General features: G+C 38.3%; 2 protein-coding genes across 2 annotated transcripts in view; both read left to right on the forward strand.

Annotated features, from left to right (window-relative positions):
- The window catches only part of KCNQ3 (potassium voltage-gated channel subfamily Q member 3), a 489,931-nt gene extending 454,293 nt beyond the window's left edge, over positions 1–35,638 (forward strand). The window contains exons 11-16 of the mRNA XM_043975612.1: positions 11,424–11,626; positions 13,599–13,701; positions 18,493–18,624; positions 23,406–23,504; positions 24,878–24,962; positions 26,139–35,638. Coding sequence (XP_043831547.1) covers positions 11,424–11,626; positions 13,599–13,701; positions 18,493–18,624; positions 23,406–23,504; positions 24,878–24,962; positions 26,139–26,888 — 1,372 coding nt within the window. The 3' untranslated portion in view covers positions 26,889–35,638. The remainder of the gene's footprint in view (positions 1–11,423; positions 11,627–13,598; positions 13,702–18,492; positions 18,625–23,405; positions 23,505–24,877; positions 24,963–26,138) is intronic.
- An 18,402-nt stretch (positions 35,639–54,040) lies between these two features.
- HHLA1 (HERV-H LTR-associating 1) lies at positions 54,041–116,863 on the forward strand. The gene is made up of 15 exons (XM_043980736.1): positions 54,041–54,119; positions 55,289–55,348; positions 57,444–57,524; positions 59,414–59,500; positions 59,616–59,699; positions 66,604–66,687; positions 68,867–68,935; positions 69,089–69,175; positions 74,929–75,183; positions 78,802–78,882; positions 86,598–86,666; positions 89,764–89,838; positions 103,848–104,004; positions 108,223–108,305; positions 116,820–116,863. The coding sequence occupies exons 1-15, from the start codon at positions 54,041–54,043 to the stop codon at positions 116,861–116,863; spliced, it is 1,395 nt and encodes a 464-aa protein (XP_043836671.1).
- Positions 116,864–124,767: the final 7,904 nt, after the last annotated feature.

Here is a 124,767-nt window from a genome sequence, read left to right on the forward strand (position 1 = left end):
ATAAGTATGATACAAGGTATAATGGGACAGCTAGGTGGGACAGCAGTGGATAGAGAGAGGGGCTTGGAAACAGGAAGACATCTTCTGAGTTGGAACTGGTCTCAAACACTCACTAACTGTGTAACTCTAGGCAAGTCGCTCAACCCTCTTTGTTTCAGTACCTCATCTGTAAAATCAGCTGGAGAAAGAAATGGAAAACCATTCCAGTATTTCTGCCAAGAAAACTCCAAAGGGGGTCATGAAGAGTAGGGCATGCATGACTGAAAAACAACTGAATAACAAAAATAATGCAGTGGGGCAAAGAAGAGTCAATTCAAGTACTATGAGAAATCTGAGGTGGGATTAACCTGGACTGGAGGCAGGGAATGGATTTTACATGAGATTCACTTAGAATTTAAGATTTTTAAGGGCATATGCTGTTTCCTTATTTCCTTTTTGTCCTGGAATCTAGAACAATACCTGACACAGTACTCAATTCATGTTCCTTAAATTTAAGTAGTATTAAGAGTTTTTAATAGCTAAGGAAGGAAACATTGGATACATTCAGGTGTGTACCATGGACATTTAAAGAAAGGATTTCAAAATGCTTAGAAGAATGTGAATTTGAAACCTCATTCCAAGCCACTAAAGGGGATATTGACTCAATAGGCATGAAAGTCCTTCAAATGCAAAATTCAGGCAACACAATCAAAAGTAATCCTTATGAAGAGAAAAGTGCATGACAGTTAAAGAAACCAATGCAAGTATTGTCACTCTCTGGATGATGTCAAGAAGTCTGAAACCCCAGATGACCTGAAGCTTGTAGAAAATGCTAAGGATAGTCCAAAGGAATATGTGTTCACAAAGTAGCCTGGGAGCATGGAGCCCATTCTAGGAAGAGATACCCATGTGATGTGATGTCACAAAACCAACTCCATTTTAGCAAAGCTTCCCAATACTTCCTATTCCCTGAAAAAATGTGAAGTTTATCTTGTTTCCTCTATCACTGTCATGTCCACATAGAGATTAGAATGAGAAGCTTACATATTGCTTCTGGCAACCTGCCCAATTAAATTATGCCTACTGAAATAATTTCCAATGACCCTAGTAACAAAAACTCCACATGGAATTGTGGGATTGTACAGAATAGCATGACTAGGGTGCTGGACTCCAAGTTAGAAAATTGTTTATTGTTGTTGCTGTCCAGTCATGTCTTCTATCCTCCAATAAATTTCTTTTTTTTAATTTTTTTTAGTTTATTTGTGATATATAATTATATTTTATACATATATCAAACAGATATAATATATACAAAGACATATTTATGACATTATAATGGAGATTTTCTACACTGCTACATTTAGATATACCTAGACATATTCTAAATACATATAACTTAGTAGTTTAATTCCTTAAATAACTGTTTTATAAATAAGAAATACATATCAATTTTTATAAATAATTTATATGACAAAGTTGTTTAAATATAATTCCCACAATATTGCCCCCTTCCAAAATCTTCACTCTATAATTGCTACCCCTGCTTTCCTTGCTCCAGCTGAAGCATAATAGATCCCTCTCCAACTCTTTACATTCACCCCACGTGTATCACTCTGCCTCAAAAGTGTTCACATTTATAATAATGATGACTGTCTATATCTCTCCATGCTATTTTTCATCTACTCATCCTTCCTGTTCTGACCCCCCATCCTCTCCTTTCCCACAACTGCCTTCACCAATATACCTCCCCCATATCAGTCCCTCCTCCCCCCTCCATTATTACTGTCCCTACCAGAACTTCCCTATAGGGTAAGATAGATTTCTACATCAAAATGATGATGTAGAAAATGATCAACATCAAAATGATGTTGTTCCCTCTATGTGCCAACTTTGATGAGAGCAAGGTTTAATCTTTGCCCATGCCCCCTATCTTCCCCTCCATTGCAATAATTTATTTATTTGTTTGTTTGTTTATTTATTTACTTGGGTTTTTTTGGTGCCTCTTTGTGTATGTGTGTGTGTTCACCCCATTCAGTTTCTCCCTTCCTACTTTTTCCATGAAATTTCTTTTTAGCCCTTTATTTTATTTTCTATGGTGTTATATCATCAATTTCAACTTATGATCACACCCTCTGTCTAAATATACTCTTTCTAATCATTTTTATATTGCAATTTTATACTTACAAATATTATCATAACTTAAATATTACCTTATGACCACAAGCTCTTTAGATATATTCCTAATTGCATTAAAATTACTTTTACAATAAAGTTATTGAGAATTACAAATATTATTTTATCATACAGACATAGAAATACTATAATCTTATTAAATTTCTTACAGTTTTTCTTTCTTGTTTCTTTTTTACCTTTTTCATTTCACTTGAACCTTGAACTTATGTTTCACTTGAACCTTGTATTTGGACGTCAAATTTCCCATTCAACTCTGACCTTTTAATCAAAAAATGCTTTAAATTCCTCTATTTTTGTTAAAGGTCCATTTTTCCCCTGAAAAATTATATTCGGTTTTTCTGGGTATGTAATTCTTGGTTGTAAACCTAACTCCTTTAACTTTCAAAATCTTTCCAAGTTAATGTCCATTGTTTCCATGACACTACCTAGCCAACTCATCCTCTGCCATCCTCTTTTCTTTTTGCCTTCAATCTTTCCCAACATCAGGGTCTTTTCTTATGAGTCCTTTCGCATCATATGGCTAAAGTACAGGGTGGGTCAAAAGTCATGAAGGGGTTTCAATATTTAATAACTTCTTTATTTTTGTTTTTAATTTGCAATACCATAGCAATACTATCATATACAGTATATATGAGAAATGAATTTACATTATATGAAAAATTAAATCTTATAAATGGTAAAAAATAAAGAAAAAATAATTTCCCCAAAGTTATTAAAACATTGTGACTTTTGGCCCACCATGTATTTAAGCTTCAGCTTCAGTATTTGACCTCTAGTGAACAGTCTGGATTAATTTCTTTAAGTATTTACTGATTTGATCTCCTTGCGGTCCAAGGGACTCTCAAAAAACTTCTTCAGCAGCACAGTTTGAAAGACCTGGGTTCAAATCCTGCTTCAGACACTTATATGTGATCCGGGGCAAGAAAAGAAAATGCTTAACCTCCGTTAGCCTCGGTTTCCTCCTCTTTAAGATAGCATTAAAAGTATCTTCCTTGTTGGGTTTTGGTAAGGCTCATATGGGATACATGCATGTAAATCACTTTACAGATTTTAGAGAATTATCTAAATATGAGCTGTTATATTTACAAAGAGGACACTGGAGAATGGAGAATGAAGTGGGAGTCACAAAATCAAATATAAAAGGAATTTTCATTGTATTTGAAAGATTACAAAGCATTTGTACTGAATTATGAGATCAGGTTGAATCATTCAATTTAGTTCAATTCAACAAAGCACCTACTGTACGCAGACAGCTGTGCTAAGCTCTGAGAGACATGTAAAAGACATAGTCCCTGCCCTTATGGAGTTTTCAGTTACCTTTGTGACTGTTCAGCAGGTGGTACTATTCCTCTAACTATGTGAGGTTTTTTATATTTCCTTCCACTGATTGGCATCCAACCACAGCACTACCAGGGGAAAGAACTGTCTCATTCCTCTTTGTATGTTTGAGCAAACTCAGACACCACCCTTCCTTCACTTGGACCTCAGGTTGTGTGCTCTCTCCCAGTCCTGGTAACTGTCTTTCCCTTTGGCCTTGGAACTCCAAAGTGCATGAAATGCTAACAAACTCCCTATTCCCCTTGCCTATACCTTTAAGGAAAGAGTAAGAAAGCAAAGTCCGAATCTTCAATCTACAAATAGAAGAAAGTAGGAAAGGGAGGAATACTGGGAGGTCTTCAGTTTAACAGAAGATGTTTGAGAAGAAAGACTAACTAGAAAGGCCAGGATATAGAAAACACCGCACTAGCAGAGTCAGGAAGAGGATCTTTACTGTGGCATCCCAGCAGGGGCAGGAGATTGGGGCACCCTAGGCAAGTTGGATGTTGGTTATATTCTTCTGCAGGCATTTAGACTTGGCTATAACACAAGAGACTTAATTTACCACCAAATAAATCACGGTGTGCTGTGGAGAACAGAGTGATCTGGCCTTAAAATTGGATGTTTATAAAAATTGGTATTCAAAAAATGTTCCACATTCTAGAGAACAACTCCCCCTAATCCCCAATCCGAATAGTGCACTATAGGTGGCTGCCTACTTCCTTCACCCCTAGGTCTAGTTCTCTGTAGTTGGTTGATACTGAGCTATTTATAACATGTACATATATAAAAGAGGTCCATAGAAAAGACTGAATGAGCAGATAGTACTGAATCTTTTGTCTCTTTGTGTCTCTCAGTCTGTATCTCTGTGTCTCTCAGTTTCTCTCTCTCAGTCTCTCTCTCTCTCTCTCTCTCTCTCTCTCAAGAGAAAATGCAATGTCTTCAGTTTAGAATGAGGAAGGCCTGCTTGCTGACCAGTAGCCTTTAGTTAATAATATACCTGGGGCAAAAGTCTAGTTATCTTATCCAAGTTAAACTCTTCCCATGACAGTGGTAGTAGTAAAAATAATAATAATGATTAGCATTTAAATAGCACTTTAAGGTTGGCAAAATATTTTATGGATATCATCTCATGTGATCCTCATAACAACCCTGAGAGCTAGGTGCTATTACTATCCCCATTTCATAGAAGAGAAAATGGAGGCCGAGGTTAAATGACTTGCCCAGGATCAAAGTGCTTAGAAAGTGTACGAGTTAGAACTTGCAATCAGAGCTCCCTGACCTCAGTCCCAAAATTCTATCTACTGCACCCCCTACAGGAGCCTCTCCATCTTGATATATAATCATATTGTAACATCATATATAACCATTACCCTTCATATTTATAGAGCACTTGATACTCTTTTGGAACATCTCCTATGCATTTTCTCATTTTATGTGCACACTAAACCTATAGTTTTTTATAAAATGATATCCATTTTACAGAGGAGGAAACTCCAAACCCGATGAACTTTGGCAAATCCATTTGCCTTTCTGAAATTTAATTTCCTTATTTGTATGATATAATTCTCTACTTCCAAGACTCTTACTTTCATTGGGAGCAATAAAAATGCTGGTATTCCCTGCCTCCCACAGTTGTGAGTATCAAATGAGAACATGCATATTGAGTGATTTCTTTACATGCCCATTAGAATACTCTGCAAAGTGCTTTCTTTACAATAGCCTTATAAGGTAGGTAGGGAAGTAATGCTATACCTATTTTAGATGTGAGGAAATAGATTCAGAAAAGTTAATTGGCCTTCCCAAATAAAGCCATAACTAGCATATGAACATCTTACATTTATCAATGCTATCCTTAAGAAAATAAAAGACCTGGAGGAAATCATCCTTCCATACCTTGGGTAGCTTTTCTATAAAGGACTTATGGAAGGACACAGAATAAAAATCTCATAGGATCATAGGATCATAGAATCACAGATCTGATGTTGGAATGGTTATGAAAGAGCAATAGAAGTATCGAGGTGGTTCAGTGGATAGAACACTAAACCTGGAATCTGGGAGACCCGTGTTTAAAACCAGGCTCAGCTTCTTACAAGCAGTATAATCCTAGATAAGTCACTTAACCTGTCTGCCTCAGTTCTCTCATCTATAAAATGGGAATGATAATTATTTGTGAAATGGCGATAATAATAGCAGAGATAAATATGACATAAGGATACATGAGATAAGTAAGGATAAAATGTAAATAGGATAAAATAAGTAAGGATAAAAAGAAAGTACTGTAATAAGGATAAATGAGACAAGGAAGGATAAAATAAGATAATATTTTAAAAGTAATTTGCAAAACAAAGTATTATACAAGTACTATACAGAATGTCCCAAAAGTCTTAGTGCGCTTTTAAACTATTAGAGTTTGAAGACTTTTGAGACACTGTATAACTGCTAAGTATTGTTGTTGTTACTGTTACTGATATTAATATTATTATTTCACTCCAGAGAAAAATTTAAAATAATACAAAGAACTTACAGGAGCCCTTAATAATCAAGACACCCTCAATTGTGGTGACTCTCACAGCAACATTGATATAGGGCATAATGGGACCTTCCGGTCTAACCCCCTCATTTTGCAAATGGGGAAATTTAGGTCCATAAAAGTCAAGTGACTTTCCCAAGGCCACACAACTATTGAGCAGCAGAACTAAGATTAGAACTCAAGTCTTTTGGCTCTGATTTCAACAGTCTTTCAATTAATTACACCTGTAATTATGCATATCTCTTGTCTCTCTGTAATTCATCACTCTCACTGCATAACTAACCAATACCCTTTTCTGGTCATATATATCTTTAATGGCATATTTAACATCATTTTTTCACATTCAAATACTCATGGATAATACATCTAGGTACACCCACCATGAGTCTTTTCATTATCCTTTGGATCACTTGAAAAGAATATTGTCCTAAGACCATAGTCCTCAATGATGTTTCCTCCACCCCAGACCATATTCCTGTTTAGGTTTTTAAAGTACAGATAGGTACTATTCTGGTGATGGCATTGATGCAGGGAATTCCTAAGTTAAGAAAGCCTTCCATCAATGAAGGCTGGCCCCTTTTCAGAACCTCATAATCATAGAGTAGTACAGTAAAGACATACATTAATAAAACCCAGAGGCAGCTGGGTGGCGCAGTGGATAAAGCACCAGCTCTGGATTCAGGAGGACCTGAGTTCAAATTTGACCTCAGACACTTTACACTTACTAGCTGTGTGACCCTGGGCAAGTCACTTAACCCTCATTGCCCCCACACAAACAAACAAAAACACACACACACACACAAACCACAGAGGATAAAGATAGCACCTTTTGTTCACATTCTCTTTTCCTTAGAGACGAAAAGTAAACTAAAATCTAGGGTGTTTTTTTTTTAATTTGACTTCTTTTTCTTATGCTTTCTTAGGTGCATTTATTAAAACAGTCTTTCTTTACCCATTTCTCAGAGACAATCATGACCATCTAAGACCTAGAGGTTAAGATTCACTGTGTTATATTAGCCCCTGGACCGTTCAGAATGAAAGAGCTTTCATTCTCTCTTCTCCAGCTCCAGTTCCCTTTTCAACTGGACCCAATTAGCCTTTGGTTCCTCTGTGTTTAAATGCCTTCCAAGGCAGGTTCCTAGAAATCAGGTGCCATTTCTGAGATGTACTTGTCATGCTAGACCCTGCTATGCCCACAGGTAACAAGGATGGAATTATTCACTTGAAAGCCATGCTGAAAAAAAAAGACATAGCTATTGTGGCTCTGGGATGAACTCTTTCCACCATCTGATCATCCATCCCTTTAGGGATTCATTTTCCAGTGACACAATTAGAAAGCAAAAAAAGATCTCTCCCCCTACTACAGAAAGAATTTAAACCACTTAAGCTATAATAATCAGGAGTAATTCACAGCAGATATTGCATATTTTGTACTTGAGTGCTTTCTATTTCTGACATGTTCACCCCACACTCATAAATCATCTAGGACCCATATGGTATGAAGTAAATAGAGGTGAACCCAATAGTACAGGTAATAATATTTGTATGACCTGCACCCAATGGGTTTTTCAATCCTAAAGCACTCCAGCACCCACTTCCAGAGATTCCTAACCCTGGCTCATCTATTTCAAAATCACACATAAGGGTTTAGAATAAGGAACAAGTATATGCAATGAATCTTGCTTTAAGCATCCTATCATGATCTGTGTATACACTTATCTCCTGACAGGCTATAGTGAAGTCAGCCTTCCTGTATTCTATAGCTGGCTTAAGTGAATCTATAAAGTACTAAATTCATATCAAGAGCCTACTGAAATTCATAACCCAATGCTTTCCATGCTCTAGAAAAATATCCCTCTTCATTTTGTTTCCTCCATTTCATAGGCTTTTTTCTAAGGAATCCATTTTTTTAAAAAAAGAATTGTCAAGTGACTACTATTGTGCCAGATGCTAAAGGTTGATATAAAGATGAATAAGAAAGGATTCTTGCCCTCCTGGAAGTTGCAGTTGATTAGAGAAGATGAGGCAATTGCAGAAATATCATAATCTAAAATAGAGTATGATAATTGCATAGAAGACGTATAAATCTCAATAACTTTCTGTTTAGCACTTGGAACCTGGCATATGAAAAGATAAGAGACGTTTCATTAATTTATAAAACATTCATCAAGGTAGAAAACACTATAAAATAGTAAGAAAACCAAATATGAATTTGATACCATTCTTACCTTCAAGAAATTTAGTCTAGAAAGCAATTAAATTTCAATGTCTATCTCCAATACTCCCCATGCAACCCAGTCCTGGCTGTATCTTTAATTCTAGTGGAAAAAAATTCTAAAATGATTCCAACTTTAATGTTCATCAGTTGGATCACCAAAGGTTAGATACGGAAGATAATTTAGAGATAATCTATAGATAGGACCATAGGATAGAAAACAAATAGGGGCATCAAAAATCACAGGATTAAATCCATTCCTGTCATTTTATGGATGAAGGGGCTAAGGGGCCAGAGAAATTAAGTGACCTCCCCAAGGTTAAATGGGCAGTACAAGTATCAGAGCCTGGATTGGAAAAGAGATCATTTGACTCCCAATTCAATACTTTCTCCATTATATATAATGGGATTCACTGCAGATGCCATCCTTGGGTGGCCACTCCCTTTTTTTAAAGATGAACAGCCCCGGGCTCAGAAAGGGATAACAACCTTTCCAAACTCACACACCTGTTTTGTGGCAGTGCCTGCACTCAAACTCAGGTCTCCTGACTCCAAGCCCAGTGCTTTGCACACTGTATCTCACAGACTACTCTAACCTTCCTGTCTGAAGCAATTAGGTTGCTCAGTGGATATGGAATCAGAAAGATCCAAGTTCAAATTCTGCCTTACACACTTAATAGCTGTGTGACTCTAGACAAGTCACTTAACCTCATCTGTCTCAGTTTTCCCATCTGTAAAACAGGGATGATAATATCACCTACCTCCCAGGATTGTTGTGAGGATCAAATGATAAAATATTTTATAAAGTGCTTTACAGGTCACAAAGTGTTTTATAAATATTAGCTATAAGGAAGTACAAAGCAACTGAAGACTGCAGGATTTCTGACAGTAATTGGCCATGTAGAACAATCCTTCCATCCAAAACTTGTCATGAGGTGCATTTCAGGAAAACCCTGCTGCCAGTCATACTGGAAATCACTAAGGGTCTTATTTCCAACTGGCCACAGCCTTAATCTAGAATGCTTCTTCCATCTATAAAGATAGAGGAAATGTTGGTCCTTGGGATTTTTATTGACTTGGAAATACCTACTTTATGTTCATAACCCTCCCCTACTGTGTAATCAGTCTCACTCTTCAGAAATCCAGATTGGATGTGCCTTTCAGAAGGAGAGATTGGAAACTGTGGGTTGCATCAAAGGTGTGCACTTATATTTCAGAACCAAAGCAATCCAAAGGTTCATTAAAAAGAAAAAAAAACAAGAACTAACAATTATAATAAGCATTTGGTTATCAGTCTAAGGTTTATAGAACACTTTATGTTATCTCAGCTGATCCTCATAGCAACCCTGTGAGTTGGGTGCTATTACCATCCCCATTTTTCAGATGAAGAAATTGAGGATGAGAGAGGTTCAGTGACTTGCTCAGTCACAGAGCTAATATATGAAGCAGGATTTGAACTGAAATCTTTCCAATTCAGGTACTCCATCCATTAGACCACTTAGATGCCTCAGCAGCTAAAATTTCATGTGGTGTTCACTAAGTCCTTGACAACTACCATCTTTTCTAGTTTTTACAATCCAATAAGGTGGGTAGCTCAGGAATTATTATGCCCATTTTAAAGCTAAAGAAACTGAGACCCATAACTAGGTTAAGTGACTTGCCCAAAGTCACTTAACTGGTAAGGAGATGACTTTTAATAGGACTTCAGCTTAGCATGATACCATGATTGTTTGCAAAGGTAATGTGCTAAGGTGTGATAATACAAAGATGGGAAACGGTAAAGAATGAGCATTTATATAGTGCCTACTATGAACCATGTACTGTCCTATGTGCTTCACAAATATGATTTCATTTTATTCTCACAGCACCCCTATGGTTTCTGCTGTTATCCTGATTTTACAGTTGAGGAAACTGAGACAAACAGGGGTTAAGTGACTTGGTGAAAATAACACAGAACACAGCCAGTAAGTGTCTGAGGTCAGATTTGAACTCAGGGCTCCTTGAGCAGGGACATCTAGTCGCAGTTCTCTATCCACTGTACCACTAGCTGCCTCTAAGAGATGTACATAGACAAATACAACCCAAGTCCTTGCCCTCAGGGAAATGATGTAGATTCTAATAAGTAAAATACAGAGCAGTGTGTGAGTTCCTGGGAGAAATAAAAAGTACTGTCCCATGAGCTTTCATCCCCAGTGAAGCAGAATATTGTAAAGATGCTGGATGCTGGACGTAGAGTCAGGAGATCTGGGTCCAAATCTAAAATCTTACATTTAATAGCCATTTGATCATGAATAAATCCTCTTTTACCTCTCAAAGCCTCAGTTTCCACTTCAGTATAATAGAGATAACAATACTTTCCTATCTATATTGCAGGGTTATTTTGAGAAAGGTATATATATATGTATATATATATGTATATATGTGTATATATATACTCACATACACACACATATATACATATGCGTATACACACATATACATATAGAGAGACACATATGTATATGTGTATAAACATATACTATATATTATATACACACATATACATAGATTATGTGTATTTGTATTTACTTATCTATATACATGTTGTTTCCTCCTAACTCCCCTCCACTATTAAGCTCCCTGAGGGCAAGGACTGTTTCATTTTTAACTTTGTATCTCTAGTATCTACCAGCCTCCCTATCACTGTGCCTGGAATATAGTAGGTGCTTAATAAATCCTTGTTAAATTGAATACCATCTAGTTACAGGAAAAAAAAAATGATAAGGTGGGAGAATAGTTCCAATGGCAGTCATTTGTATTTTCTGTGAGGAAGAAGTCCATGGTGTTTACAGAGGAAAATGCCTTTTGAAAGGTGCAAAAAATGCCCCTGAAACAAAAACAGAGAGAGAATTTTGGGGGCCCTGACTTCAAAAGCAAATGTCTCTCACTTTACATATCTTTGTATAATAATGCCAGGCAATATGATCATCTGTGTTAAATCCCAACGGATTTAGCATATTCTATCTCCTAATGCCCAGTCAAGGGCGCCCCTCTCTAGCTTCAACATTCTTCACAAAGCACATTTTTCTCTCCTCCTGGGGATATGTGAGGGGATCTTAGAATATAAGGTGCATAACAGGGATGGACGTGAAATGTTAAGAGCCTTCACTGAATCAGGAAAACTGTTCACTTTTGCTTATTTTGTAGCCAAAAGCTGGGTCTCTTGGATCGGGTTCGACTTTCTAATCCTCGTGGTACCAATACTAAAGGAAAGCTATTTACCCCTCTGAATGTAGATGCCATAGAAGAAAGCCCTTCTAAAGAGCCAAAAAATGTTGGCTTGAACAATAAGGAACGTTTTCGCACTGCATTCCGAATGAAAGCGTACGCCTTTTGGCAGAGTTCTGAAGGTAACCCAGCTTCCCTTCCTTCCTCCACCTTCCTCTCACGTTTCCTCCCCTCCTTCCAAGCTCATTTCTTTTTCCAGCTCCATTGATGTATCTTTGAAGTTGGTCAGGATCTTCAAAATAGCCCATTCCCTCCAATCCTGACTAACTACCACTCCACCCCATCTTTTGCATTCTTACTAAACATTTGGGGGTAGGAGAAATCCCTCCCCTTAAAAATATTAAGAGGGAAGTTTTCAGCAAATATACAGCCCAGCCAAGCAGATGCATTCAATAATAATAATAATAATAATAATAATAAACATTTGTCACATGCTATAAAATTTTCAACAGGCTTTCTCTATATTATCTTATTTGAGACTCTTCTTCAGTATGAAACCTTTAGACCCCTTTTACTGAAGAAGAAAATGAGGCTCAAAGACATCCAGTGATTTGTTCAAGGTCACATAGTAATTAAATGGCATAGGCAGGATTTGAACCTAAGTCTTCCTGAGTCTAAGACCAATACTTTATACCCTAAGTGGACTACAGCATCTCCATTTTTCAGGAGCCTCTACTATCAGGGTACAGTGAATAAAGAAAGACAACATGGCGTCATGCATACAGGGTCGAATTGAAGTCAAGAAAAACTGCTCGTGAAATCCTGACTCTGACACTTCTTTTCTCTGTGACCCTGGGCAAGTGACTAACCTTTCAGAGCCTCAGAGTAGTTATTATGTGATAGGTTTATGAAGCACTTTGTGATTATTTGTAGATAATAGTAATGAGAACAATCACTGACGGTAAGTCCCCCAGGAAGAGTCTGTCCAAACTGAGCTGACCTGGTCCTTGGATGGCAAACACGTAGAACACAAATCATTTTCAACTTGACTCAACCTGAACTTGAGCTTCATTGGCATAACCTTAAATGAGTGGCTAACCTCCATGTCATGCCAAGGAATTAAAACAGAATGTTAGCCACCATAAACATGCATTAAACACCTTTTGTGTACATAGCACTGTCCTAGGCACTGGGGGAGAAAGGAGATATATAGAGCTTGAGGCAGTATATGGTAGTGAGCTAGGTTTGAAGTCAGAGGACCCAGGTTTGAAACCTAGCTCTGCTACTTACTTCCTATGTAATCTTGGGTAATTAATTCTCTTAACCTCTCTTGACATCCATTTCCTTGTCTGCAAAGTGAGGGGACTTGCAATAGGCAGTCATTAATGTATTTTCTAATTCCAAATCTATGATCCTCTAAGCCATAGTTCTGAACTTTTGGAGTATTGCAGGACATACAAGTGCAACAAATAAGTTCTATTTCTATAAATTCAAAGTGCTTCTTAAACCTAACTCACTTGAGCCTTGCAACAACCCCATATGGTAAGTACTTCAAGTATACTTAATCCCCATTTTACAGATGAAGAAGCTGAGACCCGGATACGTTAAATTAGATGTCTAGAGTCTTATAGTTAGTAAATGCTAAAGGCAATACCCAAGCCCAAATCTTCCAACTAGAAATCCCATATGCCACACAATTCTGAACTCTACAGCTAAAAATGTCAAGTTTTAATTAATTGAAATTCTTTTTAAAAATAATCATAAAAGTGGGCAGCTAGGTGGTGCAGTGGATAAAGAAGCAGCCCTGGATTCAGGAGGACCTGAGTTCAAATCCAGCCTCAGACACTTGACATTAGCTGTGTGACCCTGGGCAAGTCACTTAACCCTCATTGCCCTGCAAAAAAAAAATCATAAAACTGAAAAATCATAGAGGCCAAACTCCTCACTTTTCTAATAAGGAAACTGAGTCACAAAAATGTTAAATAATTTCTCCAGGGTCTCACACTCAGTATTTGAGGCAGGATTTGAACTCAGGTTTTTCTGACTCAAAGTCTAATATGCCATACTGCCTCTTCAGGCTGCTAATTAAATGATAATCTAAGATCCCCAGGGTTCTATGACCTGGTTTTTAGGTTTTTGTATCCTATTTCCTAGATGCTGGGACAGGAGAACCCATGACTGAAGAACGGGGCTACAGTAATGAATTCCTCATAGAAGACATGATCCCCACACTCAAGTCAGCCATCAGAGCAGTCAGGTATCGCTTTCATTGTGTGTCTTTTTTTGCTTCTCTGGAACCAAATTGAAACAACCAGAAATTACTTCTAATCCAAAGTGAATTCTCCCTTGAGTGACCAGATAGGCTGGCTTTGGTAGACTTTGAAGGCCAGGTAAGAATCACCCTTGGTTTTTGGTGCTATTGTTCAGTGGTTTCAGCCATGTCTGACTCTGTATGACCCCACTTGGGGTTTTCTTGGCAAAGACACTGAAGTGGTTTGCCATTTCCTTCTCCAGCCCACTTTACAGATGAATAAACCAAGACAAACAGGATTAAATGACTTGCCCAGGGTCACACTGCTAGTAAGTATTTGAAGCTGGATTTAAACTCGGGTCTTCCTGACTCCACACCTGATGCTCTATTCACCTGGTTGCCCCACCCTTAATTAATATGAGTAAAATTTAAACGACTCACTCATGTAGAATGTTAACACTAGAAGGGAAATAAAAAAAAAATCATCTTGTCCAACTCCTATCTGATAAATGAACCCTTTTTAGAATATGCCCATGGGGATGTTCACCCTCTGTAAGAAAGTACTTCAGCTTCAAGTTGGCTTATCTCATTATGGGATAGCTCTAATTATTGAGTTATTTTTTATACTAAACTGACATCTAGCTCCCTGCAATTTCTAGCCCCTGGTCACATAATAGTCCTTCCCCTAAAAATCACACTGAACATGAGTAACTTCTCTTCCACATCCCAGTCTTTCAAATGTTTACACACAGCAATCATGTCCCCTTAATTAAATCTTCCCCCAGCTCCCCAGCTGCTTCACCAAATCCTCTTATGATACTTTCCAGTGCTCTTGATATCTTCATCTCACTCATCTGGACATGGTCAATTCTGTCAAAACCATACTCCGGATAACAACAAAAAAAAATAATTAGCATTTATATAGAACTTTACAGTTTGCAAAGTGCTTTATATATTTTATTTCAAATGAGAACTTGCATCAGTATTATGTGAGAAAGTGATTTATACAGTAATAAGTAATTCCCAATGGTTCTTTTTTCTTCTAAAAGTTGCAGAATAGCTTCCGTGTACCTTCTTGCAGTGTCCTTCAAGTATAATAAGTATTCTGATTAAAAAAGCAGGCAAGAATTGACTTTGCACTGACCTTAACAAGTCAGTCTGAAGGTCCTTTCTCTCCTCCGCTATTCTAGTGCCTCTTTTTTTTTTCTCTCTCTCTCCTTTTTTTTAACAAGACAATCAAGCACAGGATTTTGTCTAGACTAGAACATACAAGAGTCTAATCTTTCTATTTATATTTACTTAATAATTCAGAAGAAGAATGAAAGCATGCCTGAATTTATAAAAAGCCACCCAGCTCTCAAACTCTCTGAAATTTTTAAGACTGATCAATTAGGATATGATTATTTTCATCACCAAGGGATTCCTTTGAAAAGGATTCCATGAAATAATGGTATTACTTATTGCATGGAAACTCTAACATATGTATTGGTAAAGAACTTTATGAAAATAAATAAGGGCAGAGAAACAATATTAAAGCATTAGGACTCTATCAGGTACAAAGGTACAAGAAATAAAGATTAAAATTTCTCTGAAATTAGGACTTGCTTTACAAAAATTCTCTTTACTAAAATTTATTTTCCACATCATGATAGCATAAAGGCTGGTATATCTGCAGTGATGCATTAAGAATGGATCCATTATCATTTTTATTTTTCAAAACAGCCCCCGAGGTATAGATTGAAAAGGCATTGTCACTCCCATTTTACAGATGAAGAAAGTGGTGCCCAGGACCTTTCTCAGTCACTCAGCTAGTAAAGGACAGATCTAAGATCTCAGGCTCAATGTCCAAGGCTCATTTCACCATTCCCCAGTGGGCTCAGGAATGAGGCTGATTTTGCTGGGGCTTTGTGGAATCAGGCTCATTATTTCAGAGCCACAATCTATAAACCCTTCTCTCTCCACACCCTCTTGCCTTGGGTCCTAGTAGTGTTGATCTTGAGGTATCTTCTGACCCATTTCTAGGCATGGTGAAAAGGAAAATGAGAGGAACATTTTGTTTGATGCCCCCAGACCTAGAACTGGAAGAGACTTAAGAGATCATTTGTTGGGGGCAGCTAGGTGGTGCAGTGGATGGAGCACCGGCCCTGGATTCAGGAGGACCTGAGTTCAAATCCGGCCTTAGACACTTGACACTTACTAGCTGTGTGACCCTGGCCAAGTCACTTAACCCTCACTGCCCCACAAAAAAAAAAAAAAGAGAGAGAGATCATTTGTTCAAATCTCCCCCCCACCACCACCATTTGATAAATAAGACAACTGAAGCCTAGAGAGATGATGTTATTAGTGCAAGGTCACAAGCAATAAACATCAAGAACTGGGAAATGGGTGGGCCTGAGGAAGGTACACAGAACACACATTTCCATTTAATCTGCATCATTCACATTTTCTCTATTGCTTTCTTAAGTCTAGGTAATCAGCAAAACAAATAGATTCCTGATTTGTGCATGTGCTGAAATTTAGCAATCCACTCTCTCAAGCTGGTTTGAGTTGACTTCCATGAAATACCCCCCCCAGAGATACACGCACACTTTAGGCTTTCTCCCTTGAGAGGAGGCTTTTGGTACTACCCTATACACTATGGTCCTGGAGCTTACTTCTCTTTCTTGAGTTTCTGTGTCTCTGTCTCTCTCCTCCCTCTTCTACTCCCCACCTTCCATCTCTTTCCCCTCAATGCCCCTCTTCTCTCCCTCTGATTGCTTGCTCTCTCTCTTTCTTCTCTCCTTTCTCCTCCCTTTCCCTTTCTCTTTTCCATTTTTTCCTCTAACTCCTTTAGCCTCTCCTCCTCCTCCTCCTCCTCTTCTTCTTCTTCTTCTTCATCTTCTGTGTCTTCTCCTCCTTTCTGTCTCTCTGTCTCTGTCTCTCTTTTTCTCTCTCTCCCCCTCTCTCCCTCTCTCCCCTCCTCTCTTTATTATGCCACAATCTCATAGTCACTCATACCTTTTTCAAAAACAGACATTTACAAAGTAGGTACCTTGTGGAGAGAAAGAAGCAAACTTTAGATGACACACCACAGCCCCTGTCCATAAGATACAAACAGAAAATTATGATACGTAATGACTGCTAAGTCCATTAGAGAGATATAAAGTACAATATGAGATCTGAGTGGGGAATCAACAAAGACTTGGCATCATAGATTTAAAGCTGGAAGGCATGTTAGAAGCCAAGGAGTGTGCACTTCCCTCATATTGCAGATGCCTAAATTTTAAGTGACTTGCCCAGGGTCACACAACTAGTAAGTATCTGAGGTGTGATTTGAACTCAGGTCTTCTTGACTAAATGTCCAATGCTTCTCACAGCATTGCTACTTCATGGAGGAAGTAACCTTTGGGTGGGCTTTATAGTAGGAATTGACTGGGAAGATGATAAGTGAAGACATTCCAGGCACAGAGAACAGAAGCAGGGGAACATGGGGCACTTTTAGTAACTGAAAATGGTTCGACTGTAAATGAGTGCACAGAGATCAGCACTAGAAGGATATGGAGAGGAAGTGGACCTGTGGTTTCACTGACATAGAGAGTTCACAGGTGAGAAAGACTCCCTCTATCAATGTGCATTGGCCCCTTCTCCTTAAATGCCATCTTAAAGAGTTGCTGAAAGCACTGAGAGGTTTGGTAACTTGCTCAAGATCATAACCAGTGTGTGTCAGAGGCAGAATTTGAACTCAGGTTTGCTAGCCTCAAGGGCAGCTAACTATACTGCTGTGCTGTGAGAGAAGAGTGGAAAACAAGAGTGGTAACATCATGGAGGGCTGAAAAAGCCAAGCAGAGAGATTTGGATTTCATTCACTTGGAAAGAATACAGTCACTGAAGATTTTTTTAAGTGACTGCATTTATACAAAAGGGAAATAATTCTGGCAATAGTATGAAAGATGGATTGAAAAGAGAGAAGGAGAGGAAGTAGGAAGCACTGTTTGGAGGCTATTGAAATAATCTACGTGGGAGAAACTAAGTTCCTGTACTATAGTGGTGGCAGGGGAAATAGAAAGGATGCCTCAAGTGGGAGGGAGATCATAGATATGTAATCAACAAAATTTGGTAACTGATTGTATGCAGAAGATGAGTGAGTTACTTATCAATTCTCCTTGCCTTTCTCTTCCTTCCTTCCTTTCTCTTTCTTCCTTCCTCATGTCTTCTTTCTTTCTTTCTTCCTTTCTTTCTTTCTTTCCTTCTTTCTTTCTTTCTTTCTTTCTTTCTTTCTTTCTTTCTTTCTTTCTTTCTTTCTTTCTTTCTTTCTTTCTTTCTTTCCTTCCTTCCTTCCTTCCTTCCTTCCTTCCTTCCTTCCCTCCTTCCTTCCTCCTTTCTTTCTTCCTTTCTTTCTCTCTTTCTTTCTTTCTTTCTTTCTTTCTTTCTTTCTTTCTTTCTTTCTTTCTTTCTCCTTCCTTTCTTCCTTTCTTCTTTCCTGGGTCTCTTCATCTCACTAATGTTGAAAGTGCAATAGCCATTTATGGGCAAAAACCCACTTCTCATTAGCATGAAAACTTTGATGCGCTCTGTTTCCAATTTGTACTGGCTCACCCGTCTTTAGGCAGCCTGGTGGGCCTCCATTCCCCAGGGATCAACACATTGGTGATGGACTTAAGATGGACACTAAATTGGTTTTCACCTTTTTGCAGATCAGAACTACTGAGCTCAAGTAATCTACCAGCCTTAGCCTCTCTAGCTGCAGGAACTATAGGTGCATTCAACCACTACTGGGCTGCACTGACTCTAATGCATCTCTCTCTTGTTCACATATAGAATACTACAATTCCGTCTCTACAAAAAAAAATTCAAGGAGACTTTGAGGCCTTATGACGTAAAGGATGTTATTGAACAGTATTCTGCAGGACATCTGGATATGCTTTCCAGAATAAAGTATCTTCAGACAAGGTAAGATAAGCATTTCAGAACAATAAGCATATAAATATTACCAAGGCTGTTATTTACAAGGATTTCAAAGGAACAGAAGGCCAGAAATTGTCATGGGACACAAGAAATGTAAGGAGTGAGGCCAAGAGAAAATTCCTCTTAATGTTTTATCATGGTTCTCTTTGCCTTTTTGCCTTCCTCCCTACATCCCTGCTTCCCATCCATTCCTCCTTCCTTGCCACACATAGTTGGACACCAAATTCTTATCCAAATTCTTATCCCTCCTGCATCTCAGAACTCCTGAGTTCAAGTGATCCACCAACCCCAGCACCAGTGGTAGCAGGAGCTAAAGGCATGATCCACCATCCCCGGTCATCATTGACTCCCCTCCTGGGAGGTCTTATATGCTAGTTATAGAATAGATGTTACATAGACCTTGGTGGCTGAAATAAAGGACAATGTGACTCTTGACTGAGGCTCAAGAGATACAGATTCCAGTCCAGGCTGGATTTCTGACTTGCTCTGTGAATTTAGGTACATAATTCAACCTTTCTGGATCTTCCTTTATTCATATGTAAAATTGGCATATGGTGGCCTTTTTTGTTGGCCTTTTAGAGTTGCTGTTGGGGCAGCTAGGTGGCGCAGTGGTAAAGCACCAGCCCTGGATTCAGGAGGACTTGAGTTCAAATCCGACCTCAGACACTTGACACTTACTAGCTGTGTGACCCTGGGCAAGTCATATAACCCTCATTGCCCTGCCAAAAAAAAAAAAAATAGAGTTGCTGTTAAAGATTGGTGAGATCATGTTTAAGTATGAAGTTAAATGAAAGTTTCTGGAGGTCAGAGACACCTGTGCAGATGTTCACAGCATAGGTACTTAATAAGTGCTTGTATTAGATTGCATTGGACTGGATTGAAAGGGCTCTGATTTTTCATATGAATTTGTTCTAAAAACAGACTTTAGCTTCTATTCTTACAGAGTCTCAAAATACTCTTTCTCTATGGATGGTGGTTGTCTGAGAGTCTGAAGAAAGGGAAGAGGGGACATATGGAATAAGAAGTTATCTTCTCTAATACTTGGTTGGCTCTGTACCCTACATATTGTAGGTATTCCCTCCAACAATGCAGATCACCGTCCATTCATGCCTGCCTGACCATGTAACTAATCTGTGTCCTCCCTTCACTTCACCACAGGGCTGTTCAAAGTCCTGAGGGCCTTCTTGATTTCTTTTGATATTAAGAAAACAGCAGTTGAAGTAGTACACTGATTAAACCATTCTATAGAGCAATTTGGAACTATGCCCAAAGGGCAATAAAACCATTCATACACTTTGACTAAGCAATACCTCTACTAGGTCTGTATTCAAAAAGAAATAAAAAATAAAAAAGGAAAAGGACCTATATGTACAACAATATTTATAGTAGCTCTTTTAGTGGTAGCAAGGAATTAGAAACTGAGGGGATATTCATCAATTGGGCAATGACCGAACAAGTTGTATATGATTGTGATGAATGCTTTCAGAAAAAACTTGGAAAGACTTACCTGAACTGATGTAAAGTTAAATGAGTAGGATGAGGAGAACACTGTTTATAGTAACAGCAATATTGTGTAATGATCAACTGTGAATAACTTAGCTATTCTCAGCAATATGATTCAAGACGATTCTGAAGGACTAAAGATGAAAAAGGCTACCCACCTCCAAAGAAAGAACTAATGGAATCTGAATGCAGATTGAAACATACTTTTGTTTACTTTATTTTTCTAGTTTTTTGTCTGTGTCTTCTTTCACAACATGACTAACATGGAAATGTTTTTCATGACTGCACATGTATGACCTATTTCAAATTGCGTGCATTCTCAATGAGGGGAGGAAGCAAAGGAGGGAAGGAGAGAATTTGGAACTCAAAAACTTTAGAAAATGAATATTTAAAATTGTTTTTATATTAAGTGGGGCAAAATAAAATACTAAATTGCCAGAGGGAGTGCTGGAAGAAGATAACAGTTAAGCAACTGGGCTTTCCAACATTGATCCTTTCCTCTTGCCATTGAGATAGCATATGAGATCACCAACATTTCTGAAGTGCTTTAAGGTTTGCAAAGAGGTTTACATAAGTTATCTCATTGGAGCCTCAACACAAACCAGGAAGATTTATGCTGTTATTATTCCCGCTTTACAGATGAGGAAACTGAGTCTAGGAGAGATTAAATGATTTATCTGAGGTCATACAAATAGTGTCTGAGAAAAGACCAGAGAACTTATATCTTCTTGACTCCATATCCAATGCCCCATGCATTAAGCCAGGCCGCATCTCAATATTGTTACTGTTTACAAATGGCAAGGCCTTATTTTTCTTCATACATTGTTTCAGTGATAGTCTGAAAAAAAACAAAAGTACCCAGAGAAGGCCCATGCTGGAGGCAGCACAATTTTGAAAGCACTGAGAGATCAATCAATCAGTCAATGAAAAAATGCTCTAGACACCGCACTAAATCCTGGGGATAGAAAAAAAAAATCAATCCTCCCAGGGGCAGCTAGTGAATAAAGCACCAGCCTTGGATTCTGGAGGACCTGAGTTCAAATTTGGCCTCAGACACTTGACATTTACTAGCTGTGTGACTCTGGGCAAGTCACTTAACCCTCATTGCCCTGTAAAAAAAAAAATCAATGCTCCCTCCAATAGCTTCTCTAATGGGATTCAATTCTCAATGTATATACAGGAGGGAAAGATAGCGAGGGTATAGAGAAAACCTTAGCCCTCATTATTATCCCCTTCCTCCCATGAAAGAGTTAAAGGATAAGAAATGGACCTGTCATTTCAATGGTATGGGGAATTTCTAGCAGAGGAAATTCCCTCTACCATTGGAAATCAGCAAATTTCTTTGTAATTTACACTCTAGAGTGCTGAGAGGTTAAATAATTTGCCTAGTGTCATGAAGTCAGTAAATGTTTGAGGCCAGACGTTAACCCAGATCTTCCTGGTTTCAAAATCTTTATCTACTGCACCCGAGGCATCAAACTCCAAAAGGAATGGGGCCCTTGATCCATAGGCAAGGCTCCCTGTGGGATGCATATTGACATAGAAAACTGCACGTGTTTATATATCTTCCTTTTTTTGTTGTTTTTTGTTTTGGTTTTTTTGCAGGCAATGGGGGTTGACTTGCCCAGGGTCACACAGCTAGTAAGTGTCAAGTGTCTGAGGCCGGATTTGAACTCAGGTACTCATGAATCCAGGGCTGGTGCTTTAACCACTGCGCCATCTAGCTGCCCCTCCTTTTTTTTTTCATAATACATAAATACATTAAAATCAGATAGGAACGACATTTTTATCTAGTTCAGTCACACTCAAGAATTATGTGAGCCTTGTGAAGCCCACTGATCAAGTATTTGACACCTCTACCTGAATCTCCTCCAAAAGGAGATCAAGAAATTATCAGTAATCTCAAATCTATGTGTGTACTTCCCCACCTATATAAAATTCCACTGTAATAATCTAGATATACTTGGAAGACAGCCACGTGTAAGGCTATTATAAGGAAGTAATTAGACTTTCTTTCGCAAAGGCATCCCACAGCAGAACACATCTTCACCCTCACAAAATTGACTAAAACATGTAGGGAATTTACCATCCCACTGTGTTTATTATTTGACTATTTTTTAAAAGGCATTTGATTCAATAAAGCAATATAGGCCCTTAAATTTTCTTTTAATACCCGTCAAATATAATGATTTTAGAGTCAAATGTTACATCTCTGCTGCCTTTAATATTAGTAGATGGAAGTGTTTCTATGTGAATGAGGTGTTAGGGAGGGATACAGAAGTGCTTGATTATCATTCTGTTGAATTATAAGGGTTTTCTTAGGCCAAACCCAAGTGAAGTTTTGAAAATGCATTATTTCAGTTGCACAAACATTTGCTAGTTGCCTACTACCCTGTGCAAAACATCACATTAAGAATCTGGGAGTTGGGGCAGCTAGGTGGTGCAGTGGATAGAGCACCAGCCCTGGAGTCAGGAGTACCTGAGTTCAAATCCGGCCTCAGACACTTAACACTTACTAGCTGTGTGACCCTGGGCAAGTCACTTAACCACAATTGCCTCACTAAAAAAAAAAAAAAAAGAATCTGGGAATACTAAGAAATTGTTTCCACCCTCAAGGATCTTATGTTTTCCTGGATTTGTTATATGGAAAATTTTTCTGGAAAAAGGACAAAAGGAGGCCATTGCACAATTACAAACTCAGAGACCATTTCCTTGTGCACCATCTTAATGAGGCTGGGGATAGCTGCCTACACAGGATTATGGAGAAGAGGCAGAAAAGGTTTCATTTCTGCTCCATTGAATGAGGATCAGGAAATGGTGCAGATTGCAGGAAATGAAAGCATTATGCCAGCAGAATATTGTCAGATCCATCATTCTAATGACCAGCAAAATCCTAGGGAACTAAAAAAGATTCATGCCGCTAAAAACAGGTCCTTTAGAGTTGGCAGTAAAAATCTCCCTAACTAGATGTCTTTGGGGGGAAGAAAAGCCAAGATGAGCTAGGCTTGGAGCTTAATATATTAGAGTTGCTAAGAGAAATAATAAGATGCATCTATCTCCTTGTCTCTGATTCTGCCCACAATGTTCTCCATAAGAAGCAGCAGCTATTTTTGCCTAACCTAAATGGATGATGTATTGGGGTTATAAATACTCGTGCATGTAGATCCATATTCCTTGCCTCATTTTGTATGGTGAGTGGTCCAGGGACTCAGCTAAGTTCTTTGGAATGGTATTTCTTAATTTTTTCTCTTTTTCTCTTTCAGAGTAGATATGATCTTCACCCCTGGACCTCCATCTACTCCAAAACACAAGAAATCCCAACGTGGGGGAGCCTTCACGTATCCTTCCCAACAGTCTCCAAGGTTTGCTTCTTGGAATGACCTGACCCAGAGTCATCAACCCCAAGTCTCACCTTCATTCACTTAGGGCGTGGAGATTCCCTGTTCCCCAGAAATGACAAGGAGAATGAATAGAAACAAGGAACTCATGACAACAATGTTATATAATACCTGGGTCCTTGTAAATGGAAATCCTTCCTTAAATGCACAAGGGGAGTTTGAATTCAAGCCCCTTTTGCAAAGTTATTTTGCATTTGGAATAAATGAATGCTTCCATCTAGCATATTTGCTTGAAGAACAATATGTGTTAGGCAGCATGGTCTAATGAGAAAAGCCATGCTCTTGGAGTCAGATAACCTAAGTTTCAATCCTGGCTCAGACACCTCCTGGATAGACAAGTCGCTTCACTCTTTCTTTCTTTCCTTTTTTTTTTTTTTTTTTGGTGAGGCAGTTGGGGTTAAGTGACTTGCCCAAGGTCACACAGCTAGTAAGTGTTAAGTGTCCGAGGCCGAATTTGAACTCATGTCCTCCTGAATCCAGAGCCGGTGCTTTATCCACTGCGTCACCTAGCTGCCCTCACTTCACTCTTTCTAACATTATTTTTCTCAATTTTGAAAATGAGCATCACATCCCATAGAGTATTTAGAGTAGTGAAGAAAAATTCAGCAAACCCTACAACACTATGGAAATGTAAGTTAGGTTTAGGACACTAAGTGCCAGGTGCTGAGTTAAGCACTTTGCAAATATTATCATACTATCACATTTGGTTCTTATAGCAATCCTATTGTATTATTATATCCATTTTACAATTGAAGAAACCGAGGAAGACAGAGATTGTGATTTGCTCAAGGTCACCCAGATAATAAGTATCCGAGATCCTATTCGAACTCAAGTCTTCTTGAATCAAGGCCAAGTACTCTAACAACTGCACCACCAATTGCCACCATATTTTTGAACAGCTAATGTTTTTGAATTGTCCTTAGGATATCTCTAGAATCAAAAGATTTGTAGTCAGAATTCAAAGTCAGGTCCTCAGACTCTAAATTATAAACTCTTTCCACTATATTACCTAATATGGTACCACACATTCACACACACATGCACACAAAGTAAAAACAAAGTTTATGTTAATAAATAACAGTTGTTATCATCTTTCAGCAGAGCATAGAATTTCTATCCACTAGTTTCAGTCAAATTGAAGATAGTAGAATGTAAATTTTCCCTAATTCAGGTTGAACTATTGAGTCTCATGAATATCTTAGGGAAATCATCTGTCCATATAATTTTGCAGGAGTGGGTAGGATAACATTAGGGGTCCAAAGCAGCCAAAGATATAAATAACATTGTGGAATGGAATGGGATGCAATGCTTTCATGGGATTCTTGCTTCTTTCCTAGAAATGATCCGTATGTAGCCAAAGCATCCTCATCAGAAATTGAAGACCAAAGCATGATGGGGAAATTCGTCAAAGTCGAAAGACAGGTGGGTCCTAAATGCAATTTAAGGCATTGAAGAAATGTTTCTGTCATCATTTCATACTATCTAATCTTCTGAACATAATGTTATTCCATTGGACATAGGAATCATTAGCCCATATATTTAGAGTTGAAAATAATCTTAGCAGTGATTTGAGTACAACTCCTTTATTTTATAGATCAGGTAACTAAGGCTGAAAAAGGTTAAGTGACTTGCTCACCGCCACAACGATATTAAAGGCAGCTAGGTGGTGCAGTAGATAAAGCACCAGGCATGGAGTAAGGAAGACCTGAGTTCAAATCTAGCCCGAAATACTTACTAGTTGTGTGACCCTGGGTGAGTCACTTAACCTTATTTGCTTCAGTTTCTTCATCTCTAAAATAAGCTGGAAAAGAAAACAACAAACTACTCCAGTATCTTCATCAAGAAAACCCCAAATGGAGTTGTAAAAAGTCAGACACGGGGCAGCTAGGTGGCGCAGTGGATAAAGCATTGGCCCTGGATTCAGGAGGACCTGAGTTGAAGTCCAGCCTCAGACACTTAACACTAGCTGTGTGACCCTGGGCAAGTCACTTAACCTCCATTGCCCCAGAAAAAAAAATACCACAAAAATAAAGTCAGACACGACCAAAATGACTCAGCAGCAACAACACAGATAATAAGTTTCTGAGGAAATATTTCAACTTTGATCTTCTGAAATTTGGGTCCAATGCTATATTGCCTACACTAGAATGTTTCTTATGTCTTCAATCAGGACCACAAAATCAGAAATAAATGACTTAGCCACATTAAAAAGTCAGGCTCCCTGTAGTGAGAGGATATTTGAATACAATAAGTCATCATTGATCGAGTCTGACCCTACTGCTTTAGAAATCGGGAGAATTTGGACAAGACTCATTGAGCTGAATTCCCTTTTTATCCTTTACTTGTGTAACCCAGGTATGCTTGAAAGGCCAGCTCAGGTTACCATTTTAAAAGGAGGGGGGAGGTGGAACTTGAAAGAAAATATAGAATAAATGTTTAACCTTAAAAGTTAAAATAATCTTAAAAATTCAACCGGTTTTCAAGGACTAAAAAATAGTTTAACACTACCCATTTTAGATTAAAATGCCTTAATTAAAAAACATGTTTATTAAGATAGGCACATGACCCAACACATTTCTTTCCATGCCCCCCCCCCAGGTTCATGACATGGGGAAGAAATTGGATTTTCTTGTTGATATGCACATGCAGCACATGGAACAGCTCCAAGTACAAGTTACAGAATACTACCCAACCAAAAAGGCCGCTGCTACCCCAGCAGAGGTCGAGAAGAAAGAGGAGAACAAGTATTCTGAATTGAAAACCATTATCTACAACTACTCTGAACCCTGCACCCACGAAACCCCCTATAGCTTCCACCAGGTCCCTGTCAACAAAGTCAGCCCCTATGCTTTCTTTGCACATGACCCAGTGAGCTTGCCTCGAGGTGGAGGAGGAGGACCACCATCGGAAAGGGAGAAGCTCCCGAGGACTCTCCCCTCTTCGGTCCCGTATGCAGAAAGACCGACCGTCTTGCCTATCCTCACTCTCCTAGACTCTCGGGTGAGTTACCACTCCCAAGCTGAGCTACACAGCCCCTACCAGGAACGAATCTCACCCAGGCAGAGACGGAGTTTCACCAGGGACAGCGATACACCATTATCCCTTCTCTCTGTCAATCACGAAGAACTAGAACGCTCACCCAGTGGCTTCAGCATCTCCCAGGACAGAGATGATTACCTTTTCGGCCCCAATGGGGGCTCGAGTTGGATGAGGGAGAAGCGCTACTTGGCCGAGGGAGAGACCGACACAGACACAGACCCCTTCACCCCAAGTGGCTCTATGCCTTTGTCTTCAACAGGGGATGGGATTTCGGACTCCATATGGACTCCTTCCAACAAGCCAGTTTAAAGGGGAAGGAGGGGTCACTGGATGGCCTCTCCTTGTAATGTAGACAAACTTTGTATAGCTCACTTACTCTTACACCCAAAGCTTACTAGTTGGAACACCAATGGCTGCATTCAATGCATGTGTTAGTAGTAGTCACTGCACCATTCCACGGGGATTTACAGCCGCATTTTTTTTTCCAAGACACCACAAGGAAGCCGCTTCATTTTGAGCATGCTTTGCATGACTTTACACTATATAAATGGTACCGCTACTTTCTTCTAGAATACATATCTATCTGCTATTCTTACTTAAAAACCACAATTGGGCCTGTGCAGGGAGGGACTATAGAAGATTCCATGCTCCTTTTCTTTTATAAACAGAGAATATAGTTCCAGTTAGTTCTAGAGTCACTGACCATTTGTGTTCTAGCACCTGCCCTGAAACCCGTACCCAGTTTTGAAGTGATGAATTTGTGTTCTTGATAACTTCACTAGCTCTTGAAAATTCCTAGAACAGAGAGGAAGCTCAGTGAGGTCTACCCCCCTGCATTAATATGACACAGGTAGTTAATATAATTACTTTTGGAAGAATTCTGATTTTACTGATGTATGGAACTGCCACGGCAGAAACTCATTCCATTGAGGCCAGTTAGCAACTTCTCTGTAACTAATCTTAGAAACTTGTGTTGGGAGCCTGAGAAGTTTGGTGATGCCCCCTTTCACATAGCTAGTATGTATCAGAAACAGGACCTGAAAACAGGTGTTTACTGTCTCTAAAGCCAGCCCTCTGTTCTCTATATCATATTGTTTCTCCTTCAATATAATACAGAGGGAAAGGAAGGAATCCATCTCTTTTCCCATACTGTGGATACCCTAATTTAGAAAGAAACTAGGAAAAAAAAATTAAGGCTTCCAAATAGGATCTTAATAAAGAACACTTTGCTGCTAATTCCATTGTCCTCAAAAAAGGACCCAACTTCTGCTCCCTACAGGTAATCTTTTACAAAATATCCATTAGGAATAGAATCAACTTTAGAGCTCATATAGATAAATCCCCATAACTTTACATGTGAATGAAATAAAGGCCTAGAGAAGTTATATAACTTTCCCAAAGTCAGAGTGGCATAACAGACTTGACCACAGGACTCAGGACTCCTAAGCCATTTACATGTTCTGTGTAGAAAATAGGAATAAGAAATCATACTGAAATTTAGACTAGAATCACAGAGATCCAAGAGACCTTAAAAATCATGTAAGCCAACCCTCCTCAATGTACAGAGGAGAAAATTGAGGCCCAGACGTGTTATTCAAGATCACACAAGTAGTAAGTATGTCTTGGTGTTTTCTCTATGGCTGACTTAGCTCTGGTACTTTGAACACAGAATGTCAGTTACTTTGTACCCCAATTAACTGGTAAAATCCATAAAATTTGTTTTTTTAATGTAAAGCAATATACTTATTTTTATCCTGTCTATTTTGCTTCAAGAAAAATGGCTTATTGTAGCTTCATTGATGTGTGAATTGGCCAAGATTATAACCATCACATTTTCTTCCTCATTAGTTCAAATGAGATCATGTATGTAAACTACTCTGAGAACTTTAGAGAGCTGTATAAATGTCATTTATTATTATTTTACTTCAGTGGATGAATAATTATATCACTATGGGGTACTTCTCCATTGTTACAAATTATAATGAATCTTGCCCATCTGCTACTTCGTTGGCTATTCTCTGAAGGTGTCATATTAAGGGTACTGGAAGCTAAATGAATATTTGTCGATGGGATGCTTTATCATAGTATGGAAGTGTGAAGATGACCCTGGCCTGTTGAAAGCTACCAAGCTGGAATGGATTCAAACATGGCTTCAGCAGTTGGCTTTTGTCTGATGCTGGCCTGGCTTAATATAGACAGATTCATTACCAGAAAATTGGCCACCCAGTAAGGAATTTTTTAGTCATGTTCATCCATTCTTCTTCTCATGTTTTTATGAAAATATTTAAATCTTAAGTGACACTGGATCATCAAAAAGCCTTGTAGCAGTGTACCACACTAAGTACTAAGCACAATTTGCCTAAGGTTTCTCTTTACTACTTGTTAATGTACTCTGGTAGTAAAATTTCTCATGAAGATTGGGTCATACGGATGGATACCAGCTCAATGACTGCACAAGTGTGTATTAGTCCTGTTCCTCTTTAAACATTTGCTTATTGGTTCCTGAACAAGTAGCTCTTTCAAAATGACCCAATTAGTTAGGAATTAGGTACATTTTGGTGCCTATATGTCAGCAAGGCTGAAATCCTTCAATATCTTGCCTACAGAATAATAGTTCTGGCAGATGCCTCAGTAAATGAGTTTATACATTAACTAATGGAGGGATCTTCAGTCTTTTGGTGGGAAAGATAAACTTTTTATGCTCCAAAGTGTGAAGATAGACAGGAGGAGGGAAAATGGGAAAGGAGGACATTATCAGTGGTGTTCGTATTTGGAACATAGGAAGGGGCATTGACTGAGGAGTTTGAGAGTGGTTAAGAGGCAGAGCAAGGTTAAGCAGACTCTATCCTCTATTCTTTCTATGACTTGCAACCACAGAGAGGTGGTCATGGAAATAACTGCCACCTTTCAACCGGCCACATTAAGCTCCAAGATGGATTATTGGGAGCCTCTGACCCAAAGGAGCAAATGTACTTTTCTCAGAGATTTGATTTCTGACTAATCTAGGAGTCATCATTTACCAGGAATGACTTAAATGTCTCTAAGTTATCACTATATCATTATTTACTTAAAGTTTTTTAAAGGAATTTATGGAAAACTGACCAAACTTTCTACCTTTGCACTAATTAATTTTTCTAACAAATTAACACTCTCCCAGAATCTTGACCTTAATTAACAGATAACAAATGGTGTGAGGGGATACTTATATTCATGACTGCTGATCAAAAATGAGTGAACGTTTGCCTCCCTTCTAGAAACATCTTCTATGGACAAGGTTATGGGATGCCTGAGTAGGGAGTGAGTTCACTTTCACTGGAAGTCTTCATGAGGAAATTGAATGAGAGCCTACTCTTGTTGAGGTAGTTTTGTACAAAATTATTTCTGAAGTCTCTGAAGAACTTTAAGATTCTGTGGTATATCAAAAAGCTTCCATCCTTATAACAAGATACCACTGAGGTAATAAAGACTAAAAGAAGTGTCAGCTTTCAAAGCAATCCATATTTTTTGCCTTACTTTTTATCCCCAGCACTTAGCAGAGGGCTTGGCACATAACAAGTGCTTAATAAATGCTTGTTGACAGACTGACTCTTTGAATCATAGCCAACTCAGATTAGAACAGAGAATTTAGCTTATATCTGGCCAATCGATCAATCAACAAGCATTTGTAAAATGCCTTATATATGTGGCAGGCACTATGTTGGGCAGTGGGAATACAAAAAAAAAAAGAGAAAACTTCTTACCCTTAAGAAGCTTATATTTTTTTGGACATCCAGACTCATGAAAACAGGAGTTTCCACAAATATATTGATACTTTATCATCTCCATAAGTGAGTTGACATAGAAGACTGTGATTTGAGGGGGTTGTCAAAAGCTCCTGTCAGAGTACAGTGAGTCTTAAGGAGGTACCTAGAATACCGAGAAGTGAAGTACCATACCCAGGATCACAAAGCTAGTGCCCATGTCTTGTAGGTTCTAGATCTGGCTGCTCATTATGTCCCATTGGTTCTCCATTTGTTGGGCAGAAATCATTTGATCATGAGCATCCTCCGGAATTTATTTCTTGATCTTAGCTTTGAGTGACAAAGATATGTCAAAAGGATTCAATTGGCTTCACTTTCCAAATCAAGTCCCATAATCATTGTTAAGGATGGTTTATTTCTTTGAACAAACAAAAATGGAAGGAGCTGTAATTTATAACAGTCTGCTGTCACACCAAGTTTTCCAGGGTATAACATTATTAGGAACCAGGGAATTCACATATTAGTAAGCCAAAGGAAGTGATGGGAACAAGGATCTAAGTTTATTTTCGATATTCCGAGCTAAAGAATCCCTTTTATTTTCACAGTGCAGGGTCTGTACTGCATAATGCCTTAAATCAGACTTTCTAATGTTCCTATGAATACTTAATTAACTTTAGAAATTTTCACAGTTCAAAAAGAAAGAGGTGAGGCAGGTACCCTAAAATGTTTAGCATTAAGATATTGTAACCTTAAAGCACTTATTGATAATGATACTTCTGCATTTCAAATTATTTGCATTTAATTCTTGAAATGAAAAAGCTGTTACTACCATGGGACAAGAGTAAGACCCTATTACTTTGAATTTAGTACATGAATCCCTAGTGGGTATTAATTATATCTTAATGGCATGCTAAATTCACATTTTTCATGGGTGAACAATTGCGAAAACATACTACAGAATGACAGGGATTATTTAAAATGAAGGGCCTGGTAGGTACTACCAAAAACCCACATGGCTTTTTCCTATCTTTTTTCCCAATGACAAAAGTTATGTGAACAAGCCAAACTTATGCACTGGTTTTACTTGGCCCATGGAGCCTTTAATGAAATTGCATGGTTTGGTGGGAGTGATGTATTTCTGGTTATGATTTTCATTAAGTCTTATAACACTATCACAGTGCATAGGGTGTTCTGGGCTTGGAGTCAGTAAGACCTGAGTTCAAACTCTGTATATAATCATAGGCCAATGACTTAATTTCTTCATTTTTCTCATCTGTAATCGAGAGGGTTGGACTCAATGGCTTCTAAGGTCTCTTAAGCTCTAAATCTAAGATCCTATGATGGCTTCCTTTAAATTTTCTCAATTTCAGCACCATGGCTGGTAATTAGGGAACAATACTCCTGTTCCCTTTATTTCCTGTACAGAAGACCCAGAAATGTAAAAACAGATAGTACCTAGAGATTAGAAACATTGAATAAAAAGTTTTATCCACTTCAATGCAGTACAGTAGACAAGATAAACATTTGCCTGCCTTCTCATTCACCTAGTCATATCTAAACCTGAACAATGAACAAACGTCCTGAATCTTCAGGGGCTGTCTTTGCAGAGAGGATAATGTTCTCCTATCTTGGAAGAGATCATTTTACCTTTCCCCACTTCTGGCTTAGATCCTCCCAACAGAGTTTTCCAAAAGTCCTTAAGATTCAGTGCCATTAAGATGATGCCAACACACCCCTTTCTTTTTTTCCTTTCAATTTTTTCCTATTGCTTCCCTCTTCCACCCCACCATCCCATCAAATCATCTGGTCTGCTACTTACACTCACCCTTCCCCTAGAGTCACTACCCAAGCAGCATCTAAACACAAGCCAGTTGATAAAATTCAAGTTAGATCTCATGAAATCTACATGACCCCAAATAACTGTTTTGGCTTAATAGACTTTACAATTGGAAATTTTGTTTCATGTAGCAAGCCGTCTCTGAGCCTCTAGTTTTTCCTCTTTATTAATCTTGCCATTTCATAGCTCATTACCAAATCCTGTCACCAAAGGGTCAGAAGGAAATAGAAACAGATGTTACTCAAGCTATTCCATGCTAGTGACTAAAAATGGTTGGGTAATTAAGAAAGTTGAAACTTTTAGCTAAAAGAAGATTTGGTACTTGGATCTGGATATCAGTAATTAATTTCTATTTATGATAAGGGTCTGGATACCCTTGCCAGAGGGTGCTTTTTAATTTCTTTTAAGAACATACAGTTCAAGCTGGAAAGCTTTCATTTTACAAATGAAAAAACTGGCACCCAGAGAGGTCTTTGTTGCTTTCCTTGGCATTGACATTTCTTTTTGTTTCTTATTTGGCTTTCAGGCAGTCATTGTCATGTTTTATTAATATAGAGGAAGACTCTCTCAAAAGAGAACATAATAAAAAGTTATCAAATGCTTTAGGTCTCAAGAGGTTGGCCAAGTAATTGAAGAATCCTCACCAAATCTTATGCACCTTGTTCCCCAAACATCTCCAAACAAACAACATCAGCCTGATATTAGGCAAGAATTGGGGGAATGGGGGAGATGAAACTAGTATTAAGGGGAAGGGATCATTTTAAATGTCCATCTGAAAGTCTGCGAGGTGAATACGCAGTAGTCAATATTTGCCTCAATCTTAGAAATACAGTTGTTCACTCTAGACTTGTCCAAGGATCCTCCACTTAATATCATAAACTGGGGAGACAAAAATGCATGAGCTGATATTTATTTCAATAATCCAAAGAAATGTAAGCTCCCTGAGGGCAGGGATTATTTCATTATTGTTTTTTCATTGTATCCCCAGCACCTAGCACAATGCTTTGCACATAGTAGGCACGTGAAGAAATGTTTGTCAAAATGAATGAAACTGAATTGAATTGGATCAAACAGAATTGAATTGAACCTGTTTGCTGACCTTCATGATCACAGTTGAGAGTAAGCCTTATTTCCTGTAATTTGGGGGAGTTGCTGAATTATTTTGTTCCTGAGGCTGTATGCAGGTATTTTATGGTAAAGGGTTAGTGGAAATATAAAAATGTTTGCTGTGACAGAGAACACACCTTCCTTTCACTGCCTGGCTGAGCCAATTTCAACTAATTGCTATATGGTTGCTGTCAGACCTGACATAAATTGATATACCAACCAATTAGTGAGAATGGCACAGAAAAGCACTCTCCCATCCAGTGATTTAAAACAAGAAGGTACTAGACATCATTTCTGGGATACAGTGTCCACAGTTGCTAGGGAACAAAGCAACCACAGATTCTCTGCTTTGCATCTCTCTCAACACCTTCAACTTCAGCAAATATAGCTACTCTATGTAAGGTACTATGCTTGGTACTTGACCTACAAAGAGAACCACCACTCCCTCCCTCCCACCCATCCCCCTGCCAAAAAAATAATCCCTGCCTTCAAGAAGGTTACATTCTACTGAGGAGGGGAAAAGTTCCCACTGGCAGCCTCAAGGAGCAACTACCCTACATGCCTCAATATATATACAGTACTGTTTCACCACCAGAGGGGTAAATACCACAGAGCCAAATCTGCTCTCCAAAATCAAACTTTCCGGTTTCCTACTGGAAACTAATTTTGTATTAGTAAATTTTTTAAAAAATATTTTCTATTACCTGGTCATCTTCTACTTTATAAACATGGAAGTCTCAAGATAGATTTGCTAGGATAGAGAAATATTTCCTGTGATATACTTAGGAATCTCCCACTGGGGCAAAAGGATAGAGCTCCATTTTTGTTGAACTGATTCAATGGCTACTTTCTTTGAAGTCTCAAGGCTGGGAGGATGTCAAGTGATACTGAATGACTCACTTTGTACTGGTTTCTACTAACATTGGTTTTTTTGGAACATGGTTTTTCAGAACTCCATGAGAATTATTCCTTTTCCAAACTGTTTATGCTAACCTGTCAGTAACTATTTTTTTTTTAATTTTCACTGAATTCAATTAAGTAGGTTCAAATGTCCCAATTGACTCAACACCTATTCTGACTTGTTATTTACTATTAGGATTTGAAACCAGCTTTTCCTTCAGAGGTAGCATATTTATTTCAAATGCTTTCTCTTCTGGGTCTCTGGTGGGCAAATCATAGAATGGGTACTTCTCTTTGTATTTAGAAATTTCTCTATCCCAAGATCAGAAGGCAAGGCTTTTCTTCTGATGTCAGCACCTTTTTACTGGAGAGAGATAACCTCTCCCTTCACCCACCAGCATATTTCTTTCAGGCACAGGCACGGAGCTCTCAAGGGAAGAATGAATTGGGAGGGTTTGGTTTTGTTTATTTTGCTTTCATAAAGGCTTTATCTTTTTGCCATGTGGAAGGTATTGCTTTCAGAGTTCCTATACTAAAAATCCAATATGCCCCTACCCAAAAAAAGTAAATAAATAAAATCTGTGTTTTTATTCTTGAGAAACACACTAGCATCAAGGAGTAAGGAAAAGAAAAGAAAATCTGATTTTATAAAATAGTGACCCTTCAGTCTCTATGCCCCTTCTCAAATTTATATTCAGCTCTAGTTTTAATTCATTCCAACTCAACTCAAAAAGCATTTATTCAATGCCCATATGTCCAAAAGGCAAGAAAAAGAAAGAATCCTTAGCCTCAAGGAGTTTATGTTCCCATGAAGGGATATGACTTGTATAGAGAACACATGCAAAGTAAATGCAGAAAATAAATGGTTTATCTTATTAGTTGAATCATTTAAAGGGCCTGAGTGAGGAAAATACGTGCATTGTTAGGACCGGACCGGGCAGACCATCCATGGTAGCTAGGGAATGGGTTGGAATGGGACTGGGTATTTCCATTTCATTTTTTCTTCTTTCTGATGTAGCAAACTGACTTCAAATAGCAAGAGAATGAACCATTTTGAATCTCTGAAGGACAAGATGAAGTTAAAAAATGACAAACCTGCTGTTTTTTCCTTTGGGGGGGGAGTTACTTTATTTTTTTTTCCTTTTATGGCATAGAATTCTGGTGCCTTGCTCCCTGAAGTTGTCTCCGAGCTACAAAGGATACGCTTTTTTCACATTCTGGCTTACAAGGGAACACAACTTTTCTACAAGTGGCCTTTAGTGCTCTTTCTAATATGATTTCCTGTAATTTTTAAACTGTATGTCTAATTTATATTCTGGCACTGTCCGATATTTGAACAACTTTAATATGTTGATTTCCATCTATATTATGCAAACAATACTTCTTACCTGATTTTTTATGTTCTGTCTTAAAATGAACAATCAAATGAATAAAGAAATGCCGCACCACTTATTAATAAATGGAAATTTCAATGATGGAGTGAAAGAATGTCATTTGTTTTGAAGGCTCTTTTAAACTGCAAGGCAGGGGTGCATTGTCCCAAGACATTGGAAGCAAAGGTTACGGGGTTATAGACTGAAAACTGGAAGGGACCTTAGAGATCATCTATTCTGTTTCCCTCTGTTTATATTTGAGGAAATTTGAGCTGAGAGGGATTCTAGGATTCATTCATTCAAGGTCATGCAGATAGTAAACAGCAGAGTCATGATTCAGAGTAGGTTCTTTCACTCCCACTGTACTTTCTTCCTTCTATAAGATGTCCCAAATATAAGTTTTAAAACTAAGACTTATATGTTCACTTCTTTTCCAGAGCTTGCTTTTTTGTCATTTTGGGGGGGTAGAGTTTTTTAGACTCTGTATGTCGCTTGAAACAACATTGCACTCATCCAGAGAAAGAAATCCCAATCAGGAAATCTAGACTTGATCCTAAAGCTGTCACAGTGGCCAAAAAATAACTAAAACAGTTAGTTATTTATTCATGATTATCCCCTGGCATCCAAATGATTGTACCTAATGATGCCAACCAAGTATATATCAATAGAAGGAACACATTTCAAACCTAACAAAAATGAGAACATCCTGAATGGTTTTCAGTTTTGAATTGGACCCAATGGGCTTCTTGTTCTAGATCAGTTGTCATCTGCCACTGTTTTGTTTTATTTTGGTTTTTATTTTTTGCCCCCTTTAATACATTATCTCTTGGCTTGGTCATTTCTCCCTTCAGATTCCGATTTTCTTATTTAAAGAGAAGAGGCTATTTTGCATGCTTCTTATTCCACAGCTATTCATTCTGCTGGGGGAAAGTCCATCTCAGCTCCCCTTACCAGACATTAACTTATGGGATCCTTTGTATCTGGACAATGGAAAATTGTGTTGTACTAAGTTTCACTTTCACACATAAACACACACACACAGAATTCCAGGAAAGATAGGAGTACATAATGAACAGAATTCCAGAAAAGAAGTATGTAATGAACAGAAAAGATAGGAGTGGGGCAGCTAGGTGGCGCAGTGGATAGAGCACCGGCCCTGGAGTCAGGAGTACCTGAGTTCAAATCCGGCCTCAGACACTTAACACTTACTAGCTGTGTGACCCTGGGCAAGTCACTTAACCCCAATTGCCTCATTAAAAAAAAAAAAAGAAAAGAAAAAAAAGAAAAGATAGGAGTATATAATGAACAACCCTATTAGCAAATACATGGACCTTGAGGAAGCTCAATATTAACATGTAACTCAAAAAATAACTTCTGAAAAAGTAGCAGTTTGGTATTTTGAATACAGACTCCCCAAATTGGAGTCAAGAAAATTTGAACTCAAGTCCCACCACTGATAAATAAAATCTTTGTGACCATGGATAGCATTTAATCTACCAATTCATTCTATGACAGCATAGTAGGACTTTCATGGAAGATTTAACTTTGTTATATGCTTATAGCAAAGAATTTTGAAAACTCTGAGATGGGGGGAGGAATGGGTGTAGATAGATTTTTCTGTTTAACTTCAGAAGACAGAACTAGGAGTAATGGGTAGAAGTTGCAGGGAGGCCAGTCAGTCCTCCTCTCCCTTTTCTCCCCCGCCACTTGCCACACCATTATATACCTTTAGGCAAAAGATAGGCAACCACTTGTTGAGTATATAATAATAGAATGAATTCTTATTCAGGCACACATTACACTAGATGAATTCTGAGGTCAATTACAACATGAAGCTCCTATGATTCTATTTTTGGGAGCCTGGAGTTATCATTAGCTAGCTATGTGACCTTAGACAAGTCACTCTCTGGACTTCGATTTCCTCATCTGTAAAATGAAGTGGTTAAGTTAGATAATGTAGAATGTACTGTCTACCTCTTAATTTTGTTATTATTATTTCTACAACTATTAATTATGGATAATCTATATATGGTGGTAGAAGTTTGTCCCCTATAATAATGACCTTCTGTGGGACCCATAGTTGTTGCCAAATTTACCTTCCTCCAAATAGCTCACAAGGACATAATTACAACTATGAAGGAATTTTAAAAAATATTAGTTGTCCTTGTTCTCTTTCTTAAATAATAGCACCATCTTATGCCATTGTCTATGATCAGCTCTATTCTGTGAATTAGGACTGAGTGCCTACTTTCTAATCACACATTCAGATCACAGGAGTCAGGCTTGACCATTAGTCATTCTACATCTCATACGGCTGATATTCAGCAACAAAGAAAAGCCAAAATAATATATCCCTGAGAAAATTCCTCACCGTCTACTTAAAAAGATCAGAAGCCCTTTCAGAAGTTGGCATCCTTGTTGTACTCAAAACCCAGCCACTGTTCCCAAACCCATCTCAGACATCAGGGAAGGCAAGAGAAAGATCAGCTTCCATGAGTTGTTTGGGCATCCCATCTGTCATGTGATTCAGGGAAAGTGGCTACTTCATCTTGTCCACAATGCTGAAATTCAAATTATCCTTCCTAACTCAATTTCAAACAGCCTGGAAACAATCCCAGCAGATATGTGTGTGTGTGTGTGTGTGTGTGTGTGTGTGTGTGTGTGAGAGAGAGAGAGAGAGAGAGAGAGAGAGAGAGAGAGAGAGAGAATTACAGACAAGGCAGTGTTTGGGAGCTCATAGTATTATAATTACTAATTAGGACTTCATCACTTCATACAGGTTTTGGAATAAGGGTATAATAGTACACCAAGATAACTCTGGCATTGTTCTCTAAAGGATCTCTACCCATAATTTTTTTAAAAAGGCTCCAAGTCGTCATCTATTGGGACCGTCCCAAAGGACAAATTTGAAGCAATAGGTGGTTGATGCAGAGTGATATATTTCAGCTCCATTTAAAGGAAAACTTCCTAACAATCAGCAGTTTCCCTGAGTGGAATAGTCAATTACCCATCACTGGAACTTTTCACTTATTTCTCTCTGTGTGAATAGATCCCCATCAAAGAATTGTCTAGACCAAAATTCCCATTATGTCCTTGAATATGTTAAGGGCTAAAATTCTAGCTAAACTGTCTAAAATATCTAATGAGTGGTCGCCAATAAATTATAAGCTTTAGCAAGAGTTAGACTTTTAGGCATTTATTAAGGAGAATAAGAATTTGGTAAAGAGAGAAGGAAAGGCCTAGATTCCTATCTATTAAAGGGAGAGCACATTTCTCCCTCTGCTCTCCACCAGAGTCCACAGGAGAGTCAGACCGAGCGCCAGTCTCTTCCTTCCTCCTCCCACTAGCCCGCGTCACTTCCTGACGCCAAAGAAAAGACTCCTGGTCTTGCCCTCAAAGACCTTCGTTTCATGGGCAGAACTCTTCTACAGTAAGTCTCCAGCAGGTGGCGTCATTCCAATCATTACAAATATCCAACCTTACCCTTCTCCACTGCAGTGGAGAATACCTTTGGAATGCAGTGGAACACCTAGGTTTGCCCTTCCTAAGGAGGACAATGGTCTAATCCCTGAACCTTTCTTTTCCATCCTAATAATTCATCTCCAAGCACTACTAATGCTTTGTTGATCTTTTCAAAAGCTGGCTTTCAACAGGGTACTCTTGAAAGCATATTTCAGAGTTCTCAGAGATAGAAAGAATCTGAGAGATGATATACTCCAACCTGTACCTGGCCCAAAAATGCCCTCTTCAATAATCTCAACAGGTAGCTAGCCATTTTCAACTGGAAGACCTTCAATGATGGTAAGCAAACTATTTCCTGAAGTACCACAAGCCACTTATGGAACAGCTACAATTGTTTGGAAGGTTTTCATTAGATTGAGTCTAAGTTTTCTTCTTGGCAATGTCTACTCACTCCTATTTCATAAGATTAAAGTTCTAGAGCTGGAAAGGACTTCAAAGGTCATCTAATCCAGTTCTCTCATTTTAAAAATGACTAAACTGAAGGATTTTAAGTGACTTGTTTGAAATTATTCAGGTAGTATATAGCAGAGTTGGGATTTGGATCTAGGTCCTCTAATTGTAGAGCCTTTGATTGCCTAGTTCTACACCTAGAAACAAGCAGAACAAATCCAATTCTTCTTTCGTATCACAGCCTTTCAAACTTGAGGACAATTCATCATGTCCCACTTAAGACTTCTTTCTCTAGGCTAAAAAAATTAAACTTATTTCAATGGATTCCTATATGGCGTAGTCCTTGTATTTTCACACCCACTTTTGTGTTCTCTAGTTTGTAAATTTCCTTTCCAAAATGTCTCTTTTTCTCTTTTGGATACCCCCTTGAAGTACTTCCTTCAATTCTTTCCATTGTGTGTGTTTTTAGTTGTTTCAGTCATGGCTGACTCTTCATGACTTACCCTATTTAGGGGTTTCTTAGCAAAGATACTGGAGTGGTTTGCCATTTACATCTTCAGCTCATTTTACAGATGAAGAAATTGAGGAAAACAAGGTTTATTTACTTGCCCAGGGTCAAACAGCTAGTAAGGGTCTGTGGCCAGATCTAAACTCAGGAAACTGAGTTTCTTGACTCCAAAGTAGGGTTATATCTACAGTATCTCCTAGCTTTGCATTATTCTGAACTAGAACCAAGAAAGTAATATTGCACTCCTCTAAGCCGCTTATCATTTTTTCCCCAAAAAGACCAATTTTCACTTTTTTGATTATATATATATGTATTACTATGAAGTGGTCACAATATAAATATCTCCAAATCACTGCAAAAGTCTTCTCATCTTGTCTAGTCATTCTTGTTGGTGTCTGTAATGGTTATGATAAATGTCCTTTCTGCCATATATATTTGCTGTGTTGGGCATGGTTTCAGTCCCTGTGAGCTTCGCAAGAAAGCTAAATTTATTTAAAATTACTTTCCCACCTTTTCTCAAGTCAAGTCTGATCAGCCACAACCTTGACCACAGTGATGTCATTTTGGTTCTCTTCCAGAATGAACAGAAAACTTTGTCAGATCTCTTTAGTCAATAATTAGCAGATTCTTGTCATGCTTTAAAAGCAACAGAATCTATTCTATAAGCAGAAATGCCAATATACACATATACATACATAAGTATTTGTGTCTATGTCTAATTGCCTACACTATTTCTCCTTGCCTAATGACCTCCAGATACCATCTTTTACTTACCTGACCACCCTCTGTCCCCCATATAATCCCTTAACTCTAAGTAATAAACCTCTTATAATAGAAAGTTCGGGACACTATTATCAGATTGTTGGTGGTGAGTCATTAAGCCATGTCAAACTTTTCATGGCCCCATGGACCAAGCCCTTCCAGCCTCTACTCTCTCTTGAATTCTGTCCAAGTTCATTTTCATTGTTTCTATGGTGCTATCTCTCTATCCCATACTCTTCCACCCCACTTTCCTTTTACCTTAAATCTTTTCCTACATCAGTGTCATTTTTAATGACTCCCATCTTCTCATAATATGGCCAAGTGTTTAAGCTTCAGCTTAAGTATTTGATCTTCCAATGAATAGCCTTAATTAATTGATTTGAGGTATCTGGAGGGAACAATAATAGAAGACAAGTCTCCTCAATTTAGTAGAAACCTGCTTTCTCTGTAAATAAGTAGGAAAAATCCTGTTCAGGGGTCATATTTTGTATATCACTATAGTATGAGAACAACATGGAAAATAAGAACCTAACATTGTAAGCCTTAATTAAACCTCCAGGGGTCAAAATTTGAGCTTGGGAGCATTATCCTTTCTAATCAAAAATAATTATTCTTTGGAGTCTGGCAGCGTTGGCAATCAAAAAAATGCTTGTTGATTGATGATATATTGGTTTTCCATGAGAACTTGAAGATCTCTAGTCAGTATATTCATCCTTAATCACAGGGATGCTATCCTGATTCAAAAATGGTATGATTGAAGAAATAGCATTGTTTTTCTGAAGACCGAAATATCTATTTAACATCATAAACATTCTAATTTATATTACAAATGTGTGCCTTTTGAATAAAAAAATATTATTAAAATTCTATAGTTCCAGAAATAGTAGAAACTACTTATTCATATTATCAGGATTATATTCTTATTATCCTGAATGTAAAAGATCCTTTATCATCAGAATTTTTAAAACATGATTGGGGGGCAGCTAGGTGGCGTAGTGGATAGAGCACTGGTCCTGGATTTAGGAGGACCTGAGTTTAAATCCTGCCTCAGACACTTAACACTTACTAACTGTGTGACCCTGGGCAAGTCACTTAACCCCAATTGCCTCACCAAAACAAAAAACAAAACAAAATGATTGATTTTATAACCAACATCTTAGCAGAATTGTCCTTGTGTCATCTGAGGAACACCTGGATAGTAACTTTCTTTGATGTTGTAATTTTACTGGCCTGACTACTACCTCCATTAGTTAAGATTGTAACTCCATCATGGTTTAACATCCTGGGAGATTCCTTCCCATACCTTTCAATTTGTAGCCTTACCCATATTTTGAATGCCTTTCTCTAGCTATATTGATTTTTTGTTGCTGCCAATGAAGTAGCTTTGTTTTCAGTCATTGTTCTGACTGCATGGTTAGTCTTCCTTTTCTGATTACATATTTCCCTGATGAAATCTTTTTTTAAGGGGTTCATTTCTTGCCTGTATAGTCTCATCAGAAAGGTAGTGTAAACTGCTTCCCTTCCCTTTGGATTAACTACAACTTTTGTTCTTTGCAGATGGTGCTGTTCTTTGATGAACATATATGACTATAACTATGTATGTGTATACAGTTATAGTTATATATATATAGTTATATACATATATATATATACACATATGCATGCATGTCTGTGTGTGTATATATATATATGTATATATATATATATATATGTGTGTATATATATATATATATATATATATATATATATATATACATACACACACATTCACACATACGCTGAAACTCTACTGCAGAGAGTACAACTCTGATGGGACATTGTTTGAATGCCAAACATACACTTATCTAAAAGGCTATTTTATGGAGAACTCACACAGAGCAAGAGCTCACATGGTGATCAGAAAAAGCAATATAAAGACCCTCTCAAGGTCTCTGTTAAGAACTTTGAAATTTATTGCATGACATGAGAGACACTGGCACTGGAGACCCAGCATGGCATGCCCTCATCAGAGAAGGTGCTGTGCTCTCTGAGAAAAGCAGAATTGAAGTAGATCAAAAGAAATGCAAGATGTACAAATTTAGAGAATCCAACCCAAATGTTCACATGAACTATTTCTACCTGACCTGTAGTAGAGCCTTCCAAGCTCATCTGATCAGCCACAGTCAGACACACTGTAACTTGACTCTAACATAATGATATCATTTTGACCCTCTTTGAGAATGAAGGACAACAACCACATATATGCATATATACTTACATATTATATTTATATAATATATACTTACATATTTAATATATATGTATATACATACACACACTTCTTTTTGTAAAGTCATTTTCAGTCATGTTCGATTTTTTGTGACCCCATTTGGGGTTTTCTTGGCAAAATACTGAAGTTGCTTGCCATTTTCTGAGAGAGAGTGAAAGAGAGAAAGAGAGAAAGGGAGAGGGAGAGAGGGAGAGAGGGAGAGAAGAGAGGGAGAGAGACAGAGAGAGAGACAGAGAGATGATAGAGATAGAGATGGAGATGGAGATGGAGATGGAGATGGAGATGGAGATGATATAGATAGAGATAAAATAGATATATGTGTGTGTTGTTATGGCATGAGGGTAGAAGTGATCATTGAAAATGTTGCACAGCTGGGGCAGCTAAGTGGCACAGCAGATAAAGGACTGGTCCTGGATTCAAGAGGACCTGAGTTCAAGTATGGCCTCAGACACTTGACACTTACTAGTTGTGTGACCCTGGGCAAGTCACCATTTATTTAAAAGCCTCAATTTCCTCATCGTGAAGTCAGGGGATTGTTTTGAACCTCTGCCCTTACCACAGGATCACTTCCACAGAAAAGTGTAAATAAATCGGTTTTTCAGAAAAGAGTTTCCCTGATCACTTATAATCACTGAATTACTAAGAGAGCAATAAAGGATGCATAAATGCATTGATGAATGAGACTCTGACAGGCTTTTCCATGATCACTTAGGCTATAAGTGTTCTAAGCACAATAAGGTCTTTAGCCGGCCCATTTATTAATTGGACGATGACAGAAAATGGTTCTCTGCTTTGACATTTTTTAGTGAACCAAATGATAATAAACCAAATGTAATATGCAAGAGAAGACCTGGATCAACAGTGTCATCCTCTATGAAATGGAGACAATAATACTGACATTACCCATTTTGTAAGGATATTGTCAGAAAAGTACTCTTAACTTTTAAGCATATAGGAAGCATTTGGTTCGTGATAGTCAAGAGAACTGGGCCAAGAATCAGGAAAACCAGTTCTTCTCTCCCCTGTATCACGATAGCTATGTGACCATAGAGGTAAGCCTCAACCTGCTGTTGTCCCAAGCAACTCTCTAACCCTATGTTTTACAAGACAGCTGATAAGTTGCATCTTTGAAGGAAGTTTTACAGGTCCAGACCAATGCACACAAGTGCTTTTTGGAGAGTAAGGGTAAGGTAGCTCTGGATGTTTGGCCTTATGAGTATAGAGAATTCATAAGGTGGAAACACACTCCATGAGTACAGATCAGCAACTCACACTTAGTCTTTATTTAAGGTTGATTCTCTTCACTAGAAGTATTCAACTGGAGTCTTCATCACCATATGTTGAGAAACATCTTCAGAAGATTCTTATTCTGGTTCAACTAGATAATCTCTGTAATCTCTTCTAATTCTCAGTTTGAACCCTTGTATCATTTAACCTTGATGATGCTCACTTTTCTCACCTGACATCATTTCAGAGAAGAAATTCGATTAAACACCATTCAGATAGTTCCAGTGAATATTGAGTGCCAGTCTAGTGAAAAGATTAATGGAGTAGAAATGAGAAGAACTGGGTTCTTGGCAGAATTGTAAAGATAATGCAGTTCTCATAGAATCATAAATTATTGCCAAATGTTATGGTAAGGACTCGCTATTTGACAACATTTTCTGGGAAAATTAGAAATTAGTCTAGTCAAAATTAGATTTAAACCAATATCTCATACTATATGCCATGATAAGTTCCAATTGGAAACATGACCTAGATAAAAAAGGTCATATAAACAACTTAGAGAATAAAGGAGATACATTTCACAACAATAGATAAGAAAAAAGTTCTCTAAACAATGAATAGAAATGATCACAAAAGATAAAGTGGGCATTTGTTATTGCATTAAAAAAGTTTTGTTCAAATAAAATAATGTAGTTACAAGTAAAAAGGAAACAGTGAACTGGGAAAAATATTTGGAGAAAATGTATTTGATAAAGGTAAATAAGAAATGGATACAGATATATAAAAATGAAAACCATTGTCAATAGATAAATGGACAAAAGTCGTGAACAAGACATTGTTAAAAGAAATTCATGCTATCTACTATCTCCAAAATGCCCCAAATCACTAATAATATGAGGAATGTAAATTAAAATAACTGAGTTTCTACTTAACAATATTATGATTATGAATGTAATAAAATATTATTTGTGCCATAAGAAGTGATTACACATAGGAAGACTTGTGCAAACTGGTAAAGAGTGAAATGAGCAGAACTAGAACAGTTTATATGATGGTTACAACATTATACAATAAAACACTTCCCACCTCTTGGCAGACAAGCAATGGACTATAGGTGAAAATGTGATATGTATTTTCAGACACGAAAAGAAGAATCAGAATATTTCAGCTGCAAGGTATCTAAGAGATAATGCAATCCAATACCTTTCCTTTACAAATAAGGAAACTGAGTCTCCGAGATTTTAAATAACTTGCCCAAGGTCATACAGAAAGCCAGTGTCAGACAGGAGTTCAAAAGTTTCCTGATTACCCAACACTATGTTGAGAGAGATTAAAGAGCTGAGGTACTCTTCATCTCTACCTTAATAGTTTCATCTGAACAAAAAAACAAATCCTTCAATCTTCTTTGAAGGGACCCAGAAAGTCAAGCATACTATTTGCTATTTGGCTCACTCACTATTGTGGAAGCTACCCCTTTAACAGGAAGAAAATGCCCCATCCACTACCCTCAATTCTATCCTTTCAATAAAAGTAATTATTGACAGAAGTGGTTTCCCATCCCAAGCTAGGTTGTTGCTAAATCATTTCATTTACAGATCCCATTCAAGAGGGAGGGCAGGCATTTGGCTCCAGAGGAGATCCTGTTTCGCCTCACCAGATTTTCTGGGGGATTAAAATACAATTTTCTGGGGATTTAAAGTTATAGGTATCAGGCTACCCTATACCCGTTTCTCTATCTTTCATTAAGAACTCATAGAAACACACTGTAGGGGTCTGTGGGGTCACCTTTTTAGTGTTTTGGGTGGTGTTGTTTTCTTTTTGTTGGGGGGGTTGCTTTTTGTTTTTTTTTTTAATCCCAGGAAGTTTCTCATTCGCATCAGAAAAAGGTAAGTCACTATTAACGGATTCATCCTACAGATACTAAAGAAACCACAGACTTCCTCCATCCTGGCTTCCTGATGGGAAGAAAGCTGGAAAAGGAAGCAACTCTAATTTCTGAAGCTGATGGAAAGGTGAGAGCATTCTACATGAGGCAAGACTGAAGTCAAAGCTATGTTTAGCTTCCTGCTTTAAAAGTAGTGAGCTCTCTTTGGGAGGAAAAAAAATAAACAAATAAGACCTATATTGAAACCTTACAGCTGTTGTGAGCCAAGAGGATGGCTCTGCTTTGCTTATGGAGCAGAAAATGTGAACTTTAATCGGAAGGACTGAAATTTGAGAGGAATATAGGAGATTGCCCTTTTAAAAAAAGCCTCATTTCCCCCTCTAACACCTCCCTGCCTTTCCTCTGTTAAGACTCCAGGGATTTGATGGAACATTTGGAGATGGCAAAATGAACTGAGGGCCAGTTTCCTTGACAGCTTAATCTATTCATAATCTATTGTGAGACAAATGTGAGGAAGACATTTGTGATCTTGACTGATTTACAGCCTTTCAATACTTGAAGACTGTGATTTCATTTTGTCAATGTGGGTGCTATTTCCATAGTCACAAAGCTCTGACTTTCTTTAAATTAATAGATGCCCCTTAAGATTTTTCTGTGGAGAGTCATCTCCTTGCATTCAATGCAGGGCTAGTCCCCAGAGAGTAGACACACAGTTCATTACCTACCTATATTCTGTAACTTTTTGACAGTAAAGTCTGCCTTGCCTCTGGCAGTATCTTAAAGAACCTGGGGACATTTCCATGTAAATATGAGACTTGATCTTTTATTGGGCCAAGAATCAGGAAAACCAGTTCTTCTCTCCCCTGTACCACTATAGCTATATGACCATAGAGGTAAGCCTCAACCTGCTGTTGTCCCAAGAAACTCTCTAACCCTATTTGTTACAAGCCTTTGAGGGTTATGAACCCCCTCAGCAGTCTGGAGAAACTGATGGCCCCTTCTCAGGAAAACGTTTTTAAATGTATAAAATAAAATACATGAAATTACAAAGGAAACAAAATATATTGAAAATACAAGTATCAAAAGTAAAAGAAAAAGGGGAAAGGGACCCACATGTACAAAAATATTTATAGCTGCTCTTTATGTGGTGGCAAGGAATTGGAAGTTGAGGGGATGCCCATCCATTGGGGAATGGCTGGACAAGTTGTGGTATATGAATACAATGGAATACTATTGTGCTGTAAGAAATGATGAGCAGGAGGAGTTCAGAGAAACCTGGAGGGTCTTGTGTGAGCTGATGATGAGTGAGATGAGCAGAACCAGAAGAACATTGTACACAGTATCATCAACATTGAGTGTTGATCTACTATGATGGACTATATTCTTCTCACCAATGCAATGGTACAGAAGAGTTCCAGGGAACTCATGATAGTAGAGGATCTCCAAATCCAGGAAAAAAAAGAACTGTGGAGTATAGATGCTGATTGAACCATACTATTTCTTTTGTTTTTGGTGCTCTTGTTTTTTCTATTTTGAGGTTTTTCATCATTGCTCTGATTTTTCTCTTATAACATGACTAATGCAGAAATATGATTAATGTTATTATGTGTATATACATATAACCTATATCAGATTACCTGCTATCTAGGGGAGGGGAGAGGGAAGGGAGGGAGGGAGGGAGAAAAATCTGATTGGAAAGCTTGTATAAACAAAAGTTGAGAACTATCTTTACATGTAACGGGAAAAAAATAAAATACTTTACTAATTTTTTAAAAAAGTAAAAGAAAAAATCATAGACCACTTTTTTTTGCGGGGCAATTGGGGTTAAGTGACTTGCCAAGGGTCACACAGCTAGTAAGTGTTAAGTGTCTCATGCCGGATTTGAACTCAGGTCCTCCAGGGCTGGTGCTCTATCCACTTCGCCACCTAGCTGCCCCCATAGATCACTTTTTAAGAAGCCCTGCATTGTGCTAAGACTTGAGTGGAGAAATTGAAAATAATGACCTAATTAATTAACACTCTATCTCCAGACCTCTTATTTATCATAGGAATTTCCACGCCCAGATCATTGAACAAATTATTTTCATTAAGAAGCACTGGAGGGGGGCCAGCTAGGTAGTGCAGTGGATAGAGTACTGGCCTTGGAGTCAGAAGTACCTGAGTTCAAATCCAGCTTCAGACACTTAACACTTACTAGCTGTGTGACTCTGGGCAAGTCACTTAACCCCAATTGCCTCACCAAAAAAAAAAAAAAAAAGCACTGGAGGCAAGGGACCTGAGTTCTCCTTCTGGCTCTACCACAAACTAGTTGCAAAACCTTGAGCAAGTCACTTAACTTGACTTCAAATCTCTCTGGGCTTTAGTTTCCTTATTTGTAAGATGAGGGGTCTGGACTAAATGACTTGTGGGAGCTCTCCCAGAAGCAGCATCCATATTCTAACATTTTGTGTTCCAATGTACAATCTGGTGCTATCATTCAATTTTCTAGGGTGCAAATTCTTTGTTCTAGGGTGTCTTCTAGTTCTAACATTCTATTGTTTTAATGACAGAATTAGAACGTGGCTATGTAAGGGTTATTTAGACAGATTTCATTTTTTAAAAAAGTCATTCCTAGCAACAATACAAGGTTTTGGCTGCAAATGCAATACTTTTAATATCATTGAAGTTGCTTTCCACATTCCACAGGGGAAAAAATGGGGATATTAATATGAAAACTAGATCAACTAAATTTTGAAAACATTTATCCCAAATGTAGACACACAGGCTGTTTTTCCAGGATGTCACCACAGTGGTCCAAAAAATGAATAACTTCTGTTAGTCAAGCAGTTATTTTGCCTACATGTGTTCCAATAACCTGATTTGATTGGCATTTTAACTAATGGGCACATGTTATCAATGGAATCAATTTAATTTACTAGCTTCTTTGGTACCTTATAAACATTGTCTAAACAACCTTTAATTTACCAGTTTTATACTCACTCTCCCAGGCTTTAAAACAATCAATGGTATTGTAGAGTGGAGTTTGTGACATTATTGAAAAATCTTCTTTTTCTCTATAGGGCATTTAACTTTTTACATAAACCAGTAGTTTCTTTGGATCTGTGAATACAGATTTCTGAGGCACATGTCACAACTCAACCAAGCCTTCTTATCTTGGGTGACTGTTATCCATATCCCTCCATGAATTTTCCATAAAGCATCCACTCAATGTACTAGGATTGAGCAGTTCTAAAATTTTCAATCTTCTTAAAAAGTTCTCTCTCTCTCTCTCTCTCTCTCTCTCTCTCTCTCTCTCTCTCTCTCTCTCTCTCTCTCTCTCTCTCTCTCCTCTCTCACCTTTCTTTCTATGCCTCAAACTTAGCACAGTATCTGCCACATACTAGGTTCTTATTAAATGTTTATTGACTGACCTTGTTATAGTGTACTATGACACAATGGTGTATTTGACCCAATCTACCTACTTTTTGATAAATCTTCAATTCAATAAATATTCCTTAAATTCCCAATATGAACAATGCACTTTTGTTGGAATTGGGTCTACTGAGATGAAAAATGAGAGACAGCTATAGAATAGTGGAGGGGAAAGAGCATTGGAATCAGGAAAACCTAATTTCAAATCCCACTTTAGATGCTTACTAGCTGTGTGATCCTGGCAGCCACTTAACTTCTATTTCAGTATCCTTATCTATAAAAATGAAAAATCTGGACTTAATGACTTCCAAGTTTTCTTCTACCTCTGAATCTATGAAACTGACATAGGTCTGGCCTTCAAGGAACTTTCTATCCAATAGGGTAGGATGGAGGGTGGGACTAAGTAATTACAAAGAAATACATTGAAAACTGATTGACTCTGAAAATTATCTGAGTCAGGTTTTGTACTCAGGTGTAATGGTTATAGTACTGGGCCTGGAGTTATGAAGACTACTCTTCCTGAGTTCAAATCTGGCCTCAGACACTTAATAGCTGTGTGACCCTGGGCAAGTCACTTTACCCTGTTTGTCTCAGTTTCTTCATCTGTAAAATGTGCTGAAGAAGGAAACGACAAACCACTCCAGTATCTTTCCCAAGAAAACCCCAAATGGGGTCATAAGGAGTCAGACACAACTAAAAACACCTGAACAACAACTTCCAGATTACAAGTCCAAGTACTCTATCCTCTGTACCACTAGCAAAAAGTGAGGCTAGTGATTTTGTACAGCCCTTCCTCACCTAAATCCAAATCATTGCAAGTCAGTATATCACCTCCCTGATGTCATGGTCCTCTTGGAGAACAAAGGACAACAACAAACAATAAACAACAAAAATAAAAACAACCACCTCGAGATAATATTTGTAAAAGTTCTTAGCACAGTACCCAGTACACATCAAGTGCTATATAAATGCTTATTCCCTTTGCTTCACATTTGCTCAAAGCACACTTTGAAGACACATACTTGTAGACAATTATCATATGCTCTCCTCAAGACTTCTCTTCTCCAAAGCTCAGTTCTTTTAACTGATCCTTATCTCACACAGTTGGGTTTCCAGTCCACTCCAATTTAGAATTTGAATAGCCACTACTTGGCTTTGGTTCCCATATCTGGACTATACTTTTTTTTTTTTTTTTTTTTACGGGGCAATGGGGTTAAGTGACTTGCCCAGGGTCACACAGCCAGTAAGTGTCAAGTGTCTGAAGCCGGATTTGAACTCAGGAACTCCTGAATCCAGGGCCGGTGCTTTATCCACTGTGCCACCTAGCCGCCCCTGGACTATACTTTTTTTACCATCAAGGAGGCTTGATGGCAATACCCCTTTTTTCATCTTTAAGGTGCTAGTGTGCGACATCCTTTGTTGTTAAAGTAGAGCCCTGGGGTAAGTGTGACAAGTGACTATATTGGAGGGCTTGTAGAAAGAATATAGAGTATGATCCATTTATGAGATCTGAGGCTTAGGCAACAAGTGAAGTTCCGGTCCCTCCCTCAAACCTAGGTGTGGTTTTTTTTTTGGGGGGGGGCGGGGGGGATTCTTGGTTGTTTTTTTTTGTTTGTTTGTTTTATCAAGGGATAGCAGAAATAATACTGGATTTGGAGTTTGGAGTCCTATTTCCATTACTCGTTAGCTGGGGGAACTTAGGAAAATCACTTATCTTCTCTAAACCTCCATTTCTTCATTTATTAAATGAAAATGAGAATATTTGGAGGTCTATCTCACAGGAAGCAAATGCACAAGTTAATAGCTAGCATTTCTACATTTAGGGTTCACAAAGCACTTTCCAAATATTATTTCATTTGAGATGATTTAAAACCCTCTGCATGCCATAAAGCATGGCATCACTATCAGTTTGATTGTTTATTAATATCAGCAACATGAGAATGTAAAGTGAAAAATAGATGTTTAAATGTAAAGTCTCTCCCTATTCTAATCCGTTCTGCACAGATGTCAAAGAAATTTTCTTTTAGCAAGGAGGCTCCCTCTTGGTTTTAGGATAAAATATGAACCTGGACCTTTCTTTCCAGCCTCGTTGGAAATTATTCTCCCTCCCACCTTCTGTGAAACTTGCCTTCTCCCCATTCTTCACATGCAGCTCTCCATATTTCATCTCCTTATCTTTGTACTGGCCATCTCCAATCCTTAGAATACATTCCCTCTTTACCTCTGTCCCCTGAACTCCCTCTCTTTCTTTAAAATGCAGCTCAAGATGTTGATTTTGAGCCTTTCACGATCCTCCTAAATGCTAGTGCCCTCCATCCCAACCTAGGTGGTTAAGTAGTAGTATGGTGAGTTAAGAGGGCTGAACTTGAAGTCCAGAAGACCTGGGTTTATAATCCTATATTAGAAACTTATTAGCTGTGTGACCCTGGGCAAGTCACTTTTTTCAGCTTCAGTTTCCTCATCTGTAAAATAGTTTTAAAAACAGGGATGTTATGAGGGTCAGATGCTTTGCAACCTTAATTTTCTTTTTCTGTCATGTCTGACTTTGTGACTCCATTTGGGGTTTTCTTGGCAAAGATATTGGACTGGTTTGACATTTCCTCTTCCAGCTCATTGTACAGATGAAGAAACTTGAGGCAAAGAGGGTGGAGTGACTTGCCCAGGGTCACACAGCTAGTAAGTGTTTGAGGAAGGATTTAACTAGGGAAGTGGCATTTTCCTGACTGCAGGCATAGAGTTCTATACACTATAATACCTAGTTGCAATCTTAAAGTGTTGCATAAATAATAGCTATCATGATTTGTAACTACTTTGTGTGTGTGTCTATATATATATATATATATATATGTTCACTCTTATTATATGTGTGCTATGTGTATTTTGACAAGCATGAATTGTCTCATTAGAATGTAAACCTTTTGTAGATGACATTGTGTCATTACTGGTTCTTCTATCTCCAGCACTTATCACATCTTCACCATAATAGGTACTTAATTAATACTTGTTGATTCAATTCAATTCCTCCAAACTTATGTTAGTCACTTATTGTGTACTTCAGACAAGCCTGGAATGCCTTCCCTCCTCGTGTCCACCCACAGCTTGTTTGAGTGAACAGAAGCAGGATATGGTATGTCAAATTTGGGGAACAACTAATTATCCATAATGAATGTAAAATGCAAGAAGCAACAAATAAGATTAGAAATGTAGGTAACAGGCAGATTAAAGAGGATCTTCAATGCCAGGATAAGTATTTTATTTTTTAAGCAGATGAAAATCATTGAAAAATTTTGAGGAGGAAGATGGTTGTCATATGTGATTATTTTAATAATATGTGGAAGGTATTCTGGAGAAGGGAGAAACTGGAAGCAAGGAGATCAGATGTTATAACATTCAATGTAGCTAGCCAAGTAGATGAATTTTTTTTGTTTGATATGTTCTTTATTGAGAGTTACTTAATACAAAAGTCACAACAGATAATGAACATAACTTTTCTCCCAGGAGTTGTGTTTCTGTGTAGAGATACTCTATACACACAATGCCAAAAAAAAAAAAAAGAAAGTGAATTGCCTCCGATTTTAACTAGGTGTAAAGCTTTCATTATAAATCCATTCCTTTCTCTTTATGCGGTTTTGCTTAATGGATGGTATCAGAACTTAATTTCCTATTCATGTTTGCATAATTTAGTGGAGTTTTTATATGTGTGAACAGGAAGAAGGCCAGTTTGGCTTATTCATGGAATGCAGGAAGGGGAGCAATGTATACAGAGTCTGGAAAGATCAGCCTGGAGTCAGGTGGTGAAGATTTAAATGTCAAGCTGGGGAATTAGTCTCTGATCCCAGAATAAGTAGGAAGCCCCTGGAGTTTATTGAGTAGGGGGTTGATGTGGTAGGACCTGCTCTTTAGGAAAACTTCTTTGGCAGGTGTGTGGGAAGGATTAAAATGTGGAGTGACCACAGATAAGGAGATGCACCTGAGTGACAGGGAGGATGGTAGTGCCCACAGACGCCTACTCATACTCCAAGACTCACTCTGTCCCATCCAAAATAAAAAAGGATATGGGGATGATTTTATTGTCAGCCACTACCTCAATGAGCATAGAGCCTGTGGGATGTGAGAATATGAGAATAATCTGCACTGGGGAAGAGGAAGGAAAAAGGGGATGGTTTTGGTAGAGGAATGAGGAATTTTTCCCAAAGGCACTTACACAGTTACTGCTGTGGGTGCCCAGTCAGTATTAGCTTAAAATGAGTTGGTAGTGGGGGTGGGGGGCAGTATTTGGTACAAAAAGAAGAAGCCTGGGTACTTACACAGCAGCTTTGATGGTGATTTTTGTTGTCATTATTATTGTTTGGAATGATGAGGTCCTCATAACCATGAGTGATTTCCCTATCTTTGCCTTCAGCATACCCACTGACCCACTCTCACAACTGAAAAGAAAGGGGTTGTTCCAGGTCTATATAATAAGAAGCACTTACTGGTTCACCAAAATTTCCATGTTCTTTCCTCCAGCTAAAGAAGTAAAACTTGACCATGCTGTTGCTCCAGATAACTTGGCATCCAGGGCAATTATGCATGGCCCTAGTATGTCTCCTTTGTCTCTGGGATGTAGGTGAGTATATTGCAAGTTTAACCTAAGTACCATAACTTGTTAACATTATTTGGGTTTTAGAGACAATTCTTGGGGATAATCATTCCCCACCCACCCAGGAACTGAAATTGAGTTTTTCAGGCAGAGATCTAGAGCTGGAAGAAGATCTTTGATTCTAGTCTCCTCATTTTATAGATGAGGAAATTATTTTAATTCAATTCAATTCAATAAATATTTAAGTGCCTACTAGGTAGTCCAGTGGATAGAGCACTGGGCTTGGAATCAGGAAGATTCATCTTCATGAATTCAAATGTGACTTCAGATACTAATACGTATGTGACCCTAGGTAAGTTACTTAACCCTGTTTGCCTCAATTTCTTCATCTGCAAAATGGGCTGGAGAAAGAAATGACAAACCACTCCAGTATCTCTGCCAAGAAAACCCCAATAGGGTCACTAAGAGTCAGACACTACTAAAATGACTGTGTGTTACTGTGCTAAATGCTGGGGATGTAAATAAGAAAAAAGAGAGAATCCTTGCCTTCAAGGAGCTTATAATCTAACTGGGGAAGACAACACACAAAAGGGAGGTAGGGAGGTACCAGGGCCATGTGGTTTCTTGGAGCTGAAACCAAGCAGAAGTGCTGAGACAAAATGGAGTTATTGAAAAAGTTGTAAGCCCTCTATAAAGGAAGGCTTTGGGAGGATTTTATTCCTCTGCCCTCCAGCCCTCCAATCAGAAGGGAGAGACAACTGAGGGTGAATAGAGAAGGTGTTAAGCATCAAAACCTGAGTCAATCTTCTTAATGAGAGATTTCAGGTGATTGGCTTATCCTTGGAAATGGAATGTGGACCATTAGAGTCCAACTAAACTTGAAGTCAATGTCAGTTCCTTATATTCTTTAAGGTAATAATTTTTACTTCCTATATATACCCAGCAAGATAGCATTCATGGTGAGTGAGGAATTCTGAGAGATAACAATGTGGAGTAGAAGGGAGGCACTACTAGATCTCAGGAAATCTGGGCCTTAAACCATCATCAACTAGTTCCTGAGCCAGACCATCCACCTCATTGAACTCATCTTCATTTCCCTCATCTGTAAAATTAATTGATAATTAGATCTTCTCTGAGGACTCATATTCTGGGGTTCTAGGATAACATTTCTTTAATGAATTGCCTTCACTTTTCAGGATCTACTATTAAGGGAGAGTCTAAGAAAGAAAAAGGAGTGGCTTTTCTAGCTACAACTGGTAAGTTTTGAGCACTCCACAACATCTCATGCTCTTGTGACCTTTGGAAATATATCAGTCTCTATACCTCAGTTGTTGGGTTTTTATATCTACAAAATGGGCATAATAATTATTTTACCATATACTGTTTGGGTATGGTATGAGTAATTATGAAAATATTTTGAATAAAAGTATTTTATACATTTCATCATAATCTTAATCATCATTGTCATTATACTTTCATCATCCTCTCTGCCCCTTCCCTTTTATAAAATATAATATACTGAGGGCCAGCTAGGTGGTGCAGTGGATAAAGCACCGGCCCTGAATTCAGGAGTACCTGAGTTCAAATCAGGCCTCAGACACTTGACACTTACTAGCTGTGTGACCCTGGGCAAGTCATTTAACCCCCACTGCCCCGCAAAAAAAAAAATATATATATATATATATATATATATATATATATATATATATACACACTGAAAAAAACATAGGACTGCCACCCCTACCACTAACCAGCTGTATGACCTTTACTCAGTCACTCACTGGCTCTGCTTTTCAGTTTCCTCCTCTGTATATGAGTTAAGTTGGGCTCCATAATTCCTTAAGGTCCCTTACCATATTGATCTCTTTTGGCACTATGTCACACATACTCAATTGTTGTCAATTAGACAACGAGAGACAAAGTTTTATCACTAATCTACATTCTCTAAAACTATTGATTATCCTGTCTCTCCACAATTCAGGCCTTAATGCATCATTTTTAGCCTATCTCTAATGTATCTCTTTACCCATTAACAGAATTAAAATTAATCCTCTGTAGGGTGGTGACTCCCAATTCAAATTCCTTTTACTTTTCTCCAACCATATTCTGCAACCCAATAACCATAGGAATAATCTGTGAAGTCAGAGCTTTAAAAAGGCTAATTTCACTTGGAACAAACTCGGTTGGGTTTGGGATCTCACTATTATTTCAGTTATTTTATGTTTTCTACATTTTTTTTGTATACATATTGTTCCCTGATATCTCACTGCAAAATTAGAACCTTCTTGAGGTCAGAGATTGCTTTGTTTTTTCCTTGTATCCCCGGTTTGTAGCACAGTATATAGTAGGTACTTAATAAGTGTGAATTGAAAGGAAAGAACATAAAATGAAGTGAAAAATCAAAGGAATGTCCCTCTTACTGAAGTTCTTCAAGCAGAGAGTGCATGAATACTTATACAATGTATTGTTTTGGGGTGGGAGGGGTTATTATTTAGATATAGATCAGATATCATAGCCTCTCATGTCCTTCCCAACCCTGACATTCTGTAATTCGATGAAGATTTCACACAGGCATGGATTGTGATCTGATGAGGGGTTTCATTTATCAAGTCAAGTATGCTAAGTGCTAGGGATAGAAAGAAAGGCAAAAGATAGTCTCCGCTTTAGAAGGCCTCCCAGTCTAATGTGGAGGCAATATGAAAACCACCATGGACAAGATGAAGTGGAGATAATCAACAGAGGAAAAGGATGAAGGGGGGTTTTTGTTTGTTTGTTTTTGTGAAGCAATTGGGGTTAAGTGACTTGCCCAGGGTCACACAACTAGTAAGTGTTAAGTGTCTGAGGCCGGATTTAAACTCAGGTCCTCCTGAATCCAGGGCCAGTGCTCTATCCACTGTGCCACCTAGCTGCCCTACTTTGTTTGTTTTTTGTGGGGCAATGAGGGTTAAGTGATTTGCCCAGGGTCACAGAGCTAGTAAGTACCAAGTGTCAGGTCCTCCAGAATCCAGGCTGGTGCTCTATACACTGCACCACCTACCTGATCTGGGAAAGAATGAAGATTAGGGAGAATTGGGAAGGACTTCTTGTAGAAGGTGGGATTTTAGTTGGACCTTGAAGGAAACCAGGGAAGCTAAGAGCCAGATGCAGAGGAAGAGATTTACAGAACTGGGAGGCAGCCAGTGCAAATGCCCTCAAAGGAGGAAAATGGCAGAGAATGTGGAGGGGATGGATGCGTAAGAAGACTGGGAAGGCAGGAAGTGACCAGGTTACAAAGGACTTAAAAAGCCAATAGAATACTTCGTTTTTGTTAATGAAAATACCCCATGTAACTATGCTTAATTCTTTTTTCAGAGCTGCCTGCAAAGACAGTTGATCTCTCTACAGTTAACCTTACAGAGCTAGTGAATGGGATGCTAACCAAAGCCTTGAAAGGTAACAAGGAAAGGGGAGTCTAGACCTAATTCTGCCTATTGAATGAACCCAGGAAAGACATCATACATTTCTTAACTTAGCTCCCTTATCTATAAAATGACAACTTTAAAATCCATCCCACCCCACAGAGCTACTGTCAGACTCAAAAGGAATAGTAGTTCTACCATAAATTCGAAAGTAATTTGGAATATTTTCCAAAAATGATATAAATGGCAGATTTTTATGACATTGCAGATTATTGTGATAATGAAGAGAAGGAAGGATGGACTAGTGGATAGAGGTAGAGCTTTGGAGTCAGGAAGACAAGGCTTCAAGTCCCATACTGACTCTGACCCTGAAAAAGTTACTTAACCTTTTGTTGGTCCAGGTACCTCTCTAATAAGCTATTCCCATTCCATCATTTAAGTAGTGTCTGGTTCTTCATGACCTCATTTGGGGTTTTCTTGGCAAAGATACTAGAGTGGTTTGTCATTTCCTTGTCCAGCTCATTTGACAGATGAGTAAACTGGGTGAAATGACTACAACAAGTAGGTGTTTGAGATTAGATTTGAACTCAGGTCCTCCTGAATCCAGGGCCAGTGCTTTATTCACTGCGCCACCTAGCTGCCCCCTGACTTTGCTGAGTTTTCTTTGCTCCTTCAATGAATCTCACCTAGTTTTGGACATCCCAATCATCTAAGTCCTTCATTTGACAAATGTTAACTGGACTTGTAATGAGCACTGATCAAGGCATAGCCAGGATAAAAAAAAAAAATTCAGTCTCTGACTTCATAAAGTTTATCCTCCAGGCTTCCCTTAATGTCCATTCATATATCTACTTTGGTATTTTTGTTATATGTTTATTTCATTCTTATTTGAATTCTTATGTTGGTGGATTTTATTTTGTCCTCCCATGAGGACAAAAGATATATTTGTAAAGTGCTTAGAACAGTGTACATGGTAGGCAGTTAATAAATTGTTGTTCCCTTACACCTCCCATGAGATTTTGTTCCTTTGATATTTCCTTTCCAGTACTCAGTGTTCACTCATTTCTATCACGTCTGATTCTTCATGAACCCATTTGTGGTTTTCTTGGCAAAAATGCTGGAATGGCTTGACATTTCCTTTTCCAGCTCATTTTACAGAAGAGGAAACTGAAGCAAATAGGGTGACTTCCCCAGGAGCCAGCTAGGTGGCATAGTAGATAAAGCACTGGCCCTGGATTCAGGAGGACCTGAGTTCAAATCCAATCTCAGATAGTTGATGCTTAATAGCTGTGTGACCCTGGGCAAGTCACTTAACCCTCATTGCCCCCCCCCAAAAGTGACTTGCCTAGGGTCACAGAGCTAAGAAGTATCTGAGGCCAGATTTGAATTCAGGCCTTCCTGACTCTATCCAGCACTGAATCCACTGTACCATCTAGATGCTCTTTAGTACTCAGTACAGTGCTCCAAATACTTAAGGTACTCAGGAAAAAAGTTTTGGTCAATTTTGCCCATATTGTTACTCAAAGATATTAAAGCAATTGGTTTCCTGAGTTCTCTTGTGAAAATCTTAGGAAGCATATGGTTGGTCCACTAGAACACTGAATAGCCCTAGATTTGGGCTTTGGAAATATGGAAGGAAGAAGTCCATGACAAAATTTCCAAAGAAGCCACATCCTATAGCATAATGGTGCCCAAACATGGGCTTTAATCCCAGCCCCACCTCTAATGAATGAGCCATTTGATTTCAGAGAAATTGCTTCAGTTCTCTGAGCTGAGACTTCCTCATCTCTTAAATGAAAGGGGGTTGTTAAGAGAATCTCTGAGTTCCCTAGCTTGAACATTCAATGTTCTAAGGCCTCAAGTATTAAAGGTTCTGTGATTCCAAATACCATTGAGTGACTTTTTATATTGTTTTTCTCACAGGAGACAGCAAAAAATTCTTCTCCTTGCTGAGCATAACTTCTCACAGTTCATTTGCCTTCCACAAATTCTCAGTGGTGATTTATAACAGTAGGTACCATCATAATGGGAAGTTTACTTTCTTTTCTGGGTGGCAAAGGCAAGCTTGTGGTAAGGGTAGGTGGCTCTTTCACATTTATAACATGTTAACATTCTCTCTTTGCAGTTTCTAACCTGAAAATCATGGATCCCACCAAGTTCCCTACGAGGTACTGCTACTGTTTAAATAATCGGACCAATGACCTCTCAGGTGGGTGTAGTTGAATCTTCAAGGATGCAAGCCACCTTAACTTTGAAATACTATGATTGGGGCAGCTAGATGGCACAGTGGAAAGAGCACCAGTCCTGGAGTCAGGAGGACCTGAGTTCAAATCCAGCCTCAGACACTTAACACTTACTAGCTTTGTGACCCTGGGCAAGTCACTTAACCCCAATTGCCTCACTAAAAAAAAAAAAATACTATGATTAATCAACCGGAGCTTGTTTGTTCCATCTACATTACCAAGCATAGAATCCTATTAATTTCTTTTCTTAATTAATAATTAATTAACATGTTTAAGGCTCCTTCTTTTGCCCTTATGACCTTTAGGGGTCTGTTGTGGAATCCTTCCTGCAAAGTCTCCATTAACTAGGCAAGCAGAAACTCTAATAAATTCCCTTGTAGCTTTGATCTACCACAGGTACTCGAAAATCCATTTCCCTAAAATGACTTCTCATCCAAGAATCTAAAATAAGTTAGAAAGCTTTTGTAGTCTTAAGGATTTGTAAGCCATCTCTCCAGTCCTGCTAAAGGCCCTTGACTATGGTAAATCAATAAAAAATTCAATTCAACAAATATTTGGGTAAGCCAAGAGATAGCATGAAATAGTAGAAAGAAGGATTTTATTGTAATCAAGAAGATATGGGTTCAAAGTCTACCTCTGCCTCTGAAGGATACCATATAACTGAATAACCACGGGCAAGTTGTGTGCCCTGGATAAGGTACAGACAAAAGTTGACGATCTGAGGGGCAGCTAGGTGGTACAGTAGATAAATCACTGGCCCTGAATTCAGGAGGACCTGAGTTCAAATCTGACCTCAGATACTTGACACTTACTGTGTGACCCTGAGCAAGTCACTTAGGCCTCATTGCCCTGCAACAAACAAACAAAAAAACAAAGTTGACAATCTGCATAAATGGAGAGTTTGTAAATCAGGACTTCTATAATTCACCACAACAACAGCAATAACAACAACAACAACAACAACAACAAAACAAAATCCAAGCCACTTATGCTAGGTGCTAGTGTTACACAAATCAAACACAATACATCCCTTGGCCACCAGGGGGCTTACAGAGTTCTGCTACAATAAGTACTAAGGTAAGTATTCTATAAAATATAATTAAAGGATCATAGATTTAAGACTGTTGTCATTTTTCAGTGTGTTCAACTCTCCATGACCCCGGTTTGGGTTTTCTTGGCAGAGATACTAGAGTGGTTTGCCATTTTTTTCTCCAGCTCATTTTACAGATGAAGAACTGAAGCAAACAGGGTTGTCACATCGCTACTAATTTTGGGGGGCTGATTTTGAACTCAAGAAGATGAATCTTTCTTGGTCCAAGCCCAATGCTCTATCTACTGCACCACCTAGCTGCAGAAACTGAGACCCAGAAAAGTAGAGCATGTTGCCCAAGATCGCAAAAATAATGAATAGCAGAAGTGGAATTGTAAAGCATACTGTGAGGTAAAGGCAATGGCAAGATCCACACAAAATCCCCTAGGGAAAATGTGGAGAGGGACAACATACTTTCACCTGGGGGACGTTAGAGAAGGTGGTACTTTACTGGGCTTAAAGGAAGGAAAAGATTTTAATAAGTGGGAATGTGGAGAGAATGGGTTCTAGGACTAGGGTGTATGTAGCCTGTGTGGATGCAAAGTTCTGGAGAGGATGAAACAGCCTTCCTACCCTGGAAGCTACCTTCACCACCATGTTCCTGCAGTCTTATCGCTTTGGAAGATCCTTCTACACCATTGATTGGCCATTTCCTCCTGGAACCCTTGCCACCACTCTCCAGCTGCCTTTTAATTCAGTACTTTCTTGCAGTATCTTCTTATTGATCATTTCTTCCTAGAACCTCATTTTAAAGAATGTACCACTGCCTCACCAAGCCATACATGTTCACTTTTTTTTCATTCTTCTCTGGGTTTTGCTCCTGAATCTCTGGACTTCTTTCTTCACCACATTCCCACCCAGGTAACTTCACCCTTCCCTGCCCCCTTGTTGTTCAGTCATTTCAGTTGTGTCCAGCTAACTCTTCATGACCCTGTTTGAGGTTTTCTTGGCGAAGATACTGGAGTGGTTTGCCATTTCCTTCTCCAGATCATTTTACAGATGAGACAACTTAGGCAAGCAGGGTTAAGTGACTTGTTCAGGATCACACAGCTAATAAGTGTCTGAGGCCAGATTTGAACTGAGATCTTCCTGACTCCAAGCTCAGTGCTGTATCTACTGTGACACATAGCTGCTCTCACCTCTAGCTTCTTTTTATTGTATTGTCAACCTATTAGAATGTAAGCTTCTAAAAGGCTAGTAATGTCTCTTCTTGCTTTTATTTGTATCATCAGTCCTGAGCACAAAGCATGGCTTATAGGAAGCAATTAATAAATACTTGATGTCATAAAAGATCCTGGTGAGTTTTCACAGGAGTAAGTCAAAGAAAGAGGAAATGATAGAGAATGTGGTCAGAAATTCAGGATGGTAGATCAAGTTGAACCATTATGGGTGATGGTCAGATGAAGGGTATAAGCTTTCCATGAGTGAATGAAATAATAATAGCCAGCATTTTTATAGCATTAAATAATTTACAAAATACTTTATATTCATTATCTCCATTGATCCTAACAACAATCCTATGAGGTAGATGGTATTATTATGCCCCCTTCTTTAGAGATGAGGAAACTAAAGCTGACAGAAATTCTTTGCCATTGATCACAAAGAAAATAAAAGTCTGAGGCATAATTCAAATTCAAACCTCTTTGGAGGACATGGGACTTTCAGAGATTAATGATCTAGGAAGACATAATGGTCAAGGAGACATTGACATGTATGAGGGCAAGAAGCTAGTCAACCAGGTGCTGAACCCCTTGAGAAAGGAGGAAGGATTGTGGCCAAGATGGATGCCTGAGCAAAAGCAAGCAACCCAGATCCCTCGTGTCCACTCCAGCAAAATACTAAAAATAGCACCAGAATGGAAAAAAGAAATCAATAAACCTAATGAGAAACTAAAGTAAATTACTTATTCTACTCCTAAAACACAAAGTCAATAAGTCCTTGGGCAAGAGGAAAAGAGGCTTGTCAGAAAATCCAGCACTAGAGCCATTGCCATTCCAACTCAATTCTAATGCCTTCCCTCTGTTGATTATCTCTAATTTATCTTGTATAAAGTTTGTTTATGCATATTCATTTGCATGTTGCCTCACACATTAGACTATGAACTCCTTGAGAACAGGGACTGTTTTTTAGCATCTCTAGCACTAGCACAATGCTTGGTCCATAGTAGTCACTTAATAAATATTGCTTGACTGATTAACTGACTAAAGATGATAGCTACCTAACCTGATAAGAGATAGAGCAGAAATATGTAGCTTCAAGACTCTATATTCAGAGGAAGCAGGAGCCAAGGCTCCAACAAGAAAACACCATGATCACAATTTGGCATTATAGAATGTGGACACCACTGAAATTGGTAGCAACCAGTCCTATCATAACAGCACTTAGATCCATATATCCCAAGTCCTGAAGCCTACAATTCTGGCCCCAAACAAGGTAGGCAGCTATGAAGATCTAGAATCCTGAACCTCAAAGATCCAAAAAGTCCTAAAACCTACCACTGCTCTTAGTGTGGACATACCTTGGAAGTAGAAATCAGTATCCCACATGTGCCAGGTCAAGTTCAAGCAGTATCAAGCAACCTACCCAAAAACATAGCAGGAAGCAGAACCTGGACCTAGCAAAAAGATCCCAGTTAGAGAATCAAGGTTGGAAAAAAGAATAAACAGAAAAGACACTGATGATTAGAACTTTAGTAGATCCAGAGATCCAAAAAAACAACCTAGTGAAAGTATTACCATAATAACTGCAAATAGAAATCAAACTGGAAAAAAAATCACTTTTCCACAAGACCTATTGAGTACCTAGAAGAAAAGAAAAAAGATATTTTAAAAATAAGATAAAAAATCTGAAGGAAAAAATTGAAATAAGAATAATCTGCTTAGAATGGAAAGTGATAAACCTGACCCAAATAACAGACTTTCTAAAAACTTGAGTAGACCAAATAGAAATCAATAATGAGACAGTAAGAAATATTAAAACAAAATCAAAATATTAAGGAAAATGTATACTATTAAAAAAACTGACATAGAAAATGAAACAAGAAGAGATAATTTAAGAATCATTGGAATATTTGAAAGCTATGATTTAAAAATGAACCTGTATACTAAATTTCAAGAAATCATAAATGAAAACTACTAAGATCTATTGAAATGAGTGGAGAATGAATGGCTCAGTGGCTCTGGAGTCAGGAAGACCTGAGCTCAAGTCTGGCCTCAGACACTTAATATCTGTGTGACCCTGGATAAGTCACTTAACCTCAATTGCCTCCAAAATAAAAACAAACAAAATAAATGAGAGGGAAAATAGAAAAAAAAATACATAATCATTTCCTGAAAGAAACACCAAAAGGAAAAATGCTGGGATTATTACAGAATCCAATGCAAAGAAAAAAAATTCTGCAAGTAGCCGGTAAGAAATTGTTCAAGTACCACAGAACCACAGTCATGGTTACATAGACCCAGCAGCTTCCACTGTAAAGACATGGAGAGAATGGGATACAATATTCCAAAAGGCATACAGGCTTACAACTAAGACTTACCCAGAAAAATGAATATAATCCTATTGGAGGGAAAATGGATCCTTAATGGAATAGAGGATTTTCAAACACTCCTTATGAAAAGAGCAGAGCTAAGTAAGGATTTTGTAATTCAAATATAAAAGACAGGAAAATTTAGAAAGTTAACATTTTTGAGCAATTGTAAAAGGCTGAATGATATGGCAGGGCTAACATTCTGATAGAGGGAGAAGAAACAAGTGACCCTTCACAACCCTAATATCTTCTAGGGGTATTGAGGTAAAAAGTCAAATAACAAAAACAGAGGACCTGGGAGGTGAGTAGGTTCTGTTTTATACTAAGAGTTTTAAGAAGGGAAAGAAAAGAGAGGAGGGAAAAAAGAATATGGAGGATAGGAAGGAGGAAGAAAGAGATGACATTTGCTATTTCTCATAATTGTTGTGACTGAAAAGTCCAGGTTTATAATTGAATAAAGCAATAGGGGGCAGGCATCAGATGAACTTCATTCTATCTGAAACAGACAATGGAGAATTGAGCACAAACCCACACTTACACACACACACACACACACACACACACACACACACAACCATGTGTGCACACACATACAGAGCTTGGTATAGAAACAGGCAGGAATTAGAAGAGGCAAATTAAGATAATACCAGGGAGAGAATAATCACAATCAAAATAAATTTCCTAATCCTGAAGAAGGAATTAAGAGGAAAAGATTAAAAAAGAACTGGAAACTGGGGGGAGTGGGGTTCCAACATTTGGAGAATGACTGAATGAATTGTGTTATATAAATGTAATGGAACATTATTGTGCCTAAAGAAATGATGAAAGATGATTTTAGAGAATCCTGGAAAATACGAACTGATAGAGAATGAAATGAGCAAAACCAGGGAGACAATTTATATAGTAACAAGATATAAAACAAAACAAAAAATCCAACTTTGACTTTAGAACTCTGATCAGAACAATGGTGATTCTTTTTATATGATTATGTAAAACATTACCATATTAGTCATTTTGTACAAGAAAACTTGAATAAAAGAAAAAATGAAAGAAAGTAAAAATAGCAGACTTTGGTCTTCATTCCATCAATATCAATTCTTTCTTTGGAGGTGGATAGTATGTTTCATTGATAGTCCTTTCAGATTGTCTTGGATCATTGTATTGTTGAGAATAGTCAAGTAATTCACAGTTCTTCACCAAACAATATTGCTGTCTCTGTGCATCTTGTTCTCTTGGTTCTGCTCTCTTTACTATATGTCAGTTCATACAAGTCTTTCCAGACCTTTCTGAAATCATCCTGCTTGTCATTTCTTATAGGACAATAATATTCCATCATCATCATATACCACAGATTATTTAGCCATTCCCCACCTGATGGGCATTCCTTTGAGTTCCAATTCCTAACCACCACAAAAGAGCAGCTATAAATATTTTTGTACAAATAGGTCTTTTTCTCTTTTGGGAGATGTCTTTGGGATATAAACCTAACAGTATTATTGCTGGATCAAAGGGTATGCACAAAGCAATGGTGTTTCCAAAGAAACTATGATGAGCTAATAAAAAGCTGATGATAAAAGGTGCAGAAAGCAGACCCATTTTTGGATATAGCCACTGTGTAGATTTGTTTTTCTTGATTATGCTTGTTACAAGGGGTTTTTCTCCTGTTTTTAATTGGGATAGTAGGTTGGGGGAAGAGAGGTAGTGATGATGATATGAAGAGGAAGAAGAAGAAGAAGAAGAAGAAGAAGAAGAAGAAGAAGAAGAGAAAGAGGAAGAAGAAAAAGAAAAAGAGAGGATCATTGTAATTATTTTTTAAATTCTCAGAAGGAAGCAGCAAATCTCCAATAAGAGAAGAACATTCTTCCAATATCAGCTCCGTAGGGGGAAAGCCCTGACTATCTTACCCTAATTAGAGTTCCAATAATACTTATACCATTCATCGCACAGAGTTGTTTTTAAGATGAAATGAACCCTTAAGTAAATCATAAGGCACTTAATAAATGTCAGCCATTACATACAAAATCATGCTAGAAGCTGTGACAGTATAAAGAGTATAAAACAAAGTACGCTCCTCAATGCCACTCATAGCCTAAGAGCATGGAAGGAGAAGGGAGAGTGATAAGGGAACCATTCAAACTATAACAAAGGAAAAAATCGGGGGAAGTGATAAAAGAGGCTGCTTGGAAATAATTTTTTTCTCATGTGCTTATTATGAATCAGGATTATAAACCTGCTCTATTCCATCTTCTAGATTTTACAGCTCTCCTGGTTGACATCATTGGGAACTCCACTAGCTACCTCACGGAGATTTTCAAATCAACCTCAATTCTCTCAGGTTGGTCAACCTTGAAAGTGCAGGGCATATTTGAGTGTTGGCATCCCTGTATATACAAGTGAGCCACCACTCCCCTCCTTCTCTTGTTGCTGTCTTTACATTCTACAAGGCAACGTTCCAAAGACAGCAAAGGTAACTGTTCTTGGTCCAGAAATTAAGTGTATCTTGGAGTATAGGACCATGGAATCATTATCTAGAGCTGGAATGGCCCTCACAGGCCCTTTTAGGCCAATCTGCTCGTTTTACAGATGAGGAAACTGAGGCCCAGAGATGTTAAGTGAGTTGCCCAGCATCACCGCGATGTCAGAGACAAGATTTGAATCCAAATGTTCCTGACTCTACCTCTGTCCATTTTATTATGCTGCCTCTTTTGTGTCCACATACAATCATCCAAAGATATCACCATTATCTATATTATGCTGTGCACATATAAGTATATAGTAGTATATGTATTTGTTGTTGTTACAGTTTAGTTATTTTAGTCATATCCAACTCTTCTTGATCCTATTTGGAATTTTCTTGGCAAAGATATTGAAATGGTTTATTATTTCCTTCTCCAGCTCATTTTACAGATGAGCAACTGAGGCAAAGAGGATTAAGTGACTTGCCCAGGATCACATAGTTACTCAGTGTCTGAGGTCAGATTTGAAGCCAAGAAGATGAGTATTTCTGACTCCAGGCCAGACACTGTATTCACTGTGCCATCCCGCTGCCGATATATATGTCCATATATGTATATCTGCTGTGTATGTGGATATAAGTACATATGTGTATATATATATATGTGTGTGTGTATTATGAATATACATAAACAGATATAAATAGAGATAGTAGGACTATCTTATGAGTGACCAGCCAGTTAAGTTCTAGTCCTAGGAACATGAAAATACCTGAAATCACTGATGCTTGGTGAGTCTGCTTCCTGGACCTTCATTCCTCTATCCCTGCTTACATAGACAACTTCTAAGTAATAATCCAGGGAGATAGGTAGCAAGAGAGAAAGAGATGATTCTGCAGGTTAAGTGCTAAAAGAGACTTAAGGATTATACCGCAGTGTAATTATAAAAATTCAGTAGATTCATTCTATGAGCTGCACAAGAAAATCAATCTTACAGCTGGTTTGGGAGTAAGAAAATGTGGACTCTGCATTATCTTTTGTCATTCTTATTATTTATTACACTTTTGTGTCCATGGGCAAATAATATAACCTCTATGAGCCTCAATTTCCTCATCTGTAAAGATAATACGACCTGCCCTATTTACCTCATAGAATTATTAGTAAAGAAATGTGATTGGGGGCAGCTAGGTGGTGCAGTGGATAAGGCACTGGCCCTGGATTCAGGACGACCTGAGTTCAAATCCAATTTCAGATATTTGACACTTACTAGCTGTGTCATCCTGGGCAAGTCACTTAACCCTCATTGCCCTGCAAAAAGAAAAAGAAAAAAGAAAAAAGAAATGTGATCAAGGGTCTGTACTGCATCAGTGATATGATGACATATTGTGAGTTGTACATTTGAAGGGGGTTTGGGGGGCTTCTAATTTTATATAGCATGTTATGTAGCTAACCATTAGGTTTGGAGATGTGAAGGGCTGCAAGGAGTACACTTATGATCCCCTCTTCTTTTGAATAACAAATCACCTAACAATTAATTGATTGTTAAAAAGAGTGACCTGATCAATTTCCAGGCAACTGGACTGTCAACCATTTGACAGAAAACAAATAGCCTAATATATGCATAATATCATAGATTTAGAGTGAGACAGGACCTTAAAGGTCATCCAGTCCAACTGCCTCATGTTACAGATAAATAAAGGCATGCAGAAGTAAAATGATTTGCCCAAGGTCACACAGCCAGTAGGCTTCAAAGTGAAAATTTGAACCCAAATACCTTGACTTAGAGAGCTAATTCTCTTTCCAATCTAAGATGATATATTCACTTACTACTATCTAGTCCTGTCTTGAGAGACTTGTCCCTCAGAATTCACATCAGGTTTCATTATGTCCAGTTGTCAATGTCACTTACCATGGTACAAGTTTCCTTCTGAAGCACTTTGGGACTATGTTGTTGAAGTACACATCCTTCAACATCTAGGTCTGGGAATTTTCATTTATATAGAGCAGTTGTGACATGGATATAATTACAAAGCTGTCAGTGTGTATTCATTTGTCTTTCAGTGAGTCAGAGCACTGAATTGGACTGCATCTACATCTGTGTGATGACAGGGAAAACAGGTGAGACAGTGGGTCTTTTCTTAGATGCCAGAACTCAAATGTAGCTCTCTGGTTAGAGAAATCTTAGGAGGCTGGGATTGTTTTCCAAATTCTGTTGCTCTAAATTGTCTCTTCTTCCTCCTTTTCCTCCTCCTTTTCCATTTCCTCCTCCTCCTTCTTTTACAGGAAGGAATCTTTCTGACTTCTGGGAAATGGTGGAGAAATCTCCTGTTATTAACTACACATTTACCAGTAATGTCTCTGGTGTTCTAGGTAAGTGGATTAAAACACAGGCAGACAGGCAGGCAGACAGGGTAGACAGATAGGGATGAAGGAAGGCAAGTAGACAGTCCTCAAAGATGGCCCCCTTTCTGGTAGTAGATGTCTGCTTATTCTGAGGGAGCCGGACTAGACCAGAGCATCTCCTGGATCCTTTATGTTTCGGAATTCCACGTTATTCTCCCTAGGAATTGGCTCATGTTCTTTCTGCAACTTAAAACGCCCTCCTCCTTCCTTTCTATGCAAATCTCATCCAACTTTCAAATCCAACTCGAATGTCAGTCTTTGGCGTAGGCCATAGTGGAAAGCCCCCTTGATTTAGAATAAGTAAGGGATCTTAAATTCCAATTGTGCTTCTGCTACTGAATACCTATGTGAGTTTCGTAAGGTCACCTAACCTTTCTGGGCCCCAATATCCTCAGTGAAAAATGAAGGGAATTGGGGCAGCTAGGTGGCACAGTGGATAGAGCACTGGCCCTGGATTCAGGAGTACCTGAGTTCAAATCCAGCTTCAGACACTTAACACTTACTAGCTGTGTGACCCTGGGCAAGTCACTTAACCCCAATTGCCTCACTAAAAAAAACCCAAAAACAAAAAACAGAAAAATGAAGGGGATAGGGTAAATGGCATCTAAAATCCCTCACAGCTATAAATAAATGATCCTCTGAGGTGCCTTCTAGCTCTTGATAACAATTGGCTTGTAGAAAGAATCACTTAAAGGTGAAGTGCTTTATTTAAAATTAGTCATCAGACCCCTTGTATAAGAAGAGTCATAGGTTAACTCCATCTCGTGGCATGTTCTGCTTCCTGAGGAATAACATTACATACAATCGATTAAACATTTCCTGTGAGCCAAGTAGAGGCAGGAGAATGTCACTGTGACACAGTATACTGGAAAGAGCACTGGTTAGGCTAGGGGAACCAAGGTTTGAAACTGGGCTCTCCTACTTACTAACCTTTGTGACCTTCCTTGGGAAGGTCACAAAGTCTATGAGGGGATTGGAAGAGATTACCTCTAAGGTCTCTTCCAGCTCTAAAGTTATCTAGCGATTTCTAACTACTCTTCCAGGTTTGAAAATTGCTGATGTATACAGGGTGTCCCAAAAGTCTTAGTGCAGTTTTACATTATTATAGCTTAAAACTGCCCTAAAATATTTGGGACAATCTATATAGAACAGATACACATGCATCCACATAAAATAATAATATAACAATCCAGGGAACCCAAGTTTAAAAAAACAAACCAAAAAAATCTCTTCATTTTACTTATGCCTTCCCCACTAACATATTCCTTTTTGAATTTCCAGCAAACACAAGGAACCAGTTAGGAGAGCTTCAGTGGTAGAGTAGGCAGAGGGGCCATCTAGTGGTGATATTAATAATTACAAGCTTTCCTTATCACAGGGAGAATTATAGACATACACAGTTAGGGCAACTGGCTTACTTTACAAATGAGGAAATTGATGCTGAAGAAGGGTAAGCATTGGACCAAAGGATCATAGAACTAGTAAATATCAGAGGTGGGATTTAAATCTTAGTAAGTTACTTGTTTAAGATCACACACCTCGTTTATGGCAAGTCTGGAACCCAGAACAGCTAAGTATGGATCCCTTTCTGGGATCCCAGTCTATGGGGAGATTTTTTTTAGTGAGGCAATTGGGGTTAAGTGACTTGCCCAGGGTCACACAGCTAGTAAGTGTTACGTGTCTGAGGGTGGATTTGAACTCAGGTGCTCCTGACTCCAGGGCCAGTGCTCTATCCACTGTGCCACCTAGCTGCCCCGAGATTTTTTTATAATGAGGAAGTAGGGGGAAATTCATTGAGCTTGGCTACATTCTAAGCATGCAACAGCATACATCTCTATAGAATGTTAAGATTTACATAGTATTTACTTTAAAACAGTCCTATGAGCCATTACAAATATCATAATCCTCATTCTCTCAGATGAGAGGCTCAGTGAAATTCAGTAATTTGCTCAGGGTCACACAGTCTCTAAGTTTCCATGGACCCAAGAGTTCTTACTCCAAGACTAATTCTATTTTCATCACCCCTGCAATGCTTGAATATGTCCCAACACTACAGTATTTACATGGTGCCTATGATGTGTTGTCAACATTAGCATATGTCTATTATGTGCCAGGAGCTTGCTTTTTAAATAAACATTATCGCATTTGAGGCTGACCACAACTCTAATATTATTATCCTCACTTTGCAATTGAGGAAACTGAGGCAAACAATGATCAAGTGACTTGCTCAGGATCACACAGCCAGTAAGCTCCTGAACTGGATTGAAAATCAGGTCTTTCTGACTTTAGGCTCAGCACAATATTTACTGTATTATCAGTTACTTTGAGACCTTAGACAGATTTATTGAATGATTTACCAGCCAAAATGAGAATAACATCCTGTAAACAGACCCCACATTCTCTTTAAGAGCCCCTAAGCTCTATCACCTTTGTAGGTGATACCGCATGGTTTCACAGGTTAGTTCTGAGGAAATGAAAGATTCAAAGGAGTCTACCTAAGGTCATTCAGAAAGTCAAAACTAAGACTAGACAGAGTCAGGTCTCCTGCATTAACCTTGGGCTTCATTAAGTACAGTTAGCCTTCCATATCTCAGGGGTTAAAGTCATGCACCCCCTCGATCTGGAAAATCTGCATAAAATTTTTGACCTTCCCTTTGTACCAGAGAAGAAGTCTGAATTATTATGGTATTAAAAGATAAAAATATGTTGATATTATGCAATATTATACATATATTTTATTCATTTCTGAGTTTCTAAACTTTTTCTGTTTTGTCTGCTGACTTTTATATGTCCCTCATTCCCATTTAATTTCTTATGCCTACCCGTGACATATTGAAACCTCAATGGGGGAAGTTGTGATGTGGAAAGGATAACTGCATATCACACAGCCCAGCTGGTCATGAGAAGCATCGTGGTGCTGTAGAATGGACATTGGATCTGGAGTCAGATGAGTGGGCCTAGAATGCTTACTCTGTTCCATACCAACTGCATGCATAAGTCACTACCACATTCTTTCTCATCTATAAAATGAAAGGTTGGACTTGGTGACTGCCAAGCTGCCTCCCAACTCTAAAAGCCTATTAAAAAGTCATGGTTTAGTGGTTGGAGGCTGTCTCAACATGCAGTAAGTCCTCAGGAGTACCTGTTCAGCTGGATTCTCTGATAGACAGTGAGCTCCTTGAGGGCAAGGACTGCCTTTGGCTTTTGTCTTTATCCCCAGAATTTAGCACAGTGTCTGGCATATGATCGGTACTTGAGAAATGCAAGCTGACTGACTGACAAAAGCTGGATGGTCTGTTTTCAATCCATGAAACAAGATTAGCTTGTTTTCCCTTTATGCTAATAATTAACAAAAACAACAACCGAGGGGTAGCTAGGTGGCACAGTGGATAAAGCACTGGCCCTGGATTCAGGAGGACCTGAGTTCAAATCAGGTCTCAGACACGTGACACTTACTAGCTGTGTGATCCTGGGAAAGTCACTTAACCCTCATTGTCCTACCAAAAAAAAAAAAAACAAACAAACAATAAAGCAAACAAACAAAAACTGAATTTGAAACAAAAAATTTGAATGAATGTTAAAAAAAAATAAGTAAATGAAACTAGCATCAATCTATGCTATTAGGCCCATAGAATTGAGAGCTAGAAGGGAATTTAGGGATCATGGGGTGCTCAGGGAGCACTACATCCCTGGTGTGAGGGTTTGTGAAGCACTTTTCAGGGATGTGCATCCACCTGAGGTGTCCACCTTCACCCAACTCTCACCTATGGTTCCAAGAAGGTGTAGCATACCTAGCAGCTACCCCCTGCTAAAACTGTCTCAGCAGGGGCAGCTAGGCGACGCAGTGGATAAAGCACCGGCCCTGGATTCAGGAGGACCTGAGTTCAAATCTGGCCTCAGACACTTGACACTTACTAGCTGTGTGACCCTGGGCAAGTCCACCAGCTGTCCTGACTTTTCTCTTGCCACTGGACTTCTATGATTCTGGAAGAGAGCGTAAAAGCTGACAAGTTTGTGCACTGCTGACTCGCTTACATCCAGTTCACAGTCAAGACATCGCCCTTTGATGACGTTGGTCCTCTGAAACAAACAATCAAAAAACAAATCCAATGATCTCATTTTGCATATGAGGAAACTGAGGCTTAGGAAAGGAAAAATGACTTGCCCAAAGTCATACAAAGAGTTAATGGCAGAACTTTGAATAAAACCAAGTTCTCTTCTCCATCCCCCCTGCCTGGGCAAGGTCTCTTTCCATTGCAGTGCTGCCTGTGTCGGCCTAAGCAATGGCAAGGAGGGTTTCTTTTTTAGTTAAAATGACCTGGGTATATGTTAAGGGCCTTTTAAAAACTGAAAACCATAGTGCTTTGCTCTTTTTACACCAGAGGGGGCAGAGTCTCCGAAGGGTGAATTCACTTAAGATCACAAAGAAAATAGCAAAGTCGAGTTTGAACCCAGATCCCTTATCTCTAGAATCAGCTCTCTTCCTAATATATCATTCAGATTTTGTCATCTACTTACTTATAGAACCCATATGGGACGTGCTGGAGCCAACTTGAATGAGCCAATTTTTACATTTTCAGCGTGAGCACTTATGCCATGGGGAATCAGCAAATACTGAAAATTAGGAATTGCATTGTTATTTTTTTAAATTGCCTGGACTTAAGAAAGTAATAGAGAAACCATGAATAATGCAGTTCAAAATTTGCCTTAATGCACCTTCAACCCATGCCTCAGGTAATGAACAACTTACTCACAAAACAGAGTTATCCAGAAGTGAAATGGGTGGTCCCAGAAGCTGATAGGTTCTTCTTCATTTGAGGTCTTCAAACAGAAATTATGACTACTTCCTGGGTTTGTGCTGTGTGGGACAAGGGGGTGAGTGAGAGACAGACACAGGAAGACAGAGTTAAAGAGACAGAGAGGAGAATAAGAGAGACAAAGAAAGAAGGAAAGAAAGAGAGGGAGGAAGGAGAGAGAGAGAGAGAGAGAGAGAGAGAGAGAGAGAGAGAGAGAGAGAGAGAGAGAGAGAGCTTCATTATACTATATGTAAAAGCAATCTCCCTTTGAAAAGTTGTTCTAACAGTTAGTGAGATAGGGCATTGGATTTGAAGTTTAGGAAGACCCAAGTTCAAATGCCATTTCAGGTTTTTACTAGCTAGGTAAGTTACTTAATGTCTCTTAGTCTCAATTTCCTCATCTGTAACATGAATGAATTTAGGTCAACAGCCACTAAGGTTCTTTCAAGCTCTAAGTCAATGATCTTATGAACTAACTCTTCCTACAATATTGTTTCTAAAATCCTTTCTTTAGATAGGATCCATAACTCTAAATATATCCACTTAAGCAAGGCCTTTCAGGTCTCTTCCATTGTATTATAGATTTAGAGCTGGTAGTTAAGCTAGTATCCGTATTGCTTTTTTACATGTAAGCAACTTGTGACTTTTCTAAGGTCTAGGATCCTATCTACTGCAAATTTAATTTTAAGATTCTGTAATTCTGGGAATACATTTACTCTGGTTTTTGGAAGACTGAGGTAAAGATAAGTGAATTTAACATATGTAAAGTACTTTAAAACCACAAAGTACTACATAAAAGTTGTCATTATTTCTCAACAAAAGCCACATTTGCTCTTCAATTAACTTTTAGACTCCTGGCAATACTGATCTCTAAATTAAAACTGTCATGCATTTCACTACAGACTTTTTTTGGTCTCTCTATAGCCACTAGAATGACTACCTGGGCTCAGAGTGAGTCTTTGAAAAGACCTGAAGTAACAGCTACAAAATTCCCATCATGGACACAGACCATGAAATGGGAAGGATCTGGAATTTCATCTACTAAAGTTTCTTCTCTAATACAAAATGGACTTTCAGATGAAGATGAGATCCCACATACAAGAACACCTCAAAGGCTTCCTTCCCTTACAAGGGTTATGATAACACAAGGAACTTCATCCCATGCCTACCTAACTTCAGGTAATAAGGAATTCTTTAAGGAAACAGAAAGAAGTTCACATACTACTCAGCCATGTGTGGCACTTTTACAAAAAATTGACCATGTATTAGGAAATAAAAACCTCACAAAAAATGCTTAAAGACAAAAACACTAAATACATCATTTATTGAGCATAATGTGATTAAGATTTTGCTAAAGAAGGGGTCTTTGGAGAAAGAATTAGAAATTAATTGCAGAATGAGTAGCTTAATGTGAAAGAAATTCTGAGTAAATAAATTCTAGAAAAAAAGGAAAAACATGATCAAAAATGATATTGAGACAATATATCAAAACTTATGGAACTCAATGAAAACAGTCCTTAGGAAAAATATTATGGCTATCATATTCTTTCATTAACAAAGAGAAAAAAGATCAACTCAATGAATGGGAAATGCAACTTTAAAAAAAAGAACAACAAATCGGACTTCTCTCACGATACATAAATGTTTAAGAGAGATGCCAAATTGTTCATATCGAAAATTTAAAAAGGAATTACAAAACAACCGAAATGAGATAAAAACCTATCAGAATTTTACCCAACTATATGCTTAAAAAAATTAATCTAACATTCAAAGACAAATTATCATTAGCATTACAAAAAACATTTTCCAAACTAATTTCTTTCTATGATATAAACATGATCTTGATACCTAAAACATGAAGAAACAAAGCAAAGAAAAAAGACTATAAATTATCTTTAACTAGTACAAAAAAGTAAATAAGATATTAGAAAATATATTTAAATGATTATGTACTTGGATCAGATTGTATTTATGCCAGGATTAGTTTATGCAGGGTTGGTTCAACATGAGAAATATCATAAACATAATAAATCAAATTGTAACATAAATAATAAAAACACCCAATATCAATAGATGCTGAAAATTCTTTTGATAAAATCCAATTCCATTTTCTATTAAAAACACTAGAAAGCATAGGAATGAATGTAGTAAATGGAAATTTCCCTAATATAATAAATAGTATTTATCTAAGACTCAGATTAAATAGTATATGGATAATGGAAAGATTAAAGGCTTTTCCATAAGACCAAGGGTAAAAGAAAGAATGTCCATTATCACCACTGCTACATAAGGTAATGCTAGAAACACTATAGCAACAAGACCAAAAAAAAAAAAAAGATACATTGAAGAGATAAACATAGACCTAGAAAACCCTAAAGAGTTAACTAAAAGAATTAAATCAGGGGCAGCTAGGTGGCACAGTGGATAGAGCACCAGCTCTGGAGTCAGGAGTACCTGAGTTCAAATTTGGCCTCAGATACTTAACACTTACTAGCTGTGTGACCCTGGGCAAGTCACTTAACCCCAATTGCCTCACTTAAAAAAAATTAATTAAATCAAACAATAAATTCAACAAAGTAACAGAATGTAAAATAAGTCCATGTAAGTCCTTGGCATTACTGTTTGTTACCAACAAAACCTATCAAAAAGAGATGGAAAAATTTCATTCAAAAAAATACTTGGGAGTCTATCTACCAAGACACAACTATGAACTATATGAAAGAAACTACAAAAAAGTATAAAATTATGGACTTAAATAATTATAGATATAATCATTGTTCATGGGTAGGTTTACCAATATGATTAAATATGACAATACTACCTAAATTAATTTCCTTATTTAGTCCCATAATAATCAAACTACCAAAGGATTATTTTATGATGCTAGAAATATAATAATAAAATTAATTTGCAGGAGGACCAAGGTCAAAAGTTTCACTTTATAAGGGAAATAAGGAAGAAAAAAGTGGGAAAGAAGATGGGCTAGAAGTATCAGTTCTCAAATTATACTAGAAAGTAGCAATCATCAAAATGATCTGATAATGGTTAAAAATAGAGAGGGAGATCAGTGGAATAGATCAGTTATACAATATAAAGAAGCAAACAAACATAAAACCACAGTGTTCAATAAACCCAAAGATCCCAGTTACTGGAAAAAGGATTCACCATTCTACCAAAAAAAAAAAAATTCCAGGACAATCAGAAATTAATCTGGCAGAAATTAATTATAGATCAACATCTCACATGTTATGCCAAGATAAATTTCAAATGAATACATGATTTAGACATAAAAAGTAACATTATAAGGAGATAAGAGGCACAAGGAAGAAATTACATTTCAAATCTGTGTTAAGAGGAAGCATTCATGGCCATAAAAGAGATAGTGGATTATAGAAGATAAAATTGACAGATTTTATTATAAAAAAAATTTCAAGGTTTTGTACAAACAAAACCAATGCCAGGTAATGAGGGGAAATCCTTGTAGCAAATTTTGCTGATAAAAGTCTCATATCCAATATATACAATTAAAAGACCATCAATGGGGAAATATTCTTCATTTGACTTACATATTTCTTTATGACTCTTTTTCCTTTTTTTCTTGTCTGGTTATTGGAGTAAGCGTGAGGGAGAAAAAATATTTTTTTAAAAGAAGGAATTCTTCTCCTTTTTTTTCCCATCCCTTCTATCACTCCAGTCTCCTTTTTCTTTCCCCCTGCCCCTCTCCTCCTCTTCTCCTCCCCATTTCATAATAGTTTACATATATATACAATGGTTTGAACTGTACTTTCCACACAGCAATCATAGTAAGTAGTACAGGTTTTATTATCCCCATTCTGCAGATAAAAAAAAACCCAAAAAACTAAGAATCAAAGAGGTTAAGTGACTTGCCTTTGGTCAATAAGCATTTATTTTTTTAATTTTTTTTTGTGTGTGTGTGTGTGAGGCAATTGGGGTTAAGTGACTTGCCCAGAGTCACACAGCTAGTAAGTGTTAAGTGTCTGAGGCTGGATTTGAACTCAGGTCCTCCTGAATCCAGGGCCAATGCTCTACCCACTGCGCCACCTAGCTGCCCCTCAATAAGCATTTATTAAGCACCTGCTGTGTATCAGGCATTGTGCCAAAAACTGGGAATACGAAGAAAGAGAAAAGAAAAAAAAAAGTCCCAGCCTCTAAGGAGCTCACAATATAATGGGGGAAGACAATATAAAAACACCATGTACCAGCAAGCTATGGACAGGATAAACAGGAAATATGCAAGAAAGGGGGAGCACTAAAATTAAGAGTGATGGGGAAAGGTTTCCTATAGGAGATGGGATTTTACCTGGGAAAACCATAAGTCAGAGATAAGAAGGAAGAGTATTCTCAGGCTAGGAGGCAGCAAATGAAAATGGAGTCAAGAGATGAAAGATCTTATTCCAGAAAAAAAAAAAAACAGAAGCCAGTGTCACTAGAATGAAGAATGTGTGAAGTGAGGGAGCTTTAAGAAGACTAGAAAAATGTGGGTGATGTTATGAATGACTTTGATTGACAAAGAGGAGAGTTTATATTTAATGCTAGAAGTGATAGGGACTCATTGGAGTTCATTAAGTCTCCAACTGTGCTGGTACTTGGGTAATCCCATAAAAGTGGGATCAAGACCCAGTCAGGTCTTCTGATTCCTAACCCACTGTTGTGGTCATATTACAAAAAACTCCTATTTGCCCATCCACCCTTTCCATGTCTCTGGATCTATTTGATTTTTCCTGTCAGGAAATTCATCTCCAATCTTAGTTGTGTTTTATTCTTCTTTCTTTTCAGTGTTGAGTTCTTCACCATCATCTATGACTCTCACCCCTTCTAAGAAAGGAGAAGACACAACCAATGAATTTTTTCTCTCAGGTAAAGATTACTAAGTTTTTCTCAGGAGGTAATCAGTCTATGAAACAAACAGGTATATTTTTGATCATCATAATAATACCTGGTGATTACTATATGTAGTACTTTATTAAGGTTTACGAAGAGCTTTAAATGTAATAGCTCATTTGATCTTCACAACCACCCTGGGAGGTAGATGCTATCATTAGTCTCATTTTACAGATGAGCAAACTGAGGTCTAGAAAATTTAAAGAACTTACAGTCACATATCTGAGAGAGGATTCAAATATAAATCTTCCTGACTTTAAGGTCAGTTGCCTCTCTTAACAGTTGGTAGTTTAATAATAGTTATTGTTATTATTAGCATTTACATAACATTTTAAGGTATACAAAGTTTATAAATATGGCTTCATTTTATACTCACAACAACCCTTTGAGACAGGTCCTATTATCATCCAAATTTTAGAGAAAAGGAAACTGCCACAGACAGAGGTTTAAGTGACTTTCCTAGAGTTACACAGCTAATAAGTTTCTATGGTTGGATTTGAACCCAAGTCTTCCTGACTATACCTACACTGTTTAAGCACTGTACCAATTGTGCCATGTTTGGTCTGCAAATATGGTCTCATTTTATCCTCACAGCAACCCTGTAAACATAAGTGTGCAAAGAGTGTACACCTGGCCTAAATGAGGGCAAACAGAAATGCTCTCCCAGGGTATGACTATATGTCTGGCCCAGAATTTATACACATCTATGTCTATGAGTTAATAAATGTTATTATCCCTATTTTCCAGATGAGGAAACTGAGGTTCAGAGAAATTAAATTACTTGACCAAGGTTATATAACTAGCATCTGAGGTAGGATTAAAACAGGTACTCCTGACTTCGTGTTCAATACCCTATCTATTCCATGTTGAAGATACAGAAGAAGTTTACAGTGTGATCCCTGAATGACCTCTTGATCTAATTGAGGACATAAGACTGGGTCAACAAAGAGTAGCATCCAATACCAGGTCAATTAAGTCTAGAATTGAGATGTATAATAAACTACAATTGCTTTAGAAATTCTAGAATTAGAGCTGGTAGGGAATTTGGAGACCATCTGGTCCCACCCCTTTCACCATTTTATGGCTAAGACCCAAAGAGAAAGTGGCTTTCTAAGTCACACAGTATTCTATAATGGAAATAGTGGGGCAGCTAGGTGGCTCAGTGGATAGAGCACCAGCCCTGGAGTCAGGAGTACCAGACCTCAGACACTTAACACTTACTAGCTGTGTGACCCTGGACAAGTCACTTAACTCCAATTGCCTCACTAAAAAGAAAAAAGAAAAAGAAAGAAAGAAAGAAAGAAAGAAAGAAAGAAAGAAAGAAAGAAAGAAAGAAAGAAAGAAAGAAGGAAGGAAGGAAGGAAGGAAGGAAGGAAGGAAGGAAGGAAGGAAGGAAGGAAGGAAGGAAGGAAGGAAGGAAGGAAGGAAGGAAGGAAGGAAGGAAGGAAGGAAGGAAGGAAGGAAGGAAGAAAAAAAATAGTATAAGGTTTGGAGTCAGAAGACTGTAAATCTGCTCTCTGATTACCTGTCTATGTGTCCTTGTATACACAATTTACCTAGGTCTCAGTTCCTTCATCTGTAACATTAGGCCATTGGACTAGATAATTTCAAGGCCTCTTTCACCTCTAAATTCTATGAACCAAGTTGTAGAGCCATCTTTCAAATCCCTGCACCCCAGAGAGTCCAAACCTCGTGTTCTCTCACTACCCTTGCTTTGGAGAATAGAAAGGTCAGTAAGGACTGACATGCTTAGGGAAGACTTCCTGGAGGGACTGGTATGAAATTTAGCCCTTGGAATGTGGGAAGATTTAAATAGTCAGAGGAGGAAAGAGTAGGACTGCATGAAGACAAAGTGGGTTTGTGAGAAAGTGTGAGGACCAACTTATCAAACACTGCACATTCTCCCTTTTCTTCTGGCCAAAAGAATCTAGAAGGGCTGAGAAAAAGCCATAGGTGAAATATCCATAAATCCTATTACTATTCATTGTCACCCTTAAGATAAAATAAAACACTTGAGCAAGACACAAGGTAGGTTAGTTCTAATGGGAGCAAAGTTAGATTCATCCATTCATGACCTTATTCTTTCAAAGAATATTCAGTGTAATTAATTCCATGTAATACTGATGGAAGCTTGGAAGATATGGAAAAAGTGATGCAATCCCTGCCACACTGGATGTATGGTCTAATAAAGAAGGACATGATGTGCGTACAAAGAAAAGAGCTGTTAAGGGCTAAAATTCTAGCTAGTCTGTCTAAAATATCCAATGAGTGGTCGCTAATAAATTATAAGCTTTAGCAAGAGTTAGACTTTTAAGCATTTATTAAGGAGAATAAGAATTTGGTAAAGAGAGAGAAAGGCCTAGATTTCTCTATCTATTAAAGGGAAAGATCATTCCTAGCTCTGCTCTCCACCAGAGTCCAAAGGAAAGAGCCCGAGACCAAGCGCCAGTCTCTTCCTTCCTCCTCCCACTAGCCCACGTCACTTCCTTTTCCAAAGAAAAGACTCCTGGTCTTGCCCTCAAAGACCTTCGCTTCATGGGTGGAACTCTTCTACAGTAAGTCTCCAGCAGGTGGCGTCATTCCAATCTTTACAGAGCCAAATTACATGCTCTATGTTTTGGGGTTCTTTTTTGTTTTAGTGAGGCAATTGTGGTTAAGTGACTTGCCCAGGGTCACACAGCTAGTAAGTGTTAAGTGTCTGAGGTCAGATTTGAACTCAGGTACTCCTGACTCCAGGGCCGGTGCTCTATCCACTGCGCCACCTTAGCTGCCCCACAAATTACATGCTCTATGAAAAGTTGGGGAGGGAGAAAACATGATCAGCCAGGGCACTCAGGTAAGGCTTCTCAGTCTTGAAAGAGAAGAATTTCAACAGAATAGAGAGCATACTCTAGGCATGAGACAAGACCTAGAAAAAATACACGGAGGCAGGAGAGAATAAGATGAGATTAAGGAACAATTAGAAGGCTTGTCTGGCTAGAGAATAGGAGCAGTGATGGGTAGTATTGTAAAATATGACTTTAAAAGTATGTTGAAGCTAAATTGACCAAAATATGTACATTGGAAAGAATACTAGAATTGGGTTCAAATTTTGACTCTGACTCTTACTACCTGTGTGAATTTAGGATGATAACCTCTGAGGGTCTCAATTTGCCCATCTGTAAGTAAAGGATGTTAAGCTACAATATCTCTAAGGTCTCTTTGAGCTCTAACTCTGTATAAATAATCTTAAATGTTGGGGCACCTAGGTGGCACAGTGGATAAAGCACCAGCCCTGGAGTCAAGAGGACCTGAGTTCAAATCTGGCCTCAGACATTTAACACTTACTAGCTGTGTGACCCTGGGCAAGTCACTTAACCCCAATTGCCTCACCAAAAAAAAATCTTAAATTTCATTATAGAGATACTGAGGAGGCATCAGTGGGTTTTGAGCAGGGATGAGCCATGGATCATCAGACTGAAAGCACTGGCCCCTCCTCTCCACAGTCTATGGAATACCCCTCTTGGGGATTTGGAGGAAGGAAAGAACACCTTGTCAACTTTGAGAATTTAAAGGAATGTGTAAAAGGGAAGATCTTTAGGAAGATTAGAGGAAAGGGAAAGGGAATATTTATTAACATCTGATATGTTCCAAGCACTTCACAAATATTATCTCATTTGACATCTCAAAATAATGCTGGGACATAGATTAATATTATTTCTATTTTACATATGTAGAAACTGAGGCTGAGAGAGGTTGAGTTACCCACCATAACTCAGATAATAATTATCTAAAGATCTGCTCAAAGAAGTTATCTTAGTTATCTCTTAAGTAAAAGGAAAAGGGTTAGACTTATTCTGCTTGACCCCAGAGGGTCAGAACAGTGAGTGAAAGCTATGCAGAGAAGTAGAGCTAGGTTTAATGTCAGGAAAAACTTTTAATAAAGCTATCTAATGGGCTACTTTGAGAGGTAGTGGTGGTTCTCACTCACTAGAGGTCTTCAACCAAAGACTAAATTGCCACTGATTAGCTCTGTTCCTGTTCAAGTATGGGGTGGGCAAGATGCCTTCCAAGGACCCCTCTAAGATTCTGCTTCCATGACCTCGTGTGAACCCAAATTCAGTGCTCTTCCATTGCAGCCCAATGTCCTAGGAAAAGGAATGCCAGTCTGCCTTCATCTGGGGGGCACTGGGACATGATATTTTTTGGTCCTTCCTGAAGTCAAAGTCCTACCCTCCTCCAAGAAGTTTTTAGGACTAGAACTCTAGGGGAGAATTTGTTTTGATCACTCATCTGGGACTTAAGATACATTCTAAATTCAATCCTTTTCAGTACTCAGAAGGTGTTTCTATCTTCCAAATAGTATAAATGCAAGGGATATGCTAAGCAACATGCAGACAAGCTCTAGGCAAGCCCCCAGCCAATCAGACTGGATACTGATGATGTCGTTGTTTTCCATTGGCTGACAATGTTTTCATTCTATCTCCAGACTATTGCTTCAGGTTTTCTCCCAAGAGGCCAAGTTTAGCTAGGGGCATTCATATCAATCTCTCCTTTCTTTTAAAATTTTTACAGCTTGTCTCTTTTATTAACTTGTTTTATTCTCACTCAGCATAACAGCCTATGACTTTTCAGGGGGATTTATGAAACAGTCAAAGGTTAATTATTATATGTTTGAGTGGTAGACTGGTGCATTTTATGGGGATTAACTTCTCTAAGGCTTTAGCAATGAAATAAATACACTTGTGCTGAGGGAGAAATACTTTAGTAGCAGATTGCTCATGTGGTGTGGGCAATCTTGAATAGCAAACAACCTCCCCATTAAATTATCCAAGCCTGGAAACATGTCTGGAATTACCCACAGAATGGTCATGCAAATGATTGCCATTTGAATTTTCATTTTAAAGAAATATCTTCACTGATTTGGATGTATAACCAAGATTTTGACAATGCTGGCAAAAATACTAAATAATTCAATTTTACTATATTTAATAAACTGCCTAATTGAGCTTCCTGCTCCCAGCAGCTCTCTGCTCCCATCCATCTACCACACGGCTGCCAAAATAACCTAGCTAAGGTATTAGTCTAATAACATTGTCCTGCTCAGAATCCTTAGGTGGCTCTTCTTTTCCTCTTGGATAAAATACAAATTTCTCTGCCTCCATAGTCTGGCTCATCCTACCCATGAACAATAAATATTGCTCCAATTATTTAAGTCAGTCTTTATTCATGTGAAGATTGTTTTGTAATTGAGTTCACATAGTTCCTATCTTGACTCCTAGCTGTTTTATACTTTCTGTTTTAATTTCAAATGGATTTCTCTTTCTCTCTTCCAGCTGGATTTTGTTACTAATATAGAATGATGCTTATGGTTTATGTGGATTTATTTTATGGCCTAAACTTTTTTAAGTTGGTAATTGTTTCAATTAGGTTTGGGGTTTTTTGAGTTTTTTTTGGTTGACTCTCTAGGATTCTTTAAGTAAGCCATCATATCATCTGCAAAAAGTGATAGTTCTATTTTCTCATGGCCTATATTTATTCCCTCAATTTCTTTTTGTTTTATTGCTGTAGCTAACATTTCTAACACTACATTGAATAGTATTGGTGATAATGGACATCCTTGCTTTACCTCTTATCTTATTGGTATGGCCTGAAATTTATTGCCATTAGAGATCATGTTAACAAAAGGTGGACCTGGGATTGATTTCTGCCTCAGACACTAGCTATGTGAACTTGGGAATGGGAATAATAATAACCCTTTTCTCCCAGATTGTTGTATCAAGTGAGAGAATTTTTGTAAAGTGCTTTGCAAAACTTAAACCTAACTCTTATTAATATATCATGAGGGCAGCTAGGTGGCACAGTGGTTAAAGCACTGGCCCTGGATTCAGGAGGACCTGAGTTCAAATCTGGCCTCAAATACTTGACACTTACTAGCTGTGTGATACTGCGCAAGTCACTTAACCCCCATTGCCCTGCCACCCCCCCCCCAAAAAAAATATATATATAATGAAATAATTTTTTCATCCACACAACCACTCTGGGAAATAGATATTACAAGTATTACTATGATCTTCATTTTACAGACAAGGAAAACAAAGGTCAGAGAAGTGAAGGAAATTGCCAATGATCCCAAATTCAGACCCAAATTTCAAATGTGATGCTTCTTCTTCTAGATCTAGGACTCGAAAGAGTGTTTCCTATTGAGAAGATGGGATATACAGACACAAAGTGAGAATGAATGAATTCACTAGGTTGAACCGCCATTGGCTAAAAGTTGATATTTCATGAACCTTGTCTCAGAAGAATCAGTACTGTTTTTGTTCTCCTGGTTTTTGTTTTTTCTAAGGGACTAACCTCTCCAGCAGAGTGGCTAAGCAATAGCTTGGCTGCTCAGGAGCACATAAATAAATTGTGCCACTAGCCGCAAGAGGGAGAACTGCCGTAAATTTAACACCTTATACAATTGTTTGGAAAGAGAAAAGCCTCCCATTAGCCCATAACTCTGTTGATGCTTTTCCTATCATTATCAGGCATCACATAAATTGTACGGTACTGCAGAACCCCAAGAAGCCATTCCAGAGGCAAATGAAGGCTGCTCAGGCCAAACATGGGATTGCTCAGCTGATGGATCGTGGGCCTCATGCTGGGCCTCTGGAAGGATTGTTAGGACATTTTTACAATGTTCCCTTGCACCTGGGCCAGGGCATTCAGAGCAGGTAGCAGGGGAGCTCATTATCGCAGAGCTTTCAGAGAGGTACCCCAAGTAGAATTATTCCTCTCAAACTGTCATACACAAATGGTAGCCCCATCTTTCATGAAATTAGTGCCTCTGTGGCTGGTGGGAAGGGTCTCTGTTAGTGCTGTAGTGAGCCACATTTCAACGCCTTTCTGCTCTGTTAATATCCTCCTTTGGTGAGCAAAGGAACTGGGCCTTCCCTGGGGTTAGGTTTTCTAGGCTGAGGTCTGACTCAGGGGCCAATAAGGCAGCTATTTCTTAACCCCTAGTCTCTTTCTCCAGCCTCTTTTATTGTTTGTTTTTTGTTTTGTTTTGTTTTTTTGTGGGGCAATGAGGGTTAAGTGACTTGCCCAGGGTCACACAGCTAGTAAGCGTCAAAGGCTGGATTTGACCTCAGGTCCTCCTGAATCCTGGGCTGGTGCTTTATCCACTATGCCACCTAGCTGCCCCTCTCCAGCCTCTTTTAAAGCTCACCATACAGTCGCTTTATAATCCAGCAAAATTGGACTTCTTGTTGTTCCTTAAACATGACACTCCATCTCTTGTCTCTTTACCTTCACTTTGGCTGTCCCCTATTTCAAAAGGAATGCACTCCTTTCTTACCTCTGCCTTTTAGAATGATTTGTTTCATTTAGAACTTGACTAAATGCCACCTTCTGCAGGAAGCTTGTCTTTATTTTCTCAGATGCTATTGCCTACATGTCCTCCTACTTCAGATTGCTTTAGAGTTTCCGTTTATGTGTGTGTATATACATATGTGCATGTGTATATATGCATGCGCACACATATATGGGCACCCATGTATTGTACATATGCCTCCTCCCATTAAATTGCATGATCCTGAAAGATAGAGGCTTTTGTCTTTGTCCTCTTAATACTTAGCACAGTGCCTGGGACTGAGTGTACACTTAAATGCTTGGTGATTGATTGATTGAGGATATTGAATCGCACTTCTCTCTCTGTCTCACCAAAGGAACAGATACTCCAGGCACAAATACTCCAGGACCAACCAAAGCACCTGCACCAAAACCGCCACACACTGGTAAGTCCATTTCTCTTGTAAAAAGGTTGTACATGCCACAACCCCTCCCCCCATTCCTTTACAATGGTCAAATTACTACTAGATAGAAATCTCAATAACTCATCCTTCCCCATCTCATATACACACAGAGCCGTTTTCTTTTAGATCTTTCATATTTTTCATGAATCATCTCACCCTCAAGTTCATAGTTAAATATCACTTTTATTGGATTAGTAATGTCATAGCAAAACTATTATAGGATAGACCTTGTCAATCACCTTCCAACTCCAACCTCTTGAACAAAGCCACCCTTACAGGTTAGTATCTGTTTATCCATCCCCTCCAGTCTCCCAGAGTTCTCCAGAGTCAACATGGAAGTTCAATTTCTCATCACAAACTGCCCATCTCTAAGCCTGGCAGGGATAAATGCACATAAATTAACTCACTAGAGACTGTCACACAGGAAATGGAGATTCTCTTGGTTGAAAATGCAAGGTAAACTAGAAAAAATGGGGTCACTGACTCCAGATTTCTTCAACTATACGGTTCCAGCAAATCCATTATCTATCAGTTGTATTTATGCACTGCAACAGCAGCCCTGAAATGGACTACTATTCAGACAGTTTCCTGGCTCACAAGACATCTGACTGTCCCCTGCCTAATGCCATCACAGTGGCCCATTCAGCTTCTGAAGAGGTCTGTTAGGAAATATGTCCATACATAAAGCAAAAACCTTCTTGTCTGAAATTTCCACACATAGCTACTAAGTTTACCCTCTGAAACAAAGCAGACCAAAGTCTAACCCATTTTCTAGATGTTAAAGAAATAATTTAACAACACAGTAAATTATCTATGGTGAAGAGAGAGCAGGAGGCTGAACTTTAGTGAACTCTCACACAAAGATTTTTATACATCTCCAGCACAAAGAAAGAATGTTGTTGTTTGTCCTTCCTTCTCAAAGAGAACCATGACATCCTAGGAGGTGATGTCATGACTTACAATGAATTGGATTAAGTGAGGCAGGGTTGTTCAAAGTCACTCTTTCTCCTCCAGAGCCATCTGGGTCCAGTGGCAAGATAAATATCAGGATGACTGGAGATGGTCCTGGATTCCTTGGAAGACCTTGGCCTTTTAAGCTAAGGCCTTTCACAAGTCTCAGTTTGCCTGAGGCAACAAACAGAAAAGGTTATTATGTTGTCAAACAAAAAAGTAGAAGGAATATCAAAGAAGCTATGGCTGCCCCAAGTTCCTCTACTTACATTCTTTCTCTTATCAGTAAGGTTCTCTTATGCAATTAGAACCAGGGGTCTCCTAAACTAACAATAACATTCTGAATCTTGAAGTCATTTACTGCCTCCTTGAATTAAAGTTTACTGCTCAGTTAAGAATTAAAACTCCTGGGGCAGCTAGGTGGCACAGTGGATAGAGCACCAGCCCTGGAGTCAGGAGTACCTGAGTTCAAATCCAGCCTCAGATATTTAACACTTACTAGCTGTGTGACCCTGGGCAAGTCACTTAACCCCAATTGCCTCACTAAAAAAAAAAAGAATTAAAACTCTTCACAATTTTATCAAGGACAAGCCTTCAAACATATAGATTGTAAGTTCCTTAAGAAGTCTTTTCATATTTGAATCCCCAAACACCTAGCTCAGTGTCTGTCACATAGTAGGTATTTAATAAATGTTTAGCTGCTAGATGGCACAGTGGGTAGAGCACTGGGCCTGGAATGAGGAAAACTCATCTTCCAGCCTCAGATACTTCATAGTTGTGTGAACCTGGGCGAGTCACTTAACCCTATTTATCTCAGTTTCCTCATCTGTAAAATGAACTGGAAAAGGAAATTGCAAACCGCTCTAGTGTCTTTGCCAAGAAAACCCCAAATGGAATCACAAAAAATTGGAAATGACATACAACAAAAACTAAACAACAAATAAATATTTACTGCTTGACTCACTGACAGTGGCTATGTTAACCCAAAGTCTTCTCTTCATCAAGCTCATTATCCTTCATATCACATGGTTACTAGCCTGACCACCCTCTTCTGGTAATATGGCAGCTTGTCTATTTCTTCATAAAATGGAAATTCCCCAAATGGGTTCTGACACTATGTATGTGGCCTGCCAAGGGCAGAACACAGGAAAACTCTCACCTCCCTCCCCTCATTTTAGGCCGAATATATTTATAATACACATTTTGTAATCTTACCCTGTTGAGAATGACACTGGAGCAAATTCAGAGGAGAACCACCAGAGTGGTAAATCTTGAGTTAATGTGATTAAAGGCTCAGTTGAAGGAACTGAGTATTAGCCTGGAAAACAGATGACTCAGGAGAGATTATTTGTTGTTGTTCAGTCATTTGGGTCATGTTCAGCTCTTCATGATACCATTTTGAGTTTTCTTGGCAGAGATGCTGGAGTGGTTTTCCACTTCCTTCTCCAGCTCATTTTACAGATGAGGAGACTGGGGCAAACATGTTAAGTGATTTGACTGGGGTCACACAGCTAGTAAGTGTCTGAGGCTGGATATGAACTCAGGTCTTCCTGACTCCATGCCTGACACTTTATCTTCTGCACCATCTAGTTACCAAGGACAGATTATAGAATCAGAGATTTAGGTGTCAAAGGAATTATAGTCTAATTCCCCCATTTTTTAAAAATTATGTATGTATGTATGTATTTCTTTATCTATCTATCTATCTATCTATCTATCTATCTATTTATTTATTTATTTTGTGAGGCAATTGGGGTTAAGTGACTTGCCCAGGGTCACACAGCTAATAAGTGTCAGGTGTCTGAGGCTGGATTTGAACTCAGGTCCTACTGAATCCAGAGCCAGTGCTCTATCCACTGTGCCCCCTAGCTGCCCCTAATTCCCTCATTTTTGAGATAAAGAAACTGAACTTCAGAGAAGTTAAATGCCAGATGACCAATCATGTCTCACACAATTCAAAATCCTTTATATTTACTCATAATACAAAGCAAGCTTTGTTGTTTCTGTTGGGTTTTGGTTGTTTTTTTTTGGGGGGGGGCAATAGGGGTTAAGTGACTTGCCCAGCGTCACACAGCTAGTAAGTGTCAAGTTTCTGTTGTTTTAACAAACTCCTCTTTTTTCTTTGCAGTTGACTTTGGTCCAGCTTTGATATCTCCCTCTCAGAATCAGTCATCTCCTTTCCCCAAAATCTACATTGTATCAAGTAAGTGCCTGCACTGGACACAGCTCCTCCTCCTTGAACAAGGATATCATGTATTAAGATCCAGTATTAGATCATTAAGATATTGTCCTTGGGGGCAGCTAGGTGGCGCATTGGATACAGCACCGCCCTGGATTCAGGACGACCTGAGTTCAAATCCGACCTCAGACACTTGACACTTACTAGTTGTGTGACCCTGAACAAGTCACTTAACCCTCATTGCCCTGCAAAAACAAAAACAAAAACAAAAAACCTAAAGATATTGTCCTTGTAGAGTCTATGACCCAGTGCAACCAATGTTTGAATGGTCATTTGACTGGTGGATAAACCAAGTAAAGGGTCAAGTGATTTTCCCGTACTAATTGACAAAATAACAGAAGGCTTCTGACTTAGGCATCCTTAGGTAAAATCAGGAGAAATGGTTAGCATTCCAGCTCCAACAAATTATGAGTTGTGAAACCTAGGGTATATTACTTCTCCTCTCAGAGACTCATTTTTCTCATCTGAAAAATGAAGATCATATTTCCACAACCCCATCTGCTTCATAAACTTGTAATGGGTACTTAAAGCACCATAGAAATACAAGCTACTATTGCTGTTTTCTGGATCTCAGTTTCTTCATCTTCAAAACAGGAGTCATAATAGTGTGTGTGTGCGCGTGTGCTCGTGAAATAACTGTGAGTAATTATCTATCCCAACATGCTGGAAATCTTGAATTTGATACACTTCAATAAAGCCATGATCTCACTAATGTGGTAAGGCTTTTTCCATCAGAATGGTTCATAACCTATCCATGTCTCTTCCTCCTGGGACTACATGTATAACCCACCACCCTTTGGTCCACCTATATTTTTTATTATTTTAAGATCATGACATTCCACAATTAGCAACAACATAGCATCACAAGGCAAATATTGGTGTTTTAAAAAAAAATAAGACCTTTTCAGTAAAGAGCAACTTGGGATCATTGAAAGGGCTGCATAATTTCCCAAATGAAATCTAGCACCTTTTATTCAATCCCAGACTCTGACCATTGTCTTATATTCAATGACTATCCAAGGTATATCTACAGATTGATTCAATTATTCATCCTACTTGATGGATTTTGTAAGACAGTTGGAAAATGCACAACCAGCTCAATGTCATCTGCAAAAAGAACATGTAGAGAATCCTAAAATCTATTGGGAATCCTCATTCCATATGGAGTCTCTGAAGGCCATTTCCCGTGGTGATGGCAAAGAGTTTTAGAAAAAAATTTGTCTTCTTGGTTTATGATTCTCTTGATATTACAACTCAGAAAATCTTTGAACCCACATCATCTTTTTAGTTGTATTCAATTCATAAAACATTTATTGTGTCACTCATTACAAGACTTCCTTGTTAGTCATTCAGTCAATCAATATTTATTAAGCTCCTGCTATGGACCAGGCACTATGCCAAATTCTGGACATACAAAGAAAGACAAGATACAATCCTCCCTCTAATGGAGTTCACATTCTAATGGAGAAGACAACATGCATGCAACCATGTCCAAATAAGAAATAGACGGGATAAATTGAAGGGAAGAGACTGATATTAAAGGAGGAAGAGGAGTTGGAAGACAAAGTTTAAAAAAAAATGATGTTAAAATTTGTTTTTACATATACTTTAGAAAATAAAATTCTATTCAAAGCAAAAAAAAAAGTTATTGGGATTGGCAGGTTGTTATATGAAAAAAAAAAGTTCTATGGGTGAGGGTTACAAAGACATAAATGAAAAAGGCCTGCCCTTAAGGAACTTACATTCCACTTCTTTTAATGGTTTTGGTATCTTCTCATGCATTGGCAAATTGTGATCTGCCTCTTCATTTGATTGATTCTAGCAAATCCTTTGTCTCTTCTGATTTCATTTATTTCTTCTAATATACTCTATCCCAGGAAGTCAGATAAGCAAATTTGTTCAAATTATCTATAAAATTAGCATAAATAGGCTTAGGATGGAGGGCTGAGAACAACCAGGTGACACAGTGGGTAGAACACTGACCATGGAGTCAAGAAGACCCGAGTTCAAATCTAGCCTCAGACACTTACTAGCTGTGTGAACCTGGGCAAGTCATTTAACCCTGTTTGCCTCAATTTTCTCATTTGTAAAATGATCTGGAGGAGATAATGACAAACCAAACCAGGATATTTGCCAAGGAAACCCCAGATGGAGTCACAGAGAATCAGACATGACAGAAATGACTCAACAATAACAATAACATGAAAGGCTGAGGGACTCTAGTTTGGATGAAGTGTTTGGACTTCAAGTGCACAAAATTTGTAATACCTCACGGTATCTCAGAAGAGCTTGATTTGTGCATGGGAAGAAGCTTTCTATAGGGAAAGCCTTTATGGTTTTGTTTTATTCCCTAGCCAAGTGATTTTTTTAAAAAAATAATTAGACAATAAACATCAAGATATTTATTCTCTCCATTTCTCCATCATTTGTTCAATCAAGAAGATGTCATCTTCTGTGAAAGCCTATCTGTGGCTTTATGGTTTTTTGTTTTTTGTTTTAGTGAGGCAATTGGGGTTAAGTGACTTGCCCAGGGTCACACAGCTAGTAAGTGTGTGTTAAGTGTCTGATGCCGGATTTGAACTCAGGTACTCCTGACTCCAGGGCTGGTGCTCTATCCACTGCGCCACCTAGCTGCCCCATGTTTATTTGTTTTTAGTAACAATGGGTTAGGGATCAGACCAGTGATCTCATTGGGCTAAGGAGCTTCTGGGTAAGGAAACTCCCTAAACTAATTGAAATTGGCTCCTTCTCTGCAACTTATCATCTTGGAGAGTTGCTTAGACCAAAGAAGGGTTATGTGACTTGTCCAGGATCACACAGGCAGTATTTGTCATAGGCAGGAGGACATGATCCCAGGTCTCTCTCTGCCTATCTTTTCTTAACAATACTATGCAAAATTTCACTTTCTTTGAAATCCTGGAGCTTGGTTCCTGGGTGTCTAGGAAATTGTGTCACATTCAGCATATATTTACTTCATACATCTTTAGTCCAGTCCAATTAATTTCCCCAACTTAATCTTCTTAACTGTTATTACTGCTTCCTTACATAGTACATTGAATACCAGACTTTGGGGTCCAAGTGTACTAGTTTTCCTCCCACAAAAGATGAAAATAAATTGCTATGAAAATGTCCATTTCACTTCTCTTTATTATCCTACCTTCATTTTCATCTATCAATACTCCCAGAATTATTTGACTTAGTTGGTCTCAGGCCAAAACAATCTACAGCCTCATTTTTTCCCTCTCACTACTCTTTACTATTTTTGAAGTGACACTGCTCATGATTTTCTTGTAGGGTATCCCACTGTATTTTTATTGATTTCCTCTTTTTTTAACCACCAACTGCTTTCCCTTCACCTTCATAAAACATTTTTAAGGAATAAAAAGGAAAAAGAAGAGAAAAAATCATGGAATAATGTATTCCAGACCTTTGACCTCTCAATTCAGCAAAGAAATGGGGTAAGGGTGTCTGTTTACTCTGCAGTGTTTTGCAAATGTTATTGTTCTCTAAACCCAGACTCTAATAGGCTGCCCTATCTCTGCTTGGGAAGGAGATTAGGTGTTTTCTGTCTGCAGTTTTGGGGATCTTTTAGCCTCTACTCTGTGTCAAGTGCTTTACTTCCATTATACTTCTCCAGGAAATTGTAACAGATTAGATTTCTTTATATGTATTCATTCTAGCTTGTCTAGGTTGAATCTGAGCTGTTATCGTTGCATATATTACTTTCTCATCTTTATCCTTTCATCGAGTTTGGTGTTAATTTCATGTGGCTCTGATCGGCAAATAATCTGACAACCTGCAGACCTGAATTAGCGGTATTGCTCAGTAGTTTCAATTGTGTCTGACTCATCATGATTCCATTTGGAGTTGTCTTGGCAAATACACTGGAGTCGTTTGCCATTTCCTTCCTCAGCTCATTTTATAGATGAGTAAACTGAGGCAAATAGGATTAAATGATTTACCCAGGTCACACAGGTGTCTGAAGCTAAATTTGAGTTCATGAAGATGAGTCTTCCTGACTTCAGGTCTGGTCCTCTACCACTGCCCCACCTAGCTGACCCTTGAATTAATTCTGTATAATGGGAGGAAAAATGAATATGGTATCAGAAAATCTGGATTCTCATTCCCACTCAGCTACTTATTTGTAACCTGTATGACTTTGTATGTCACTTAATTTCTCTGGGAATCAGTTTCTTCCTTCCTTCCTTCCTTCCTTCCTTCCTTCCTTCCTTCCTTCCTTCCTTCCTTCCTTCCTTCCTTCCTTCCTTCCTTCCTTCCTTCCTTCCGTCCTTCCTTCCTTCCATCCTTCCGTCCTTCCGTCCTTCCTTTCTTTCTTTTTTCTTGCAGGGCTATGGGGATTAAGTGACTTGCCCAGGGTCACACAGCTAGTAAGTGTCAAGTGTCTGAGGCCAGATTTGAACTCAGGTACTCCTGAATCCAAGGCTGGTGTTTTATCCACTGCACCACCTAGCTGCCCAGGAATCAGTTTCTTAAACTATAAAATGCAGGAGCTGGATGAGGTGGTCTTTAAGCAAGGAGGAAGAGATGAGGAAAAGAGAACATCGCAGGCATGGGGAAGAGTCAGAGAAAATACCCAGAGTGGGGATATTATTCATGCCTTATTCATGGAATAGCCAGGAGGTAAGTGTCACTGGATTGAAGAGTACATGAGGGGAGGTGTAAGGTTGAAGAAGCCTAAAAACAGAGGAGGGAGGGATATTAGGAAGGATTTTGAACACCAGATAGAGGATTTTGTATATGACCCTAGAGGTGATAGGAAGCCAATGGAATTTATTGAGCTGGGAGGAGAGAAGATGATATGGTAAGATCTATGGTTTAGGAAAATCAGTTTGGCAGATGAATGGAGGCTGGACTGGAGTAGGAAGATACAGCAGGTCGACCTACCAGAAAGCTATTGCAATATCTGTGGATAGACAGGCATGGGGAAGGGATGTTGGCAGAAAAGCCAAATTTTTCTTGAGAGTTTTCACAGTCCTTGGGTAGTTGGGTACCATGATGGTTATACTTTGCATAACACTAGGCACCTGAAAAGCACTTTCCTTCTAACAACCCCGTGATGGCATTGGGCTCAGTATTATTAGTCTCATAGTGAAGTTGAATAACCCTTGATTTGAGAACAGTGGAATGACTGAATGATAACATTGCTATCGGACTAATATTTGGGGGAGGGGTGTAGAACATATATACATCATAAGATCATAGACCTAAAGGCATTTTCTTAGATCAGGGGTCATCTAGTCCAAACCTCTAATCCAAAGACTTTAAGTGGTTTGCCTATGATCACACAGCTAGTAGGAGAGAAAGCTGAGATTTGAATATGGGCCCTGTGGCTCTAAACCCAATACTACCATGCTGTTTCGAGTCCCCTTCTTTCTTCTATTATCCTGCTTGAGTTGCTTCGTCGTACCTGTGTCCTGAGACAAAGAAACCATTTTTCATAGTAAAGGAAGTATTCAATCCTCAAAGCCATTCCGAATGGGGGGTTTAGGGGTGTAAGATCTAAGGAAAATTACACTAGATGGGAATATCTCACCCATACCTTTCCACTTAACATCTTCGTGCAAATGAAATGTGGTTACAAAGAACATCTGAAACAGATGATTCAATGATGATGATAATAATGATGGTGATGAAAATAACAATACTAAAAAACAAACTAACACTTATGTATAACTTTCACATTGATTCAAATGACCCTATGGTTGCCTGGCAACCATGTTACATCCTCCATCTTCCATTTCACACTCACCCCTCAAGCTGAATGGTCACCCTCAGCCACATACTAGCTGTATAAAGTTACAATTGGTATCTCATTTTATACTCACAACAACCCTGGTAAGTAGGTGCAATTATTATCCCCATTTTACAAATGAGGAAACTGAGGCTGTGAGTTGAAATTATTCACCCAGGGTCAAAAAAGGTAATAAGAGACTGGGGCCAGATTTGAAGGAGCCAGTTCAAAACAGGGACATTTAGCTGGAGGGGCATGTGTAGAATGGGAACAGAAGAATGTAACATGGTTGCTAAGCAACCATAGCATCATTTACATGAACGTGAAAGAAACTTTACAAGGCAAGCCAGGAATTATTTCATAGGATTATAGAGTAAAAACCAGAAGGGATGTGAGAGGACACTGAAGCCAATCCCCTCGTTTTACAAATGAGGAAACCAAGGTCCAGGGAAGCGACATGACTAGCCCTAGATTAAGCAGGTGTTAAATGCTGCTTTAAGATTTGAACTTGGATCTTCTGCCTTTTCCATTGTACTAAGCCTCTCTCATTTTGAACATAATTACTAAAAGAACCTCGGGCCACTTTTAGCAACAGATGACAAGGTCACCTCTCTCTCTGCAGACCCAGCTACCTGGTTTTCTAGCAGGGAGATTTCCCCCTTACAGCCTTTACACTTCCCTCAGGCAATCTCAGGCTATCCATCACTAAACTAATTCCCCTTCTGGTCTTTTTCTTCTGGTAGCTAAACTCTCCAAAGGCCACTTTGCATTTAAAATTCAAGCACCTCCCCTCCAAGCCTGATTGATGGCTCTAAGGACTACACTCCAATTCCACCCTGCTGTTTTTCAAAATCACCTCTAACATCTTACATTTCTGATAAAACTTTTTCTGGCATACCTGCCATTTATCACAGATCACAGAAACCTTCCGTATCTGCAGAGATGGGGTGGGGAGGAAGGGGGAAGTTTCATTCTTCTCTCTGAGCTTACTCTGCTCAGCTAGTCTTCAGAGACAGCTTTTACTTTGTGTTTTAAGGAAGATGAGTGCAAAATGTTCAGCTCCTGCAAATGTGGCCTCTTTGGTAGATATGAGATCCATTCTGGTGATACGACAAACTTCCAAAATATGCAGCTGAGAGAGAGACATCAGGCAATCCCTCCTTGCCCACAGGAGGAGACTTTCTGGGCAAACATAATCAGGCATCTGACTTGATAGAACACTGATGAGATTGGTATTCTCAGTTTACAGGTGAAAAAACAGAGGCACAAGGTAGTTAACTGACATCCTCTTAATAACATATCCATCAAGCTTCAAAGGCAAAAATTAAACCCAGTAGCATACAAGATCCTTCAGTGAAGGGACATTTTCATTTTTGAAAGGTGGATTTCCCATCTCTTACACAGATCAGAACACACACATATGGGTCTATGTCTGTATATGTATATATCTATGCCTGCGCATATATGTATGTGTGTATGTATACTTGTATATATACACATATATGTGTATACATATTACAGGGTCTCCCCAAAGTCTTAGTAAAATTTTAATTTTTAATAGCTCAAAGTTTAGCATAGTTTTAAGCTACTAAAGCTTAAAAGGATTGAATTTAGAGTCAGAAAACCAAAATTTTAATCCCAGTTCTGCTCTTTCCTACTCATGTGCTCTGGGGAAAGTCATTTAACCTTTCTGGGCCCCAGCTTGCTGATCTGTATAATGCAGGGATTGGAGAAGGTTGCCTATAAGGTCCTGTCCAGGGCTAAATCTAGGATTATGTAAAATAATAATACCTGCTTTCTGCAAGATGGGACCTAAATGACTCTCAGTGGACCCTTAACAATACTTCTCAGTGTCTCCTTAGAAATTATATCTTGCTGCTTAAATCCCTCCAGCCAAACATTTAGCCCTCAGAGCAGAGAACTGTGTTGGGTGTCTTCTTATAAAGCTATTCTTTTTATCTTTTAAAAAAATAATATATATGAAAGTATTTTGTAAAATAAAACCCTGAGCTTAATATCATCATCATCATCATCATCGTATTAAGCAGAGTCTTCTGGGTGGTGTAGTGGATGGAACGGTTGGACAAACTGGATTCAGATCCTGCCTCTGACATTTACTAAGCAAGTCATAAGCTCTGCCAGCCCCATTTTCCTCATCTCTAAAATGAGGGGATTGAACTTGATGGCTTCTGAAATCCTTTCTAGCTCTAAATCTATAATCCTAAGAATCCCAATGTTCTAATTAAAGACCGAGGACTTAATGTTAATGCTTTCATTGGTGTATAAGAATGTAGAGGATGTCTCAAAAGTCTTACTATAATTTTAGGCTTTGATAGCTTAAAATTGTGGTAAAATTTAAGCTAATATAGATTACAGATTTTGGGGAGACACTGTAATTGAGATTATATATATACACACATATATATGTACACATATATGCATATATACAAATATATTATATATGTATATATTATATTAATTGTTATGTTGTTATGTTATAGTACAGTATACTACATTATAGTATGTTATACTACATTATACTATACTATATATTATTATATTATACTATATTATATTACATCATATTGTATCCTGTCGTATATAATAAATATATTATATGTGTAGATATTGTGTGTGTGTGTGTGTGTGTGTGTGTGTATTCCATCACTATTTCAGGTCAATACTCATATAGGTATACAGATATACAGATATACAGATATATATACATGCACATATATATGTATACACACATAGATCAGTATATGTGTTCATTGTATGCATATATACATATATATGTACATATGCAAATATATACATAAACATACATATACATATTAAAACGGTCAAATTTAATATGGGGAGCTAATTGGGAGGCTCGCCATAATATTGGGGTTCAGAAAATAATGAAGGACCTCTGGTCCAAAGTTTCCTCCCTTCCAAACTGCCTTTTTTAGTTATTTCTCTCAGGCCAATAAGAAAGGAGATTAACAGCCTCTTTTCCACAAACAAATCAGATTTTATTAATGGGAATAAAATATACAACAAAGGTGAAACTACTAAAGCCAGGGACAAGGGAATAGGGGAAGAGAAAAATGGATAAGCTCCCTGGCTCTAGAAAAGACTGACTCAATCCCCAAACTTGCTTCCAGCTCAGCTAATTCAAAGAGCTGGTCTTGTTTCTATTAACTCACCACCTGGGGTCTGTAGTTTCTATGGGAGTCAGTTGTGTAGTCACTCTCCAGTCTGCTCTTGGAAGCTCACCAAACAGGAAAGAGAACTCCTCCCAGAGAGCATTCCCTTTTTCTACTTTTTCTCTTCCTCCCCAAAAAGGGAGGTCCTTCAAGTTCCATGGCTGAGAGTGGTCCTCCTGGTGACGTCAGTAGTATATGTCACTCAGGGCAGGCCAGGTGTGGCCTATATCTTATCAACCCAAGTAGGTACTTAGTTGGTTTCTCAAACAACACTAAATCAATCAGGTGGGACCCCTGGGCATCTGCCAAATTCCATTACTTTATCACCATATACATATGCATATACATATACATACACATATACCTATACCTATACATACACATACACATATACATATACATACACATACACATACACATACACATACACATACACATACACATATACATATACATATACATATACATATAAACATACATACTGTTAATGTGGATATTTCCATCACTATTACAGGTCAGTACTCCTGCATGTATGTATGTATGTATCTCCACATTAACAGTAGATAGATTGCTGCTCTAGGAATTGGGAAGACCCAAATTCAAATCCAGCTTCAGACTCTTACTAGTTATGTGACAAGTCATTTAAGCTTTTTTCCTCAGTTTTCTCAACTATAAAATGGGGATAATAATAGCACTTACCTCTCAGAGTTGTGAAATCAAAATGAGATGATATTTGTAAAAACAAACAACAACAACAGTACAGTGCCTGGAACATATTTGGCATTATATAAATGCTTATTCCCTTCCCCCATCACCTTGACTTACTTTGCATAAATGTTCTATCTACTTAAATGTGTACATATTCTCTCTCCCATCCCCAATAAAATAAAATCTCCTTGAGGGTAAAGACTATTTTTGGCTTTGTATCCCTTGTGCCTAGCACTTGGCACAGAGTAGATACTTAATAAATGCTTATTGGTTAATTGATTGATGTGGACAATAGTACTTGATATTCCTTAAATCCAGGGGTGTGCTGGAACCAGCTCAGGAACTTCAATTGTTCAATCTATGGTGTGAGCATATATACTTTGAAAATCATCTAAGTAAGGGATTTATTTATTGTTCTGTGGATTTTCTATATTTTAAAAGGTGATGGAGAAAATCAGTGGTGCAGATTCAACTTAAAAGCATGTCATGCAAACTTTTTGGAGAGCCAGTTGGTAAACAATTACCAGCACATCCCTGATTAAATTCCGGGATGGTTGGAAGAATAAAATGAAAATGAGTAGGTAAGGTACTATATAAATATAAACCATCTGGATAATTAGAAGGAACATGTCAAGGTTCTAATTCCTATAATTGCTGGCTAGGATTAACTAGTGCTTGCTTTCATGGGTATCCTCCCTCCCCAGCCCCTGAGCTGCTTTCTGAAAGACTAAGAATTCTTGCCTTACCTAAGTGCCTTACCCACTGACAGCACTCCCAGCATCACATTCATAAGTCATTGCACATTTTATTGGACATGACCTTGAGCTTTTTGTGTGGGGGTTTTCTTCCCCTATACCTATCAGATGAACAACCAGCTCTGTCTCTCTTTTCTGTCAAGTCAGTTTCCATAAGAGACACACTGTTATAAAGCTATCTCTTTCAAACTAATTGCTCCCTCCTCTTCTTCCTGCCAGTGGATGCCATTCTATATTAGCTTCATGTCAGCATTAGGCAATCAGTCCATATTTCAACAGAGTATTATTAATCCAAAGGCAACCTGAATAAGCCTTCCTTTCACATAACATATGATCACACCAAACAAGAAATGAATGGGGTTTTAAGAGACAAAAAATTGTAATTATACTGCCAAAGGGACTTTTCCCATTTTCCAAGCTTTCTATAAATACAAGACCCTCTAGAGTGACAACCTCAGAGTCCATTAAAAGGGAGGGGGAAATGGATGTAAAATAAAGCCAGTGTGATTTAATACAAAGATCAATCAGTCAACAGATATGTACTAAATACCTACTATGCAACAAATGATGTGCCAAGTAAACACTGGACCAATAACTGAGTCACACAACTAGTAAGTGTCTGAGGACAGATTTGAACTCAGGAAGATGAGTCTTCCTGACTCTAAGTCCAACATTCTATCAACTGTACCACCTAGCAGCCAAGCATTTGTATAGCACCTACTATGTGTCAGGTACTGTGCTAAGCTCTTTTTACAAATGTTCTTTGTTTGATCCTCACAACAATGCTGGGTGGTAGATGCTGTTATTATCCCCATTTTACAGTTCAGGAAACTGAGGCAAACAGAGGTGAAGTGACTTTTCGAGGGTCACGCAGCTAGTAAATGTCTGAGGATGGATTTGAACTCAGGTCTTTATGACTCCAGTCCTAGCACTCTATCCAGTGGGTTACCTAGGGACATAGGAGTGGGAAAATGCAGAATATATTCTTAGAGTGGTCAGCTGGTTTTGTCCTGTGAATGATTTTCAGCAACAACAAAACGTGTTGTGAATCTCCAGAATAATAGAGTACACTACTCATGATATCCTATAAGAACATATAGCTTGAACCCCTCAGACCATTGTTAAGAACCACCAATGGCTTCTCAAACCATTAAATGGAAACCATTGGAATAGTCACTCAGTAAATATTTATTAAATGCCCACTATGACCTAGGCACTGTGCTAAGTTCTGGGGATACAAATAAAAAAAAGAAATCCGGGGGCAGCTAGGTGGCGCAGTGGATAGAGCACCGGCCCTGGAGTCAGGAGGACCTGAGTTCAAATCCGGCCTCAGACATTTAACACTTACTAGCTGTGTGACCCTGGGCAAGTCACTTAACCCCAATTGCCTCACTAAAAAAAAAAAAAAGAAATCCATTCCCTGCTCTTGGGGAGCTTATAATCAAATGGGAGAAGACAATACACAAAAAAGCTGAAAATAGAGGAGTGGGGGGTACCCGATGCAGAATATGATAAAGAAATCAGGGAAGTGCCAAAAATAGTGCAGCCAGGTGAAAAATAACAGAAGAATAACTCGGTTTTGCTGGAGCTTGCAGAGACAGAGAGAAATGGAAAGAGACAGACAGAAAGACAAAGAAAGAGAGAGACAATCATACAGACAGAATATAAATACAAAATGGACATACAAAGGCAGCTAGGTGGTGCAAAGAATAAGAGAGCTGGGCCTAGAGTCAGCAAGATCTGAGTTCAAATTCTGATTCAGATACTTACTAGCTGTATGGCCCTGGTTAAGTCACTTAATTTCCTCAGCTGTAAAATGAGGACAATAGCTTCACTTCCCATGATTGATGTGAAGATCAAATGAAACAATATTTGTAAAGCACCTAGTATGGTACTTGGCACATAGTAGGTACTTAATAAATGCATGTCCCCACCTCCAACTCAGGCAGATTTGTTTCCAAATCAAGATCATTTATCCACCTGCCCATAATTTCTTCCCAAGGCCCTCCTATTTTTTCTTTCTTTCTTTCTTTCTTTCTTTTTTTTTCGGGGTAATGAGCATTAAGTGACTTACCCAGTGTTACACAGCTAGTAAATGTCAAGTGTCTGAGGCCAGATTTGAACTCAAGTCCTCCTGAATCTGGGGCCTGTGCTTTATCCACTGTACCACCTAGCTGCCCCCAAGCCCTCCTATTTTCAGCATTCAGTTAGTTGTGTGTTTTTTTCCTCTTGCTTTCAAGGAGAGAGCCTTGACTGGTGTGACTTCTACCTTAACACATTTTTGATGCCTTTTAGATTTGAATTACCTTGTAAACAAGGAGAAATGCTAATCTCATTTTTTAATGTCCATAGGGTATTTTCAAGCAGGGAGGAATCCAGAAATGAAGTGGGAGTTGGGTGGCACCTGGGAGCAATAGTGTTTTGAAAACATGACAGATTGGCAAGGGCATCAGAATAGATATCTGAAAGGGGCATCCTGACTGTGAATCAATAGCATTTTTCAACATGACAGTAGAGCTATAAAGCACTTTGTAAATGTCAACACTATATGTCTTATGATTAGAATTATTATTGTTGATAATCTAAATTTTTAAGGCAATCAGGGTTAAATGACTTGCTAGAGGTTACATAGCTAGTCGGTGTCTGAGGCCATATTTGAATTCAGGTCCTCCTGACTCGCGGGCCACTGCGCCAGCTAGCTGCCCTATTGTTGATAATTTAGTACTGTAGCTATAAGTACAAAAAGCATCCCCAAGGCCTTATTTCTAGACAACAATAATTCATATTTATAGCCATTTAATAATAATAATACCAATAATAGGTAGCATGTATATAGCTCTTTAAAGTTTGCAAACTGTTTTACACATAATCTCATTTAATCCTTATGACAATCTTGAAAGGAAAGTGCTTTTATTAACCCCATTTTACAGGTAAGGAAATTGGAGCAGGCTGACATTAAGTGACTTGTACAGGGTCACACAACTAATGTCTGAGGCAAAATTTGAATTCAAGTCTTCCTGACTCCAAGTCCTATGCTCTCTCCATTGCCAGCTACCTGGTGCTCCTTCCCTGAGAAGAATGACCAGAATGTGACAAGACATCATAGAATGGCTGGTTGAAGAAATTGGGGATGTTTACCCTAGAGAAGTGTAGATTTTACAGATGATAATAAGAAAAGACTTCATAATAGTTGGAGTTATCCAAAACTGGCATGACTTGCCTCAGGAAGAAGTAAATTTCCTATTCCTGGAAATCTTCCCACAGAAGACTAAATGATAACATTGTCAGAGATATTACTGTGGAAGGGTATCAAGGTAGTCCTTGGATCAAATTACTTTTGAGCTCCTTTTCAACAGCTCCAAGATCCTTGGATTCTCTGAGGCTTTTACAGGTGTTAGTGAGTTTCTTCCCCACAACAACCCTCTAGAAATCTCCATTTTACAGATGAGGAGAATGAATTCCAGAGATTTTAGCAGTGACAACCAAAAGTCACAGAGCTGGTAAGACAGAATAGGTTTTCTAATGCCCTTTACACTACACCCCACTTCTTCTTGATATATCTTCCAGGATGTCCACAGCCACTGCTCAAGGACAAAGAGATGACGACCTTTCCTCTCACCCTTAGTCTCCAAAAGATAAACCCTTGTGTCATGGAGCTGTGTCGATATTTTCAACAATGTCTCTGCATTAGTCAAGAGCAATATTCAAGAAAAGATACTATGAGGTAACCCTGGTTGCTATTTCGTTGGAATATTTTCTTTAAACTGCTTCCTTTCATTGGTTTGGAGGGGGTAAAGTTGCGCTTAGGTTGGTGCAAAATGGTGGCTCTTGACATCTTAGTAACTGCACAAATGACTTGGGTGAGAATTCAGATGCCAATTTCTCTATCTGTGATATCTCCACCCAACACACATGATTCAACCCCCCCCAAAAAAAACCCCACAGATAATTCAAGCCAATTCAAGCAACATTAAATAATCACCTACTACTACATACAATGCACTACGTTAGCTTTCATTGATCCTTAGAAGGCATAAGGTATAAGACCTTTATTTCCAAGCCATGCCATGGTGTACCCTTCTCTCTTCCTCGTCCTACTTTTCTTTCTACTTTTTATATGTTACTTCCCTGCTTTAGAATATAGGTTCCTTGAGGGCACAGACTGTCCTGTTTGATTATATTTATGTCTCAGGTGTTTAACACAGCACCCAGCACCTAGAAAGCATTTAATAAATGTTCTAACACTCATTCATTCACTTTTTGGCTTAGGGATGCTTAAAGGATTGGATGAATAATTCTGCTAAAACTTATAGTCTTTGGAGATGAGTATATCTTAAACCCAGTCGTTGACTGGTCAGGAACAAGTTGCCTATTTAAGAGGATGAGTTTTGAGTTTCTCTTCCCCAGACCTCACTGCTGAGATTTTTAGGAAGTAGGAAAGACAAGAATGCACAGGAACAGAACAGGGAAGGCAGATATGTAGGAAAAGGAATGGAAGTGGGTGGTCATTAACATTCTTCTCTTTAGCTGCTACTCATGAACAGGTATAGATACCTTAGTGGATAATAGAAATAGCACAGGGGTATACCTGGAGAGAAGAAGGTGGGACAAGAATGGAGAGAACACAAACATTTGAAAAGGGGGAGTGAAGGGAGTCAATAGCCAAAAAGTAGGATCAGCCTGAAATGTTCTCTGCTCCCTCAGTACATAAAGTCAATTAGGTGTTACGGTGACTATTCGGAGTCAGGAAGACCTGAGTTCAAATCCTGCCTCTTGTACTTACTATCTGTGTGACCCTGGGCCAGTCACTTCACCTCTGTTTGACTCAGGTTCCTCATCTATAAAATGCAGATAATAACAGTACCTACCTGTCAGGGTGATTGTGAGAAACAAATGAGTTAACTTGGGTAAAACTCTTTGCAAGCCTTAAAATAAATACTAGATATTATCATTCATTACATTTAGGACTTTATCCTAAAGCCAATTGAGAATTTTTTTTCTAAATACATTTGGGAACAAACTGTAGTTTGGGGCTTTACATTGGAAAAGAAAGTGAACCAAGAAGAGAGTGTTGTTTTTAAACTCCTGTGCATGATTCCCTGGCCTCCCATCCCTCTCAGACTAATGGAATTTGCCGGGGGATAGGTCACAGAGGTCTCTGCCTCTCTCCTGCAAATACGTACAAATCACTGTTCTTCCAAAGGCTAATACCAGTCATTTTTCAGAGACAAATGAATGGGTCAGTGAAGGAAAATTGGAGAATGGGCCCTGTAATGTTTCAGAAAATTTGGTCAGGGATTTTTGCCTTCCCTGAAATGCTGACATGATTCTCTTTTCACTGTGATTTTCTCTTAGATGCTGCCATAAGCAGAATAATAGAGAAAAAAAAACCCACTCCTGCTCTATAGCCCTGGGAGCCTGTCTACTTCCAGACCTTTCATTATCATTTTTAAAGTCTACTAAAACACCCACTGGAACTGAAATTGATTGATTGATTGGAACCTGTGGTTCAGTAGATTGGGAGTCAGGAGACCTGGATCAAGTTACAGGTCTGCTGTTTGTGCGAATGTGGATAAGCTAGTTAACCTTTACAAGCCTTCCTCTATAAAATAAACTCAATACTAACCTTATTCTCTCCTTCACAAAGTTGTTATGAGGAAAGTGCTTTTTAAATCTTAAAGAAATATGGCAATCCAATCTAATTCAGCAGTTATAACTATTATTGATCAATTTCCTTCCTATGATCTCTTAGTCCTTCAACAGATGCCCTCAATCTCTCTCTAGCTCTTACCTTTGGACATCTCACCCAGCATCTCCTGTTTCCTTCATCTAAATGGATCAGCCAAGGATGGTTTATCAAAGTCTTTAGTATCAGGGATTGAGAGAAAAGGAAGAAGAGAAAGAGCTAACTTATAGGCATTTGTGGCTCTTCTTTAAAGATGGAACTATGACTACTGGTAAGGGAAAGAATGAGGCACATCTGCAGCAGATGAGCTATGGATCTGAATTGAGAAAAGAGAAAACATACATTGAAAAGACAGGTCAGTTATATACCAGAATATCTTCAGAGTCCCAAGATCCAGGAGCCTAGATGAACAGGCAGATTAGATTTTAGAACAACAATGTGGGTGTCTTAAGTCCATTCTTCATCAAGAATCTAAGATTCAGGGGGCAGCTAGATGGCGCAGTGGATAGAGCACCAGCCCTGGAGTCAGGAGTACCTGAGTTCAAATCCGGCCTCAGACACTTAATACTTAACTAGCTGTGTGACCCTGGGCAAGTCACTTAACCGCAATTGCCTCACTAAAAAAAAAAAAGAAAGAAAAAAAAAAGAATCTAAGATTCAGGAAGAACCAGTGAGATGCCCGTTTGTCTAATATGACCTAGTTCTTATTATTGGATTCATTTGTATTCCCCCATTCCTGCCAAGAAGTATTCCAAGCTTCCTCCCGACATTGTTGCCCTATTTGATCAAGGATTCATATTCCAGAGTCATCACTCAAAATCATTGCAGCTGGCTCAAATCCAGTTGAGCTTGGGTAGGAGTGACTCAGAGTAAGTGCAAGGCATAATTATATGCTGGTATAGTTGAGGTAGATTGAAGACAGAGGTCATAGGAGTTGTGTAAGTTGAGAAGTTAGGAGGCTGGACTGAATAAAGTAGGGAAAGAAAAGAATGTGAGCCAGGCTCACAGGTTAATAGATGACAGACATAAGGGTCCATATTGGTTTATATATAATAGGAAGAGAGGTGGCTGCTGACTGATTCTGATGGTGATAGGAGGAAGGCATGAATGTGGCTGTGGGGAACAAGGAGTTAACTCCTGGCTCTGTCAGGAGGTATAGGAGAAGCAATAAATAGCCTTCTAAAAGGATGCCAAGAAATGTGGTGCCTTCAGAAAAAACCTAGGCTGTAATGGACCTCAGAAGATTCAAGGACTCTGAGAGGAAAAGATCTAGGATCACAGGTTTATAGTTTAAGGAACGGACCTTAAATGTCATCTAGGTCCACACTCTCATTTATCTGTGGAGAAAATTCAACCCAAAGAAGTTAAAGTAAGGTTCCAAGATCACACAAATAAGTCAGACAATAAACATTTATTAATCATCTACTATATGCCAGGCACATCATAAATAAATGGCAGCGCCAGGATTAGAACTCAGTCTTCTGACTCAAAATTCATTGATATTTCCACAGCTCTACAACTGAGAAAACTTTTTAGAAATGAAAGATTGAGAGGAAAGTTAATAGAGAAAGGATGTGGCTAAGTTTTCTACAGGAAAGGGAAAGAAACAAAGCTGTGAGGTCTGGCCAGGTCAAGAGTCCACCCTGCCCTGGTGTGGTGGCACCTGAGGAGACAAGCATGACAGGTACTTGACTCTAGGCTCAAGAATAGTAGCCTAGGTCTGGGAAGAGAAGCAGCAGAAAGGGTCAGGGGTGAGAATTTCAAACCCATTATTCCCACTTATCAGTATATAGAGCACAATTCTATTTGTCCTGTGCTAGTTCCAGCTCTACATATTCCTGAAACTTTCTCTCAGTAAGGACCTTGCTTTATGACCTTAGTACCACTAGTCATCTTGCCAACACTGGATCATGTTTCTTGAGAGCTTCACAAGATGGGCTGGAGTGAAAGAAAAACATAATGTTGGAATGAATTCAGTTATTCTTTGGCTCCCTAGAGCCCCTGAGCTGTATTTATATGTGTGTGCCTACACCACCTGAACAAAAGACACACCAGGGTCAATGTGGTCTTATGAAGTACATGCTTTACCCCCAAAAGCATCCCCAAAGTGAAGACTAGTAGATTACAATTATTCCCTGGCTATTAATAAGTCAAGTCCTACCTTACATATCTTAAATAGACCCAACAGGCTATTGTAAGTATAAATTTCTAGCTGTTGCAAGGTTTCCCTTCCCTGATTTAACATTAACTCTCTAGGTTCTGCATTGAATACTACTCCTGGTTCTTGAGAAGTGCAACATACATCTGCCAGAGGGTGACAAGGATGGCTCATTCCCATAGTAAGTATACCACCTAACAACTTAAACAGAACATCTTTACTTTAGTTAGAGTTACTTTAGGTACAACAAACATGATTACCAAAAAAGGCTTTACATAATAAAACTCCCATAAAATCAATCTTAACCTGATTATGAATAATTATTATTAATAAATATTAATTATTAGTATTATTAAATTAATATTAATAAATATTTAAAATAATTAGGTAGCTCAATGGATATTATATAAGACTTAGAGTCAAGAAGACATGAGTTGAAACTCTGCCTTAGATATGTGCTACCTGAGTGATTCTGGGCATATCATTCAACTTCTTCTTGCCCTCAGTTTCTTATCTGCAAAATGGGAAGATAATTCACAAAGTTGTTGTGAGAGGCATATAAAATAACAGACAGAAAACTATAGACCCAATTTCCTTAATGAATATTGATGCAAAAATGTTAAATAAAGCAAGGAGATTTCAGAAATGTATCACAAAGATCATATACTATGACTAGGTAGGATTTATACCAGGAACTCAGGACTAGTTCTATATTAGGAGAACTATAAGTGTAATTGATCATGTCAATAACAAAACCAATGAAGACCATATGATCATCTCAATAGATGCAAAAAAAAGCTTTTGACAAAATACAACATTCATTTTTATTTTTTGTGGGGCAATGAGGGTTAAGTGACTTGCCCAGGGTCACACAGCTAGTAAGTGTCAAGTATCTGAGGCCAGATTTGAATTCAGGTCCTCCTAAATCCAAGGCTGGTGCTTTATCCCCTGTGCGACCTAGCTTCCCCACTCATTTCTATTAAATACACTGGATAGCATAGGAATAAATGGAGCTTTTTATAAAAAGATAAGTTGTATCTATCTAAAATCATCAGTAAGCATTATCTGTAATGGGAATAAGCTAGAAGCCTTACCAATAAGATCATGGGTAAAGTAAGGATGCATATTATCACCATTATTATTCAATATTGTACTAGAAATGTTATCTATAACAATAAGAGAAAAGAAATTGAAGGAATTAGAATAGGCAATGAGGAAACAAAACTATCACTCTTACAGATGATATGGTATATTTATAGAACTGTGAGAATTGGAATGGCACCCCGTGCTGGAGAGATATTGCAGGGAAGCTCCACCATGAGGAGAAAGCATGTGATTTAGAAACCGTGTGACTTTAGCGTCCAGAACTTACATCTATAGAACCTTCTGTTAGTTGTGTCAATCAATGCTACCAACCAATTAACTTGGAGCTGTGTGTGTGTGGATGGCCCTGTTTCCTGTTTCACAAGATACTTCTGGGAGAAGCCCCAGAAGGTTGGCCTCTTGGGTTCCTGACCTTGGTATGGCGGGTCGGATGCTGGGGTCTCTTAGAGATAGTTAGATTTTTACCTCTCTCTCTCCTCACCAACTTCTGATTGCACTTTAATAAATTCTTAAAAGTCTAAACTGTTGCTAAAGCTTCTAATTTGGGGTGACCACTCATTAGATTTTATACATCATAGCTAGAATTTTAGCCCCTTACAGAATCCTAAAGAATCAAATAAAAATTAATTGAAATAATTAACTTCATCAAAGTTTAGGATAAAATAAACCCACATAAGTTATCATTTTTTCTATGTATTATCAATAAAGTCTAGCAGTAGGAGATAGAAAGAAAAAAATCCATTTAAAATAACTGTAAATAATATAAAATACTTGGGAGTCTAACTGCCAAGACAAACCCAGGAACTATATGAACACAATTACAAGACACTTTTCACACAAATAAAGTCAGATCTAAAAAATTGGAGAGATATTCATTGCTCTTGGTTAGGCCAAGTCAATATGATAAAAATGAAATTCTACCTATATTAATTTACTTATTCAGTGCCTTACCAATCAAACTGCCAAAAATTGTTTTATGGAACTAGAAAAAATAGTAACAAAGTTCATCTGGAAAAACAAAAGATCAAGAATATCAAGAGAATCAATGGAAAAAATGTGAAGAATGGTGATATAACAAATCTCAAACTATATTTCAAAGCAGCAATTATCAAAACAATCTGGTACTGGATAAGAAATAGAGTAACAGATCAACGGAATAGATTAGATACCTAATTCATAGTAGTAATGACCATAGTAATCTAGTGTTTGACAAACCCAAAGATCCGAACTTTGGAGACAAGAAATCACTATTTGACAAAAATCACTAGGCAATCTGGAAAGCAGTTTGTCAGAAACTACGTATAGACCAACATTTCACATGATATACCAAGATAAGGTCAAAATGGGTATGTGATTTAGATCTAAAGGGTGATATCTTAAGTGCATTAGGGAAGGATGGAATATTTTGCCTGTCAGATCTACGGATAAGGGACAATTTTATGACTAAATAAGAGATAGAGAGAATTATGGGATGCAAAATGGATAATTTTGATTACAAGGAATTAAAAAGGTTTTGGACAAACAAAATCAATTTTGCCAAGATTAGAAAAAGAGCAGGAAATTGGTCGCGGGAGATTTACAGCAAATTCTTCAGGACAAAGTTCTCATTTCTCAAATATATGAGGAACTGAGTCAAATTTATAAGAACATGTCATCCCCTGATTGATAAATGTTGAAAGGATAAGAATAGATAGTTTTTAGAGGAAGAAATCAAAGCTATCAATAGTAATATGAAAAAAAATGCTCTAAATCACTATTGATTAGAGAACTACAAATTTAGACAACTCTGGGGTACCATGCCTCACACCTGTCAGGCTGATATGACAGAAAAAGGAAATGAGAAATGTTGGAGGAGATGTAGAAACATTGGGACATTAATGTCCTGTTGGTGGAGCTTTTAAGTGATCCAACCATTTTGGAGAGTAATTTGGACCTACATCCAAAAGGCTACCAAACTATGCATCAAAGAGCTATAAATTTGTGTATACCACTTGATCCAGAAATACCACTATTAGTTCTGTAAACCAAAGAAATCAAAGAAAAAGAAAAAAGATCCATATGTGCAAAACTATTTATAGTAACTGAGTTTTTTTGGTAGCAAAGAATTGGAAATTGAGGGGATGCCCATCCACTGGGGAATGGCTAAACAAGTTGTGATATATGATTGTGTTATAAGAATTGATGAGCAGGGTGGTTTCAGAAAAACCTGGGATTTATATGAGCTAATGCAAAGTGAAGTGAATAGAACTAGAAGATCGTTGAACACAATAATAGGAAAATTGTACAATGATCAACTATGAATGATAATTATTCCGATCAATAGAGTGATCCAAAACAATTCTGAAATACCATAAAAAGTGCTAACTTTGATGAAACTGATGCAATCTGAATGCAGATTTATGCAAACTTTTTTTTTAACTTTATCTTTTTTTTTTCTTTTGGCCCGTGCTTTCTTTTCAGCATGTTTAAAGTGGAGATATTTTTGCATGACTTCATATGTATTATCTATATCAAGTTGTTTACTTTCTCAATAAGGGAAAGAGAGAATTTGAAACGCGAAATTTTCTAAAAATTAATTTACATGTAATTGAGAAAAAATTAATAAATAAATAAATGAAAATATATTGGGGATGGGGGAATGAGGAGTATCCTAAACAAAATTAAAAGGGGGGGGCGGTTATTTGCTCCTACTTCTATCAAAATAATGAATTTCATCAACAACGGAAGAGGCTGCTCATATTATTACATTATCATTGCCATCAAATAGTGATTGAACCTATGATTTCATTAGTACAGGGAATTTCCCTGTACTAATGCAGATAGGTACCTTCTCTCTGACTTTAGGGAGTCTTAGAGAGCTTCCTGGAGCACTGAAAAGATAAGGGTTTTGCTCGGATCACATAGCCAATATATATGAGAGGCTGGACTTGAACCCACATATTCTTGGATCCAAGCTCAGCTCTCTTTCCTATGGCACAGTGGCTCTGAAAATAACAAAAAGAGCTAACCTTTATGGAGCATTTTAAGGTGTGCAAAGCACTTTACATACATTATCTCCTTTGATCTCATTTAAATGAGATTTTAATAAATAGGTAACTTAATTGAATGACCTGGAGATAAAAGGGATTCTTGACCAGAGGAAAAGAAGAATCTGAATAACCATACATTAGGGTTGTTGTAACAAGGATTCAGGCACCATAAGGAGTCCCCACTAAAGGACCTCTTCCAGCTCTAACATTCTGTGATTCCATTATTCTTCAAGCTCTCTTTTATTTCGGGCATGAATTTAATTGTTCAAGAAACATCTGCAATACACTCATTCAAAAGCAAGGCAACAAGAGGCCTAGAAAAAAATAGGGTCTTGCTGAAGGCCATTGTTCTTCCCAGTACTGCATACAACCTCTGCTCAATGATGTACCTGGAATGGAGTAGGTGCTTAATAAATGTTTGTTGACTTGACTTGAGTAGCTCCGAATTAGGGCAGAAATCAGTAATCACCAAACTGAAAACACATTTGGTCGAGGGGTGCCCTGATGTTATAAAGGAAATGGCATAATCAGGAAGTAGCAAAATCCTCTTTCAGTTTAAAAGCTCTGGGATGATGTTCCTCTGCCTGCATGGTCAATGACAACCCAGCCCTGGGTCCAAGTTGGAAACTTGTGCTCCCCCTCCACAATTCTCCATGCACACCAGAAGGCCTTGGGGTGTGTACCTAAAGATAAGAAGCCTGAGAAAGAAGTAGAAGCAAGGTGTCTCAGACTCCAGGAGCAGAGCAGGATTTCAGCTCCATCTTCTAGCCCAGTCTGAAGACTACAGAGGAAAAACCAGGGCAGAAATCCCAGACCAAAGGAGAACCTTCAGTTTTGTCACCCTGATCCGGGAAAGCTTCCTTGTTGATTGATTCCAAAAGCAATCTGCTATTGCTCAGACCCAAACTCAGGCCAGGAACTCATTAAGTTTAGCAAAACTGGGGAGAAAATGGATCTTTAATTAAATAAAAGACTTCCATTCATTCCCAATGAAAAGCCTGGAGCTGTATACAAACTTTGAAATTCAAATACAAGAGTTAAGAGAAATATAAAAAGGTGACTAAATAAGGATAAACTGCTTACATTATAATATGAAGAAATGACACTTATGTCCCTTCTGAATCTTATCATCTCTAGGAGTCATCAAGATATTCTAATTAGATAAAAGGCTCAGGAGTTGTTCTGTTATGTCTTGTTGATCTTAAAAGAAGAATAGAAAGAGAGTAAAATTTCACCTAGTGAAATGAACAGAACTAAGAAAATAATTTATACAATGACAACAATATGGTTAAGAAAGAATTAGGAACTCTGATCAGTGTAATTGCCAACCACAATTCCAGTGGATTAATGATGAAACATGCTACTTACCTCCTGATAAAGTGAAGAACTCAGAGTCTAGAATTATATTGATAGATAGACACAATACATATATATTATACACACACACACACACACACATATATATATATATATGCATATATATATAAACACACATACATATAGATGGCCAATGCAGAAATTTGTTTTGATTGACTATAGTTATTTATAAGACAGATTTTGTTTTTCTTTCATTCTCAATTGGTGGGGGGGAAATGTTGGATTGAAAGGAAGAGAATGTAGTCTTTTGCTGATGGAAAAAATAGAATATACCTTTTTTAAAAAGGAAAGAAGGGATGTGGGTGATGTTTAGTAGAAAGAATCAATAGAACTTAATAACTGATTAGATATTAGAGGTGACAGAGATGGAGTAAGAAAGATAACCCTAAGATTATGAAAATGGTAAACAATAGTGTTGCCATTCATGGAAATAGTGATGTCATAGGGAACAGGTTTGGGGGGAAATAATGAGCCTGATTTTGAACACTATGAAGTACTGAGAGGCATTTAGATAGATATGGCATATGGGGCATTTGGAGATACTGGTTTGCAGCTTAGAAGAGACATCAAGGATGGAGATTTAGATCTGGGAATCATCTGCATAGACTTTGTAGTTCGAACCACAGGAGTGAATGAGATAACCAAAGAAGACCATGTAGGAAGAAAAGAGAATACATCTTAGAACACAACTGTTAGTCAGGTTTGGGATATTAAGGAATGTAAAGCCTCATACTAAGTTTATATCACTCTGGCATTGGTTGATATCATACAATCCACTTTGATGGACATATTGATATGAGATGGATACAAGAGACATATATCCATCTACCTCATCACTACCTGCTGAGCCTCCATCTCTGCTTAGCATGGGTAAATATAGACTAGGCTTGTAACTGCACCAAAGAAGTCAGCTGTATCCAACCTAATCTCAACAAGGCGCAAGGCTATTAGGGGCCAAAAATATCTGAGGCTGGTAGTAGATAAAGGGAGCTAGTGTCTCTTAACAGTATATCAACTTAAAATAAGCAGATGGATTAATTGAAGGATTCTTGGAATTCCTTTAGAGTCATGAGCTGGTGGGTATTCACCAGTTGTACTAGTTGCCTCTTTTGGCCCTGTCTGGCCAGCCTGCATTCAGAACTTTAGGAAACAGCCACCTTATAGATTTGAGTAGAGGACAAAGAGTCAGTATAGGAGACCAAGGAAAGGAACAGTTAGAAAGATCAACACAAGCAACACAAATGATACTGAATCATCATTAGCTGACCATCTTTTTGTTTTGTTTTGTTTTGTTTTGTTTTTGGTGAGGCAATTGGGGTTAAGTGACTTGCCCAGGGTCACACAGCTGATAAGTGTTAAGTGTCTGAGGCCGTATTTGAACTCAGGTACTCCTGACTCCAGGGCTGGTGCTCTATTCACTGTGCCACTGACCATCTTTTTTTGATCATTCAGAAGGTTCTTCATTCTGAACCTCAATCATCATCATAAAGAACTACAGAATAAATGATTTTGGTTCCATGAGCTTTCTTCTTGGATTCTGGATAGATCAAACAAACCAGAAAGGATTTATTCAGCCCCTACTAGGAACTCAGGGTAGCTAATTGGCTCAATGGACGTATTGCCAGGCCTGGAGTTAGAAAAACTCATGTTCCTAAGTTCAAATCTGGCCTCAGACACTTACTAGCTGGGTGACCATGGGCAAATTACTTAACTTTGTCTGTCTCCGTTTTTTCTTCTGTAAAGTAAGCTGGAGAAGGAAGTGGCAAACCACTCCAGGATCTTTACTAAAAAACAAAACAAAACAAAACAAACAAACAAACAAAAACATAAATGGGGTCATGAAGAGTCAGACAAAACTGAAAAAAAAACAAATGAACAACAACAAACACTCTGGACTTTGCATTGCACTAAAGGCTGATGGGCGGGGCAGCTAGGTGGCCCAGTTAGGTGGCGCAGTGGATAGAGAACCAGCCCTGGAGTCAGGAGGACCTGAGTTCAAATCCAGCCTCAGACACTTAACACTTACTAGCTGTGTGACCCTGGGCAAGTCACTTAACCCCAATTGCCTCACTAAAAAAAAAAAAAAAAAGCTGATGGGCATTTACTATATCTGGAATTCTCATTTTAGTGGAAAGCTCTTGATAAGAGCAACCTTTAGAATGCTAAGAGTCTGGGAGAAGGGGAAAGAAAGGGAGGCCCTTGATCCTAGTTTCAGTCTAGATCACCCATAAAATCATCCTGAAAAGGGGTAATTTAGGACTAGAGCATTCCCAGTTGGATGATTCATGCTGAGCCAAAGCCTTAGTGTTCTACAGGAAGTGACCCAAGGATAATTAGCCCCTTCCTCAGTAGGTTCTCACTAAAGCATATTCCATTGGTATATACATGGAGGTAAACTTTGCTTTCCAGGGCTAATTAGGCTCTGGATTACCTCTTTGAATGATCCAATGTACTGATTATCTTCATGGCAACAGAATCTCAATCATAGATTTATAGCTAGAAGGGACTTTAAAGATTAGGTTTTAGAAAATTCCACCTTTTAAGTCATCTAGTCCAATACCCTCATTTTATGGAAGGAAAACTAAAGATCAGAGCAAAAAGTAACTTGGCCAAAGTCATAAAGCAATTGAGAAGTAAATAGGTGATGGAATAGATTGTGTGCTGGACCTGGAGTCGAGTAAAGCTGAGTTTAAATCCTGCCTCTGATACTTAGCAACTATATCATCCTAGGCATGTCACTTAACTTCCCAGGACTTCAGTTTCTTCATCTGTCAAATAGAGATAATAATGCATACGTCCTACAGATTTTAAAGGATGAAATGAATATATATGTGTGTATCTATATGTACGTGTATATGTGCATGCACATATGTCTGTAGATATGTATACATATATATACATATTTACATATGCATGTAAATGTGTATATGTGTATGTTGCTCTGCAAACCTTAAAATGCTACATAAATGGGAGCTATCATTATTAGTGGCAGAACCTAAGCTAATCCAGGCTACCTTACTTCTAAAACATAGCCCCTCTTTCACAATCCCCCTGCTTCAGTATGTGATGGATGGAGTACACTGAAGTCTGGCATCATTCCCAGTGTTACTGCAGTTAGGCACACTACATTTCTCTACACTACATTTCCATACCAGTGATTTTTTCCCTCCTCTTTTCTCTTTTAGCCTTAAAGCAAAAATGTCTTTCAAACATCTGCACATCTGTCTGAGGCCCCGAGGGAACCACTGAAGTAGAGCTCTGAATTCATTCCACCTCCTTGGCTGCTCTCCTTGTCCCACCAGCAAGATCACCACCAGGAACTGATTTGTTTTTTGCTGTTGTTGTTTTTTTTTTAATCAGTCCTTTGTTCTCACTTGCAGGTGTGTTTGATGTTAGGCCACTGTAGGCAGGGGGCACACAGATTAGAGATACAAAAAATGCTGTCTGACCTGTTTCATGTTCATAAACACATCAGTTATGGGTCTGTGGTAATCTTGGGCCCAGGAAAATCCGTTGGACCCAGAAGATAAATGTCAAAATGCCTAAGAAGGTAAATTCATCTCCACATTGGAAAGTCACATGTCAAGAAGCTTGTTGGTAGGAAAGAAATGCATTCCAGGGTTCACTAAAATCCTCTCAGTAGATTTCTCCTTTGTTTTATGTGAGTTAAGGAGACAAAACCCCAAGAAAATGGTACTGACCCTGGTCTGGTCCTTTAGTAAGATAAAATGTGTTTGAGAAGATATGAACCCCCTCCCCTTGACAGAAAGGGATCACCAGTGGCAGAATGCCACACATATTGTCAAATGGGATGATCATTGTAGCTTTCATTTTTGTTTGTTTATATGTTTAATTAGTCATTCTGGTTAGTAATCCAATTGATGAGGGACAGAGAGACAGAGAAAGAAAAGAGAAAACAGAGAGGTAGAGACAGATACAGAAAGACAGAGAGGAAGAAAAGAGAGTGGAAGACAGAGACAGAGACAGAGAGACAGAGTCAGAGAGACAGAGAGAGAAGAGAGAAAGGTAGGATGATTCACTGGATAGAAAGCTGGCCTCCAAAGCAGGAGATACGTATTTAAGCCCTGCCTGTGACACACAAATACTGGATGTTTGACCCTGGGAAAATCACTAACTTTTCACTGCTCTATGATACTGTCTACAACTCTAAAGGGCATAAAAGCCGAAGGGGCATCATTATCCAGGAATTATGTATGTCAACAAAATTGCAGGTCCTCTATCTCTGTATGTATAAACATATATAAATTTGTTGTCTCCTCTGTTGGAATATAAGCTACTGGAAGACAGGGCTGTTTAACCTTTTTCTTTATATTCCCAGAGTTTAGCATAATGCCTGACATATAGTAGGTATTAATAAATGCTTGTTGCTTGACTAATTGATTTGTTACAAAGTTGGATTCAATTCTGATATGGATTGATATATATCTGGAAATGACTGATATAAAAGCAAAAGTCATCAATAAAACTTTGTTTAAAGAAAAAGAAGGAAGGGAGTGAAGGAAGAGGGAAAAGAAAAAGGAAAGGGAAAGATAAAGTCTGCCTCTCTTACCCTAGTGTCTGGTACATTTTTTCAGTTGTTTTTCAGTTCAGTTTGACTCTTCATGACCCCATGTGGGGTTTTCTTGGCAAAGATAATGGAGTTGTTTTCCATTTCCTTCATCAGACTGGTACATAGTAGGTACTAAATAAATGCTTGTTCTTTGACTCCATATTGCCTTAAATTTGAAATCAAACTTAATCAATGGATTCTTGAATATTTGCCTTTCCATGAAAAAACCATATGGCACAGAGGAGGGGCTCTCAAAGGCAGCTTCAAAAGAAATCTTCAAAATATCCAAGATAAATCCAAGAATTGTGTGTGTGTGTGTGTGTGTGTGTGTGTGTGTGTGAAGAGAATAAATACCATACCAAGAATAAAAAAACTTCAGGGATGGAAGGTATATAAAAGATCATCCCTTTGTCCAACCCTATTCCCAATATATGAATCTTCTCTCCCATATCCCTGGTAGATAAATGGTCACTATACTCTTTGGGAAACCCTCCAGAAACAGGAAACTCACTGCTTTATAACACAGCCCCTTCTCCTGTTGGTATCATGAACTGTCAAATTTCTGCCTTTAAAGAAATAGAATTCTAATTCCCTGTAACTTCTAGATGTCAGTTTACCTTCGCTTGAATGGTTGAGTACATTTCATAACTCTTTAGAGCAAGAAGAGAAGCCACTTTTATCACATTAAGTGTTTTTCTGACAAAAACTGCAAAGTAGATAGTTATCCCTCTCTCAGGAAAGCAACTTGCTGAAGAGCACACCACCACTAAGCACTAGAACAGGAAAGAGAACCCAAGTCTCCAGTTCCCCAACACTTTTTTTTTGGAGGGCAGGGCAATGAGGGTTAAGTGACTTGCCCAGGGTCACACAGCTACTAAGTGTCAAGTGTCTGAGGTCGGATCTGAACTCAGATCCTCCTGAATCCAGGGTTGGTACTTTATCCACTGTGCCATGTAGCTGCCCCATTTCCAACACTTTAAAGAAGACTTGGCTCATATAGTAAGAAGCAGCAGGAACTTTAGAGGTCATTTATTCTAACTCCCTAGTTTTACAGATAAGAAAGTCAAGACCACAAAGGTTAAAGAACTTGCCCCAAATTATACTAACATTAAATAAAAGAACTGGAATTCAAATCTGGGTTCTTTGACTCAAATACTAGTGGTTGTTTCATTTCATCCTTGATGTTCTCATCAATATGTTCCCAAATCCTCAACCACTTTCCATTATTATTAAGTGGAGAAAGCCAAATTCTCCACTAACATAACAACCTATGGCTAAAGGCAAGGTTTTGGTTTTTTTTGTTTTGTTTTGTTTTGTTTTGTTTTTGTCTTGTTAATGCTCCTGAACAAAACCCTAGGGTCTATGTAAAAGTACTGACCCACAGAGAGAACCAGCAGCAATGTGGTGAAGCAGAAATGGCAAGGTATTTGGAATAAAAAAATTGGGGTTCAAATCCTGATTGTTAATACACTAACAAGTACTGCACATTACCCCTTTGGCTCTCAGTTTCCTCAGCTGTAAAATGGTGGACATTAGACCAAATAGTCTTATTGTCTCTAGTAGCCATTGATTTGAGAATGGCTTTATAAATAGCAGTGCATTGATGTATATTGCTGTGCTGTAAGAAACAACAAATATGATGTATTTTGAGAAGTATAGGAAGACTTGCATGAACTGATTCAGAGTAGAATAAGAAGGGTCAAGGAAATATTGACAAAACTGCAATTATGTAAATAAAAAGAACAGATAAAAAAGTGGCTTTTGTGTAATGTATTGACCAAACCTAGAAGTAAAATTGAGAAAGTTTGGAATAATTGTTCCATACTGAAATTCTTCTTGATCATACTAGTTATTCTGCTGTGTGTCATCAAGCCATTGATGTAGCATTGTTCATTTCAATTGAAAAAATTCCTGGAAGTCTCTAATGCCCCAAATAGCTCTTTGTCAATCTGATAACAACATAGAAAGTTCTCTTGTCTCCAAGCACGTTTATCCAAGACATAACAGAGAAAATTCATAGACTTTTTTTGGAGACTGGTTCTCCTTATCTTGCCTAGGCTGGAAGGACAGCAGCCACTCACAAGAACAATCTAACTACTGAGCATGGAAACTTTGATTTGCTTCATTTCCAACATATGGCCAGTTTGTCCATCCTCAAGCAGCTTGATGGTGCCAACTACTGGAGGCTCCCATATTGGTGCCAAATTTAGTATAGATAACCAATTGGCTTTAGCCAATTGTTAAAGCTCAGAAATCTTGAACTCATATAATCTCTCAGTCTCAGCCTCCCCCAGTAGCAGAGATTACAGGCATGTGTGACCATGCCCAGTTTTTTTCAAAACAAATGACATCTGCTTACTTTTGGTGATTCATATGGGTACAAATGATCCTTCCAAAAGGAAACCAGAAAAATACTACCTACCAATGATTATGAAGTCCTAGGCAATACAACATAGATGTTTTCTTCTGGGCTACCCATTGAAGATAAGAGATACATAAAAAAGCCAACTTCAGAGCCAAACAGTGGTTAAGATGATGTCTGAGAATGAGATTTGGATTTCTGGAACATGACTTAATATATGAATTCTTGCTTCCTGACCAAAGATGGAGTACCACTAACTAAAACTGGTAAGAATTTATTTGCCTATTGTCTTGCAAATCTAATAACTTTTAACTAAAAATCATCAGGAGTAGATTGGGGAATAAGTCAACAAATTATGGCATGTAAATGGAAAGGAATATTATCATGCCATAAAAAATCCTGAACGAATAGAAAGAATTCAGAGAAGAATAAGACAGACTTATATGAACTGATGCTTGGTGAAGCAAGTTAGATACAAGAAAATAACAACAAAAGTACAAAAACCTCCTGTAAAAAGCTATGACAACCCAGGATATTATGTAATTATAACGATAGACTTGACCTCAGGAAAGAAATGAGAAAATGCATCTCCCTCTTTTCCTTTCAAAAGGGTGTGGGGAATAGATATGGAAACTACATGTACTCTGAGACTCAGTTGATATAGTACTTAATTTTGTTAAGTTGATTTTTTTATTTTTATTTTTTTGTCAAAAGAGAAGGCAAAAGGGAAATACTCAGAACTAAAGTTGGTAAAAACAAAAGATCATTTTTTTAAAAAGAAAGATAAAGAAGGGAGGAAGAAAACTACATATATGCATATGCATATATATAGATAGATAGATATACTAAGCTAGAAACAATAGAAGCCATAATATAGGAAGAAAAAATAGGTCTAGAGACATCAAAAAGGCCATAGAGAAAATCTAAGAAAGGAATCAGAAGTAAAACTGATGACTTCAAATGACATGGATGTCTACAGTTTAGGCAGTAAGTAAAATGAAGTAGAAGACATAACACAAAAGAGATAATTTAATATTTCATGAGTATCATTGAGATTTTATTGGATGAGGCTTGGAATATGGCTCTGGATGAGGATACTTTATTCAAAATAAACTAAGATAGGAAAAAGTGAGATGATATGGCATAGGATACTAAGAAGTCATATTCATATAGAGAAATCTAAGAGCCAAGGTGAGGATACATGGTGGAAAATAGTTGGCTAAAAACTAATAGAGAAGGGGCAGCTAGGTGGTGCAGTGGATAAAGCACCAGCCTTGGGTTCAGGAGGACCTGAGTTCAAATCTGGCCTCCAACACTTGACACTTATGAGCTCTGTGACATGGGCAAGTCACTTAACCCTTATTGCCCTGCAAAAAAACCAAACAGACAAACAAAAAATTAATAGAGAAACAAATAGTTTTTCTATCTGTGTATACAAATAAAGGAGGAGGAAGAGAAAGGGCATTAGAATATACTACCAAAAGAACTGGGCTTTGCTTACAAGGTATTTACATAGTGAAATGGATAGAGTGAGTACTAGACCTGAAGTTAGAAACTCCCTGAGTTCAAATGTGGCCTCAAATACTTATTAGCTGTGTAACTCTGGGCAAGTCACTTAAATTCTGTTTGCCTTAGTTTCCTTAACTATAGAATGGGGATAATAAACGTGTCTGCCTTGCAGGATTGCTGTGAGGATCAAATGAAATATTATTTGTAAGAAAGCACTTAACCCAGTGCCTGGCACATAGTAGATGCTAGATAAATACTTTCCCCCATTCTACTCCTGACAAATATGCATACATAATAGAGATAGAAATAAGGGCTAGGTGGCTGGAGAACAAAAACCTTGCCTCTTTAGCTTTACCCTTTGTTCTTCAGATTCATTTGTGTGCTAAGAGAGGATTTGGGAAATATATACCTCTAAAAAATTAACAGAGGAACTAAATATCCACTCATACATAGAGATCTAAAAGAAAAGTCTGAATCCATATTGGGGACCCTCTACTCATTTTTTGTTAGGGTTGGGGGCCATAACTATAAAATTGTCAGCCTACCTTTATCAAGGCAAAGCTCTGTCCAGTATGAGTGGCCTTGAAGTAATGACACCAGAAGGTAGCAGCATGGAGCAATGTCCACTGGCCATCAGATCAAGACACAACTATGAGATTATGTGACCAGCAGCTACCACAAGACCAATGGGGAACCTGTGGAACACTGTGTCCAATAGAGACCATACCCAGCAGAAAACAGGCCCAATGAGAAGACATCAGTTATGCTGATACATCAGAAGTGTGAGTAGCCTAGCCACACATGTTTCCCACAATTTTACCCTTTAGGTGGGATCCCTATGCATACGTACTCTTTGCACTCATGCTATGTCAATTTATGAGAGAATATGACCTGATTTTATGGGGAAGAGATCTGTTGTTATTTTTTTTATTATGTGATTTAATTTGATGCCTTTCCCTTGAAATGCTTATGTCCTCAGGAGATACACATAACCTGAACACTTCAGTCATACACTATCAAAAATGCTGGGCACCCTGCAGCTCCAGAAGAGGGTCAATGGAGTGGGTATGTGGTACTTCTAATACACACACATCTTCCAGGAACAATGACATAGTCTTGGTACTGTACCTTCTGATATTTGTGGGAGAGGCATGGGACCAGTTGAAAAAGCCTACTCTCTAATTGTGGCTTCAGCTCAGAATAGCTCTGATAGAAACAAACAATAGTGCCCCATAAAACCAGGGCATATTCTGTCATAAAGAGACACAACATGAGTGGGAAGAGTAAGTATACTTAGGGATCCCATGTAATGGCCAAACTAGAGGGGAACAACAGGTCATTGTCAAGATCTTCAGCAAATGATGGAGTTCTGTTAAGAAATCTTGGTGTGGCTCCTCTTCTGGGGTAGAGCCAAGATGGTGGAGGAAAGGCAGTGAGCTCTTGAACTCATGACACAATCTCTCCAAAAAACATCCAAATAATTACATAGAACAATTCCTGGAGCAGCAAAACCCACAGAATTGCTGAAATCATCTTCCAACCAAGGACAGCTTGGAAGGTCAGAAGGAGGGAGCTGCTGTGCTGAGACAGGAGTGGAGCCCAAATCCACAGTCACCCTGACACAGATCCAGTCCCAGGAAGGACTTGCCAGAGAAGGAGACCCCCAGAGCCTCTGAGTCAGCTGAACCACCAGTGTCGTCTGGAACTAAGCTCACAGTCTGGTGAGAGGGCTGAGCCCTTGGAAGGGGGCAGATTACAGGGGTCTCTGCTGGTGCTGAGGCAGAACTTGGGTTTTTCACCCCTGCTGGGAACCAGGTGGTAGGCTCGAGTAGCAGTGGCCCAGGTGGGGGAAGGGCACAGGCTCATAGGAACTGACAACCACAGCACACAAAAGTGGTTGATTAGCAAGTTGGTCTGGGGTCATCTACAGACCAGGGAACAGGCCAGGTGAATGAAGGATCTACTCCTCCTTAAATCATACCATCTGGGACCTTCTGAAGCTTGGGACAGTGCAGCCTGGAAACAGTGCCCCACTTTAAGGAGCTAAAAGTCAAGTAAAAGAAACGCAAGATGAGCAGACAGAGAAAGGTGAGGACCATAGAAAGTTTCTTTAGTGACAAGGAAGATCGAGGTGCACCCTCAGAGGAAGATGTCAACATCAGGGCCCCTATATTTAAAGCTTCCAAGAAAAATACGAATTGGTCTCAGGCCATAAAGGCTCTCAAAAAGGACTTTGAAGATAAAGTTAGAGAGGTAGAGGAAAAATGGAAAGAGAAATGAGGGCAATGCAGGAAATACATGAGAAAAAAGTCAACAGCTTGAAAAGCCAAACTGACCAAATGGAAAAGGAGATGCAAAAGCTCTCTGATGAAAATAATTGCCTAAGAATTAGGATTAAACAAATGGAAGCTAGTGACTTTATGAGAAACCAAGACACAATAAAGCAAATCCAAATGAATAAAAAATAGAGGGTAATGTCAAATATTTTCTTGGAAAAACTGCTGACCTGGAAAATAGGTCCAGGAGAGATAATTTGAAAATTATTGGTCTACCTGAAAACCATGATCAAGGAAAGAGCTTAGACATCATCTTCCAAGAAATTGTCAGGAAAAATTGCCCTGATATTCTAGAAGCAGAAGGTAAAATAGAAATTGAAAGAATCCACTGATCACCTCCTGAAAGAGATCCCAAA

This window comes from Dromiciops gliroides, chromosome 1, assembly GCF_019393635.1.
Source record: "Dromiciops gliroides isolate mDroGli1 chromosome 1, mDroGli1.pri, whole genome shotgun sequence".
Classification (NCBI taxonomy): Eukaryota; Metazoa; Chordata; class Mammalia; order Microbiotheria; family Microbiotheriidae; genus Dromiciops; species Dromiciops gliroides.

Coding starts and splice junctions, on each gene's coding strand:
- HHLA1 (XM_043980736.1), top strand. CDS start 54,041: ATGCTGTTGCTCCAGATAACTTGGCATCCAGGGCAATTATGCATGGCC. Junction 75,184..78,801: donor CCATGCCTACCTAACTTCAG/GTAATAAGGAAT, acceptor CTTTCTTTTCAG/TGTTGAGTTCTTCACCATCA. Junction 104,005..108,222: donor TCAAGAAAAGATACTATGAG/GTAACCCTGGTT, acceptor TTAACTCTCTAG/GTTCTGCATTGAATACTACT.